This window comes from Hyaena hyaena, unplaced genomic scaffold (genome assembly GCF_003009895.1).
Source record: "Hyaena hyaena isolate Hyena2069 unplaced genomic scaffold, ASM300989v1 scaffold_908, whole genome shotgun sequence".
Classification (NCBI taxonomy): Eukaryota; Metazoa; Chordata; class Mammalia; order Carnivora; family Hyaenidae; genus Hyaena; species Hyaena hyaena.
The window spans coordinates 64,335-208,513 of NW_024081544.1; the positions used below are offsets into that span (position 1 = coordinate 64,335).

At 42.6% G+C, this 144,179-nt stretch overlaps 1 protein-coding gene across 1 annotated transcript; it reads left to right on the plus strand.

Annotated features, from left to right (window-relative positions):
* Positions 1 to 46,376: 46,376 nt before the first annotated feature.
* On the plus strand, positions 46,377 to 111,525 carry LOC120222811 (chondroitin sulfate proteoglycan 4-like). Its single transcript, XM_039220802.1, is given in 11 exon segments — positions 46,377 to 46,455; positions 61,120 to 61,283; positions 61,625 to 65,191; positions 66,616 to 67,086; positions 71,634 to 71,810; positions 80,197 to 80,395; positions 83,848 to 83,996; positions 86,627 to 86,678; positions 94,518 to 94,690; positions 108,205 to 108,388; positions 109,275 to 111,525. Coding segments are annotated over 11 exon segments (7,263 nt in total). The 3' UTR covers positions 111,323 to 111,525.
* The last annotated feature ends 32,654 nt before the right edge of the window (positions 111,526 to 144,179 follow it).

The following is a 144,179-nucleotide window of genomic DNA, read 5'->3' on the forward strand; positions in this document are numbered from 1 at the left end:
GAAAGGAACACTTAGGTGCCAGGGACGTGAATCTGGTCCTTGTTGCACAACTAACTATGGGAATGACATTCGGCAGGTAACTCAGTCTCTCTGGGCCACAATTTCCCCATCTGTAAAATGAGGGGCTTCGTTGACTGACCTCTAGGACCCCTTTGCATTATTCTATCTTAAAAATCTCAAATTAGATTTTGATCCTCTAGGCTGTGGTGATTCATCTCATTACTCCAGATGATCAAGAATAAAAAGACCGAGTCCAGAGAGGATGGGCTCATGATCCATGAGCATACTCTAGAGCTGGCTTCCCATATAACACCGTTTGAAGGCAACAGAATTGTCACCTGCCTTCAAATTTCTCCCAGTCTAGCATAGTACCTGGAACTCCCGTAATGATACATTTTTAGGTTTGGAGTCAGAGACCCAAGTTATTTGACACTGTGCTTGTCCAGCTGTCACTAGTCACAATGGCTTTAATGGATCTTGTTCTTTTGCCTATTAAGTCCCTCTGACTCCCATCCTTTCCCGAGTTACCTATTAGTCATTTTTCACATTTTTATGCAACCATCCACTTTTTAAGGAAACATTTCCTGGATTCCTAGATTTGGCTGAATTCCTGTCTGATATGCTCTGAAGGCACCAGTCAGTTTCTCTGCAGGCCTCTATGGCAGATGCAATTATCTATCAATTAAGCACCCGCCAAGTCTTTTCATGAGACTCTAAGCTCCATGAAGATGCAAATTGCATTTAATTGTTTCACCAGTATTTAACTCTAGGAAGTACATACTTCTTGACATATAATAGGGACTCAACAGGTATTCAATACAAGTTTGGTGTTAAGGTGACTTGCTTCATCAGGGCAAGCTGTATATAGCAAAATTTATCTTCCATGCATTTCTCTTCAACTTACATTTTACAAATGTGGTCTATGATTGGTTAAGAACACTGAAAGGTGAGGAGAGAAGGTGCCAGAACTTCTATCCCTTCATTTAGTCAGGAGATGGCAAATGCAATCAGGCTTTTCTTCTTCAACATTTACCTTCCCAATTAAACCCTTGGCACCTAGCATCATGTAGGACGCAAAGGCTCTCTTAAGAGTCCCCATGTTCAACTCTCATTTGGCAAGATATGAACACCAACTTGTCTCTTCTGGGGAGGGCTGACTTTACATACCCACAACATGTTCCTTGTTAACTAGTATGCAGTGATCAAAGATAGAGCCTCGGTGTTGCTAACAGTGGCAGTGAAAGGTGGAGCAGAACGGTCTTGAATTCCACATATCTCTTCACCGTGCAAGAAAGACTGTTACCTCCATGGATCCTTAGTGCCTGGGCTGGGCCATCTGAAGAAGAGACACAAAAGCAAAACAGGAATGTAACACGGGAGCGTGCCTCCTCTCCTTCCAGTCTCCTCGGGATCCAAGAGGACATCAGGCCTGATTTTACAATACTGACAAATCTGCAGAGAGAGTCATGGCTCTGGGAAGCAGTGAGCATGCTCAAATAGAGAGCACTGACAGGCCACACGGAGCTAGAAAGGATAAACACGGTTGTGCAGGTCTGAGGTGGGAACCCCGGTGCTGTCCAGAGATGCCTTCAGGAATGGAGGACCTACCGCCCATTTGCTGGGAGCACTGCCAGCAGGCACATGCCCTCAGCTGTCAGCTTCCAGCATCACCTCTGCCGAAGAGAGTCTTTCTGAGGCGCTTGCTGCCTGCACCCACTGACTAATCAACATGGGAGTCTAAAGGTCCAGTCCCCTTGCCCCACTTGGGACAGCTCTTAATGGCACTCCCAGCTTCAAAGCTTTCAGCAGTTTCCCCCAAAGCTTCCATGGAGACTCCATGACAGCTTAGCTTTCCTTCTGTCCACTCCTCTTCCCTTTTCCTTCCTTTCTTGTCCTTTCCCTTCCACAGGTATTGCTCCAAGGGGACTCCCTAACAAACCACCTGCACATGCATCTCCTTCTCAGAGTTGGCTTCCCAGGGAGTTCAACCCAAAGCAAGGACCCAGCCTAGAGGGTTAGTGGGGTTTCCATACAACCCATGTTCACTCACCACGGTGCAGCTGCCTTTTGTGATCGTTTATCTCTGTGGGAAACTTATTTGAAGCTCCTCTGTCTGGAGGGAGCACATTTGTGTCATTCATCAGCTGGGAGGAGCCCCTTTTATAATTCATCTGCCTAGCTGGAGCTCTTTTGCAATTTGCATTAAGCCACCAGAAAGTGTCTTTTGCCAACCCAAGCTGTGTATCACCAGGGTGCAGGCCTATTACTTAAGTGTGGATAAAGTATAAAAAAAGTAAAAATATTTCTGGGAAAAAAATCAAGGAGGAAGTGAAATATAGTGTCCTGAATTTGAGGAAAAAAATAAACCAAAAGGAAATTCCATAGGTAGTTCTTCAGGGCTCAGGTCCTTGTGATTTTATTAACCTGAAGAAGAAAAATGCAAAACGGAAATCACTCTTCAAATTTAAAGGCAGCTCCTGAGGTGACAGGAAAATGGCTCAGAAATCCATTGCTGCTTGCTATTTAGGCCGAATCAAAAAATATTTTTTAGTGTCGTGTGGCACCTCCTGGGTATTGCGATAGCTCACCACTATGCCCATGGGCACTTGGCAAACAATAGACAGGAACCAGAAAAGGCACAATTCCATCAGGACTACTTAAATTTAATTTTAGGCCAAGGAAAAGAAACTCTAGATGGAATGTCCAAAGTTACCACACAGTAAAAATAGAAAAATTCCTTTGTAAGTAGGACTTGGGACAATGAGATAGGTTGGAGGATTTGCCTTGAATTGTTTGTACGTGTTACTTCCCTGAACAGAGTGTAAGCTCCTTAAAGACAGGGAGGTCATTTGTATCCTTGATAAGACTGGTCCAACATTTCACATATGTTAGAGGAGCAGTAAATGTTTAGTTATGAATGAATGGATGAATGCATGAATGAATGAATGAATGAATCCATCTCCTACTGAGCAACTCTGGTCTTTCACAAGATGTTTTTTCACTGATTTATTCATTCACCAAATTTATTAGCTGCTTTCTAAAGACCAGTTGCTGGATCTACAAGGGAAGCTCACAGTTCAAGAGAAGGGCAGACTATTTTCCAGAGAGGATAACACATTGGGCTAAGCTGTGAAGTAAGGTGTGTCAAGGTCCACCAGGGCCTCAGAGAAACATTTCAGAAAAGGTAAACAGATCTGTAGGAGTTTGATCAAGAACAGTGTTAAAAATGGGGGTTGGGCATTGAGGAGGTCCCTTGTTGAGATGAGCACTGGGTATTGTATATAAGCGATGAATCACGGGAATCTACCCCCAAAACCAAGACCACACTCTAGACACTGCATGTTAGCCAACTTGACAACATATATATATATATATATATATATTTTCTTTATATATGTATCCATATATAACGAACAATGTAGATCAAGGAAGTTTGAGGCAGAGGGAACAGCATTTGCAAAGGCCTGAGGATTTGTGAGATCACATAAGGGGAATTTTAAGTATTTCTATATGAGTAATATATCTAGAGGATGGAGAAATTTGAGATGAAGTTGTCAAGACAGGCTCAAGGCAGATAGTTCCAGATCATTGGAACTATATTTAGTGATTGATTTTCCCCAGTAATAAACAAGTAGAATCTAAGCACAATCCCGTGCACAGTTGTATAATGATGAATTCAATTCTATATGTGTATACCAGTGTAATAGCTGCAGAATGACAGGTGAAGTGTTCTCTTTGCTTTTCCAAGGTAGATGTAGTCCAGTAATGAAACAGTGAGGATGGTAAGTGCTATGAGCAGGTTATGTGACCTGTCAGGCTGTTTATTATGTTGTGGGATGACCTCATATCCAGACTTGGATAAACACAAATAATACCCTTACATGGAGAGAGAATTTCTACTTCTCAAGTCTCTTCTAAATGTAGTACCATTTGGATCCTCACAGTAGACTGTGAGACAGACAAAGACAACAATATTCCAGGTTCTCCAGCAGGGAGTGAGATGGCATATCTAAAAACATTCAGGAATTTATGGCAGGTACCTTCTTTCTCTAGAAATTTATGGTCGCCAGACTGGATCCATTGACTGTAAAGACAGGTCTGCAGGTGGGCCTTTCCACACTATTAGTTAATCATCTCCGTGGAAATGTGGCCCTGGACTAGCAGATCCACTGAGGAACAAGCCTACAGAGGAGACATAGCTGGGTAAGGTGACCTGACATTTAGAGCATTAAAGAGATATGGGTTGGGGATGCTTTGTGACCACAGATTTATCTGTTCCTGATACTCTAACTAATCATCTTCAGCCCATGTTAAGTTTTTATTGGATCTGGACAAAGTAGTACAGTCTTTTTTTAGCAAGACTCCAGAATAGAGATAGAGAGCTAACTATAGTAAGGAAAACAGTAAACAAGGGGAAGAATAAAATTCTTCATGAAAAAGGGAGCAAACACCATTGGTTCCAAATTCTGCCTTAGATATAGAGTTTGGTTGCTTGTTTTAGCACTTTGTGCAATTGTGAAGTTTACAAAAGTAAAACAATAATAATAATTTTAAAAATATTTGGGATCAAATAATAGGATAAAGACTCAGATTGCTTTTGACTATTTTTTTTAATTTGTATTTTTCTAACGGATTGCTTGCCTAAAGAATGATTGCATTTTTAAAAGTCTGGCCAAAATATCCATAGATAGACATATTTTGAATTTTCTATCCTACAGTTAAATGGAAAGTCTTGCCATATATTTTTGTGGCTCTCCAAAGCAGTCATTAGTTTTATACTTACTATGTTCAGCCTGGAATTTAAGCTCAACAGGGTGTATTGCCAGAACAGTTTTTTATTTTATGTTGGATGCTTGTGTTTTTTTGAAAATGGAATATATTTATGACTTAATAGTCAAGAACCGAAATTACTGTCAAACCACATTGCCACCAACATTTAAAAAACGTCTCCAGAAATAACAAAAACTTTAACAGGAAAAAGAAAACACACTGAAAATTTTAAATTACAAAGTTATCTTTTACAATTTAAAATGAGTTTCCATTTCATATTTTTTTTACCAGTAGAGCTAAGATTTAAAAAGAATGTATTACTCTGGAGGGGAAAAAAAGTAACTACATTTTTCTTTTTGTCATTGAATATAAAAGGATTGAAAAATTTCTGTCAAAGTGTCTTAAAAAGTTCATGTATGAGTAATGAAACACGTATACTGAGAAAATAAAAAAGACATGGCCAGATTGAAAACAAGATAAATGCCCTCATGAACAATCTCTTGAAATGGGAGATGCTTGAATGCGGTGAACAAGGCTCAAGCCATGAGCCTTCTGAGCCAGATCTGGGTTGGAACTGAAGGTTTACTCTGCAAGGATAGCGGAGACAAGGAAAAAAGCATTTTGAAAGGTTGGGCCAGGACTCAGACTCCCTTGAAATAATAGGACCATCCCAGGTGTGGAAGAAGATTGAACCCTTTGCCAGAAGCTATGATTTAAGGAGGCTGCTGAACTGAGGGAACCCTGCTAATATAGTTCTAGGAATCAAGATGCCCTTGGACTGGGTGGATGAATCTAGTCTCTCCAAATACCATCCAGTGCAGAAACTTGTTGGCCTGTTAGGTTATTTGCAGGGCCAGTGGTGTCTGATGGAGTCAACTACAAAACTACTAAATAGGGGATAGGGGCATGGATGCAGAAGGGAGAGAGAGAAAAATCCCACAGAAACAAAATCCTCAATCTTTCCACTCAAAAATATGCCTCCACACAGAATTCCAAAACACATGCTAAGAAAGACAGCCAGTTAAATCAACAGTCGAACCATGAATTTTAGGGACGCCTGGGTGGCTCAGTCAGTTAAGCATCTGACTTCGGCTCAGGTCATGATCTCACAGTTGGTGAGTTTGGGCCCCTCACCGGGCTCTGTGCTGACAATTCAGGGCCTGGAGCCTGCTTCAGATTTTGTGTCTCCCTCTCTCTCTACTCTTCCCCACTCATGCTCTCTCCCTCTCTCAAAAGGAAATAAACATTAAAAAAACTTTTTTTTAAACATGAATTTTCTTTTTTTTTTTTCCCTTAAATAGTTTATCGTCAAGTTGGTTTACATGTAACACCCAGTGCTCATCCCCACAAGTGGCCTCCTCTATGTCTCTCCCCCAAAGCAGAGCTGATGAAATCTTGCATGTAGGTTTTTTTAAGTACTCCCAGGGAGTGGGAGAAAAGTAAAGGGAAGAAAACAGAAAAGCAGGAAAAGGCATTACTAGAATGTGTTATCAAGCTGATCAGTCTGGGGCCCTTGGTCCTCCATCCGTGGGCCTCATTAGAAACCTTAGGAAATACATCTCAGAACAGTACTCATGTAAGGGGACAGGGTGAAGCATTTATTTATTAGCTCTTATCACCCATTAGCGAAGGGAGATCCGTAGGGGTAAACTCCCCTACATTCCTGGGTTGTGCTTGTCCCCATTGGCACCCACCTGCAAGGTGCTGGAGAAGCCGGAAGCCATGAAATGAGAGGTACTTAGCATGGATCTAAGGGCAGCACAGGAAATTGCTTCTCGTGAAACTTCTAAAAACCCAAGTAGTAAAGTAAACTTTGTATTTTCAGACAAGATATCTTCAAATCGTCTATGCAGCAGATGCAGATTAACAGAGTAAAATTAGAGGACCACTTGGATGGATTAAATTATTAGATTATCTACCCCAACGTATACACCTAGACTTGGTTGCCCTCTATTCGAATAATGAGAGCCCACAATAATGCACACCTTATAAGTAAACAGGAAAACACACTTTAGGAGGAGGGACGAAGATTCAGGTCACGGGTAGGAAAGGAAAGCAATCAGTGTGGATAGATTTTGTCAAAATTAAATTAAAGCTACTTCAGAGCATTCACTTTCCCTTGGTTGATCCTAGATTTGATTGTGATAATGTGCTACCATTCAACACGCAAGGCCCTCCTTATGCAGAATTAGCCCCAGGAGACTGGCTTTCTCCTGTCTGGCCCATTCATCCTTGCCTTTAATTTAGCTGAGGTGCTAAGCTCTGGTCAAATCAGCTGTAGCAACGTTACAGTAGATTGCTAGGTATCATTCAGTGACAGTGGTAAAAAGTATAGACACTTAAGCAGAAAAATCCCATTTACAGCCTCCTTCCCTAAAGAGATGGAGTAACTGATAGGTACGTAAAGGCATTATGACCTTTCCAGTATACTTTGGCTTCTCTCTGATCTTGACATGGCCAAAGCACACTGATTGTCTGCCCTGGCTGACTACCCCCTACTAGCCCTGATGGAAGCCCAAGTAGGATGAAAGAGTGATAAGTAATAAATAAGACTGATGGTGTAGAAAATATTACTATTGTAATATCTGACGCCAGAATTTCCCTTAGAGTAGATTCAATTGATGCAAAAGAGTGGGACCCCTAGAGGCTGGAATTGCTGTGATAGCTTTAGGGGAAGAGTGAATTCCTCTGCACAAAGGAAGAAAGGAATTTATTTGTTTCTCTAGATGGGGAAAGAGAGAGTGTCATTTGTTTTCAGTTTAGTGATACTGGGCTGCTTCTCCAATGGCCACTGAAGGCTGCTACCTTCCATTTTGGAAATGGAGATGCTATTAAGTTGATCTAAGCAATTAAAATCCTATTCCTTTTTTTTTTTCTTTTCTTTTTTTGTTCAACTGGGTAGCCCTAGAGAGATAAAAGAACAGAGGAGAAAGAGGAACCAATAAGATGGAGTGAGGCTGAGACCAGGTAAGATGAAGACACATGAAGCTTGTACTCACTGGTGGGTTAGCTGGGGACCTTTGAGGGACAGTGATGTCTCTGGTTTAATTTGCAATCGTTTGTGCTGCTTCGTTGTAAACGTGTTCTCCATCCCCACCTAACAAACCCAAAATCTTCAGGAAAGCCTACCACTCTGTCAAATTGTTTTCTCCTTCCTCTGTGCCTCCTTAGAAGTTTGCTTATTACCCTGTTATGTACTTGTCATATTTTACCTTGTGTTATAGTTATTTATAGTTTGCCTTACATATCGCTATACTATGCTCGACTTACTATCCCTCCTAAAGTGTGAACAGCTTAAGAGTGGAGACCATTTTGTTTAGCCTTGCCCCTCCCTCCCAGTGCTATCTGGATCTTGCACATTCAGTAAAATGCTTGTTAAATGGAATTGACCATGCACATTCAAGAGGGAAGAGGAGATCAGCTTATATTGACACATATCTTCCATGGGCCAAGCTCTGGGCTGGCATGTTACATGGATAATGTGTGCAATCTGCATAATATTCCTTGTAAGACAGGCAATTTGCAGATGAAGAAACATGGGAATAGTAAGGTGAAGTACCTCCCAATGACAAATATTGCACTGGAGAAAAAGAAGCTGGTGAAACTGCAGAGCAGTACCCTGTCCAGGTGTCCAACAGAGAACACTCTGGCTCTGTAATGACCTTTAACATCACCCTGTCCATGTACATCCCCAGACAGTGGGGAGCACAGGCAGGGGTGTGCTGGAAGCCTGGCCAGAGGTTTGTTGCAAAAACTGCCTTGGCTGGTATCGTCTAGGCAATTCCACTTCATGAACTTAAAGATGAATCATTCTTTCATCAACAAGGAAATCCTTCTCCTTAGAATCAAATCAGAGATGACTAGATACAAAAGGGATAGAACAAAAGTTAGTTTTCCTTTTGCTTGGAAAAGAATCTTCTAGTGAAGTTTAGGTGGAAAAATAGAACCAACTGTGTATAAATTATAAATGCTCTATTTGGATAGATGTTTCCCCTCCATTCTTTCTCATCACACTGTGATTTTGTTTATTCTGTTACACTTGTGTTTATGTTACTTCTTATTGAATAGTTTTGAAAACAATACCCAGATTAAGTGACTTAAATAAGATTGTATAGATTACATTAGTTTCTTTTTTTAATATGCTAAACATGTTTTTAAGTGTTTATTTATTTTTGAGAGAGCGTAAGCAGAGGAGGGACAGAGAGAGGGTGACAGGGGATCTGAGGCAGGTTCTGAGCTGAGAACAGGGAGCCCAATGTGGGGCTCAAACTCACGAACTATGAGATCATGACCTGAGCTCAAGTCAGAAGCTCAACCAGGTGAGCCACCCAGGGACCCCACATTAATTTCTAATAAGAAACTTCAGTATACAATGTCCAATGGCTCTGCCTGGCCAAGACTGGTGGGGTCTTGGACAAGCGTTTTAACGTTGCACATTGATTTTCTCATCTCTAAAACTAGGTGGAAAATGCTAGAAAATACAGCATCCTAGTTTTCCTACAAGTCCAGTTTTTCTGGGGCTTTCTACACAAGGAGAGAATCAAGGATTCAGTTTTCCTTCCATGTGACTCCCAGGTGCTGTGGCCTTCAGAACCTCACGTAGGGCCAATAATGCAAAATAACTAGTGATGACAGCCCCTTGCTTTCACGGTACGCTCCACTACTCACATGCTGTCACCACAGCTATCATCCCCTGCAGCCTTCACAGGCACCTTGTGGAGCAGCCTACTTTTTGTATGAGTGAGAAGTTATGGCTCAGAAAGGAGCAGTCACTTGCCCAAAGTCATAAAGCTCAAGGTAAGTGGCAAATCCAGGACTCAAAATCTGAACTAGAGGCTTTTCTCTAGTTTTTCTCTTTGGCATATTTAAGGGATCAACAGGCTGGAGCTGAGTCTGGGGGAGGGGAGGGGGGTAATAAAATCTGAGAGACCTTAGAAGGAAAGGGCTCTACGTGAAGGGCCAATCGATCATAAAAGTAATGTTCATACAACTGATTTCTAGACCTACACGCTTTGATGTCCACCTAAATGTGTACTTACGTTTGATGCCTAAAGGAAGGGGGAAGAAAAATGAATAAGTATCAGGCAAATTGTCAGTTGGCCACAGTGAGTACTATTGCCCCAGGACACAATATTGCTTCATAATCCTATATATATATATATATTGGATTTGTCAGGTTTACCAGATCCATATACCTTATTAACTTGTTTCCAAAATGAATAAAATCTGAAGAAGACAGAGAAATTTAGAGAGATGTGGGCTTATAAGGCCACTTAGATTGCAGGAAATATGAAAGTGGAGAGCCTTCAAACCTAAGTCTGAACTTTAGCTACTAATTTTCCACTGGTAAATGCTCATCTCAAGTGGTATTAACTTTCTAGTTATTGGATTTTAGTGCAAGTTGAAGCCCATCTTAGACTATTGCTGTTCAATGATAGAAATGTTCAGTAACGTTTGCTTTCCAATTAGATAGCAGTTAGCTATGTGTGGCTATTGAGCAGCAAAAATGAGGCTAGTGTGGGAAAGAGACTGAAATTTTACTGTTATTTAATTTTAATTGCTTAAATTTTAAATAGCCCCATGTGGGTAGTGGCCATGATATTGAACATCACAGTTTTAGAACATATTTGCTGCTGTCAGTCTTCAGCTCATGTTTTATAAGCATATTGATATCGAAAAGAAGATTTATAAAAACAGCTATGTTTTCCTGAATGTTTTTGATGATAAGGATTCTTATTTTTCAGTTAAAGTGGACACTGAAAATCATGATAAATATGTATTAAAGAGACGATAAGAAAACCTGTTTACGTGTCATGTCTTTCTAAGTTTTATAAAGTCTCAATTCAGTAATGGAGGAATGTGAGTTTTCTAGTTTAACTGGCACAAAGCTTTTGGCTCATGAGAGTTCTGATCTGTATTGATTAGACTAACTACACGGTGATTTGGCAGGTGAAAAATCAAACTTTGGATTCCTGTATTTTAGAGCTCAGAAAAATCAATTATTTCCCATTGACAAATCTTGTGAATTGTTTTCTATTTTTGTATGGGCCCTTTCTAGACTGTGGAAATTCTCATATGTATATAACACACATTCACTGACATAGCTATCGGAAGTACGTGGGAAACCAAGAGAACAAACGAATGATAACCAATTGTCTGTCCATACAATTCCGCAGCGTTTGGGGCTCGCCAGACTGTTCAGTCCCTGATGAAAACACGTTTGTGAGGTTCCCAGATGATATCCCATGACTGTGATCATTGTCACGTGCCTATTTATTTTTCCCTTGAGAAACTGAATGAGTAAAAAAAAAAAGATCACAACTAAACAAAAGCATATCAATAACAGGAAACTGTTGGTGAGAAATACCCCGATGTTCCTGTAAATTCACGTCACCAGATTCCCCAGGGACAAAGGTGCATGAACTGCATGGGTAAATAATTATGATTTAATTCAGAGACCTTGCAATGCTGTTTACAGTAAAACAACAAAAAAGAATTGTTTCTGGAGGCGCAAATAAGCAAATAATAGAAACACATATCAATATAATCAGGAAGTGGTGATGTTATGTCTAGGTCAGCTACTGAAAACAATTTGTAATCTATCAAAGTATCTCCTTTGCAATTGCAAGCAGTGCGAGGTGGGCCCCGAGGAGGAAGAATCACCCCCAGGGTCATTGGAAAGTTTGGGCTAAAATGGGATACTGATCCTGGAGAAGTTCTGGAAAGGTTTCTGCATCGTGACACCTGTCTGTCTGCAAGGTTTTCTTCCCATAGATGATAAGAGAGAGAATGACCTCCTTCTTTAAGAGGATTTTCAGCTGGAGAGCAATGTCAGCTTGTGAAAGTGTGCCTAAGGGTGTGTGTGTGTCCCAGCTGAGAAAAGAAGTGAGTGGCTGTGCTTCGACTGCTCACCTGTGTTCACATATTTGGGGTCTTTCCTCTCTTTTTATTATAAATGATGTTTTTCTTGACAAAAATGGGAAACCCATAATTTTCCACTTTTTCTCAATATCTACTTACTATAAAAAGCACTGAGGCATTTGTCTAGTAGCCTAAAGAGAAACCTAAAGCTTTACTGGGGAGTTTGGTCGGACACAAGAAGGGGAGGAGCCAGCAGTAGTGAGAGTCAGCACAGAGCCATACCTGAAATCTCTCTGCCTTGCTCAGGTGATGGGATAAGGCTCTGCATATCTCGTTCTCGGGGTCTAGGCACTTTTTAAATTTCTTTTTCATTTTTAAAATTTATTTTGAGAGCAAAAGGGAGAGCATGAGCAGGGGAGGGCAGGGAGAGGGTGAGAGAATCTCAAGCAGGCTCCAGACTGTTAGCGCAGAGCCTGGTGGGGTGCTCAAACCCACAAACTGCGAGACCATGACCTGAACCCCAAAGGAAAGCCGGACACTTAATCGACTGAGTCACCCTGGCACTCAGTAATTTTTTACATTTACCCAGCTATGCAGCCAAAGGTAATTGCACTTTGATGGACCCTGCTACCATTCCTCCATTCTGATAAGATTCTGTGGGAGGCAGAGTAATTAACCTCTCAAGATATCCACAGGCTTATCTGGGGAATCCGTGAATACATTACTTCACATGACAAGATAGACTTTGCAGATGAGATTAAAGACCTTGAGATGGAGAGATTATTCTGGATTATCAGGATGGGTCTCTTGTAATTACAAGGGTCCTTTTATGTGACAGTAGAAGCAGTGAAAAAGATTTGCAGATGTTAGTTTTGAAGATGAAGGAAAGGACCATGAGTGAAGGAATTAAGGTGGTTTCTAGATGCTGGAAAAGACAAACAATTCTCCCTTAGGACCTTCAGAAAAATTGCAGCCCTGAAAAGGCCTTGATTTGAGTTCAGTCAGACCCATTTTGGACTTTGGATCTCCAGAGCTGTAAGAAAATAAATTTGTGTTATTTTAAGCTACTAAATCTGTAATAATTTGTTGCAGCAGCAATAGGAAATCAATATAGATCTAAACTGTGCTTTCTTTTGTTCAATGGCAGTATTAGGTCTGTGGAATTATTTCTCAATTTTATAGTTTTAATATTAGACGATTAGACGGCACATTGGAGTCATTTTGGACACTTAAAAAACACGGAAGCCAGGATTCCATCCCCAATAATTTAGATTTAGTAAATCTGGAATAGAAGTGATACACTGGTATTTTACAGAGCTGGCAAAGGATTCTTATGGCCAGCCAGGGACGAGAACACCATTGCTAGAAGACTACCTCCTTTGTATGATCTCATGGCTGTGTAAGCTCGGGGAATACACCTTTCATCGGTACAAATGAAAAGAGCACTTTACTATTACCAAGGACAGTAAAAAGTGTAGTCTAACTTCTTTGGTCTTTAAAGTTGCATTTGATTTTGGTCCCCATCTGAACATAGTACACCTCCCAGGAGTAGATGCCTGGGAGGCAAAGCCCCCTCTGTCTCCATTTCTTCCATTTCCTCTGGGTCTCAGTTTCTATTGAGAAGTGGTCAAGGATGACTTCCCCAGCCAGGACCCCTCACAGCAGTGGTTATGACACATATGTAGAAAAGGTGTTGAGAGGCATAGAGTGTATGGCAGAGATGGTGTCTTGAGATCAAGGAAATGATACACAGAAAGGAGTCCACTCTCCCCTGAGCTGTGTATTCCATGAGAGAAAGATGGAACTATGGGTTGGATACCCTTACTGGCCCTGTATCCAATAAACATCAGAGTGGAAAAGGACTTGAAAGGGACTTGGACGGGTACCAGGCAACTGTACTCTGGTCCTTGCTCTGCCACTTATGTTAATAATAACGGCTCCTCCTCATTGGCTGTGGACTCTGTGCTGAGTGTTTCACACAATGATGATCTCATTTAATCATCAGACATTCATATCTTCATTTGGTTGGTTCAGTCTTCAATGCATGGTGAGGCCAGTGGTCTCTGGGGATGCCTGGATGTCTCAGCCTAGAAAGGAGCCACAATTTCAGATAACTGAAATTGTATATGATGAACTCTCCAAGACAGTAAAATTTTTTCTGTGCTTTACCATTCTCTGAATTCTATACCAGTCACCGTCTGGCACCTTATTTATTTTATTTTATTAAAAAAATTTTTTAATGTTTTATTTATTTCTGAGAGAGAGAGACAGCATGAGCAGGGGAGGGTCAGAGAGAGAGAGGGAGACACAGAATCTGAAACAGGCTCCAGGCTCTGAGCTAGCTGTCAGCACAGAGCCTGATGCGGGTCTCCAACCCATGAACCATGAGATCGTGACCTGAGTCGAAGTCAGACGCTTAACCAACTGAGCCACCCACCCATGGCCCATGATCCATTTTGTCTTCCCATTACTCGGTGGGGGGTGGGGAGTGGTGGGCAGGGTGCTCCTAAGGGCAAGAAAAGGGGGCAGGTGACCTGGTTGAATCTCCCTGTCAACACAGTAAGTGGACTTCTGGGAAACAGACTTATGGTATTTCTAAGGAGGAGAGTCTTTTTTACTGGATTACTCTTTTAAATGTTTTATTTATTTCTAGGAGAGAGAGAGAGAGAGAGACAGCGCGAGCAGGGGAGGGTCAGAGAGAGAGGGATTCACAGACTCTGAAACAGGCTCCAGGTTCTGAGCTGGCAGTCAGCACAGAGCCCGACGCGGGGCTCGAACCCACGAACCGCGGGATCATGACCCAAGCGAAAGTCGGTCGCTTAACCGACTAAGCCACCCAAGCGCCCCTTTAGTGGATTACTCTTAACAGTTTGTCTTTGGTTTGCTCAGGGAACATATCTGGTGTCTGTGGATTATGAAGCACTGGTCCCTGGAAAGTGTCTTGAAAGCAATATAATTTTTCTTGGTTATGAAATGGAGATACATCATAACTTCTATACTCACTGCTATTTAAGGTGATCCATGACTGTCACTTGGAGACTACACTGGTCAGAAAGCACATGTCTAGTGTGGGAGAAAGGACCTGGGGAGCCACATGGGATAATCCAATTTCCTTGTGCTTTCTCTGGGCTTCCTGAATGCTTGTATCCTTGCATTATTAATAAAACTTGATATTGGGCAAGATGTCTGACTCACGTGAGTTTGATTTGAAAACCTAATCCTTTGTGTTGGCTCATTCTCCTGTTGGATTGTAAGCTCATGGAAGGCCGAAACTATACACAAGTGATCTCTGTGGGCATGACATTGTGTCTTTAATACAGGTGGCTGTTCAATAAATATATATCAATCAATATATTAAAGGATTGATGGGTTATAAGAAATCCAAAAGGTGAAGAACCAATGGAAAATGTGGTAATATAAATTTATACAAAGAAGTGATGCACTTGCCAGTACTCTATGACTGTATTGTTCTCTCTACTCTGGGCATAATGTGTTAAAGTCAACATTTTTAAATATGAGTGCAGTGAAAATTGTAAGACAGTTTGGGCTTTTAAAGGTTTTTCCACTTAAATTGAATTATAGGGTGTGCAGACATATTTTGAATGCTGCTTGACCATTTTGGTTCATAGTAGTTCATCAATCAATGGTTGTATCTAGTAGCGCCAATTTTGACTTCCCTCGGATTTCTACCACATTCATCATTTGCAGTTCAAATTTATCCCCATAGAGAAAAAAGTAGTTTATATCTTTCCCTAATGAACAAAGCAGCTTGTTCAAGCATGAGACCTCTATTTATTCCATTGTGGCTTTAAATGTAAATATGGAGGGCATGTTCTCATACTCACATGGAGTAAAAGCCTCTATATATGGGTCTACATGGGTGTTTAGGGATATTTATTGATACCATGTGCCTTTAAGTGTCTCTGCTATGGACTGTAACAGTGCTCCAAATCACCAACTCTACTGTCACCTCTTTATATCAAGGGAATCTTTTATTTCTTTAGAGAGGGCATCTGTAATCACTCAAGTGTAATCTAAAAATGGCAATTTAATAATACAATGACTTGTTGACAGATAGAATAAGTAGAATCTCTTTAGGGTTTCCCCCAAAAGGCAGACCTTTACACAAGTCTCCTGTGCAGGCAATTTTCCTGGGAAGCGATTTCAGGTAGGTGGGAGTCAGACAGTGAAGAGAAAAAAGTCAGTAAAAGTTGTATTAAAGAGAGAATTATTGCTAGAACAAAAGTGTGAAAGGACAAAGCAGCGGTCAGGTATGAGTTGTTTTGGAGATGGGAGATAGAATGAGGAAGAGAAAAGTGAACAAGTTGGGATAATAGTCCTTGACGACAGTTGAAATGACAGCTCCAGCTTAAGATCCCTGGGAGATAGAAGGAAAATAGAAGATACGCTTTGTAGCTGGTGTAGAAACTGCCCTGACCTTTTCGGTCCTTCTGTACTTTGGGGATTCCATCAACATAATGAGAGAGTAGGGCTGTGCTCCCTTGCCTCATCGCTGATCATTAGCCTGCTTCGTTCCTTAGCCTTTCTTCCCTGAGCAACTGGATACATCCGTGTGGGTGTGGGGCCAAGTGCATGAGACCCACCTTTCCTCACTGTGGCAGGGCACAGGGCACAGCTGCAAAACTAGTTAGCATTCACAACCCACTTGCTTTTTCTCATCTAGCTCTTCAGCTTTTAGAATGACCTGGCCCCATGGATTCTTCCAGCAAGACCACAGAGTTTTATTTGTACTGATTCATTGTTCCCTGTACCTCCTTTCTGTTGAATGCCTGTTTTAGACTTCTACCCAAATCCTACCCAGGTCTTCACAGTCTCCTACCTAAAATATAGCAGTAGCATCATAAATTATATGCCTGCCTTCTACTTTCCCTCCCCCAACCTTCCATACCTACTCTCTATTCCATCAACGGATTACCCTTTTTTTTAGCAGAACTCACATCACTCCACTTTACTGCTCAAAAGCACTCACTGGTTTTTTAAGTGGAAACCAATTTAAGCACAATTTCCAAACCTAGACATCAAGTTTTTTTAATAATATGGCCACAGCCCAACCATATTAAATGTTTCCCATCATGTCCCACTGTTAACATCACATCAGAGGTTGCAATGAGCCTGCAGGCTGTTTATTCACAATCTGTAGACTTTGTTCAGTTTGTCTTACTGATTTTAATTGCTGATTAAGATCCTTAATTGTTACTAATTCAAATTACCTATTAAATAACTGCTTATCTTAAATCACTAATTCGTCGTTCACATTTAGACATTAGACATTTCATGCACACGCACAAATGTAGAGTTCCGGCTTCTCCAGAAACTGTGAAAGATCTGTCAGATTCCCTGGGATTCCCTACAGCTATGTCACAACAGATCTTAGATGATGGATAACAGTTGGGGCAAACAATAAATAATAGCTTAAAAGGAAGTGCTGAAGAATAAAGTATCTGTAGGTGCACCGAAACACCCCAACATATTCCTAAAAACCTAGATGGCCATGTGCATAGATAGGGCTGTGTGCATGCTCATGAATGATAGTTGGAGGCCCCAATCTTTTGCCTCTGGTTAACTTTGAGGCTCTGTGATTGTAGGAAGTGAAGGTTAAGGCAGAGTTGTAAACTGAATGTCAAAGGCATGGCCCAATGCCACTGAACCCCCCAGCAAAGACTAGAAGATTTATTAGGTTCAAGCATTTAAGAAAACCTCTGTCCAATCATTAGCTGATTATGAAGCTGAGTAGAGACTTCAGTGATAACACATGACAAAGAAAACATATTTTATAGCATTAGTTCAGAAGAGTCGCTGAATAAACAACTATAATGGCAGCAACAAATGGGGGAGGGGAGATCCGATTTCTAGAGTTGCCAAATTACATTATTTTAAGTGTCCAGGTTTCAACAAAATTTGTGAGACATGCAGAGAAACAAGAAAGTCTGACCCATACACAGGAAAAAAAAAAAGCCATCAATTGAAGCTCTGCTTTTGAAAACGGGAGAAACGCCCATTTCTTCCATCATTTTCAACCTTTTGAATGTAAACCATTGATTTCAGGAAGAGAAAGGGGAACATCCCTTCCCAGGAATGCAAGCAAAGGTGTGGCCCTTGGGAAGGTAAATTTTACTCCTCTAAGAGTGGAAGCCTGTCGCTTCAGATCTAAAACCAGTTCATTTTTAGGGTTTGTCTTCTAACTCAGGATTTAGTTTCCTTTGCCTGAAAAGCCCTCACTGTGAAGAATAAAGGAAAATGTTCTCTCTGTCATTTCACAGTCAGGCCAAGATAAGGACCACCTTAGAATGCCTTAGGAGACAATAACCGGATGATCTTACTTCTTAGCTTGCCTCAACAGTCCCAGTTTATGCCTGCTGTAGCTCAATTAATGCTTGTTAATGATTTGTTAGTGTCTACTTTCACTGGCAAAGTTGTCCCAGTGTGATGATTAGTTAAGCCATCACCGGGCCTAAAACTCCACTGGAGCCCTTTACGCAGAGAAGGGTGAAAGAAAGCCAGAGGGAAGGGGATGGAGCCTGTGGGTCCTAACTATTTCGTCAGCAGAGTGAGTCACACTTTCACAGAGCCTGGGGTTTCATTTTATACAGCCAGTATTTCAAACTTGACCCCACAGTTAACTAATAAAATGAGCCACTTATGAAATAACTGTGCCATCTTGATTTGAATAGGTCACAGAGAAGGGGAAGTCTAAACTTCAGGAAATTATGGAAGGTAGATAAGCTTCAGCCAAAGGCAATAACAAAGGAAATAGCACAAAATACTGTAGAAATGAACCAGCCCTGAATCACAGGTGAAAAATAAAAATAGCTCTTGGTCCATTTCAGAGATATGAGACGGAGAAGAAGAAGGAAGGAAGGAAGGAAGGAAGGAAGGAAGGAAGGAAGGAAGGAAGGAAGGAAGGAGGGAGGGAGAGAGGGAGGGAGGGAGGAAGGAGGGAGGGAGGGAGGAAGAAAAAGAAAGAGAGAGAGAGAGAGAGAGAGAGAGAGAAAGAAAGAAAGAAAGAAAGAAAGAAAGAAAGAAAGAAAGAAAGAGGGAGAAAAGGTCCCAGGTCCCAGAAGAGTTTGGCTTTCAGGGAAGCCCAACAGTAGGTGAGTATTGACTCTGATCTGTATTTTTCCTCAGGAAACACTTTGATATTAATGATGCAGCTGAGAGATATAGGTTCTTTATATTACCTGGGCTAAGCTCCGATGTTGTTGAATTCGGGGGGGCAAGCATTCTGCTCTTCAGTAGTGGAATGGTAAGATGTTGAGGAGATTATCCCAAGGTTTCTTGTCCGTGGATTTCCTTCAAAGATCCATAAAGACTTACCGGGAGCAACATTTCTGGGAGGCTCTTATTAATCTCCTTTGCCTCCTGGTTTTACAAGCATTTTACCCAGGTATCTACTGCAGATTGATCACATTTAGTTGTTTATATATGACATCTGTCTTATGCACTTACAAGGCAGGGGCTAGTCTTTTTCACCAGAGTAATGGGCACCTCAGCATTTGGCTACCAAGTATACCCAACACCGCTTATTAAAATGAAACAAAAGTAGTACAATTATTTTTGTGCCTCTGTTTCCAGACATTTGTGTGCCTTTGTGCCAGAATCATACATCTAACCCTTTAATGGAGCGATGCCTGCCCCACACTTGTTTCCATTAGCCATCCACTGTTTGGGGATGTTGCCTTGAATTTGTGAGCCAGGAGAGCCTAGAGATGAGATATAAAGAAAGGGAAGGCCCAGCTATTAACCTGTCTCTTTTTGACCTTAGACATTTCTTTAGACATCTATGTTGGGATACTAAGATAGTGAAGAACTGAGTGCAGCTTTTAGATTCTCTATCCACACATATTATTTTGTCTTTTATTCAACCACGCAAATGGTTTCAATACCATTTCAATACTAAAATGATGGAAAATGGATCACAAAGTTGCTGCTTGGAAGTGAGCCACTCAATCAAGATGACTGGTGTTGGACTGTTGGGAGAACCCAAAATAACTTACTTGGATTGTTTGTTACTGTGAAGAGCCTCCCTGACCAATGTATCCTGTATGAGATCGCCATTCTGCAGATAGCTTTTTCTGTGTGTCAGTGAAAACAGTTGTCACTACTTCTAGGCTGATCTGGTTCCAATAGAAAGAGAGCTTCCTTCTCTCTCTCTATCCACTTATCAATGCCAAAACAGCTCTAATTATCACTGACCAATGACCCTATTCCTGGACCAGTTACGGTTTCTGAGGTGATTAAATGGTGTGACTTAGTGGTTGTGAGTATGAATTCTCAAGTAACACTGTCTGGATTCAAATCTAGGCTCTGTCATTTTCTACCTGGAGTACATTGGACCAGCTACTTGACTTTCCATGCCTCCATTTATCCATATGTATAATGAGAATAATAAACGGTACATTCTCCAGTACTATGAGGAGCAAAGGAGTTAATATGTAAAGTTAGAAGAGTGACGAGGAGAGCAAGTACTTCACAGCATTAGTCCAGCTGCGGCATCTGTCTATTACGGCAACTAAGAATGTGTATATGCTAGGAGATGTAATTGAAAGAAATACCAGGAGTAGAAATGTTTTGCAATTTGCAAAGTACTTTTTATATCTATTTTCTCATACGATTCTTGCCTCAATCCTGCAAGCAGGTCATAAAGGACGCAGAGGCTCAGCTGAGCCCTAGACCACACGATTAGTAAACAATAGTGATGTATCTTGAACCCAGAACCTAGGAACCTTCCAAGATACCCTGAGTGGTATGGAGATCACCAGAGAGGTGGCGATTATAAGCACAGGCTGGCCTGAGCTGGATAATACAAACCTTTGCGATCTGTGATTTGAAGTAATCCTCAGTAAGGTATCTACTGACTAATGCAACGCAAGTAGCATCCTCTGTACTTCCGGGATCTGACATCTAGAGGCACAAGCATTATATTGTGTTTTCATCTGTTTCGGGTCTCCTTGGTTTGATGTTTGGGGTGGTGACGGTGTTTGATCTTTGGGGATATTATTCAGTGCTCCTAAGTCTATATAAAGAGTCTTATTAACTCAGTAGCACAAACAGGTTGCAAATACAGAATGATCCAGGCATAGAACACAGTCCCTAATTCAAATACAGCTTTGCCATCACTCTGTTTGTAACGAATCTGAATGTGGCTTATTAATGTCATTTCATTTACACATAGTATTAGGAGTCTTTAGGCAAGCCAGCATAACTACAGGTTAGAGTCAAGAACCTGGGCACCTGACACGGATTTGGTTTTGTTGTTGTTGTTGTTGTTTTTTAAATTTTTTTTTACATTTACTTATTTTTTGAGAGAAAGTGACAGAGCACAAGTGGGGGAGGAGCAGAGAGAGAAGGAGACACAGAATCCGAAGCAGGCTCCAGCCTCTGAGCTGTCAGCACAGAGCCCGACACAGGGCTCGAACTCACAAACTGTGAGATCATGACCTGAGTCGAAGTCTGACGCTTAACCGACTGAGCCCCCCAGGCGCCCCCTTTTTTTAAAAAAATTTTTTTACACCATGGTTTTTTGTTTTTGTTTTGAGTATCAGATTGATTTTCCTTTGGGATACGTGAAGGCAAATAGATATAAAACACACAAAAAAGGTTAATGTACCCAGATAGGGCCTTAAATTTGGGGATGAGGAAAAGGGAGAGTTGCTTGTAGAGAAGGTCTTAAAGCTGTGTGACAATATGAAGCGTAGCAGAGAGTCTCCTACATAGAGAAGCTGTGGCTTCCTTCCTTCCCTGTTGCACATGCCCCTTCTTCCATCGAGATGGGGTCCATTTCCTTTCCATTTGAATATGAGCCAGGCTTCTTATTTACTTTGGCCAACAGAATGGGTTAAATACATTTAGCCAGCTCTAGACCCACCTTTTAAAACACGAGGCAGCTTTGCTTTCCCTCAGGAAGGCAGATGCCATGCTGTAAGACTACCATAGAAGGAGTGACTGTGTGGAAAGAAACCACACGAAGGAGCACTGAAGTCTTATGGCATCGTATATGGTCATATGTCTTATATATGTGACTGAAGCCTTCCTGGGCCTTGTAGCCCAGCCTGGCTGCCACCTGGAGGCAGCTGAGTTAGTGACACTAGCCAATGCCTTGTGGAGCAGAGCGGCCCAATCAAGTTCTAACTCAATATCTGATTCACAGGATTGTGAGAAAGGATAAATCATGGTTGTTTTAGCAGTGAGTGTTCAGTTGGTCTGTTAGAAGGCGATAGATCTTCCTGAAACATGGAGTATCCCTCAGAAGTCAACCTGGTCTATATTCTTGACGTGAATTCCAGAATGATGATGACAGTGGAATGTTAGCCAACACAAGAAAACGTTGCAACATAAGGACAGTAGCACTTTCAAAGATGAAGCCCTAAGACTTATAACCTCTGTCCATGTTTTCCCTTCTGAGGTAGTATCTTCTGATCATTGAATAATGGCGTTTGCTGAGTTCATTGAAGTGAATCCAAGTTCTTCATTCAAGTCCATGTAAAAAGTACTTACTGAGCCCCTTCCTTGTAGCAGATTCTCCCCCAGGACTGGAGGCACAGTACCGGACAGGAAAGACAGGGCCTCTGCTCTAATGGAACACACCTTCCGGTAGCAGAGCCTGATAAGAAATTACAAATCTGGTGTCCTAGAAGGCACATGGGACAAAAAGTGGGAGGGGTTTCTATGAGGAAACCCTTTAGGTTGGTGCAGGATGAGAAGGACCTGGCCATATGCAAGGGCAAAAGAAGGTGAAAGGGACACGGGAGGGCCAGGCAGCAGCAGTAAGAGCACCAGAGACTGCCACTCAGGGGAGAAAGAGAGGGGCCCAGCGCTCCAGAGCTGAGCGGTCTCTTGTCACACAGCCTCGCACAGGTTTGCTGCACTGTGCACGCATTTCTAGGCACTCCTTGTTTCCAGTCTCCCTCTAGAGTCAAGGCCCATTCACAAGCTCAAAACGGTTCTGTGGCTCTTTCCTTTCTTTCTAGTTCAACCCTCTTGCCTTCCAGTTGTAGATTCTGTTCTGATTCTCTCAGCTCCTCAGGTCGCTTGGTTTGCTCATTCAGGCAGGAGCCCATGGGCTTTGTTCACAGCCATCCTAGGGGGGCTTTTTCTTTGGTCCTGGTGCTTAAACTTCCATTGTTTCCCTGGGCTTTGTCTCTTTCTTGACACAACACAAGGGGATTCATTGCTATTCTCTCTCTGTCTTTCTGCCTCTCTCATTCCCTTTACACACACACACACACACACACACACACACACACTGGTGTCAGCAATATCTTTTCAAGTGAAAATCTCATGCTCTCTCTTTTTCTTTGCAAACCACTAGGGTTCTCCTTTGGAAAGGTGATAGCTGTCTGGAATTCTTCTCCCAGAGTCATCAAACATGGGATTCTACCACTTATCTAAGATTCTGAATCACAAGGTCACCTGTCTTATCTGAGATTCAGTTTCATTGTTTATAAACCGGTAAAAATAATATCTGTCCCTCTGAGTGACTGTGAGGAATAAATGGATTTATACTCACAAAAATACTATTCAGACACTTATCTCGTTACTCTTCTCAGGCAGGGAATCCAATGTAGCCTGTATCTGATGCCAGCGTGAATCATGAGATCAGAAAGGTTAAAACAACAACTACAAGAAAACACATCAGCCAAGTGGAAGCTGGTCTCTGTGATAGGGAGCTTCAGCCTTAGGCAACTATTCTAGAGTATTCAGTGAACATCTAAGTGCTGGGGCCACTTGCTGGGTGGTCAGAATAGCACTGTACGGACAGTGGGCACTTAATGAAAACATTCCACTTCTGTGGATGTTGATGATGGCGGTGATGATGACGATCACATCGAAGGTCATTGCACGTATGAAGATTGGTATGTGTAAGTGCTGCTGACAATTGCAAAGATTTAGCCATTTTTGTAATGGCGCTTTCTGAAATCTTCTCATATCTGGATTCACTGATGAGTGGGCAATTCTTTTCCACTGACCTGGTTTTACTCTTTGGCTTTCCAATTTACTGCTTGGTTGCAGAGCTAATCAGCAGCTATTTGCAGTGGAGTCTTGCTGCTCGGCTGAACGCTGAGCCTGACAGCTGTGTCTGGAGGGCCACAGGCAATTAACCACACAGCTTTCTTTCAATGAACCAATTTTCCAGGGACTAGCGATGGGCTGATGTCTTCTGAAGTAATCTTGTGGGTTTGGACAGAGGACAACAGGCCACATTTCATGATTCAAGACACATGGTCACCTTGACTACACAGTCAAATTTCCAGGCAAATAACCAGCAGAGGTTTAGGAGAAAACTAGGTGAAACAGGATAGTCACTGCATCATCAAGTAATACAAACCCGTGGTCTTTCAGGCATCTCTGGTGGCAGTTAAGGCTCCTGCAGAAAGTATACTGAGCCTTCCATGCTGCCCGGGTACAAATTCATAAGTGACTGCCGTGTTTCAATAAATGAACTAGTATTCTGGTGACGACTCATACCTGGAGATTAGTTTGATTCCTGCCTTATTTTAAAGTAACCCTTATTTGTTTAGGAGCTACAACAGGGCCCCAGTGGTAATGAAATAATAACCCCTAGTTCAGTGTCCACAAGCAAGATCACTAGGTCCTTAGTGGTATCCACGGCCGCAGACTGAGAAATGAGTCTTTATTTTTTTTATGGACGCCTGGGATCTGACACATGATTACTAATGGTGACCGTCGCTCCCTCCTACCTCTTTTGCCCTTATCAGGCTTTACAGTTTCTGGGAAATGAAGCTGCTTCGTGTCTTAATCAATGGGTGGTCTCGGAGTCAGAGGAAAGGTTTACGGCCCGGCTCAGCGGTGGGGCCCTGGGTGAGCACGCGCCTAGCCCCTCTGTGCCCAAGCTCGGTTCAAAGCTCCCCTTCTCTTACACTGTCTCTGAACAAACTAGAATATAACTAAAAACTTGAAAAAGGAAAAAAACAGCAAGAACAAAGTCCCCTTCTCCTCTTTTTACATTTTTGCCCTTGGCAATCTCACAGCTGAAGCCATTAGCCTGCATCAATAATTCAACATGCATTCAACTAATATTGAGTGACTGCTCACCATGTGCTGGGCATTGTTCTTAACACTTGCTGAAACACACGCACGCACCCGCACACACATGCACACACGCACCCGCGCACACACAGCTTCTAGTGTCAGGAGATGGACAACACACAGTGAAGAGTAATTTACTGAGCAAAGAAGCTACACAGAATGTCAGAGGGAGGTAAGCCCTGGGGAGAAGCACAGCAGGGAAAGGAGAGTCACTTGGGGGGGTGACTGCCACTTGAAAGTGAGGGGTTGCAGGAGGCCTTGCTGAGAAAAGGACGCTTAAGCAACGTCCTCCAGCAGGGAAGGGAGCGAAGCACAGGGCTGAGCAGGAGCCGCTGTAAGCAGAGGCAGAGCCCAGGGCAGAGGCCGGGGTGCGGGTGGGCCTGGCAGACATGCGCTCGTGTTGCCTGAGCTGGATCAGCAGGGAAGAAGTGGCGGAGCATGACGTCTGAGGATGATGACAGGGCCCACTGTCCCGCAGGTGGGGCCAAGCAGGCAGGCCTCCGAGCATTTACCCCGAGTGTGGAGGAAGGCCATGGCAGGATTTGAGCTGAGGAGTGAACTGAATGGCATTTTAGAAGGATAAGATTGCCGGCCCTATAGAGAACAGGTAGGAGATGAAGGGGGTGCGGATACGGTGCAAACACAGAAACAGCCAAACCAGTTAAGTGCATCCACAATAATTGGGTCAAAAAGTGACGGTGGCTCCGACCAGGTAGTGTGGTATCAGATGGAATGAATGACAGTGAAAGTTTGTATGATTTGTAAGTCATGGTCAACAGGATGGGGTTCTCTCCCAGCTGCCAGCCCTATGATTTTAAGCTATGTCAGGGCAAGTCCACCTGGATGTCTTTTTAATGCTCCAAGTGCATCGTGCCCCCAACCCCTCCCACTCTAACCACCTCCCGTCTTCATATTTTTCTTTTCCTGGACATAGACTCTTAGAATTACATGAAAGTCTTGCTCATGCTCACATGCACTAACTGATAATTCTAGATGTTATTTTGGCCTTCCGGTTAGAACCCACACTTCATTTCCAGCCTTACTTCCATAACCATAAGTAGACTTCCCCATCGCCCTCTGGACGATTCAATTCCACAGACACTGAGTGCCAGTGACGGGCAAGGCCCTGCTGGAAAGGCAAGGAGACGCTGGAGGCAGTCGCAGCTCTCCAGGTAGCTGGCTAATAATGAGACGAGACCACAGTGAGATGGGACCCCTCCAACTGGTTGCACAGCAGCGCCCGCAGGGCTTGGAGCCCAGTCCCCTGATGGAACCAGGCAGGGGCTGGTGTTCACACCACCCACAAAGGCTGAGCTGGCAGAGGAGGGCTGGAGCCACACCTCATCGCTATTCTAGCCCAGCTCAGGCTGAGCGCTTGCTTGGCCTGCACTTAAAACTCCACAGCCATTAACCCAGAAGGGCCTCTGTGTAGTGAAAGGGTCATAATCTTTGGATCACACGCTCAGAGTTTGAGCCTCAGTTCTACCAGCCATTCACTCCAGGCCTAATTCTTTCCAAGCAAGATTCCGGGAGCTTAAAGATAATAAACATAAAGCGGTTTGCGCAGAGTCAGCATTTGATAAACACTAATGAATTTGGATGCCAGTTTTTCTTCCTTCTGATGAACCTCTAACAATACTGCTAGATTCTTTTTCCCCAAACACAGCTCTTGGATGGTTACACTGTTATACTGCCTGCAAGATAATGTACCTTTAAAAGAAAAAAAAAAAGCTTCAATTGGGGGGGTGGTAGAGAACGTGCGTGTGTATGTGTTTTAATATTTATTATTGAAGGCTAGTTGACAGGCAAAGTTGTATTAGTCTCAGGTGTATAACATGGAGATTTGATGAGTCCATACAGTACCCATTGTTCCAGCATCTATCACAATATAATATTACAGTATTATCAACTATATTCCTTGTGGTGTATTTTTCAACTTTGTGACTTATTTATACACACACACACACACACACACACACACAGTGGAATTTTTTTCAGCCATAAAAAAAGAATGAAATTTTATCACTTGCCACAACATGGATGGATCTAGAGGGTATAATGTTAAGTGCAATCAGTCAGGCAGAGAAAGACAAATGCCATATGATTTCACTTATACGTAGAATCTAAAAAAACAAAACAAAAACCAAAAACAGACTCATAAACACAGAGTCTAGGGTGCTGGGCAAACTGGTTGAAGGGTATTAAGAAGGATAAATGTCCAGTATGTATGTGTTTTTAAACTTGTATCTGTAGTTCTTTTCAAGTCCTTGACATCCTCCAGCCCTCTCACTTTAGAAATCACCTTTTTTTGGGGTGCCTGGGTAGCTCAGTTGGTTAAGCGTCTGACTTCGGCTCAGGTCATGATCTCACGGTTCGTGGGTTTGAGTCCCTCATCGGGCTCTATGCTGAGGGCTAGCTCAGAGCCTGGAGCCTGTTTCGGATTCTGTGTCTCCCTCTCTCTCTGACCCTCCCCTGTTCATGCCGTCTCTCTCTCTCTCTCTTAGGAGTAAATAAAACATTTAAAAAATTTTATGAAAAGATATCACCCTTTTTTTTCCTTTAAAGACAAGCAAACGGAAGGAAACTTTCTTCATCTTCTTATTTCTCTTCAGATAACTCAGGGAGTTTGAAAACATTAATTATGTGCCCAAAATGTTCTTCGGTTGGGCACTAGGAATGACAAAGATAAAATATTTGTTCCTTATTTTCAGGGGTCTTATAGTCCAGTGAGGAAGCCTGGATTCATATATGAAACAATTAGAACAATATAATTGCATATATACATATATATATATATATATACACACACACACACATATATATGCATAAATTTTAAAAATTAAGAAATGAAATAATCATTTGGAAAAATAAAAGAAAGCTCTATGGAAATCATGGACCTTGCACTGAGTACCAAAGATTGAATAGACTGGACTCAGTGGAAGTCAAGGAGAGGAAATTCCAATTTGGATCAATGCCCCTCTGTTCTGTTCTCTTTAACTCTGTTACAGTCTACTTCCTATTGGATGCCTCCTTCTGAAAATTGTGCATGAACACTGATACACTTCACTAAATTTAAAAATTCACTCTCCAGCTTCACACACTCTCCCACAGGAGCCCTCTATGACACCTAGTTTGGGAATCTCAGCCCTCTCCCCCCCCCCCCCCCCAACCGTCATTTTCTACTATTCTTCTCCGAAATAAGACCTGTGTCAGGTAGACAAAGCCTGGTAAGGAAGCTGAGGTCACATATCAGCTTTTCTTTTCTGTGGGAGTTTTTGAATCCCCAAGTAAAGCAAAGTTTTCCCTGTGGAGCCCAAAGAGTTTCAGTTTCCAGTTTAAAGTCAGAACACTCCTATTATGCAATTTGTTCCCACTATTCTTCTCACTTCACATTGGAATGTTGATCTTAAGCAACTGTCTCTTCTACAAAAATACACAGGGCATCTTTTAACACAATATCCCTTTTATTTCATTTGGCTGAGTAAAGGCTGCTTTGTAAAAGGGAATTTAGAACTTGTCAACTGAATCTTGGTTAATCCCACTTGAGTTTAAAGAGACTAGATTACTGTTTCCCTTCCGTTTCCTAGAAGTGAGACCCAAATTAAGTCTTATTTCATAGAACTTGTTGGACATATGTTGATCCCAAAGATCGCACTTGAAAGTAAACTAAAATTCTTTTCTTAAAACCTGATGGCGCCCTCACGTGGCACATCTCATTTCAGGATCCTACTTCTATCTATGGTCCTTTCTGAAGCTTGCTTTCTTAGAAATTGGAGCTTTCTAAGATTCATCTAATGATCAAAGCTACCAGGTAGGTTTATTATCTTTTACGATGACTATCCAAATTCTCCCTTCTTAGCCATTGATCCTTGGAGCACTGGAGATATTTCTTGCTACCTGCTGCATGAGAACAAAATTTAGATGCATACATTGATGCTAGAGAGCATGGTTGATGGTTTCTCTGAAAATTCTCATGAGAAGGGTGAGTTGGCTCTTATAATTAGATTCATGCTGTGTTGATGTGTGAGTAGCATCTTTTACCTTGAAAAGGATAAGTAAGTGCTTTCAGACCAAGCATAGTGTGGAATTCTTCCTCCTACATGAGCAGTCTCAAGAACCACAATGATTTATACTCTACAAGGCAGTAAATAGTGTTTCATTCTTTGGTTTCCTCTGAAGTGTCAGTGGTCAAGTTACTGGTGGGATGAAAGAACCCCTTTGTCATTATTCTTCAAGGCTGACTTTTGGTCATTATTCTTCAAGGCTGACTTTGAACATAAAATCTTTGAAGCATCCTCAGTAGATGGATTCAGAGCTTCCCACAGGTTGGCAAACCATTCACCAGACCTCTACACAACCCCCGGCACAGTAGAAATGAGGCAGCTGATGTGAGAGGCAGGAAGCCAAGGGCTGTAGCTGGACAATTTAATCTCTGTTGCGTGGGTGTCTGATTAGTCACTTGAACCAAAGGCTCAGCCCTCTAGAGGCTGGGAAGCATTGCACCTCCCCTCATTCTATCAGACTGAGTGGTTTGATCACATGTCAGCAGAAGCCTAGCTTGGCACACGTGGACATGGTCTGGGGTCTAAGAGAGCAAATAGCTTCACCCAACGTGGGTCAGAAAAGAATGTAGAATGAGTCTCAGGCTTACACTTTCCCAATAATTTTGGAATTTTATACAGACTTCGCAAAAGGATCAAAGCAATTATCTAAGAGCTTAAAAGCTACAGAAATAAGAAAGAAAAGCTCTAATTATGTTCTTTCATTGTTGTGCAAATGAAAGATCAATTTCAATAGGGTGTCAGATGTTTATGCACAGGTAAGGAGGTTTGTTGGTTTCATAGACATCAGAAAAAAGTGCTTGTCGTTGCTAAGCTCATTAATGTTCCCTGGAGAGCAATGAAGACACTACTCTGCTAGTTTGGGAAATATAAGCCCTCACACTGACTCGGTGTGTTTAGTTGGCACAAAAGAGAACGAGTTCCCTGGTTTTCATGCTCCCTCTTCAGAAAAGGGAACTCTGTACCTTTCTCTTGCCACTCAGAGCTGTATTCATAAAATTAACAGACTGGTGAATTGTAGGAGTTTCATCGTGAGGACAGAAGCCTCATGGTCCATGCTTTCACATGGGAGAGCAGACAGTACCTGTCAAGGATAGGACACCCTTTCCAGCTCATCCACCAGAAGTTGAGCAGTGGGGAAAGGACTGAGACCTGGAGCTACTCACAGATTTAGGCTCCTGAGATTCACAATAGCCACTGGAGGGCACCCTTGGGACTTAGGCTCAGGATGAATCACTGCCCAGAAGCCCAGACAGGACTTCTAGCCATACAGGTACAACTCTAGATAGATGTATTAGCACAGTTTCTCAACACCAGCCGATTGCTATTTTGGGCCAGATAATCTCTGTGGTGAGGAGGCTGTCCTGTGCAGTGTTGTGTGTGTGGCGGCATATCTGGCCTCTAACTACGAAAGGCCCGTATACCTTGACCAGCACTCACTCCTACCCAGCAAATGTGCCTGGGGGCAAAATCACCCTCCCCTGCCAAACAGCTGTGGATTGGATGTTGTTGGGTCTAGAAGAACAATGTAATCCATTGTTCTTAGGCTCAAATTCACTTTCTCCAAACTCTTGCTTGGTCTGGGCTCAATGGACAACTCTGCATTAGAAAGACACAAAAGTTGTCTCGGCCAACATCTGCCATCATTGCTCAGTTAAATCCCAGAACCAGGGCTCCCAGACTGATACAATGTAGCTGTTTATCTGACTTTCTGTCTCTGCACCTGCTTATGCCCTCTCTTCAGAGCCTCCTTTTGCAGCTCTGCCAAAAAATGCAGACCTCTAGGAGGTGAGGCATCTTGTAAAATAATTTATACCAGGCTTTGTTTTTCCTCTAGAATACTTCATCACATTGTCATACTGAGGAATATGTGCATTTAAATGGAGAGAATTGCCTGAAAGAGAGTGTAGCTTAAATGATCTCTAACAGCAGGCACCACAGGATCTGTAAAACAGAGATGTTAATAGCATTTATCTTATAAAGTTATAATGTGGATTAAATGAGTAAAGCGCTTATAACGTGTCTGGCAAAAAAGTAAACACTCAAAATACTCATTTTTGTTGTTATTGCCACTAATTTTTTTCATCGATCCAAAAGATGTGTGGAAAGAGGTAGGCTAGCTTACAGCCTGAACCAACTTCTCATTAAACTAGTCTTGTCTCCAAAATCTGACCTGCACATCTTTTCTAGATACCTGGAACAGACCCACCCAAGGAGCAGAGCTCAATGCTAAAAATTAAACCATCTTGAAATTGCCCCTTTGGAGTCATTTTTGAATATTCCACTCCTGAGTCCAAAAATCATTGAATAAGTGAATAAACTATCAAAAAAATGGAAACAAATATTTGTGAAGCGCCTACCCTGTGCAAGATGCCATGAGGGAATTTAAAATATTAGATCGAGGGGCGCCTGGGTAGCTTAGTCGGTTAAGCGTCCGACTTTCGCTTAGGTCATGATCTCGCGGTTCGTGGGTTCGAGCCCCCGCGTCCCGCGTCGGGCTCTGTGTTGACAGCCAGCTCAGAGCCTGGAGCCTATTTCAGTCTGTGACTCCCTCTCTCTCTGACCCTCCCCTGCTCACGCTGTCTCTCTCTCTCCTAGAAATAAATAAAACATTAAAAAAAATATATTAGATCGAGTCTAACTGTCTGGATTATAATAACGATGTGGGCCCTCAAGTCACCAGGGCACAGCAGAGCTAATGACAGTGGAGGAGAGTAGAAGGTGTAGGGTGTGGGATGAGGAGGAGGAAGAGGTGACCCCCACACAGTGGTTTGGCGGGGAGGGGAGGGTGTTCTGAGCATTTATGTGGGGGTCCTGGGGTGTGACTGTGTTACCAGGAAGTCACTGCCCCTCAATCAAGAGTCCCTTACTTGGTGCAGTGGGAGTTTCTCATATGCAATTTTCACAGCAGTATTTGTAAGATCTGAAACCCCAGACTCACACAAAGACTGAATAGCCTTTTCTGGACCTTCCAGTCATGCTCCCAGCATTCATGTTCATATGGTTTCTGAGAAATGTTCCATGGAGATTAAATGAACTAAATCATGAGTTTTGCTGAGCTAGAGAAATAGGAACCCTGTGAAAGTGCATACTGTTGCCTAAATTTCTCTGTTCTTTCCCATTCAAGCAGAGAAATGTGTTGAAGATCTGTGTGTGTGTGTGTCTGTGTGTGTGTGTCTGTGTGTGTCTGTGTGTGTGTGTAAGAGAAAGACAGAAAGAGACAGAGACAGAGAGGGGAGAGCATGGGAGGGAGTATATGAGTGAGAGAAAGAGAAAGAAGGAGAAATTGATGACTAGTTGCTTTAGATTGGAAGGAAGATGAGGGCTACCCGTAAGTAGGGGCATTAGGGTTTATTCCTGGCAAGTAGCAGTAGACTCAATGTTATAGTGTCTGTATTTTAATTTACTTTAAAATAATTTGTATCAACTGTAATTTTTGTGTGCAAGTTAACTCCAATCTTCACCCTAGAGGTGATTAATAATTTTTGAAACTCACAGTGTTATTAGTTATGCAGAATGTTAAACAGCAATCATAACCCCAGGAGTAGGTTTCAGGGCACTTAAAGTATTCTTATTTCAATAAGACCTAAAACAGCGTGTTAATTAGCATGAAGGATGGCAGATAATTGTAAGTGGTAAGTTTCATGGTGTGAGATAGAGTTGGAGTTGGATACTGTATGAGACTCACTGTCCTTGAGTGAATGGTTTTTAAAATTCTGCAAAGCCCAGGACTTTAATAATTGATTTTCAGATCTAAAATCCCTTTGGACCTGCTTCTGCTGGCTATCAGGAGGACTTTGCCACTGGACTTAACTACAAAGATGCAGTCACTCACCTTGGAATAGGCCTTTCATGTAAGGGCGATTGTGTAGCCAGGGCAGATATGAGGTCTCTTCCATAGGCTGTGGGACTGCATTGTGATTTTGGGTGCAATTTGTCCCTCTCGTTGTCCCCCCATCTGGTAGTGGGTTATGGCAGAGGCAAGGTCTACCCACCCAGCCTTCCACTTAGAACCACCAAAAGCTCAGTTTCTGATGTTTACCAAAAAAAGAACTGGACATTTGCTGAAGGGCCGAATAAACTTAGACCAGTTTGCACCAGTGTAAGCAGCCCTTTGATGACAGTTTTGGGGACAGGGAGCTGCTCAACACTTCTTGTTCAAGTCTCTTTTAGGAAAACAAACTTCATGAGGAGAGGGGACATGGGGTTCCTCCACATTCTGTGAAGTGAGTAATGAAATGAGTCACCAGCAGGGGGGTCTTTCCAATCCTAAAAGGCTCAATGAGGAGGCACAGAACAGCTGTCTCTCAGAACACACACTGTAGGTAGGTCACAGCTGTTTTTTGGATCCTGCTTCATCAGGTGACATATTCCAAGCATCTGCTGATTCTGCGAATACTCTAGCGAAGTGCCTGTCACTGTGCTGTGGGTATGGCAGGCGGTAGGCATACTGCTTTAAGGGCCTTGGTTTTAGAAAGACTTGGCTTTTGGTCCCAACTCTCTTATTAGTAGATGAGGAAGAGAAACAGGGAGAAGGGCCACCCCAGAGGCTCCTGAGTCTCTAGATGCGTGTCTTACTCTCTCATGATATAACAGCAGAAGCTGTCACCCAGTCTCTGAATAAGAGGAGAGACGGTGGGGTTCCAGGCTAGAGGGAACACAGAGGTGTATTGTGATGATGTCACGCGGGATGCCACCTCCCGGTTTCAGCAACTCTTCCTGAGACTGTGGGGTCTACAAGGGACTTCTGTGGGGCTTGTGCTGACAGACTCACCGCAAATCTGCATTTGGCTAAAGGAAGTACCTCACGCTGCCCTGAGTCTCCAGAGCCAACTCTTAAAGGAAAGGGAAGAAGCCCCCCTGTCCCCTTTCTGCTTTAACTTTCTTCCACCATTTCAAGGCCTTGCTCCCAAATGCTCTGGGAGAACAGTCCTCGAAGTTATATATAGAAGTCCACTGACTTATATTTCCGTACAGGGAATCTCAGCTCCTGTCTTCAGCACAGCTTTTCATTATGACAAGTCATGAAGACAAAAGAAGAACAGAAAGGTCCCATGGGAGCAAGAGCAGGCTGGCGTTTTGGGGTAATAAGAGGTATACTTCACTGACGTCTAAATATTTCCTGGGGTTTCTGAGATCTGCTGCAGAAGGGATTTCTGGCTCTCAAGTATAGTCCCACGAAATCAATAAACTGACAACTCCAAGTTGAAAAAAAATCATTCCAATTCGTTCCTTCGTCAACTATGTATTGACTATGCGCTATGTGTCAGCCACTGTTCCAGACCCTGGGGTATCTCACAGAGACGATGGTGATGGACATTAGGGGAGCAGTAGAGACGGAGCAAAGCAGGCTGATTCGGGTCATTGGTGGAAGGAGAGATGCAGAACTTGGGATGTGGGGAAAAGAGACTAATGGAGGTTGATTCCTAAGGCTGGACTTGAACCACTGGATACATGTGGTTTCATTTACAGAGATGAGGGAGGACCAGGCTTGGGGGCAAAAATGAAGGGCTCTATTTTTGTCAAATTGATTTTGAGGTGTCTATTTGACCTCTGAGAGGAGGCAAGTAAGGTTTCCTTATGCCCCCCAGGCTGCTATCATGAAAGACCATAGACTGGGCGGCTTAAATGATATTATGTGTATTTCTCACACTTATGGAGGGTGGGAAGTCCAAGATCAAGGCACCAGCAGATCTGGGGCTGGCTTTTTGGTGTTTAGGCAGCCTTCTTCTCCACCCTCACATGGCAGAGAGCAGAAACAGAAGGACTCGGACTCATGTCTCTTTCATAAAGGCATTAGTCCCGGGGCGCCTGTGTGGCTTAGTTGGTTAAGCGTCTGACTTCAGCTCAGGTCATGATCTCACAGTTCCTGGGTTCGAGCCCCACGTTGGGCTCTGAGCTGACATCCCAGAGCCTGGAGCCTGCTTCGGATTCTGTGTCTCCCTCTCTCTTTGCCCCTTCCCTGCTCATGCTTTGTCTCTCAAAAATGAATGAATGTTTAAAAAAAAAGTTTGTTTTTTTTTTAAAAAAGGGCATTTGTCCCACCAGGAGGGCTCCAGCCTCATGACCTGATCACCTCCTAAGGCCCCACTCCTCACACCATCACACTGGGGAGCAGGGTTTCAATACATGAATTGTAGGGGCAGGGGCCACAAACATTCAGTCCATAACAAGGCTTCTGGCAACACAAGTAAGGCTGAAACCCAGGGGGAATGTCAGAACTAGAGATATGAATTTGGGAATCATTTCCATGTCATACGTAAACCCATGGAGCAGGAAAGTTTGCTGATGGAGAAGAAAAGAGGAGGCGGGCTGAGCTCTGAGGCGTTGCAGCAACTGCGAAGACTGCTTGGACCACAGGGGCCAGCTAAGGATGCTGTGCAGGTGCAGCCACTGAAACGGAAGCCCATCCAGGAGCCTGTGCTTTATGGAAGCCAAGAGAGGTAAATGTTTCAAGGAGGGAATAATTAACTGGAAGGCAAACCAGAGGTAGGATATTATGAGAACAGAGACGCGCCATTGGATGTGGTGACTGGGGACCGTGAGGCAGGCAGATGCTGGGAAACAGGGATGAAGAAGGCAAGTGAGAGTTGGCCAAAAAGAGTTACCTTTCTCCTTTCTCTGTTTTAGGAAGGGAGTTCGTGTTGGGCTATGGAAACAGCATGAAATATGGAGTCAGAAGACGAATGCTAAGATTAAGACTCATTCACTAGATAATTTTGAGCAAACACCGTTCCACAATTCTGTGTCAATCTGCAGCGTGGGTTTGACAAGAATGCCTGCTCCGTGGGGCTTTTGTTTCTATTTTTAAATATTATTAATGCTTTATACCCTTGATCTCAGACACCGAACCGTGTTATCCTGCCCAGTAGATTTTCCTGAGGGGAGAAGGAAGCAACTCACTTACTCATATTTTAAGAATCCAGGTTTAGTTACTGTCTTAGAAGACCTCCCCAATTTGATCACACGGACGTCTCAAATCCCATGAAAACAGACACTGTGCTAATACTCTGAGTAGCCTACTCATTCATTTATTTATTCATCCATTCAACACGTACTGATCAAAAATCCATTATGGCCCAAGCATGGTTACAGACACTGGGGTTACTGCAGTGGTCACACCAAATCCCTGCCACACGGAGTTCACATCACAGCACGGGAAGGCAGCCAGTAAATAAGGACGTATATTTATGTGATCATAAATGCTATGGAGAAAAATAAAGCAGGCTAAGTGGAATGGAAGAGTTCTTTTCCAAAGGTGACCAATTAAAGGACTCAGAGAGTCCTTTTCAACAGAGACCTGCAGGCAGTGAGGGACGAGCCATGAGGATGCAGGAACGTCACAGGCGGAGACCCTGAGGAGGGAATGTCCTTAGAGTAGTTGTCTACTATGGGGTTGATTTTTCCTTATCACTCCAGACATATCTGGCATCTTGCTGTTCCTTAGGGCTTCAGGTTCCACAAACTGCTACTTAGAGAAAAGAAATAAAGTTTAGTACAATGATAGGTTGCTGATGTTTGACTAGGAAGCATTGTAATCTCTTTAAAAAGCACACAACTGGCATTCATTCCACGTTGCCCTTTGATGTTTGCTAATTTAGGGCTACGGTATTTCCCATCCTCCAGCGATCCCTAGATGTCCCCTCCCCTGCCTATCACCAGTTCTCTCCACCTAGGTCTGTATCACGCCTTGTTTTACGCAAGGACGCTCTCAGGTGGTGGTGGTTGAGGTCTGTCTTAGGTGGTAAAACCAAGTCTAGAGCCTTGACGTGTTAAGGATCTGGGCTGTGGTATTTGCCGAACTTCTTGGTGTTTCTCCCCTTCCTTCCCCCAGGGCAGTCCTCATGCAAATTCTGAGCCCAGCTACTTTTCCACAGAGGAGTAAGCCAGAGAAAGGTGGTGGAGGCCTGGAGGTGAGCACAGGTCAAATGCGGCTTGTAGGCCTTTGTAAGGATGTTGGCTTTTTCCCTGAGAGATCCCTAAAATCATAAACTTTTCTTGTCTTCTTCCCTGTAGGTCGCAGAAGCAGCAGTGATAGACGTCACTGTCCCCATGTTACCCAGTCATCAGAACTTGCAAACCTCATGAACACCTAGCCTTCTACTTTCCCTACCTTAAAAAAATGCCAACACTGGGTCAATAGTATACTTCACCTCCTCTGTATCTGTCTGATGCAGAAGTTTGTGCTACAGGACAAAAGAACACAGTTGTGCAGGCCGATGAAAGATGAATCTCTCTCTGTGTATCGAATATATAGTCACCATATAATTTCTTCATCCAACTGTGGCATGGTATTGATTGGATGGTAGGGATATGGTAAGGATAATTGCTATACATAATTATATCATGAAAAGAGACATAAACTGGGGCTGTCTGGACACACCAGGGGTCGCGTCAATGCACATATAAGCCATTTTACATAACTAAAGTGAGATACGGAAGCTAAAGGGACTCCATTTTAGAAAGGTTCCCCTTCTCTCGTTTTCCTGCTGGCCCTATTTACTCATGTTCTGTATTTTACTTTTCATCTGGGTACAAACCACTATGTTCCCACTCAAAGGATGAAGCAAAAAAGGTAATCCTTCTCTAAGTTTCTCCTGGGTCCCCCAACACATGATAATGTCTAAGAAGAGCAGGATCCCAAACATATTCCAGGACATTAGCGTCAATCAAACCCTGACTGGTACTGGCGTCAATGCCCCTACTTCTGATGATTTTTAAAATAACATCTACTGTTCACTCGTCACCCACTCACCTCTGATCAGATTTGACTTGGATTCCTGAAGAAACATGTACCCTGGATCCCTTTCCAATATAAACCTCTAGCCCCAAGCGACGAAGAGACTCATTCACCTTTCCTTTCTGTGTCTTCCAGATACCCCGTCTGCTATTCTCTATCTGTCACTCAAGCTATTCAATGTACTCTGTTTTCACTCTTTCTGGCTCAAGTCTGATCTCTCTCCAGCATAAATCGAAGGAGCCCCTTGGCTGGCCTTGAAGGAGCCCCCTCTGGATCCTCAGACCCTGCCTGCCTGCATTAAAAGGAAAGCGAAGAAGGATCTTGCCAATGATAAGCCTTTCACACCCATATTGAAGCCACCTATACTTAGCAGACACCTTTCATTCCATTTCATAGAGAAAATTGAGGCTACCCAGCTCAGTTCTCTGTGCTCTGACCCATACACTTGCCATATGCCTAAGTTCACCCTCCCTCCTCTCCTCCTGTTCAGGACTGATCTGTACTTGTCAGGACCCCATTTTTCCGGGACCATCTCTAGCATCCCCTCTCCTGAATCTTCCACTGCTCCTTCTCTATCTTCACCCACCTAAAAGCAAGCTCTACTTCTAAAACTCCCTCTCCTGATATTATGTTCCCCCTCATTCCTAGTCTAACTCCATTCCTCCTCTTCGATCCAAACACTTGAAGCAGGAGCCACACACGATGCCTCTTTTCTGTGTCCCACCCACTCAGGGCAGTATCATTCCCGTCTCCTGAGAAGTTATTCCCGCCACACTCATCAAAATCGGCTTTCTCCAAGGGGCCAAAACCCCTGGACAGTTTTCATCTTTACCTGACTTGACATTGTTTTATGTTTTGATGCCTTTAACACTGTTGAACATTTGTAATAAATGTTCTCGACTTCCTCAACCCTCATGTAGCCGGAACCCCCGGTCTCTTGGCGTCTCTCTCAGGGTGCCCTCAGGTCCTCCAGAGTCACTGTCGCCAGTACATTCTGAAGACCTGATACCAGAGGGAGATAGGAGATAGTTGGAAGTTGCAACTTCCTGCAGATGGCACCAGACACACAGGAGCCCGGGCAGGTAGGCTGAGCAGGGGCTGTGGAAAAGTTGGTGCTGCTCCTTATTTTCCATGAAAATACTCAGTGCTTCGGATTTGTGGATTTGGAGGAGTCATGTGGCTGTGGGGTCTCCTCAGCACATGTTTATCTTTCAAGGCTCACCCAGCTGTGGGTGGAGGCAGGACTGAGTCACATGTATAACTTGCATCGGAGGGGAGGCCAAAAAGTTCTTTGGAAAGCAGAGTTCAACAATTTAAAAATCAATTTTTCATTCTAAGATGGCCAAAAATGGTTGCTCGCGGTTTCTTATGTTTCTTTAAGTCGGGTTACCAGAACACAGCTTTGTGCTAGAAATGCAAGTTCAGCAGAAATGCGTCTTGGCTAATGAGGCCTGGAGCCTGTTGGTATTGTGTCTGAGCCCCTGGGGCTGTTCAGTGGGTGGTGGTGGCACTCTCTGATTTTCCAGTTGCTGAGAAGTCCGCAGACCCCCTGTGGACATATTAAATGGCCCTAAACTACCTAAACTACCCTGGAGGTTTGGGCTTCCACAGGGGTCTACACAAGCTTTGTGGGGAATGCTTACCACTTAGAGCTGGCCATGTAGACCCTTGTCACTCGATGGGTGACTTTACATCAAAGCCTGTGGCCTGATGGAGCCTTGATTCTGAATGAAGCCAAGCAGGAAACGGTGTCATTGGAGGCAGAGGATTCTCCACTTGTGGGAAAGTTACAAGAATTCCCACTGTGGCCACAGACAAGAGCCAACACTGTGCGTCCAGTGCCACTGAAAGGCGTCTGGAAAAGTTCATGTGTCCAAGGCAACATGGAATGTCAGGGCTGGCAGGGACCTCAGACACCAGCCAACCCAACCTTCTCGCCCTTTTTATTTATTTACTTTTTAATGTTTATTTATTTTTGAGAGAGAGAGAGACAGAGTGTGAGTGGAGACCGAGAGAGGGGGAGGCACAGAATCTGAAACAGGCTCCAGGCTCTGAACTGTCAGCCCAGAGCCCTACGCGGGACTTGAACTCACGAACCGTGAGATCATGACCTGAGCCCAAGTCAGATGCTCAGCCCACTAAGCCACCCAGGCGCCCCATCTTTCTCATTCTTTTTAATGTAGATTTCAAAACGCAGATTGTGGCTTGACCCTCAGCATTGCCTCCAGGCACAGGGATTCTGAAATGTTTTACATCTCTTCAATGTTAAGCTATTTGTTATTGACAGCAATGTGAGAAACGACAGCGAGGTAAAACATGGAGAGTTTTGAAGCTAAATTCTTTGTACCAACTGCTTCTAGGACATCCCTCATTTCTTTATTAACCCATGGCCAACTGACTTCTGTCCTCACTCTATACAGAAACAGCTCTCAAGGTCTCGTGTCCCCTGTCCCCTTGTGTTCTTATGCTGTCTCTGTGGACTCATTCTTTAAAGTGTAGCTTGAACATCAATAAAGGCTCCTGTTCCACTCGAGCTCATCATCAATGGCCTTTTGTTCTAGTTAAAACCCCTTTTGTGGGTTCCTTGCAAGCAAACTAATGTGGGGAGGGGGTAATATTTTTTTAAATGCATCCCTCCACACCCATCTATTCCTTTATCCCTTGGGCTTTGCACATCTTTGAACAGAATCTTTTTTTTTTTTTAATGTTTATTTATTTGTGAGAAAGAGAGAGAGAGAGAGATACAGATCATGAGTGGGGGAGGGGCAGAGAAAGAGAGGGAAACAGAATCTGAAGCAGGTTCCAGGCTCTGAGCTAGCTGTCAGCACAGAGCCCAATGTGGGGCTCAAACCCATGAACCATGAGATCATGACCTGAGCTGAAGTTGAACGCTTAACCGACTGAGCCACCCAGGCGTCCCTGAACAGAATCTTTTAAAGAAAGGATAACTCCCTTTACTTAAAGGCAACAGGAATAGTTAGCAGTTCAAGCTGCTGCCTCCCACCCTGTGCCAAGCACATCATGTAGATGATCTCATTTAACCTTGAAACATCCACATGGAGGTAGGTACTACACCGTGTCCATTTTTCAGATGATAAAATAGAAGTACAAGGTTAAATAACTTGCCTTACTGAGCGTTGGATCTGGGATTTGAACCTCTCACCATGTACCCAGTTAGAGGTTATAGAGCCTCCATGAAAAGCTGCCTCCACAAATGATGGGGCTGTTACCAAACTGGAGCTCAGCTATGTTATTTCTTCCTCCCTTCCTTACAGTTACTATTTAAACTTGGGCCTGGGGGTTCTTTGACCTTCTGGGGGTAAAAGGAGCTGACCCTAAGTTCTTACAGAATCAGACTGGCCCAGTTCCAGTCTCCTGGTTTCCAAGCCGCCTCCTGCCAACCACCAGCAAAGATGCCTTAGCCTCTACATTATTAGCTGTGGGTTCTCTTTTCACGTAGAATCTTCCATAAAGTGTTTATCTTTCTATATTTGAGGAAGAGCAAAAAAAAACCATTTGCACTTTCCCACATGGGGAAATTTCCCCTTTTCTGCTCAGAAGAGCTATCTTGAAAGAATCCACATCTTGAGGTAGGCAGAACTCTCCTCTGGCCTGGGTAGAAGACTGCATTGTGCTCTAAGCCACTGTGTTATGTGACTGTGGCATCAACTGTGTGGGTTTTGCAAGGTAAGAAGGGACCTCTTGGTTGCTCGAGGTAGTTGGTTTGGCTTCTGTTGACTTCCATGGACTTCCATGGACTTCCCAAGAGGTATAAAGCACCCTGAGATGTTCTTTTAAAGACTGGTGTTTCAGCGAGTTGAGCATTTGACTCTTGATTTTGGCTCAGGTCATGATCCTAGGGTCATAGGATTGAGCCCACATCAGGGTCCACATTGAGCAGGCAGCCTGCTTAAGATTCTCTCTCTTTCTCCCTCTGCCCCTCTCCCCCACTCTCTCTCTAAAATAAGAAAAATAAAAAATAAAGACTGGTGTTTCTAAAGTTAGCAGTGACTTCTCAGAGTCTGCCTCATTTCTGAATACTTCCCTCATGGAGGTGACAGCCATTGCCACCAAAAAAAAAAAAAAAAAATTGGCTCAATCATCTTTTAACTAGACTGGGAGGAGGCTCTATGGGAGTTCTTAGTACTCTTGGATAGGTGCCTTAATATGACAAATACAAATCCCAAGCTACATCTCAGATTCGCAAGAATGATAACTTTATTTTTTAATTAAATTCGGGATTTCATATCCTATTCTGATGACTGCCTAACTCTGTCTTGGTCTATGCGATGTTCCTTCTCAACACCCAGCAGATTGAGAGGAATAGGATTTCCTGCTTTGGGGTACAGGATAATCAGGGGGAAGCATTCAGAATGGTGACACTGGCGGATCCTAAAGAAAGGCAGGGCCCATGGAAGCAGTTCAATCCCTGGGCTTGACTGATGGGTTTCCAGAAGACAGTAAGACACCAGGAGAGAAAAATGGCTGTGATGAGTCTTGGCAGCCAAGATCTTACCCAGCCTCACAAAGAGTGTCTATACCAGGTTGGCTGAGAACATTCAGGTGGCTTGGGAGAAACAGACAAGTTTCTGACAGAGTCATTTGTGTGGGAATGAGGCTGTCTGTCTCCTTGGAGCCTATATGGACTGACATCCAAAGACCCCATGGGGTGAGGAGTGTCTCAGCAGCCACCCCAACAAGGGCACTGAGGAGCAGATAACTGCCACTCCTCTTCTCTCAGTCATCCCTAATGTCTTGGTGCTACATAAATCTCATGGAACTTCAACACAGCTTGGGGGAGTGAGGTGCAGGAGCGAAAACTCCAATGTACTGAGATACAATTTTGCATCCACAGTACATTGGGAGGTCAAAACTGAAAGAATGTTGAGTTGGGCAAAAATATAGAAAATTATCATTCATGCACACCCGAATTTGTGAAGCTAGACTTGTATACCAGCTCTAGGGAAGTATGGGTTTATCAAAAGAACTCAGAAGGATCTCATGGAAACAACATGTGGAGGCTACCTGGGCCTTGAGGGGATGGGAAAACCAGTAGCAGTGACTGCCTGTGGCTCTGACTGTCCCTTATAATCAGCTTCTTCTCTGGGACATGGAGCCAATCTCCTGTCTGTATAGACTGAGGCAGAGGCACACAACTTTCTCTTCTGACTCATAGTTCCTGGTCCTCCATAACTTTAGTGGACATGGGTCTTTGGTTGGTGTTCACTAAGGAGCCATCTCCAAGTGAACTACTGGCCGTGTGGCTGCCATAAAATCATCCCAATTCTTAGTGCCTCTTGGCTGAAAGTTTTGAGAACATATCATCCTTGACATTCTTGTTTGCCAGTGTGATGCCCTTTAGATCAGGAATCTACCTGGTTCACTTCTGCGGGGTTCGAGGGTGAGGAGTCAGGAGACTGCTTAAACCGATCACATCATCAAAGGTATATGGGGTGGGAAGTTTCAGAGAAGAGGGTCTTGGGCCCAGAGGCTTTGCCCAATCTTGAACTTACCCGTGTTAAAAATACTGCTATTCATGTCTGGTACCCCTCTTTACCTTGTAACAATCTTGAAAGTAGAAGCTCTAATTCATTTGTTTGCACCATGATATCTTTGTGTGCCTTTTGCATCTGGGAGAGTTCAGCGAGTATTTGTCAAATGAGTACACATCTCTCTATTCTTACAGCTTTGCATCTCTAGATTTGTTCTCTGTTCTTTATACCTTTATTTCTGAGTGAACAGCATTCTGTTTAAACACCAAATAGAATAATTCTTGTGGCTGAGGTGTAACAGGTGAGTGCCAGCCAAAGTGATTAGATTTGAGTGTGACCCTTATGCAAGTGGATTTCCTGACCAGACACTCTCAGGAAACATCCTTAAAGTCACCATGTTTACAACTGAGCTTTCCCTAACAACCGAGCATCTTAATTTCTCATCCTTTTAGAGCTGTCTCCACTGCTATGGAATTTAGCTGGAGCCCATATTCAATCTTTGAAGCATTTTACTGATAGATGACAACTAATTTAAAGGAGAGGAGCAAGTGGCACTCTACAGGAAGATAATTCCTGGTCTCTCTTTGACACTTGGAGTGATTTTTCTAAATTAAAAGCTTCAAGTTTATTAGCAATCATCGCCTCGGTTTGCGTAAAGAAATGCAAATATTTCAGGTTTCTCTGTGCGCTAATTAAAAGAGCTCTGTTTAAATGGCAGAGCGGTCCTGATGCCAAAGATGACAAAAGAGAATCATAAAATGTTGAGCCTAGGGGGAGTTTACAGATCATTTAATCCAATCCTTCCATTTAATAGGAGAGGAAACTGAAGCCTCTCCTATTATAAAGTATGTGACTTGTCATACATATAGAGCCCAAGCTATAACTCCCACCCACCCAGTCCAGGGTTCTTCAACCTCAAGAAAATCAGAACTACTATGGGCAGTGGGGTAACCCCAGAAATTACTATCATGGTGCAATTTGTGATTTATAATAAGAAATATATTTTGTCTTGATTCATTTGTCCTAAAACTCTTGGAAGTTCATAGGTGACGGATGAGAAGGATTAACATTAGCCTTGTTATGTGAATGAGGTGACTTTTGGAAAGCCGCAGGTAACCTAAAGATGGAGGCTGGTTGCCCAGGGAACCAATCCTGGGATTAGAAGGTAGGAACTTTCAGTCCCATCCCCAGACCTCCAAGGAGGGGAGAGGGGCTAGAGACGGCGTTCAGTCACTAATGGCCAATGATTTAATCAATTGTGCTTATGTAATGATGCCTCCAAGGTAACCCAAAAGGCAGGGGTTTGGAAAGTTTCCAGGCTGGTGAACTGGAACGTTTCCATGTGCTACTGGGCCGGGCCCCAAACTCCATGAGGACAGAAGCTCCTTTGTTTTTGACCTTGCCCTATATATCTCTTCACCTGGCTGTTGCTTCCTATGACAAATTTCAAGTTCAAGTTGACTCCCACAAGATTATTCTTTCAAGTGTTTTCTGGGTAGCTGCGGCGCAGGGGCGCAAGAGCTGCTGGGTCCAGGAGTCCCAAACAGACAGGGTTCAACCACCACTGCTGATAAATCTGAAGGCAGAGAGACCAACACTGTGAAATAAGAAAGGGATTTATTTCAGTCAGGCTGCAACTGGGAAGATAGAGGATGGGCGACCCAAAGACTATCTCCAAAGTGCTGAAAAAGCTTCCAGGTTTATATAAGGACAATGTGGGACAAAGGTCGGTGGGTACGTGCAGGTGGACTGTGTCTTTCCAGGAATCCTGAGAAACTGGGCCCGACTGGGCTCCCTGGTAAAATAAGGGTGCCCAGTGATTTCTTACCACGTACCAGGTACCACGCTCAACCATCCATCCTCATGAGCTAGCTAAACCGCACATCCCATGATGGGATCGGCATTTTCTTCATTTTACAAGACCAGGGGACTAAAGTTATGGGAAATGAAAGATTTGCCCAAGGTCACATACCAAGGTCACTAACTGGTACCCAAGCTGGAATTTGCACTCAGATCTCTTAAGGTCCTTCGCCTGTGTTCTTCACCAGAGGTGATATTTGAGTAGAGCCCCATTGGGGCACACCGATGACCAGTCTGGGGCCCCTCTGGGAAATCTTGTTCTGCACCGCCCATATTTTAAATTTACGTCGATACCTGAGCCTGGCAGGAGAAATTCTGCATGCCTGTGTCAGGATGAGCTGAACCGGCCCTTCAGCCCCAGGCTGACTTATAAAAGAAGCTGCCCCTCCAACTTGGGTAGAACGGAGCCAGCCAGCGGTGCGGGCAAGGGAGGGGCAGGAAGCAGAGAGCAGTTTCCCTAGAGAAGTAGGGTGAGGCCACCCGGAGAACGGAGGGCTGCTGAGCAGGAGAAACATGTCTGCTCAAGAGTAAAACAAATCACAGATTGTCTGCTGATGAAAAAGGTCAAAATCGGATTCTATGCCGTAAAAAGAAAAAAAAAAAAACCCTTCAGTACAGAACTAAAAAAGGAAAGGAAAGGGATATGAAGTCATCCTTTATTTTATTAGTAACAAAGTATCACTAGCATGAATGGCCTTTGTAGCACATTCGTTAGCATTCTGTCAAACTCCAGAGTTGCAGAGGACACAGCCAGGGAAACGCACCGCCCAGAGAAGTTAATCTAGAAGGCCCTTGCCCGGTCCTGGCAGACGCTGTTCAAGTCCTTTTTACCAGAAATCTCACACCTGGGTGGGGGCTTGCCCCAAATCAGGAGAGAATTTCTGTACAGGATTCTTGGGCCTTGATTAATTCCTCTGATAGTGGCTCCAAAAAATTCAATGAAATAACTTGAATCCTTAAAATGAAAAAAAAATGAGGCTCACGTTTAGTAAGCAATGATTGTGTCTTCTGATCGCCTCCCACCCTTAGTCATTCACCCAACACATATTTGCTGGCGCCAGGGCACCAGGTGGACATAAAGACACAGCAGGCGGCAGATAAACCCCCTGCCGTCCTGGAGCTCAGTAGGGTCGGGGCACCGGCTGCCTCAAGGCCGTGTTAGGGTCCCGCCTCCTCCGGCAATCCTCCCTAGCCTTCCTTTGTCATCACCTCCAGCTTGCACATTTCACCCTACCGCAGAGGTCGCCCTCTGCCTGCGGCGACTGCGTGGGCGCGGGGCCCCCGCCCCAGCCCGGTTCGGTTTCGCCAGCGGCCTGGGAGAAGGCCGGGCCGGGGCTGTCGCTGATGGGGCGCAACAGCTGCAGGTCGCCAACGGCTCTCCCCGCCCCGGCCCAGCCCCCACGCTGGCTGGGGGCGGCGCCCCCCGGCCGGGCTGCGGGCCGGGGCCGCAGGCGGAGAGGGGGCGGCGCAGGTAGCCGGGCGGCCTCCCGGGAGTAAGCGCGGGCGCGGGGCCGCCGCGGCGGGATGGGGCGGCTCGGGGCCCGCCGCCTCTTCCTGCTCGCCGCCTGCCTGGGGCTCTGCGGGGCGCGCGGGGCGCTCGGAGGTACGCGCCTAACTCCCCCTCCCGGTGCCTTCCCCGGCCGGCCGCGCCGAGCTAGCGGCGGGTGGGCGAGCAGGGGCGGGGGCGCGCGCGGGCCCTCCCAGGACTCCGGGGCGCCCCGGGAAACACCGCGGGAAACGACCTTGACTGTACCACTCAGGCTGGGCTTTCCCGAGCCTGGCGGCGGGGAGGAGACTGCTCGACCCTGCGCGGGGGTGTCCGCGCGGCCGCGGGAAACTTCCAGCTCCCGCCCCGCGCGGCCCGGCCCCCGTAGTTCCGGGGAGCTCCGGGGGTGGGGGGCTGTTCCCGAACTCCGCGCGAACCTCGCCGCGGATCCGGGGTTTCAGAGTTGGATTCCTGGTCGCACCTGGCTGAGCGGAACGAACGAATCCTGCCGCCCTCCCTTCTGATCCTTTGCGTCTGTGCGCCTTCCCCAGGCCGGGTGAGAGGTACTGTGCTGCACAGCACCGGCCCGGGTTTGGGGTGTTAAACTCCTGGCATTCTTTGGTCGCTGGCCTGGCCTATTGTTCTGTAAGTCCCTCCACAGGTCCGCATGCATTTTCTGGACCTCATTCACTGAAAATGCTTTGTACTTACATTGTGCTTTCCAGAAATCAAGGAATACTGATAAAAGCTTGATTATTTACACATTTTACGTAATTGAGTCTCCTGCACTTGGGCCTTACCGCCCAACTTAGCTCCCTGAAATTTAATGTAGTGCAATGGAAGACTTCCTTTGAGACTTTTTAAAGCTAACACATTCTAAATCTACGGCTTTGTATCTCTTTGTAGGATTCGGATTAAATTCTGAACGCTTATTTACTTCATTTTAGGCCTAGAATAGACAAAGTGCCACTGCCGCCTACACCGCCTGGAGGTTTCACTAGGCGCTTCGGTGTAATGTTCCAGATGATGGCATCTGGAGTATGGACACTTCACTTTCATCTTACCCCTGTGGCTCGGTTCCAAGCTCCTCCTCTCCACCTGCCTCCCTCCTTCCTGATTCCTGCCTGGACTGAAGGGTGGATTGGCCTGGACTTGGAGGTCTAGGGCTGCAGAACTCTAGGCTTTTGATGTGGCTTTGAGAGGGAGTGCTCTAGTTGCCGAACAGGGCGATCTGAGAGGGTAGTGAATGGTTCTGGTTGGGTGGTGGTCAGTGATAAGCCAGTGATCCAGTGGTCAGGGTAGGGGGGATGTCAAGTCCAAGCTTTGGAGTCAGATGGGCTTCAGCTTGGGTGCTATCATTTGTTCCCAGAATGGCTTTGGGAAAGTGACTTTCCTTCTGCAGGTCTTCACTTAGCATCTGTAGAATAGAGATAATAACCTCTTCAGAGAGGCTTGAATAAAATACTCTGTAAGACGTATTCACAGCCAAAGAACTACTCAGTAATCTCATTTCCCTCATTTTCTACGGATTGCCATCTTTCTTTGTCATCCATGCAATTGATTTGGAAATGAGGCTAAGAGCCTATGGATTAGATACCTATGTAGGGGTACAGAATGTGGACAGGGAAGGTTTCTTGAAGACTTCCAGGGGGTGCTTAGGTAGCTCAGTCCATTGAGTGCTTCACTCTTGACTTTGGCTCAGGTCATGGTCTCATTGTTCTGTTCCAGGGATCAAGCCCTGCTTGGGTTGTGGTGCTAACAGCACGGGGCGCTTGCTTGGGATGCTCTCCCTCTCTATGCCACCTCCCTGCTCATGAGCTCTTTCTCTCAAAATAAATAAATAAACTTTACTTTTATTAACTCTTTTTCATTTAAATCCAAGTTAGTTGATATACAGTGTAATAGTGATCTCAGGAATAAAATTTAGCGATTCGTCACATACATATAACACCCAGTGCTCATCCCAACAAGTGTCCTTAACGCCCCTTGCCCAGTTAGCACATCCCTTTACCCAACACCTCCCAGTTTGTTATCTGTATTTAAGAGTCTATTATGGTTTGTCTCCCTCCCTGTTTTTATAGTACATTTGCTTCCCTTCCTTTATGTTCATCTGTTTGTATCTTAAATTGCACATATGAGAGAAATCATATATTTGTCTTTCTCTGACTTACTTTGCTTAGCATAATACACTGTAGTTCCATCAGTGTTGTTGCAAATGGTAAGATTTCATTCTTTTTGATCACCAAGTAATATTCTATTGTGATATATATATATCACATCTTCTTTATCCATTTGTCAGTCGGTGGACATTTGGGCTCTTTCCATACTTTGACTATTGTTGATAGCGCTGCTATAAACATTGGGGTGCACGTGCCCCTTTGAAACAGCACTCCTGTATCTCTTAGATAAATACCTAGTAGTGCAATTTGCTGGTCATAGGGTAGTTCTGTTTTTAATTTTTTGAGGCACCTCCATACTCTTCTCCAGAGTGGCTTCACCAGTTTTCATTCCCAGCAGCAGTGCAAAAGAGTTCCCCTTTCTCCATATCCTCACCGACGTCTGTTGTTGCCTGAGTTGTTACTTTTAGCCATTCTGACAAGTGTGAGGTGGTATCTCATTGCGGTTTTAGTTTGTATTTCCCTGATGATGAGTGATGTGGAGCATTTTTTTTCATGTGTCTGTTAGCCATCTGGATATCTTTGAAAATGTCTATTCATGTCTTTTGCACATTTCTTCACTGGGTTCTTTGTTTTAAGGGTGTTGAGTTTGATAAGCTCTTTTTAGAGTTTGGATACTAATCCTTTCTCTCATATGTCAGTTGCAAATATCTTCTCCCATTCAGTCGGTTGCCTTTTAGTTTTACTGAAGGTTTCTTTTGCCACAGAGAAGCTTTTTATCTTGATGAGGTCCCCAAAGTTCATTTTGCTTTTGTTTTCCTTTCCTCGAACCACATGCCAAGTAAGAAGTTGCTGTAAAGGGAGACTGTTGCCTGTTTTCTCCTCTAGGATTTTGATGGCTTCCAGTCTTATGTTTAGGTCTATTCATCCATTTTGAGTTTATTTTTGTGTATGGTGTAAGGAAGTAGTCCAGGTTCATTCTTCTACATGTTGCTATCCAGGTTTCCAACACCATTTGCTAAAGAGACTGTTTATTTTCCATTGGATCTTCTTTCCTACTTTGTCAAAGACTAGTTGGCCATACTTTTGTTGGTCCATTTCTGGGTTCCTTATTTGGTTCCATTGATCTATGTGTCTGTATTTGTGCCAGTACCATACATTCTCTCTTGATAATTACAGCTTTGTAATAAATACATCTTGAACTCCAGAATTGTGATGTCTCCAGATTTGGTTTTCTTTTTCAGGATGGCTTTGGCTACTACAGGTCTTTTCTGGTTCCATACAAATTTTAGGATTGTTTGTTCAAGCTCTGTGAAGAATGCTGGTGTTATTTTGATAGGGATTGCATTGAATATATAGATTTCTTTCATGAGCTGTCTATAGTTTTCAGTGTATAGATTTTTCACCTCTTTAGTTAGGTTTATTCCTAGGTATTTTATGGATTTTGGGTGCAATTGGTAATCGGATGAATTCCCTGAATTCTCTTTCTGCTGCTTCATTATTGGTGTATAGAAATGCAACTGATTTCTGTAAATTGATTGATTTTATAGCCTGCAATTTTGCTGAATTCATGTATCAGTTCTAGCTTTTTTTTTTTTTTTTTTTTTTTTTTTTTTTTTTTTTTTTTTTTTTTTTTTTTTTTTTTTTTTTTTTTTTTTTTTTTATTTGTGGACTCTTTTGGGTTTTCCACATAGAGTATCGTGTCATCTGCGAAGAGTGAAAGCTTGACTTCCTCCTTGCTGATTTAGATGCATTTTATTTCATCGTGTTGTCTGATTGCTGAGGCTAGGACTTGCAACACTATGTTGAATAGCAGTGGTGAGAGTGGACATCCTGTTGTGTTCCTGACCTTAGGGAAGAGTTCTCAGGTCTTCCCCATTGAGGATGATATTAGCAGGAGATCTTTTGTACACGGCCTTTATGACCTTGAGGTATGATCCTTCTATCCCTACTTTCTTGAGGGCTTTTATCAAGAAAGGATGCTGTATTTTGTCAAATGCTTTTTCTGCATCTGTTGAGAGGATTGTGTGGTTCTTATCCTTTCTTTTATTATTGTAATGAATGAAACTCGAATGAAGTTACATCCATAGAATGAAACTATGAAGCACTCTATTGTCCGTACACCAAGCAGGTGGAGTGATTTGTGCTGGTCTTCTAGGGATGTGCTTGCAGGGCACAGTTGGGGAGGGCTTGGTGTAATGGCTCTGTTCTCCACTAGGTGGCACTGCTTAGCCTAGCTTACAGTGTGGTGCTTTGTTTGGGTAAGTTTGAAATGGCTTCTCCCAGCTCCTTAGTCTCTGGCATAGGAACTTCATGCTCTCACCAACCCGTGATCAAGCACCCCTCCTTTGTCTCAGGCCACCATCCACTCCCCACCTCTACCCAGTTCGTGTCCAAGCTGTCTGCCTGCCAGGTGGCACTTCCCTCCAGACTTTTATTTCAGATAGGATTGTGTTTCAAAACCCTACACTTCAGGGGTACCCGGTGGCTCAGTCAGTTAAACATCAATTTGGATCAAGTCATGATCTCACAGTTCGTGTGTTCGAGTCTCACATCAGGCTCTATGCTGACAGCTCGAAGCCTGGAGCTGGCTTCAGATTCTGTGTCTCCCTCTCTCTCTGCTCTTCCCCTGCTTGTGTGTGCTCTCTCTCTCTTTCTCTCTCTCTCTCAAAAATAAACAAATATTAAAGAAAAAAAATTTTAAAGGAAAAAACCCCCCACACTTCAGAGACCCCTGTGGCTTGGACCCAGGCCAGCTCTCTGGATGAGGTCTCACTGAGCCTTGGCTGGGTGCCACCCCAGAAAATGTTTGTGCAGTTGCTCAGGGCAGAGATTCAGAGATTGTGGCAAATCACAACACGCAGCCGTTGGTAAATTTCACCACACTCTGACGTCTTTGTCCCAATACCAGCAAAGGTGGACGCTCTCCGGGGTCCGCTGGGACCCTGCCTGTGTGGAGGCCGTACAGCCTCTACCAAATGCACTCCAATCAGGGGAAGCACTTCCCATGTGGCACATGGACCCCTCAGCCCCTGCTGTCTTCTCCTGGGGGTTCACCCTACTTCATCACCAGAGCACCGCCAGGCACTGAACTTCGGAACTTGAGACTCTGTGCTCCATGGTTTGTAGAATCCTGGTGGTGTTGAAACCTTCTCCTTTCTTCCCGTCAGTGATCTGGGGGAACAGATTTCTTGTTCAGTCCCCTGGGAGTGTTTTCACTCTTTCTGTCTCTTTCTCTCCAGCTGCTTTCGAAAGAGTGCTTGCCTTGCATGATCCTGACGCACCATACTGTCCCCCTTTCTCTTTCTCTGTCCTCTCACCACAAAAGCAGCTCCCTACCCTCCGCAGCTTTTCTCTCCCCCCAGTTCACCTCTCCACACCGCATACCCGCCGAGTTCTGTGGCTCAAGTTATGCAGATTGTTGTGTTAATCCTCAGATCAATTTCCTAGGTGTTCAGTTTGCTTTGGTGCTGATTGATGTAGCTGCATTTCAGGGACGAGACAAACTCAGGGTCTCCATGCTGTTCAGCTGTCTTAACTCCCCCTCCTCAAAAATGAACTTAATAAAAAAAAAGAATTCTGTAGCATATACAGTAGCTCCCCCTTAGCCATGGGAGATATGTTCTAAGATCCTCAGTGAATGCCTGAAATCACAGATATTATAAACCCCTATGTGTACTATGCTTTTTCCTAGAATACATACCTATGATAAAGTCTAATTTATAAATTAGGCATCGTAAGAGACCACCGAAAACCATAAAATAGAACAGTTGTAAAAATATACCATATTCAGAGTTCTGTGAATGTCATCTCACTCTCTCAAGATATCTTACTGTACAGCACTCAGCCTTCTCGTGATGCTGTAATATAATAAAGTGCATATGTGAGGGAGAAGAAGCCGGGTGAATGATGTCGGCATTGTGACATAACTTTAGGCTACTATTGATCTCCCAAGGATATGTCCGAAGGAGGATCATCTGCTCCTGGACCATGGTTGACCATGGAGAACTGAAGTCATATGTACTTTTAACATATATATAGTTCTTCATCCATAGCTCTAATTGCAAGACAAACATTGGATACTGAGGTCTCATCAAAAGCTACTTTGGGGCACTTTGAAGAATATTTTTTGATATCAGATCACATATGATTTTAGGTGATCTGATTTTAGGTGTCTTCCTTGCCTCCTTGGATGATTCAGGCTGTTGCTCTGAAGAATCTCCTTGTCAAAGGCTTAGGTGAACTCTGTTCTCAGCCCTTGAGGGATGCCGGGAGAAGTCCCAGCTTGGAGAGTGTCACCAGCAGGGAGCCACTTTGTCTGGTAAACATACAGTCTTGGTAAGAATATCTGTAGCATACACCCTCAGGATATCTCTATTTGCAAACTAAACATCAGTTCTATTATCACCACCTACTTTCTCAAGGCACAGTATACACTTAGCACTAGACCCATGTAGTCAGTAGTTCAGTAATTTCTCATTTTTCACTACCTTCTTATCAGATCTCATTAGAATGTTATTGCTTTGACCTTGTACCAGCGCCGATGAGGAGCTTGAACAGGAAGAGGAGAAAGTGCCAGTACTTTCAGTTCCTTTGCATTAGTGGCCCTTGCATTATTTCCATATATTTTCATCTGTGGCTTATTTGCAGGTTTTTAAAAAAGGAACTGACCTTTTAGCGAGGATTTGTGTAGTCGCAGTGACGTAATACAATTGTAAACCCAGCTGACCAGGGAGATCCACGTGTGGTGTGTCACTGAATGGGAAGGACAGTGAGGCTATCAGCGTGAACACGTTGTTGAATTTCCGCTGTCCCTCAGGGAGACTTGAGTACCCAGCAGGTGTGACTCGGGGCTGGTCTCACATGGGCGACTGAGACAGGATGCCCATCAATCTGTAAACTAGACAGGAATATAGTCTCATTTCTTGCTTTTTTTTTAGATGAAAACAACCTATGAAGTCCTAATATTTTCTTCTGGCCCCACAGTGGATATCTTGGCACCCTACTTTACCATTTCTTTTTCTTTTTCTTCACTTTGCCATTTCTACCTGAAGCTGTAGCGCCTGAACTCAAATGCTCCCCCCCCCGCACCCCCCCAACCCCAGCCAGTGTGTCATGGTGAGCCAAGCGATGGCTGGTGCAGCAGGAGGTGACATGGAGCGGTGAACTGTGGGGCTGGAACACTCAACCACCACTCATAGCTGCTGTGCCGAATAGATCCCAGGGTTGCCTGATCAGCGGATTTGTGCAGGGAAGCCAGAGTTCAGGGGTTTGATTAAAATCTCTCTCTCTTTTTTTCTTTTTTAATGTTTTATTTATTTTTGAGAGAGAGAGAGCATGAGCAGGGGAGGGTCAGAGAGAGAGGGAGACACAAGATCTGAAGCAGGCTCCAGGCTCTGAGCTAGCTGTCAACACAGAGCCCAACGCAGGGCTCAAACCCACAAACCATAAGATAGAGACCTGAGCCGAAGTCGAACGCTTAACCGGCTGAGCCACCCAGGTGAACCAATTAAAATCTCTTTTATTGAAAATATCTTAATTAATATTTTAAAACAAAGGGGAGCCTGGGTGGCTCAGTTAGTTAAGCAATGGACTTCCGCTAGGGGCATGATCTCATAGTTTATGAGTTCGAGCCTGCACTGGCTCACTGCTGTCAGCACAGAGCCTACTTCCAACCCTCTGTCTCCCCCTCGACCCTCCCCCATCCCTCCCCTGCTTGTGCTTTCTTTCTCAAAAATAAATAAACACACACACACACACACACACACACACGGGTACCTGGATGACTCAAATGGTTTCTTGATTTCTGCTCAGGTCATGATCTCACAGTTTGTGAGTTCGAGCCCCACATCAGGCTCTAAGCTGGTAGTGCAGAGCCTGCTTGGGATTCTCTCTTCCCTCTCTCTCTCTCTGCACTTCCTGCATGTTCTCTCTGTCTCTCAAAAATAAATAAATAAACTTTAAGAAATATATAATAAAATATATTGTATACATTATATATTATATTATACATAATAATATATAACATTATATCATTAGATATAAGTATATAATATATACTATATATTATACATATATTATATAATAATATTTAATTATATATTTATATATGTATATAATATATCATGTTTTATATATTATATATAATGAAATGTGTTATAAATATTTATTATGTTGTATATAATATATGTCATAAAATATAAATTATAATATATATTAAAGTTTATATATATATATACATACATACACACATATAGTACTTTTAAAAATAGAGCTGCATAGGCCGTACAAACACAAACAAAAGTCATAACCTCTGCTTCTGGGGCCCTTCCCAATGCTACCGCTTTATCCACCTCTGTATTTCCAGCACTTAGTTCAGTACCTACAAATGACAGGTGCTCAATAAATACGAGCAGCTGAATAACAGAATGTACCCGGGAACCGTGGAAGGCAGAATAACGGCACCCAGAGAAGTTCACATCTTAATTCCCAGAACATAGAACATGTTGCTTCACATGGCAAAAGGGACTTTACAGATGTGATCATATTTGAAGAGGGAGAAGATGATATGTTGGAAGCAGAGGTTGGAGTCATGTGACTGCTGGCTGTGGGGCCACAAGCAAGTGTAGAAGCTGCAAAAGGCAAGGAAAAGGATCCTCCCCCGGAGCTGCCAGAAGACATGCAGCCCTGCAGACCCCTTGATTTTAGCTCAGCGAGACCTAGCTTGGACTCCTAGCGTCCAGAGTTGTGAGACAATAAATGGCGTCGTGTTAAGTCATTACGTGTGTGGTAATCTGCTGCAGCAGCACTAGGAGATGGAGGTGAGAGAGCAAACACTGACATGCCCGAGGGCAACGTGTGGTGCATCCAGAATAGGACATGGGCTCTGTGTCACTAAGGAGGGAGCTGTCAGCTCAGTCAGCGCCCAGCCAGGGGCCAGGACTGCCTCACAACTTTGTTCCAGGGGTGCTATGGGAAGCTCAGAGTCTATAGGAACAGCTCCCCTGGGGCCTTCCGCAGCAGGCGTGGAGAATGCCCCACTGAGAGTAGCTAAGGGCAGGGTAAGTGCTGGTTTTCCCTTTGCAACCTGAGCAGTTGGCTTGGTGACTAATGTTTGGGGAATGAATGAAAAGTGAGAACCTGGTGGATCCTGTTCTACAACAGCAGGAATTCCAGGCCTGTGGATTGCTCTGAGCCCACCCGGAAACCCAGGATTTGCATCTACACAGTGGCCCTGGGCCTGCTATCCACCCCTTCCCCCACCTCCCACAGCGTCAGCAACACAGTCAGCATAGAGATGTGGTGCGGGGGGTGGGGGGACCCGTCTCACCCCCCAGCCCACTAAACAACTGCCCATCCTGCAGCCATGGAGAAAATACCTCTTCGCTCATTGCCTTTCTGCCCTGGCTTGTATGTTAGTGGACCTGAGTGTGGTGGAAGAGACTTAGAACTCCCCTCGTTGGGGTTTGCATTCAATGAACAAAGGAGGTTGGGCCTCTCAGGCATGTCAGACGTTTGAGCTAACTTATTTCATACTTGGAAGTTCTCTTCTTTCTCAGAGTGCTCCAGATGGTTAGTTGTCTCTTGAATAAATATTGAACTTCAGTTTGATAAAGCGAGCAGCGTCGATGCCACAGCAAAACAGTGCAGAGATTCCTCAGAGCAGCTTTGGGGGTAAAAAGTGGCTTTCCTGTTCGAGCGCATTGATTTTCCTCACAGGATCAGTGTGAGGAAGAACTGCTTTATAATGTTAGCCCTTCTCCCACAACCTGTCTCAGGACTTTGTATCACGCAAATGCTCTAGCGGAGACCTTTGTTTTTGTGGTTTTGTATTTTAATTTTTAAGACAAGCTTCTATACGTATATCATCTATGGAATATATTTGGGAAAAAAGCAATACATAAAAGGTATAATATAAAATTGCCGACGATGTTATATTATGAAAAGGCAGCTCTAATTCCCAGGGAAAGCAAACAGTGCTGAAATCTCTTTCTCTCTCTCTCTTTTAAAATATTTTTATTTATTTCTAGGAGAGAGAGAGACAGCGTGAGCAGGAGAGGGTCAGAGAGAGAAGGAGTGACAGACTCTGAAACAGGCTCCAGGCTCTGAGCTGGCAGTCAGCACAGAGTCCGACGTGGGGCTCGAACCCACGAACCGAGATCATGACCTAAGCGAAAGTCGGACACTCAACCAACTAAGCCACCCAGGCGCCCCATCTCTCTCTCTCTTTTTAATGCTTTTGTAATTAGTTTTTATCCCTCTCTTGTTTCGCCCTCACACAGTCATCAGGCCGGTCTTTCTAAAATATGGAATTGATATTTCCTTCCAACTAAAAACCACATCTTCCCCATTGTCTGCAATCTTCTTAATGTGGTTTCTAAGGCTCCCCTCCCCCCATCAGTGGGTCCCAGCCCCTGGGATCCAGGTGTTCAGTTAGCCATTTGCTTTCTGAATGTTCTGGAGAATTTCTCGTCATATATGTACCAACAAAACAAAGCAAAATGAAACAGAAGCTTCCCTCTCAGGGCCCCCTTCTCAGGAAGTGGATATCCAGGCAGAAATCTCAAAATTAATCTGGATTGCCTCCTTCTCCATCCTTTCCCTTTCCCTCCTAGATAATCTAGCTTTTTAAATGTTTCTTGAACCCACCCACTTCTCCCCTGTCTGCTCGCCACTATCCCTTTGAGCCCATTTTCTTCACTCCAGCCAAAATCATCTAAATTGCAGCCTGGGCACATCATTTCTCTGTTTGCTCCCTTTATGGCTTTCTTTGGATAGAGTCTGAACTCTTACCTTCACTTCCAAAGTCATCATTGATTGAGGGCTTACTATGTGCTGGGCACTCTTGTAAGTACAGAGGATTGAGCAGTGACCAAGACTAGCAAAGGGTCCTGCCCTCAAATCTTCATGATCTCTTTTGGGTGGTGTGCAGTTGGAGCTGGGTAATAACTCAGGAAACAAATAAAGAAGGTAACTAGAGATGATGTTAGAGGCCTCGAAAGGATTAGCCACTTTACTTTTGTTGTTGTTTTTATGTTTCTTTCTTTATTTTGAGAGAGAGAGCCTGAGCAGGGGAGGGGTAGAAAGAGCAGATAAGAGAGAATCCCAAGTAGATTCTGCTCAGTGCAGAGCCCATCGTAAGGCTCGATCTCTCAAACCGTGAGATCCTGACCTGAGCCCAAATCAAGAGTCTGATGCTTAACCAACTGAGCCACCCAGGTGCCCCAAAGAGTGGCTACTTCAAATGGAAAGTTCAGGGAAGGCCTTGCAGCTGGACACAGCAGCATGTGCCCTCTGCCCATTGCCCACTCATATCTCTGTACCTTTTACCCAGGCCACTCCCCTCTCACCCTGTGCTCAGCCAGGCTGGACCTTTGGTTCCTTGCAGTCACCAGTCTCTTTCTCTTCTATTTCTCCCCCTTGTTTGTCTCCTCTTTCTCTCGCCTGGCCCTCACTAGGTCTTCCCGGAAGCCATTGTCTTGCCTACTGGAAACACCTTTAGTCCATTCCCCTTGACTCGGCCGAGTGCCTCAGTTGTGGTCTACGTGTCCCGGGTTATAATCAAGCCAGTGTCATTGCTTGATCGGCAGTCTGTGTCATTCACCTTCAGATCCCCAGGACCAATCAAGCACTTGGTATATTTGTGGGCAGCAAAAGTTCATAAAGGACAGGCTCTTAAATCTGCCAGGGAGAGATGCTTTATGGGCAGATTGCTCCTCCCTTCACAAAAACACGCTGCTATTGTACCAATTTTCTACTACCACCTGGATTGGATATGCCCTGCTTTTTGAGCAGCTTTCTCTTCTGATAGTCTGCAAGCACTTCTGTGTTAGTAATTTCCTACCTCTGACTCCTGATAGTACTGGCACATAGGAGGTGCTCAATAAATGATAAATCAAAAATCCCAAAATGAAATCAAAACCAAAGAAGAAAAACAGAAAACTGTAGTTTGGAAAAAGAAATGGAAACCATTTCCAAGGTAGAGAAAAATGAATCAAATAATCATCTTCTTGGGAGAAATTATAGAGAACTATCAATGTTTATTTTCTCTGAAAAGTCTTTTACCCACCGGATTGCCAGTCTTTGGCTTCCATTCAACCATTTCACCTTTTATATAAGCACATCAAACCAGGAAGTTGCTCTGATTTTTGGTCACTTTGATTTGCTCTGTGCATGCGATGCTGAAGTCACACCTTTTCCTTCACTGCAGGTGGAGGTCACCTTTCTCTTTCTAGTGTTTCTTGTGCTTTGATTTGCTTTTTACTGTTATTTTGAGGCACTTAACTAGGAGCCACAGAAGTTGGGGTCCATTTGGAGATGTATGACCAGACTGTCAAGCCAGAAGTTTTAAACCTGCTTCCTTGTTTTTTCCCTTGAGATAATGGAAATTTCTAGCCACCAGCTGAGTCTGGAATTGATTTAGTGCCAGGGAGGTGAGCCGTGGGAAAATAGAATATTACTTAGTCATTCTCAGCAGTAGATTTTATGATTTAGAAAACATTTCCTGGTTTTGAAAACTTAACAATACAGCCTCTAAGTCAGTCAAAAATCAGAGGAGGGGGATTCGTAATGAGAAACACCAGGACTATATACACTAAGTGAGATAGCTAGTGGGTATGTAATAGCTTGTTTCGTCTTTACGACCTTATTGCTACATTCTGGTTTGACGGAATGATTATTTCATTATTAATGGCTGTTTTTAACTAGAGAGAAGAGTGCTTATATGTATCTGAAAAAGTCTGTAGAGACCAGATTCATCTCTGTAAGAGCCTCGCATCTTAGTGAAAACATTGGATTGGTGATGGGGAAGGCTTGGGTTTTGTCTTTGCTCTGTTTTGAAGTAACTGTTGACTCTGCATAAGTCCCTAAGCTTCCCTAGGCAGGTGACAGAAGCTGGCTAATGTCAGCTTACCAAGTACTCTGTCTGTCTGGTTGTTTAATGCATATTCTGTGGTGGGTGTTTTCTGGTGGGCATTAACTTGCAGTGTAGAGATTTTCTCTCTTCATGCATCAATTCCATACCTCCTTGCTCCTATTCTTTCAGTCTTTCACATTCTAGGCTCTTGACCATCTGGCCAGGCCATTTGCCACTCTTTATCAGTCTTTATTTATTTGAATCTCAGGCCACTTCTCTCTGTGTAAAGTAGATGACTAGGTGTTCCACCCAAAGTCCTATCCATTTGGAGCATGGCCCTTACTAGTGGTTTTCATGGCTGCCACTAAGGGGAGCTATGGTGCGGTTGGAGTCTATTTTCATCATGCATCCATATGATGAAGCTGACTCTTCTGTGAGACATGCTTAGGTGTTTTGTTCCTCCATCAGCTGGTAACACGAGATTTCCCCATGCAGCCATATGTGAGGGCTGAGGAAAGGTGCTAGCTCAAGAATGGTGATCACATGGAGCTCTGGGCTGCCATCTGGTGTACTTGCTTATACCTTCTTTTGGTCCTATTTATGCTCAGTCCTGGATATACCACTTCCATCTCTTTCTTTCATCTGTCATGGTAATTCTGTCGTGTCTGTCCCCCTTATAGTGAGCTGTTGCATTTTCTATGCATCTAGGAGCCACTTTAGCAGTGAGTTCACACCAATTTCCAGTACTCTTTTCCAAGGTATCATATCCTATATCCCTGGAGAGTGCCCTAAATTTATGCTTTGCTCCCTTGTTCAGGCACCCTCAATTGCACATGCAATTGAGACTATACCTGGCGCGGTCCTACAGCTACATTAGGATCTAGTATCAAGCCCAACATGTCCCCACACAGGTATGCTCTGACTTAACCTTTGTTTTTGACCTACTAGCCAGGAAGAGAGATGGCAGTATATCTTGAGAGGTCAAATGTTACTTGTGAGGAGAGGCCTTTGCATTCTCTTTAAGCAAGGCACATGCTGGCCTTAATAGGGAAAGAGGCCACTTCTGCAGGCTAAGATGGTTCAGAGAGATCTAGGGACCCAAGGTATTTGTATGCATCAGCCTAGATGTCCCCACGTCCATACATCAAGGTCCTATTCTTTCCCAACCAGGGCCTTAGCTTTGTCAGAGCAAGCCTGTTATAGATGGGACTTTAACTCTATTTGCAGTTGACTTCCCTGATGATTTATTCCTGGAGTCTTACCTTCCACTGCTCTCCTGCCATAGGAAAGGAGAAAGACTGTGTATGCTACCAGGGAAGCTCTCTACCTTGTAACTGTCAACTAATCTCTCCTAGCTTTTCCTTATCTTTGTCCAAAGCTTCATTCAAACTTAGCAATAGACATTCAATTCATCGTCCTAGTAGCTATTATTTGCCCTGTATTTTTCACAGCCTGATTTTCATAGCTGGCTAGCGTTGTCCCTTCTGCTCCTACTCCAGTTCACCACCAGTGGTTTAAGATGATCCCTGTGGTAGGGAAGGAAGCGGGATTGGGTACATGGACTTGGATTCAGTTCAACAGAAGCCTTGGCCGCCCTTCCTGAGAGTTCTGAAGAGGGAAGGACCCATCAGAGCTGTTTTGAGTTGGGGCAAGAGAACACTGAGCCTTTGGATGCCCACATGGGATCTGTGGGCTACCCCAGCTTTCTTCAGCAGGGCCAGTCCCCGAAGGGAGATGACAATAGAAAGCGGAATGGCCATTGTGTAATAAACTTACTAACTTACACTTCTCTTAAAAATGTTTCTCTAGCATCTTTTTATGGTGAGAGTTATGTGGAGCTCAACATCTTAGAAGTTGCTTCTGAATTATCCCTTCAATTAAAATTTCAAACCAGCAAACCACGGGGATTGCTTTTTCTTGCAGCTGGGAAAAATGACTACTGTATAATAGAACTTCTATCAGGAAACTTGCAGGTAAGATTTTCTTAAATCTTTAAAAACGTGTAAGCATCCAGTTACTGGAGGAAAAGCCATGAGAGAGAAAGAGAACAAAATAGCTATCCATTTGATTACTATTACTAGGATAAAATCATGTGCCATTTGAAAAGTTGGGATCTCCCCCAATTTTACCAGCGTGCCTGAAATATTCTGACTCTGAATATTTTTGACCTCATTGTATAGCCCCTAAATGTGGAAAGCAGTTTCAAGTCCCAGTTGCTCTGCCTCCTTCTCTCTCTCTCTCTCTCTTTATGAATGGCCCTGTTTTCTCAGTAAAACACAATGAGATTGACTAATTATGATTCTTTCTCTTTCAGGTGAGGGTGAATTTGGGTGCACATGAAAAAGTGCTCCTTGCTGAGCAAAAACTTCGAATGGATGACCTGGTTTGGCATTTAGTGGAACTGTACTATGTGAAAAACAATATCTCTATGGTTATTGACAAACAATATGAGACGATGGGCCAGATCCCTGATGGGGCGCGCAATTTGCACTTTCAACATGGAATCTACGTAGCAGGCCACGGTGGACTTGATGTCCCTTACCTGGATAGAGAGCTCCCCAATTTCCGTGGATGTATGGAGGATGTGCTGTTTAACCAGAAGGAGATCCTTGCATCCCTTAGATCTTACCCTGGCTTTAAGAAGGTTTACGAAGTGTCACTAGGATGCAATGATGAATTTTTTGCAGGAGTGGATGAAGCCATCAATTTCTTTAGCTCCAGATCCTATGTCACCTTCCCGGAATGGAGGGTGCATGGGGAGGGGCTGTTGGAATTTGCTTTGCAGACTGGAACGCAACAAGCCTTGCTTTTATTTCAGTCGGGTAGAGAAGGACATTTTGTTGCTTTGGAAATCGTTAATGGTCTATTGAGAGCTCATGTAGGAAGGAGCAAAAGCACCACCCAGCTCTCTTCCTTTAGCTTAGTTAGTGACAACAAGTGGCACGTTATTCGACTTAAGTTCACTGGAAGGTATCTCAACCTGATGGTGGATGAGCAAAGGGTAAGAACATTGCTGCCTTTGCAAAGCAAGCCATTTGTATCTGAAGGCCCCCTCTTTCTGGGAGGTCTTGATGTCCGCAAGGGAGAAGAAGTTAGGAAGTTAGGATTTGCCTCTGTGCCTAGGAAATCAGCTCGAGGAATCTCTTTGAAAGGATGCTTAAGAGGCTTGGAAGCCAACTCAGAAAAGAGAGCATTGAAGGATGCACTTGTTTCCAAAGATACATCTGCAGGGTGTAAAACGAGGAGTAGTGATAATGAAAATCCTTTTATAACAACAATGGAAAACCTACTTCAGTCAGAGGTTCCCCTTTCCACCACCGATGCTGAGGCAGGCAAGCCTGTTTTTCAAGATGCGAGTAGCTCTTTCTTGAGTCTGAGTAACTTGGAGGTCCAAGAAGGTGGGCGAGCCTTACTGGAACAAAGGCATCTGAAAGTGGATGTGGAATCTGAAGATTTGGGTATCCATCATTCTCAAATTCTATTTAAAGTAGAGAAAATGCCCCTTCATGGGTTCCTTCAGTTGGATGTTTCCCCTGTGCAGGAAATGGAGAAAGCTTTCACTATGTTAGATTTGGGGCAAGGGAAAGTTTGGTACGTCCATGATGGTTCGGAAGAACCTAGGGATGTTTTCACATTTTCAGTCTCTTCCAGCAGCAAGCGGGAAATGCCATTTTATCTGCAGGGCCATGTTCCATATGTGTTTAACATTACTGTCATTCCAGTAAATGACCCCCCACACCTTAAGCTCCCCGAAGGAAACTTGCTGTTCCTGTTTGAGCATTCTAGGAAACAACTGACTCCAAATATAATACACGTGTTAGACCCTGACACAGATTCCTTGAGTCTTAGTTTCTCCGTTCTTGGCAACTTTAATTCAGATGTTGGATTTTTAGAAAACACCAATGATCCTGGGAAAGCAATTCATGGTTTTACGTATGGTGATTTAAGAGATGGCAGCATTTTCTACGTGCACAGAGGTCCTCGGAATTCCCGGATCCTTTTGAGAGCAAGTGATGGAGAGCTGGTTAGCAATACAGTAGTGTTACGGGTCATGGCTGTTCCTTGGGACTTTGAAGTGGCCGTTAGAACCGGTATAGTTGTCCAGCAGGGTGGCACGGTTCTGATTACACAGAGTAACTTGTCAGTGGAGGTTAATGGTGGACCCCATGAGATGGAGACCCGCTATGCTATCACTCAGTCACCCCAATTTGGCCAAATTCAGCGGCAGGGATCAAGTGGCGAATGGAAACAAGTTAGTACCTTTTCTCAGCGTTCCATTGATCGGGGTCAGGTGCGGTACCATAGTACATTTCAAGAGTTACAGCTAGAAAATGTTACAGATCACTTTAAATTTAAAGTTAACGTAGAAGGAAAAGTCAGCGAAGAGCTAATGTTTCCCATTACCGTACAGTGGCTAAAGTTTACACTTCTGAAAAATGTTCCTCTTAAGGTCAGTAAAATAAACAGACAAGTATTGAATTCTGATCATTTGCAGGCTGTGACAGAGGGTGTGGATGTAGCTCAGAGGGAAATGCATTTTAAGTTACTGACCCCGCCCAAGAAAGGAAAATTGCTACTTGGCAATAAAGTTCTAAAAACAAACTCAGTCTTCAGCCAACAAAACATTGCTAACTCTAAGATAAGTTATGAGCCACAGGAGAGGCCCAGGGAAGACACACAAGATACCTTTAGGTTCTTGATTGTTGCAAAACACATAGAATCAAAAGATTATACTTTCAGAATAAACTTTGAAGCAGATAAGACACGCATTATTGTGACTAACAGAGAGTTATTTGTAAAAGAAGGAGAAGGCAAATTAATTACAAAATCAGAATTATTTGCTCAAACATTGGACAATCAGACCTTCCAATATAAAATCACCCAGAGTCCTCAACACGGGAAGCTGAAACTGATTAGCTTGTCAGATCCTCTGGGAAGTCATGACAATATCACCGCATTCACTGATCAAGACCTAGTGGGTGAGCGGCTGATGTATGTCCACGATGATTCTGAGACCCAGCATGATGAATTCCTCCTTGTGGCCTCCGCCATAGTACCAGGCCAAGACGGAGTGGTCAGGGATCTTGACACAGAGCATTTATCCACGGAAATCAAAGTTACCATTTCTGTAAGGTTAAAGAATGATGAGAAGCCAGTGCGTGTGGTAGATAGGGTCTTTCATGTTGTGAGAAATGGCCAGCGCCTGCTGACCCTGGCAGATCTCTGTTACCATGACCCCGACTCAGATTTTGATGATGGGCAGTTGCTCTATACTCGCCGAGGCATCCCAAATGGGGACTTGGTGAGAGCCAGTGATCTCTCTCAGAAACTATACCAGTTCAGGCAAGATGACCTACAGGAAGGACAGGTGCTCTTCAGGCATCGGGGTGCAGACTCTGCTCGCTTTGTACTGTTCGTTACGGATGGGGTCCACTACACATCCTTCCTTCTCGAGGTCAGCGCATCAGACCCTTACATCCAGATAGCCAACAACACAGGGCTGCTTGTACAGAGAGGAGAGGACAGCAGCCTCACAACAGCTAACCTCAGTGTCACCACAAACCAAGATGTCAGAACGGACCACGAGATCGAATTCCACATGGTACAGCCCCCAAAGCACGGCAGAATGCTGGTCAACCACTCAGTGTCCCTTGCATTTTCCCAGCATGACTTGAAGCAAGGACACGTGATTTATAGGCATGACGGCAGTGGCGATTCTGATATGTTCAACCTGACAGTGAAAGTTCAAGAGATAATTGTAGAAGTGGGCATCTGTGTGCGAGTGTACTCAAAAAACCACGAACATGGCAACCAAATTCTGCTCAAGACCCTTGTTGTTGAAGAAGGAAAACCAGTAAAACTGAGTAGAGGAAGACTCGAGGTAGGTAGATGTTTTTTAGCAAGCATTCTTTCCAAGAGTAATATGTTTGCTTCTAAGAGCTATTTTTGTGTTCATTTTCCCCCTGGTATTCAGAATGACTTTTTAAAAAATGTAAATACCATTGAAAAGAAAGGCTGGAAGGTTTAAGGATTTTGACACTACTGATTTTCCTATAGTTGGAAATGGAATATAAGTGATACTAAGTCTTACACTAAGTCTTACATTAAAGCTTAGTGCACACCAGCACACAAGTATGTGTGTATGCTTACGGGAGGATGCACTGGGGATGAGGAGGTGATGTGTGTATCGTAGTTAATTAAGAGATCTTTATTTTTCTCATTTTATAAAAACACTACCAATATTTCATTTCATCTGAATTACATTCATAATGTGATGAAGCAGGGTATAAGAATTTAGAGCAACTTAAACATAAAAACAGCAGACGATCTAGCAGATCCTAGAACAGCAGAGGATCCTATATTACACACTTCATTTCCTTATGTGGTCACATTTAGTTTCCTGAAATTGATGGATAAAATTGGCCTAGACTTGTGGAATGTCTGGGGTGAGACCTCACCCCAGAAGCAATATGGTCTCCTGGGGCTCCTGCTTAGAAACTTCCAGCAGGCAAAGCTGATCACACTCAGAAAAGAATGTTCTTTTTAGGGTAATCCTGTACAGAGTGTGCAAACTGTGATTTGTGACAACTGGCCACAAATACAGGCTATCCTGAATCTACCCTCAGGACTGCAAAGGAGTTACTTGGTTTGCTAAATGCAGCCAATAACATCAAGAAGAAATGAACACAAATCAGAAGCAATTTACTAAATGAGTTTGACTACCGGATATGGGGCTCAACAGCTTTCCTCAGTTCTTTTTTAGGATCTTGGAGAGTGTGTGTTTCACCACCAGGGGGCATGTGTAGTTTAGTGACTCTCAATCACTTAACAATGACAGTTTGAGATAGATTTTGCTGAATCAATAAATTAAATATATATTGAAAATGCTGAGCTAGTTAACATAGGAGAGAAAAGTAAACTTTCCTCTAAAGTCTTGCAATTTTTGTGATTCAGCCTCTGCTTCTTCAACCATCTTTTTATTCCTTCTCCTTCTACCATTTTATTTCTTTCATGACAACTTTCTGAGTCCAGGGTGTCTTCCTGCTGAGAATGATGCTTTGTTAATGCATTAGTAGCATTCAAATGTTGTTGACCATTGCTTTTCTTTGCAACCATGGCTAAAAGCAAATATTGACATGGTCACCCGAACCAGACCTAGGTTTAAGCTGCGTATTAACCCTGATTGTAACTTAAACCATTTGTAGACATTAATAGGGAACAACTGATTCATCAAGGGGTCTTGACTCTTACGAGTATTGATGTGTTTTTCTTTTTGTGTTTATGTGTTGTGTATAAAAACTCAAGGCTTTGCATGAAGAAGATATTCCTTCAGAGGCAGTGTTCATCGTCAGAATTCCGCCAATGCATGGATACCTCCGAAAATCTTTACCGGAGAGAGGCAGCTTGGGTGCAGATGAAAAGTCCCCTCTGATTTTTACACAACAGGATATTGATGATGGTAATATCCATTATGTGCAGAAAACTCCTGACCAACAACAGGACAGTTTTTTACTGGATGTGGTGAGCGGTTCCCAAGCTGTGAATGGAATTGAAATCTTGGTGGATATCGTCCCTAAGCGGATTCCTCTGGAGGTACAAAATCTCACAGTCCAGGAAGGTGGTTCCAAAGCACTTCTGAAAGACTATCTCCAAATTCCAAACAAGTACTTTGAGGGAGTTGACTGTCAATTTGTTCTGCTCAAACCACCACATCACGGTTATGTTGAAAATTCTAATTTTCCAAGAATGAAGCTAACGAAGTTTACCAGGAAACAGGTAAGAGCTCTCAGCTAATACATTTGGGTATATGGGATAAGAGAAAAAAAAATACTGTTTTTTATTTGGATTAAAGGACTTTCAGGAGTGATGAAACTTGAAAGAGGGTCTAGTTTAACCTCCTAACAGATAGTAGAAGCCCTGTCCTTGGCAACCCCATAAAGAGGTCATCCAGCCATTACTTAAATCCATTCATTGATGGAGAACTCACTTCTTCCTGCAATGGGCACTTCCAGTTTATTTTTTTTTAATAATTTTTTTAATGTTTTATTTATTTCTGAGAGAGACAGAAAGAGAGAGAACGTGAGCAGGAGAGGGTCAGAGAGGGAGATACAGAATCTGAAGCAAGCTCCAGGCTCTGAGCTAGCTGTCAGCACAGAGCCTGATGCGGGGCTCGAACCCATGAACTGTGAGATCGTGACCTGAGCCGAAGTCAGGCGCCTAACCGACTGAGCCACCCGGGTGCCCCGCACACTTCCAGTTTAAAAACACTTCAATTGTTAGAAAGTTCTTTATGCTGATCTGAAGACTGCCACTTAGACACTTCTCCAAAGTCCTGGCTCTGATAGCTCACAGCACAAGTCATATCTCCTTTCATAAAAACTCTTTAAATATTTGAAAGAAAAAGTGATCAAGTTCTCTTGAGTTTTATCATCTTTGGGTTAAACATCTCTAGGCTCTCCCACTTTGCTCCCATGTCATGGGTTTTTAGCCCCTGGATTATCCTGGCTACCTAACACTAGAAGAGCGCCACACTGTCACTGCCCCACTCAAAGTGTCACACCTAGATATTTAACGTAGACATGCCTTTGTCACTAGTGGATTTACTCATTTATCATTTCATTATTCAATCAACAGGTGCTGATAGAGTGCATGCTCGGTACCATGCCCTATGTGAGCACAGTGCTATCAGTGGCAACATGGCCCCCACAATGCAATACAAGCTGGGTACAACTTCCAATCTAGTGTTCAATGTAAAGTAACCAATTAACTCTGGGCTACTATCAGGTTTCTTTGCTTTGGGCTAGATTGGTATTATTGTGAGACCTGGCTTTCTTATCATAAATAAAAGACTGATTTCCATGACTTTCTAAGTATTGAAAAGTAGCTTGTCGCCATTTCCTCTATAAGATCCTAGGAATACGCACTCTTCGGGTTAGAGACCATTAACAACCACCTGGCATCTCTGGGTATCTTTGTCCAGTTAGCTGTAAACCCATGCGGGCTGCTTTATTTTTACCTCTCAGGATTTCATCTTGTCAATGGACCTGAATCGATTTACTAAACCCTTCTTCTATTCAAGTTGCTATGCAAGCTTGCCATGATAAGGAACCATATTCCTTGCTCTCAGGAGATGCTGTGCAGGGGGCCAGGCACACAAGCTTTAATATAAGGTGCTTCACAGAGCATTCTCTCACAGTGGTGCTAAGGAAGTTCAGATTTGTTGCATCTGACTCTAATTGAAGAGAACAGGGAAGGCTTTACAGAGGGAATAACATTTAAGCAAGACTTGAGGAAAGAGAGAAAGAGCAGAGAGATGACAGAGGAGAAAACATTCTTAAAAAACAGCATGAGCAAAGGCAACAGCATAGCCAAGGATACGAAGGCAGTAAAGTGAATTGGTTCTGGAGGCTGGGAAAAAGCCCACAAAACTTGTGGATGGGCTCAGGAGTGACAGAGAGAACTGGGGACAGACTGGGGAGGGTCTTGAATTTTATGTTGAGAGAGTTAGACTGAACCAGAAGGTATTAGGGAGCCATGGGGAGAAACAAAATCCTGACTGCTGAAAGTGACCTCAGAAATCAGTGCTTCTCTACTGGAGCCCCAGGGAAAGTGATCCTTTAGTGACTCCCTATAGACCTCTCTTCATCATGGCTTCCTTCTCAATGGCTGAACAAACCATCCGAGATGACCGCTTGCTCTGGTGCAAGTTGAATTTAAATTGTTCACCTTGTGTACTCTAGGTGAGAGAGAGAGAGAGAGCACTAAACGTTGGTCCTGTCATGGCCAATTCATTATTGAATGCACTTTGTAAGAAGTGTGTCTTTAAAATGGTTGGTTGAAATCTGTATGACAAGTATGCATGTTCCCTGGAGTGTCTATGTTATTGTGTAGCCTTGCTCACAGTCAAGACCATGTTTCCCTGCTTTTCCAGATGACCCCTTCGCATTTTCTCTTCCTATATGACTCTAAGGTCTCCCCAGGTTTTGAGACATCACTGTTTTCGTGTAAAGGGGCACTAATCCCTAACAACTAGTGGCTATAGTGTTTAGTAGCTTGGAGGAGGAGCCCCTGGCCATGTTTGCCCTTCATTCATTCAGCATATTGTTTCTGAATATCTATTATGTGTCAGGCATGCAAGTTCTAGGTACTGGGGATACAGTGGTAAACAAATCCAGCAATAATCCGTGCCCTGGTGGACATTTTCTACTGGTGGAGGAAAGGAGGCAGAATGAGACAATAGATGAAACATGTAAGTGAAATAAATGATGTGTTGAGTGAAGATCAGTGCTGTGGAGAAAAATAAATGAGGAAAGAGGGCTGGGAAATGTTGGAGCCTTCAGTGGTGTGTGTGTGTGTGTGTGTGTGTGTGTGTGTGTGTGTATTCAGTGTCAATGGTCATGGGAGGCCCCATTGAGAAGGCAGCATCTGAGCAGACACCTGGAGGTGATGGATGAGTGAGCTGGGTAGACATGAAAGAAGAACATTCAGGAAGAGGAAAAATCAGGTGAACAGCTGTGTGGAGAGCAGGAAAGGGTTTAGTGCAACTGGACTGCATGCTTGGAGGGAGAACTGTAGATGAGGTTAGGGAGGTCAAGCATGGGAGGGCCTTCTACTTCTTTAACCCTGAGTGACATGGGGAGCAAGGAGGGAGAGGGAAGTGATCAGAGGCATGACACAGTATGCTCCAAACATGTCTGATGACAGGAGACTGAATACTTTTCAACCTTTTAAGTTTTTCTGTAAGTTTGTTATATCTTTTAATTTCAGGTGAACTGATATTTTTCTAGTGTTAGACATCTAGGAATAGACATATCCCCACCAAATCTTCTCTTTGCCTTTAGATTAATGGCACGTAATTTGGGGAAGTACCACTCCATTGAAGAAGTAATGTATTTCTCCTGGAAAGATACTGTATTATATTTAAATGCTATGTTCCTAAAGCATGTTAGGTACAAATTCTCTCACATTCTGATTAATGCCATCTTCCGTGTTTACTTGCAAATAGCTTAAACCAGCATGTTTCAGAACTTGTAGTCAGACCCATGTTCTGGAATTCTTCTGCTCACAGAACTCCAAAGAAATTCTCATAGCACCTATGTACAAGTGGCCAGAATTTTCCCTTGAGACTCTTCACGAACTTTTCAACTCATCAGAAACACCTCTAAGAGATCAAAAGTATTTGCTCACAGGAAGTGCACCATAGGAACAGCCAAAGTTGAACTGTCAAATTCTTTGGCAGTATTTTATCAAAACAATCACAACCTCAGAGACTTTTTCAGAAGTTCAGCTACTCCTGCTGGGCTTTGGAAGTTCTCTGCCTTTGTATGTTAGGGTCACAGACTCACTGAAGCTAAGTTCCCTTCTAGCTTTAAGACTTTCTTGTCTCTAATTATGATCCTGTGCTCCTCAGTATTTTCTATCAGAGCACTAAAGACATGAAAGGCATTCTGATCAAATTTGTGGTTATTACAAATCCAAGAGCGAACATTAATTCATTTGATGACCATTTCAGAATGAAAATTAGAAAGATGAACCCTAACAGGGACACAGGTAAATGTTTTCGTTTGTGTTATTACAGTAAGGGAAATCTGCCTTGATAGAAAATTCGGTTTTGATGTATTTCATTATCTTCTGTCCACAGGAGATGTATGGTAGCTAGTTATGGGTAGTGTCTCTTAAGAGATGCATCAAAAAGGATTGTGTTCTGGAGGAGGAACAGGATTAGGAGGTAGCATGTAGTCTCTCATATGAAGCACAGTTAAAGGAATAACGCATTCTTAGTTCAGGAAAGATAAGTTTGGGGAAACTTAATAGTTGCCCTCGTCCAGAGGTCTCCAAGCAACAGATGACCAAACAAGTGGATAGAAGCTTCGGAGCCTGAACCCAACATTCTGAATTGTCTGACAAAGTATTCCACCACTTCAAACATTAAACACTGTAAATAAGCAAGTAGAGTCTGAATTTTAATGGGTGTCATTCCATTGGAAGAGCAGCTGAATTATATCACTTACCCACAACACATTTTGTTGGGAGAAACAGCCTTTGAACTCAGGCGTCCTGATTACTAGTCTAGAATTCTCTTTACTACCCCATGTTGCTGCATCACTCCATTCCTCCTTAAACTTACTTCTAGGATGTGGCATCACCTCATAAAAACTATCCCATCCGTCCAAATTTCCACTCTGATTATAGGAATCAAACTTCACAGGATGAACACATGCTTCTTTGTTTCAGAGAGACATAAAAATTAGGATTATAGCAATTTGTTCCTGTTTTTAAATCACATTTCAGTAAATTGGTGATTTTTTCATTGATGGTTATAGGTGGAAAATGAATTGATTTACTATGTGCATGATGATAGTGAGGAGCTTCTTGATAATTTCACCATCTTTGCAAATATCTCAGAGCTTGGAAAACAGAGTTTGCCCCAAACTCTTTTTGTAACTGTGGAATCAGTAAATGATGAAGCTCCAATAATAACAGCCAATAAAATCCTTCAGGTAAGTGCTCCGTGCTTTTTATCATAGTAATATTAGCACTACCAATTTGATCCTCTTTTGTATTATTTCTAATGTTAAATAATAAGGTGTATGATGGGGCACCTGGGTGCCTCAGTTGGTTAAGTGACCAACTCTGGCTCAAGTGATGATCTCATGGTTTGTAGGTTCGAGTCCCACATCAGGCTCTTTGCTGACAGCTCAGAGCCTGGAGCTTGCTTTGGATTCTGTGTCTCCCTCTCTCTCTGCCCCTCCTCACTCACACTCTGTCTCTGTGTCTGTCTCAAAAATAAATAAACATTTTAAAAAATAGTAAGACATATGACAGTGTATATATAATTAACATATTCCTACTGGTTTTAAATAAATTTTAGCTGTTACCAGGACATCCTGTTGGATAAACTGTTGAGAGACGATGAATATCAATGAAATACTGTCATATTGCATTTCTTGACTGGGTGTCATTCTCACTGTATTCCCCAAGGCATAGCCTTTTCTAGTTAGGGTGGGAAGGTGAGAATCAACTCCCTAGAATTAAATGTATGACAAATTATTTAGCCCTTCATTTTGCTCTTATCGAGGTGGTGGGAAATGGAGGCAGAGTTGGGAGGAGTAAATGATAAAATGATGTAAAACTCTCCCATAGTACCTGGCATGTGGTCAGGACCCAATAAATGGTAGTGATTATTACTGAAAAACTCCAAGGCTGTACCAGTATTAGAATTAAAGCACACACACACACACACACACACTGTACAGTCATGTGACAGTATTTTGCTATTTCTGGGAGCTTCCATTGCTCTTCACTTTTTCTGAGAATCCTCTGGGGTGCTTTTGAAGATAAACATGTTTTGGCTGTCACATGGTGTCCACCACTTGGCTCCTCTCCTGATCTGAAACCTGAAGCCATGTGTGCCGTTGTGGCTTCTATTGGCCATACAAAGGGTTGGATGCATAGAAGTCCTTCTGGCTCTTAGGGCACCATTTCCTGGCACCCCAGCACTACCGATGTCAATGCTAGTGAACCCTTTTGTGCCAGTTTACACTCAAGTATCCCAAAACTTTCATTCAGCAGATTTTCTTGGTCTTAAATCACTGGTTCTTACTGTCCCTCCTTCTAAAAACTTGGGCATGAATTTGCTAGTCTGACTTGGAGAATAATTACAGCTATTGTAGTAGTAAGGGCTCAAAAATTAATTGTTAGCCATTATTATGTGCCAGGTAACACTCTAAGAGTTTACAGCTCACTGAGATGTGCTACCCTTTTCCTCACTGGACGGATGAGGAAATTGCATGACAGCTGAATGACAGACTAAGGACAGAGTAACAGCATGGGAACCTGATGGCTTGTTCATGTCTCTTTTCATGCTCTCCAGCAATGACTAACACCTGTAAACAAGAAATATTTGTTGAAGGGATGAGTAAATGAAAATATAAACTGTCAATTTCCCCAACACTGACCCACATTTCAGAGACTGGGCTTTTGTTGCAGCTTTTTCTTTCTTTGGTACAGCTGCATTTCTGGAAGAATCCTCAGCCCTTCGCATCTTGAAGCCCCTGGGGATTCATTCATCAGATATGCCCAGATATGGGAATCTGAGGGTATTCACTTTGAAATTCGTCTGAGACAAATCTTCCAAAATACGTATTTGACTATTTCAGCTTTGTTTATACCACTTGTGAGAGTAGTTAATAATAGATACTTTAGGGGTTCCTGGGTGACTCAGTCGGTTAAGCATCTGACTTTGGTGCAGGTCATGATCTCATGGTTTGTGGGTTTGAGCCCTGCATTGGGTTCTGTGCGGACAGCTCAGAGTCTGGAGCCTACTTCAGATTTGTATCTCTCTCTCTCTCTCTCTCTGTCTCTGTCATTCTCTCTCTCTCAAAAATAAATAAACATTAAAAAAAAAATACTAGATACTTTAGAACTCCAAAGGAAGCTGTAGTCAAAAGAGATGCGGAAGAGGTAGACATTAGTAGAGCTCACCAGGGGCTAATCTAACTAGAACATTTTACTTTACTTTATTAAACCAGTAAACATTCTGGTTTTTTAAAAATTTATTTATTTATTTTAAAAAAATTTTAAGTTTATTTTTGAGACAGAGAGAGACAGAACATGAGTGGGGGAGGGGCAGAGAGAGAAGGAGACACAGAATCTGAAACAGACTTCAGGCTCTGAACTGTCAGCACAGAACCTGATGTGGGGCTCGAACCCACGAACCCCATGAGATCATGACCTGAGCTTAAGTTGGACGCTTAACCGACTGAGCTACCCAGGTGCCCCTGGGGTTTTTTAAAATCTGTTTTTATTTGCCTGAAATAGTTGGATCTAGGAATAGACTTTTTAGTGATCTTATTTTACAGTTTGGCTCATTATTCAGCCTCTACATTTTAAGTTAAAGACTAACGGTGTTTATGCCCTTGGATCTTGTTACTTAATTTTGAGTTTACTTCACAGTCGTTGTTCAAACAGCCTGGGAAACGTTCTAGCTGGTCACATTTGTAAGTCTACCTCTGTCTGCACAGATTCTTGTTGTATTAGTATCTACTGAATTTGTTCTCAGCAAAGCGATCTGAGAAGTAGGTTGTCGGCTAGAGTGAGGGATCATGGGTGTCGATGATGATTAAGCACAGTTATAAAAGCTTACATTTGTTGTGTGCTTATGGAGTACAGTACCAGACATCTTCCAAAAGTGGTATCATTTTCACAACCATACGAAGCAACTGCTGTTATGAATGTCCTCATTCTAATGGGGGCACTGAGGCCCAGAGCGGCACCAAGGGAAGGTGTGGAAAGTCTGACTATCTCACCATCATGCTCTACCGCTTTGCCCGCTACCCATGACTGTCTCAAGTTCTCTCAGTGCATCCATGTGATCAAGGCTATCTTTATGAGTAAGAAGAAAGCCCCGAAGCTGTTGTGCCTCTTGCTTCTACCAAAGCAGACTTTACGGGGTAGGTCTGCAGCAGTTGTATTGACACAAAAGTGTTTACCCAGGAACCTCGTCAGAGGATTTGGGCATTTTGCTGTGTGGGCATTCTGCAGTTTTGCAACTGCAGGATGAGGAAGATCCAGGGGAGTGGTCTACATCCAGACAGATATGGGAGACGAGCTGGAGTTGGCTGAGGACAGGAAGACCAAGGAATAAAGTAGTGACCTGCTAGCTTCCTTATGAAAAGGAATTGAAGCCTTTTCATGGGTTTGGCTTGCAGTTCTGCCGTCTGTTATAAGATGTACCATCAACTTAGTGATAGCTTTATTACACTGAAATATTCCTGTCCATTTAAGATGTTCAGAACATTAAATTGTGAGAGGAGAAATGTGTCCACTAGAGTTTTTCTCTGTCTTCCCTTTAAATTTGGGAAATACAGTCTCTGCCATGAACCTTGAGCTTGCTCAGGCTGTTTGCCCAGACCATTTCTCCCCATCCTCAATACCAGAGGGTTTCTTTCAAGAAAAAAGGAAGAGTAGCTGGGGGCGAGGACCATTTCCTTTCTTCTTACCTTCTTCCCTAGATAGCCTGAGTCCAGTCCAGGAAAGGTGCAACTTCCCAGTTTCAATGGATGTGGTCATTTGACACTGGCTCTTTCTGAATTTCTTCATTTATTTGTCCAATTTGAATCTCATTCTCTGCCTTGAAATTTCTGGATTAAAGTTAGGAGAACAGAGTTCAAGGTTCATAACTTGCTCAACTTAAGCAAAATTTCTCTGAGCCTCATCTTCCTTGACAGCAAAACCACAATTGAGTTGTGGGTTGGTATGTGTGCGTGTGTGTGTGTGTGTGTGTATATAAAGATACATATATTATATATGTATATTTATTATAAGAAATTATATATATACATAATATATATGCATAATATATACATATATAATAGATACATATATTATAGGGAATTATATTATTATATATTTATTATAAGGAATTGGCTTACATGATTATGGAGGTGGGCAAGTTCCAAGATCTGTACGGTGAGTCATCAAGCTGGAGACCGAGGAGAGCCAATGGTATTGTTCCCATATGAAGGTCATCAAGAAAAACCAATGTCCCAATTCGAAGGCAATCAGGCAGAGAAGAATTCTCTTTACTCCCAGGAGGATCAGTCTTTTTATTCTGCTTGGACCTTCAACGGATTGTATGAGGCTCACCTATGTGAGAGAGCGTTATCTGCTCTACTCAGTCAATTGATGTAAATGTCAATCTCATCAAAAAACATTCTCATAGAAACACCCAGAATAACATTTAACCAAATATCTGGGCACTCCGTGACCTTGTCAATTGGACACATAATATTAGCCATCATAGTCTTGAGATTCTATGCTGTCTTTGACTCTTCAAACAGAATCTTCTCGAGACCTTCAGATTACCACATGACCACTTACTTTCCTTACTAGTCATCTGAGCTTGGAAAAGTGGCAAGAAGGATTATCTGCGGTCTACGTGGGAGAAGGAAGTGGGGACATCGGGGAGATCCTCACTGATAGCATCTCAGACTCTGGAGAGTTCAGAGACAGAAATCTGAATGTTAACCATTCTGTCCTAACATTCCAAGTATACTTCTTTCTCCTGAAGTACTTTAAACAACATTTCATTAAACCATAGAACTTGTGGCTAGTTGGACTTCCATTCAGTGGTGCAGGAAATCATTTCTGTCATGGCACACTGGAGTTAGGATGTGGAGTTAGACCAACCCAGGTGAATCCTTTGCATTTTATGATGAAATATATTCTACTGAGTATTTTTGTATTCAAGTATGACCAGTAATTTTTGTGTATACCTGATCAAATGTATCCATGTCCACAAGGGGGCTTCATTTTCCTGGTTTTCAACTTTGGCTTTCAATACTGTACATTTGGTTTTGTTGTTGTCTTTTATACCCAAAATAGAACCACTTGCTTGTTTCTGATAAGTACTTGTCATTACAAAAAAAAAAAAAAAAAAAGAAAAAAAAAGCTTTGAGAGCTTGGGACAGTGGAAGAATTAAGGCAGCAAACCCTGAGATTTTGACTGAAGGCCTAGAAGGGTCAGATAGTGGGATAGTAACTTTATAAACATTTCATATCCATCACATGAAGCTCAAAACAAAGGTCTGGGTTTTAAAATATTAGGATCATAATTAGGATTATACTGGATTGTAATTAGGTTTCTAAATTCCACTGCCTTCTGTTTAATTTAAAGGTGAATTTTAAAAAATGTACTCCAAAAATGTGTTACATTTTTGTTTTTAAATATGACTGTTTTACCGATGACTAGGCACTAAATCAAGCCTGACCCAGAGCAGTGGGGCTGTAGATTGAACTAAATTTGTTTTGAGTGGAAATGAAGACCTGAAGTTAGCAGCTCTTGCTTTGAGTGACAGGTTTCCACTTGTTTTGAAAGTTGGTATATTTCAGAGGCAAGAGGGGGCCGAAGCAGAATTGCACAGGAGAGTAGCCACCATGGAAAACATGCTTCATCCAGGTTTTGTATGCACCATGCTGGAAAAAATGAGTATCTACGAGTCACAGGAAGAGAATGGCAGTGCATTTCCAAATCAGCTTATGTTCCTAAAGAAAGGAGAATAAGACACATGGATGGATTTTAAAATGCCAAAAGTGAAAAAGTAGAATTGGTGGCCTTGGAATTTTGTTAAATAGCCCAATTGTATATTTTATAGACACTGTAGCCTTTCCATGATTAACAGAAGACGAGAACTTTATCATTTGAACATTAGGATGATTAGCATTCCTGATAGCAATTAAAAAACTGATGTCCTTAGAGTTTAGAGCTGAAAAAATCCTCAGTGGGCATATTCCAAAAGCCAAGATATAAGAGCATCCATGGACAATACAATCATGAAACATGAGCTATGCACCCCAAATTATGGAGAGACGCTGTGGAATTAAAGAAAACCTGAAGTACATGTTATAGAAGGGCTCCAGTGATGGTAATCATGATAGTGCCAATAACTTTTAAGTAATGTTAAAAAAAAACAACACCTTATTCTGTCTTCAGAACCAACTCTGACGAAGAAGATGGATAACATAAAGCTAATATATATTGAATTCTTACTATGTGCCAGGTGAAGCTTGTTCTAAGCACTTTACATAACTCAAATCACTCATTATACATAATGATTCTATCATTCCTAGCTTGCTAATGAGGCAATTAAAGCACAGGGAAATTAAGAAATGTTCCTAAGATTAAAGAGCTGAAATGGCATATCATGCCTCATATGAAAATGTAAGAATCATATTTTCTGATATTCCTTTCTCAAATTCTGTTTAAATAGTTATTAGAACATGAGTGGGAATGAATTAAGACATTTCATCAACTCCCTATGCTACTAAGGAAAACAGCCCCTTAGACCTGAGAGATATCTTTTAAATCCCTTAGGATTGAATTTTTAAAGAAGTGGGTAACAAGCATAGCCGATGATAAGGCTCCAGTTAGGGAGCAAAGAATGACATAAGGTTGAAAATATGCATAGTGTTTCTATAGGGAAGACATTTATAAATACAGATAGAAATGTGAAAATTTAGTTAGCGATAATGCCACCCATTTTTAGTGTTAGTGAAATACCATGTGACTGGGTGATTATAGAAACTCAAGACAGCCTCATTCCATCCAACGTGATTCGATGTCTAAATATATATTTTCAATTCAACATGTTCACAACTAAACTCCTGATCTTACTTCCCAAATTCACTCTACCTGCAGATCTCCTCATTCCAGTATATGGTAATTCTGTCCTTCTAGGTTTTGAGGCCCAAGCCATGGAGTCATTCTTCCATCTTTCCTTCTTCCACACCTCGCCACATCTGATTCATCAGGAACGCTGCTGGCTTCACCTTCAACATGGCACCCAGAGTTGGACCACTTCTTACCACCTCAACAACTTCCGCCACTCTCTTCTCTCATCTCTCTCTGGATTATTACAGTCACCTCCTAACTGGTCTCCCAGCTTCTATCCCTGCCTTCTCATGGTCTCTTGTTGACACAGAAGCCACAAGGGTTCTGTTAAGACCCGGTTACTCCTCACCTAAAGCCCTACGATGATTCCCCATTGCACCCAAGCAAAAACCAAAGTTCTTACAGGGGCTGTCAAGACCCTGCAGCATTTGACCTTTCACTACATTCTTGACTCATCTTCTTGTCTTCTTCATCTCACTTGTTTTGTTCCTGCCATACTGACCTCCTTGCTCTTCCTCAAACAGAAGAAGCTTACTCCCACCTTAGGGCTGTTCCCTCTGCCTGGATGCTCTTTCCCCAGATACCCACATGGTTCCTCCTTCACTTCCTTCCAGTTTTTCTCAAATGAGCCTCCTATTTAACATTCTCCCACTTCTGAGCCCCTCATTTTGCTCTATTTCCCTTTTTTTTTTCATAGTGCAGTGAACTTCTAACAGACCACAAGGTTCATTTCTTTATTATGCCTGCTGTTTTTTCCCTGTTTCCCTTCATCTCCTCCTGCTGGGATGTAGGCTCCATGATAACAGGACTCTGTTGCATTCACTGATGGATTCCAAGCACCCAGAATATTGCCTGGAACATGGTAGATGCTTAATTAATGATGAATTGGGGAACTAAGGTATTTAGGCAAGGTAAATATATTTTAAATGTAATTGGAAAATAGAGACTATTGCTCAGACATAATGGTAGATGAGCTACCATCACAGCAAACATTGCAAGGCCATAGGCACCAGGTATGTGTTTACCTGCAAGACAGGTAAGATAAAGGAAATTTTTTTCAATGTGCAATGCGTGTTTTCCCTCAAACATTTAAAACCTGGTAAAATCATTCGCTTCTTAAAATAATGAATAGAAATCCTTAAATCAACCTTATGAGGTAGGTTCTAGGATTTTCTAAGATTCCATGTAGAATCTTAGCCATATACTCCCATACTTAGCATTAATTTTGAATAAATAATTACAAATACAGTTCTATAATTGGGACTTCATAAACCTCATGAATTAAACAAACACTACAACATGTTCTGTATTTCATCAGGTATTTAATTATATATCTGTTTTTGAATTAAGAATCCGCATAGTTTAAGAGCTGTAGTGAATTGCTTTAGTTTTTTGGGTTTTTTTAATGTTTATATTTGAGAGAGACAGAGCATGAGTTGGGGAGAGCCAGAGAGAGAGGGAGACACAGAATCCAAAGCAGGCTCCAGGCTCCAATCTGTCAGCACAGAGCCCGATGTGGGGCTCCAACTCATGAACTGCAAGATCATGACCTCAGCCAAAGTTGGACGCTTAATTGACTGAGCCACCCAGGCACCCCTGAATTGCTTTAGTTTTTAAATCTGTGCAAAAAGCCAGAGTAGCATAGCTATCTACTTTACTTATGGATGTGATTGGAACTGACCTTTGCCAAGATCTGTGCTTCTCTTCTTTTTAAGGTATGGGTGAATTCTGTCACTGAGATTACTAGTGGTGACCTCTGTGCTGAAGACAAGGACTCTTCCCCACAGGACCTTATCTACTGGATCACTCCACCCAGCAACGGGCATTTGGCTCTCAAGTCCTTTCCGGGCCAAAGCATCCAGAACTTCACCCAGGCTCAAATCAACAAGGGCCAGCTAGTGTTCATACACACAGGTATGTCGTAGAGAAAAGCAATGTGAAATTAAAATATGTTTCCATCGGAGGTTAACATGATAGTTAAACCTAGTCATTGCTGACTGAAAACCACAAGCCATCTAAAAACCCTCTGGGCTCTGTAATTTTTTTTAAGTGGCACGTTTCTGTAAGGCTAATGATAGCAAACATTAAAGAGCACCTAGAACTCACACATAGCTTACTCACATGGTCATGTAAGGTTGATGCTCACATGTAATGCTCTCAGAGAACCTTTTCCTGACCACCCATCTCTTCTCTGTCATTCTCCATCCCTTACTGACTTCCTGGCATGGACGTATAGACTGCTTTATTTATTTGTTTGTTGTCTGTCTTCTGCACTAGAGTACAAGTGCTGTAAGAGCGGGGTGTTTGTCTTCTCCACTATGGAATCCTCAGCACCTCAAACGGCGACTAGAACAAGTAGTTTTTGTTTTTCAATAAACATTTGCTGAAAGAATGAAATTATATTGAATACCTATTATGTGCCAGATAATGGTCCTTATGTTAAAGATACATTAGTGAACAAAACAAACATTAAATAGATGAACACATGAAGAAACTAATGAATGACTACAACTGTAATTCTAAAAGACTCTGACATTAAAAGGCTTTTTTTCTTCCTTCTGTTAATCAATAAGCCAAACAGTCGCTGTAAATCTGTGGAAGGGGTGATCCAGTCTGGCTTTGTTTCCAGGCTGCCTTTGTCACTGGAAAGAGCGGGGGAAGGAGCCCATTCCCAGCCTGCAGGAGCGACTGGGAAAGCATATGAGCCAGGGAGCATGATGGGAAAGCCAGCAGTCACATCTAGTCAGCCATTTTTATTAACTTCTTTGAAAACAGAGTAAAGAAAATAAAGTTAAAAAAATCTTCTAAATTCAAATATAGTAATTTCCTAATTATCTTTGCAGTTAATGCAGAGCATCTCCAAATAATCTGAAAATTTTTACGTGAATGCTCTCAACTAGCAGCTCCAAACCTGGAGCCTGGGGACCTCTGGGGTCAATTGTATGGCAACAAGATACTAAATCTACCACATCTGTACCAGAGCATTGTTCCTAGACTGGATGATCTTTTCCACGTATGCATGTTCTCGTTTTTTAAATGTGTGCAGATGTGCTGATTAATAAAATATAATTCATTTAAAGAGGCACTGAATCAATAGAATGTTTCCACCAATGATGTATGGTTTTGATTATTAGATACCAAAAATCCGAGTATTATTAGATGAGGGCCTAGAAATGTTTTTATTTTTTTGAAAAGATTGCAGTATTTTCAAAATGCGGAGAACTGCTCTAGAGATTCCCCCAAGGGAAGTTTCAGATTCCTACAACTATGCAGTTTGCAATGAAAAGGAATCATTGACTCTCCGGCCCTTGCTGTCAATTCAGGAAATGTAGTCACATGAGCCCACTTCATTTATTCTGAAGTTCTCTGAGCCATGCGGGGCAGTGACCCCATTTTAGAGATGAAGAAACCGAAGTTCAGAAAGATATAAGTTTATTGGACGGTAAAGCTGGGCTCTCTCTACTCTCCGCTGCCCACGGAAGGACAGAGGAAGTTAAAGAACTAGAGTTATTATTTGCAGCGAAAGACTAACATGAAAATTAGCGCTCTGGATTCATTTATTTTTCAACTACCAGGTCCATGTTCACTTTTGGCCGGTAGAGAAAATAATTTCTCCTAAAAAAAGCAGGAAGGAGAGTGAAAGGCAAGCTCTTTGAAAGGCAATCCATTACATCTTCTAAATGGCTGTAGAGGCAGTAATGGCCCTCCGAGTGGCTGGAGCCCAGCTGCAGAAGAGGCTGTTGCTAAGACCAGCTGGTCCCCCTCACTACATCTGTCCATCATCGACCCCACACACAGGCTTAGGTTTAATTAGTCCCTCTTAGCATTTATATTTGCAAAGTGCTCTGCCATTAACCTAATTCATTTTTCACATAACAACCTAAGTAGGTTGTTAAAGGCAAGATGTGGGAGGCTAAGTGATTTCAAGCTGCCCTTCGTAAAATATGGTCAGAAAGATCTGAGATGGATAGGTCACCCCTACTCTCATGTTTCTGTCCTTTCCTCTCTTTGCTCATAGTTAGTGTGATGGTTAGGGCATTCCCAATCTACCATTCTAGTATTCATTTTGATAGAATTCCTTTTGATTCCATTCCCACTTTGTTTCTGGATTCGTGAAATGTCGAAAGTGCCTCGTGGCAGAAAACAGTCTCTCCCTAATTTCATGTTTCATTAAATACAACTCTCGAAGTGCTGTTTCCAGTAAACACAAGCCAGCCAGCAAACAAACAAAATTTGATCATGGGTCCCTGTTCTAAATTAGGCAGACTCAGAATTTTCATTCTCTCTCTCTCTCTTTAAAACGATGACTCTTGAGTGTACTGGGAACTTTTTAAAAGCCTGTAACCTTCTTTTGTGAGGACTCAGAATTCTGGGTTTGCATAGATAACAGAACCTCTAGAGGCCATCAGGCCATCGACCAGCCCTTTATTAAATTGTGTTATTAAGGGAGTACTTGTACGTATCTGCAGAGTCTGACCCTGCCTTCTTTGTTCCTTGCCACATGTGCCTGGGCGCAACAAAGAGGACATTTCTACCCATTACATGATGCAAAGACCCATGGGCCTCCAGATTTACTGCTGGCTGAACATTTTCAAAGGGTGATGGGAATGAGAACATCAGGCTGTCTACATTGTGAAGTTGCCTGGTGCTTTGTGAGTCAGACTGGTAACGCGCTCCTGGGAACGGGATCGCTAGGAGGCCTGTCTCAATTTCTGTAACATACATCAGTTAATTTATAACTTTATTGATAGCACTAATCTCTAGACAGAAGCTTGGGAGTAAGCTTCTCCTCTTGCAGGAATATAACAAAAACCGGCCGGGATCACCTTTCCCTACTCTTTGCCTCCTTAGCAGAAAACAGCTAGTTTGAGATCAGTGAATAATTAGAAATTATTTGGGGGGAAGGGCTAAGTGTTATTTGCTTCCCCTTAGTTTTGATTTTCAGTATGATTAAGTAAGCATTATCAGTATTTCAGAAACTGCTCGTGTGTGTGTGTGTGTGTGCGTGTATGTGTGCACAGCATGTAGGCATTACTTTTGCTGGTGTAAACTGATTCCAAAATAATAACATGCAGGGGATGAATATGTTTAAAAAGAATTTTTAAAAAAATTTCTTGGCAGTAACATCTTTGCTTTCTTTTATTAGGTCATGGCTGGGAGGGGGAAATATGCATTTTAGACCTTTGTTCATGGTCTTTTAACTTCACGTTTTGGCAATATTTGGTTCGCTGAGCTCAGTGACTCTATGAGCACATTCTTCAGTTGATAGGGGGTGCTTTGCAGCGGGATCAGGTGAGAGACAGGGTGAAAGTGGGTGGCTTTTGCAGAATAACCAAAGTGACCAGAGCATAATTCTTCTTTTCAAGGAGCCATGTCAGGAGGCTTTAACTTTCAGGTTACTGATGGTTTGAACTTTGCACCAAGGCAAATATTTAGCATCACCGCTCGAGCCCTGACCCTTAGCATAGAAGTAAACCGAGGACTGAGCATCTTTCCAGGTAAGATTTTCACTTGAGTGCGTTTGGGGTTAAGGGATTTTCCATTTATTTAGAAAGTTCCACCTGCAAGGTAAAAACTATCATCATTGGCCATCAAATGATACCAACACCAGTTATAAATTCCCAGAAAGAAGAATTTTCTCTTTGCAGGAATTCAGCAGTAGCAAGGCTGGCTCTGTCCACCCCTTCTCTCTCTCCCCTCTCCTCTTCCTCAGAGAGGGTATGCTGGTGAAGGGCAATGGGAGACTGGCATCCCTGAAGCAGCCATGACCCCCATGCACTTTTTCCCTACTCTCTCCACACGGTCCTTGACGAAGTAAGGAGAGCCAGGTGCTAGATCTTGGATTTTCTTTTTCTAAATATAAAAACCCTATGAATCAGAGGGCTGTGAGGGATTCCACTGAGTGCTGGCTTCAGGGCCCTGAAGCCTCTAGATGGCTGTTTGCCAAGAATCTCAGTTTGGCTGAGATGGAAAAATCAAAGTGAGTGTCTCTGGCTCAATATCCTTATCTCGGGGATAGGAGAAAGATTTACCCAATGGTAGGGTAATAAAAAAGAAGAGCAAATATTTAATCTTGTTATTTAAAATGAATGCACTGAGGGGGACCAAACAGAAACCAGTAAAATTTATATTACAGGTTAAAAAAGAAAAAGTGCCCAGTGACTTGTTTACTTGATATGTGTTACCAGTAAAACATAGATGGAGAAAGATATTAATCATTTTATTAATTACAGTTATTCTATAGTCACTCTAGCGGGTTGTTCTCAACCAGGAAGCTTTTAAAAATAGCAGTGCCTGGGGGCATCTGGGTGGCTCAGTCAGTTAAGGGTTCGACTTCAGCTCAGGTCATGATCTCACAGCTTGGGAGTTCTAGCCCCCACGTCAGACTGTGCTGATGGCTCAGAACCTGGAACTGCTTTGGATTCTGTGTCTTCCTCTCTCTCTGCCCCTCTCCCGCTCACACCCTGTCTCTGTCTCTATCTCTCTCTCAAAAATAAGTAATAAAACATTAAGAAAAAAATTAAAAAAAAAAAATAGCAGTGTCTGGGCCTTACCGTATACCAGTTGTATGGGAGCCTCTGCAATATGACCTGGCCATCATTCTGTTTTAAGTTCCAGGTGGTTCTGAAGTACAGCCGGGATTGAGATCCCTGGGGCTGGGCACTGTTCTAGTCTTCTAGTCCTTACATCATGTGAGGTAGGTGATATATTTGTGTTGGCATGATTTGTGGCTTACAGACACAATATAATTTGGCCTTGCAACCAATAAATGATGGATAAAGCTCACGTACTTCTAAGGGAGACCTAGAGAGAAATCACAGTAACTTTAACAAAAACAGTTTGGGGGAGAAATACTAAAATGTGTAGTCTCCTTAAGCATTTGAGCTCATGAAAAGAAACCTTATTAAAATTCAGTTAAAGATGCGTTAACCCAGATTCTTTGACCCCAAAACCGTTTTTACGTCCCATAATTTTTCTCTGGGAATAACTGTGATGGTTTTATCAACTTTTTTTTCCAAGGCAATTCGGGTGGCACTCAGTGTTTAAAAATAAGTAAACTAGGGGGGCGCCTGGGTGGCTCATCTGGTTGAGCGTCTGACTTCTGCTCAGGTCACGATCTCAGGGTTCGTGGGTTCGAGCCCCACATTGGGCTCTGTGCTCACGGCTAGCTCAGAGCCTGGAGCCTGTTTCGGATTCTGTGTCTCCCTCTCTCTCTCTCTGACCCTCGCCTGCTTGCTCTCTCTCTCTCAGAAATAAAACATTAAAATTTTTTTAAAAATAAGCAAACTCGGAATCTTAAAAATGTTGTAATTTACCAAAGAAAAAAAAAGTTCTGAAATCAGAGTGAATCTGGTTGCCACAAAGGACTAAATACTCTTTGTCTATTCTGGTTAAACTCTGGTTTAGGAATTGATGACAGTCGTGTTAGCCTACAGGGGAGTTACAACCACCACACCTTAGGAAGTTTTGTGTTTCTGGTGCCTGTTTTACTGAGTATTCGTTTAGCAAGGAAAATATATGAAAGTGGACCAAATTCCCTTGTCCCTTTGGTGGAATGATGCAAAACATATCATTTTCATAGCCGTCTGTTTAATATTTGGGCTCAGCCCCGTGTAACAGGCTCCTTTCCCTTTCCAGTGTGCCCTGTGTAGAGGCATAACAGACCGTGTTACTTCAATCCCCTTGGGGTTCATCCTGACCTGGCCTCGCTGTGTCTAAGAACCCTGCACTGGATCTTGTGCATTATCCTTACATCTCAATAGGAGCGGCTCCTTTTTCCAAGCTTCCTCCTAGGTAGCACCCAAGGTCTGCTATTCTTGGTTTCCATGCCCTCCCCCCAGCCCCCAGCCCCAGAATGTGACTTGTTTCCAGCTCCAGCTCCTGACCAGTAGGAAGGAAGATGGAGTCTCATGTACATTTCCATTAGGTGGCTGTCATGTCTGATAAAACCTCCACTTGGGTGAGTGTGGAAATGACAAGTGCCGAGTCCCAGATTTAAGCGTTGGGATGGACGCGACGGGTCACTTGGTCCAGTTGTTCTTGGTGTTTTTCCTATCTTAATGTACCGAGTGGTGGGGGCCCACTGGGATCTGGTGTGGGCGTGGTTCTGATGACCAACCCCCCTCCCCCCAGGGTGATGCTCAGCTGGAGTCTCCAGTAGCCACTGGTGGATGTTGGCCTCTGCTGCTGTGTGAAGGTGTGGGGGACTGATGACAGATGCCCCCCCCCTCTTCCCTCAGGACACCCCCCATCTTGAGAAGGCCTGCTGGGAGCAGGCTCTGAGTGACCTCTGCCTCCCTTATCTACTAGCCAGTACTTTGGCTGAGAGGAAAGGGAGATACTCCATGTTCCTCTTCCAGTGTGACTCCAGGTGTCAGCTGTGAGCTACTGCTGCTCTTGTCGGACTCCAGTTGCCCTATAGTCCCTAAAATATCACGGAAATTCTAATCCTTTTTATGGAACTATAGATTTTATAAAACCATAATAGCAGGAAATCTATTCTGGTTATAGAATGAACATTCAGATTCTATCAATACCTGTGTTTCTATTGTGCTTTTCATTTTTATCTACTATAGTGGATTGTTTTAAGGACTTAAATGGAAGAATGTCTATAAATGGAAGTTGCATCACCCCTATTTGGCGTGATGCAATGTTGATAAAAAGGAAAAAAAAAAACCACTGGTGCTCAAGCAGTTTCAAAGTCAGAGAACTAATAGGAATCATAAGCCCAAGACCGGGTGCCAACTCTCAACCCCAAATCCTATGCTGGAATCACGATAGCTTCTCTCCTTTCTGTGCACGCCTGTGTTCCAGGGCTGTCTCCATTTTAGAATAGCAGTTCTCTGAGAATGCCCTATTCAGGGAGGCTCTTTATCTTGTCTCCGTGATATTATTGGTGGATTGCTATACACAACCAGGAGAATATGCACAGCAATTTAGTAACAGCGATGATGATGCAGAAATTTTATGTGTTTTGCTCCCTTCGAGCAAGGAAGTACTGCAACCCTGCAACCCAGCATCAGTTAACATTTTTTTTAACTTAACGCTGGTCCCATACCGGTTGGACTTTGACCACCAGCCTGGCAGACGTTGGCCACGCTATTTTGCCTTCCTAGTGGACTCCGTCTTAAAAAGTGGCCCTGACTTGAGACCTATAAGAATTTATAGGGTGAGCCAAAATGCTTGTAGAAGTACTTAATGGGTGAATATTTCAAGGTTAACCGTAGCTTCTGTGCCCTGCCAAATTTGAAAGTCATTTTTAACTTTAACTCGGTTATTTTAAAGTAGGAAGGACTGCCATTCTAAATGACCTCTTTTTGTATGTGAATGAAGAAAAAAAGATCTATTCCTTGTATATTTTAATTTTGTTATTTTGTGTATGTGTATGTATACATAAATACTCACACAAACATACACACATGTTCTATTTCTTCCTGCAAAATTTATCCCCCAGAAAATTTTATAGTTTTATAACCAGTTTCTTACCTTGAATGCTACTATCGAATGTGTTTGTTTTCCTTTAGTTGTGACATGTTAGAACATATTGTGACCTCAGAACCTAGTTTTTCTGCATATCCAAATGGTACTTGGCTCTTTTACAAAGAGTGTTGAGGAGGGGTTGACCTTGAGAGGTTCTTCAAACTAGTCTAGAATATAAGCTTACACAGTAGCTGATCAGTGAAGGATATTCATAGCAGCCTGTGTTACTTCAACCCCCTTGAGGTTTGGTCGTGCTACAGAGGGAGTCACATCTCACCAATGGGCCATCTGTCCTTTGAGGTGGGAATTGAAGGAGCCAAGAAAGCAGAAGGAAATCACAGTGCGTCGCTAGAGCTGGGAGCAGAGATTTATAAAAACCTTTTAGTCAGCTCATCTTGCAAAACTGATTTGAATATTGTAAGACTTAGTGGGAGATCATCAAGAGCTATAAGAAGACTGTCAATCCTCAAGAAAAAAAATTAAAGCCTTGCTAATTGGTGAAATAAGGGACTTAGACTTAAGAGTACACTAACCATGCAAAGCGTCTGCTAAAGGTCCAGTGGGTGGTATAGACTGGGTGAGTGAAATGAGTTCAAGGGAGGGAAATTTCCCACAGACGGGGAGCTGGTTGGCCAAACAAGTCCTGAGCTGTCCCTTCAGGATGAGTAACATTTCAGTGAATGGCAACAGAGAGGGGTGAGCGTACCAGTGGGCACAGCATGGCTGCAGAGGTGAAGACCAGGGAAGAGGTTCTGCACGATGTGTTCGGAAAGTGGAAAAGAGAATCTGTTGGATTTGTTGAGCGATTCATCATATTTCCTAATTCAGTTATCAGTCTAGCACTGGGCTTAAAGTCGTATGGTATAGACAATATAGTATCAACTTTAAAAATATTCATTTCGGAGTAAATGAGAACTACATTTGACTATTAGGCAAATTGCTTAACCTCTCTGACACTTTTTAGCCCTTCTTAGTGAGGAAAAAAAGATCTGGATTTCTTAGGATTATCATGACAGCCACAAGGAATGGCAGGACTGTGTCTGTGTTGTTCCTTGGTACATCTCTACCCCTCATTTAGGGCTTATGCATACAAGACACTTGATAATGTCTGTTGAAGAAATCAGCAAGGCCTCCTAGCCTTCCTAGCCAGGAAACTGGCTGTAATGGAGGTAATTGTTTTTTGGGAAACAAACGCAATAGGACATAAGTATGTTTGAGAAATGCTTTATTTAAAAGAAGGATAGGGGCGCTTCGGTGACTCAGTCGGTTAAGCGTCCAACTTCGGCTCAGGTCATGATCTCATGGTTCGTGAGTTCGAGCCCCACATCAGGCTCTGTGCTGACAGCTCAGAGCCTGGAGCCTGCTTCCGATTCTGTGTCTCCCTCTCTCTTTGATCCTCCCCTGCTCACACTGTCTCTCTGTCAGAAATAAATAAAACATTTAAAAAAATTAAAAGAAGGATAAAGTAGATTTCTTTACTCTGAGACTTAGAATCTTTAAAATGCAGATTTACTTTTCAAATCTCTAAGAGGTGCATGTGGGATAAGGGTTGGCCAAACAGATATTGTTGTAAGCCTTTTATTGCCACACTCCTTGTAGAACAGTCATTCTATGGAATATACAGGTGGGTAGGACCTTAGAGAAATCCTTCCCAAATTAAGCGCCTGGAGTTCACCAATGAAAATATCAATGCTTACATAAAACGAGGTGGGGTGATCTCTGCCCCTTCACTGCTAACGCTCTGCCTCTCTCTCAAAAATGAATAAACATTTAAAAAAAACCCTAAAAACAAAAAAAAGAAGGGGTGCCTAGGTTGCTCAGTTGGTTAAGCGACCGACTTTGGCTCAGGTCATGATCTCATGGTTTGTGAGTTTGAGCCCCGTGTTGGGCTCTGTGCTGTCAGCTCAGAGCCTGGAGCCTATTTTGGATTCTGTGTCTCCCACTCTCTATCCTTCCCCTGCTCATGCTCTGTCTCTGTCTCAAAAATGAATAAGCATTTAAAAATTAAAAAAAAAAAAGCAACAATGAGGTGGGGTGAGGGGGAAAATGGTGTTTGGCTTTCTGTGAATTGAGCTGGATGAGAAAAGATGTTCATCAGTCAGTTACAACATGGAGCCAGCTAGTCTTGCTGACTGAGCATGCCCAGGATGACTGCTGAATGGGAATTAAACCCTAGAAACCCTTTGGGGTTGGTAGCTGGACAAGGGGATGAGGGATGGATGTACCCTGGCTGAGAGAAAAGTGCTCTTGGTCTGGAACATCTCTGGTGGGTCCTCTCCCCAAAAAGGTTAAGACAAATGATATTGTTTTAAAGAAAAAATCCCTCCCATCCACTACCTGCCAAAGGAATAAGGTGAACGGGAAGGAGGTGGTGAAGGAGGTGAGGGAATTAATGAAAAGTTAGAGTCCTTTATAAGAAGGAGTTAATTAAGAAGGCACAGTGGGATGGGTCCCTGGCTCAGTTGGTTAAGTGTCCAACTCTTGATTTTGGCTCAGGTCATGATCTCCCAATTCGTGAGGTTGAGCCCTGTCACCGTGCTGACAGTGCGGAGCTTGCTTGGGGTTCTCTCCCTCTCTTTCTGCCCCTATCCTGCTCACATTCTCTCTCTCTCTCTCTCTCAAAATAAATAAATAAAAATTGAAAAAATACATAAAAAGAAGGCACAGTGGGGAAAAGGTCCAAAGAATAGCTGAAGATAGAGAAGTTTGGGTGTTCAGAGACTGCACACATAAACACATGATCCACCCTACAGGATGAGGGAACCCTTCGTTGACAAGTAACAAAGAACGGGCCTTAGTTTTGACGTCATGTAACACTGACCATGGGGAGAGAATAATTCCTCTCGGCCTCCCCTGGCGACCTCAGATCCTGGGACCCCAGCTCCAGAAGCTGGAAGAGGGCAGTGTCTGCAACAATTTCAGTAGCGAAGAAGTGAGAGAAATGTGGGAGGCAGTTATAAGCATCATGTGAGTATTTTTGGGTGACAGCCAAAATTATGCCAAGGGAGTCCTGGGCCCAAACTGTGTCCCTGAGGCTGACAGTCACAGACACTCTAGCCTCATGCCCCGAATCCCAGGACCTGGTATCCAGCCTAGGGGCTCAGACATTTTGTTTTGTTTTATTTTGTTTCGTTTTTCAGACTTACAGAGAGGTATACTTAACAAATTTTTGAGATAGCCGAAGTATACAAAATGACGATTTGATATACATATACATTGTGAAAGGATTATTCCCCCATCAAGTTAATTAACAGATCCATCACCTCGTATATTTAACTTTTTTTTTTTTTTGGCAAGAACATTTAAGTTCTACTGTCTTAGCAAACCTCAAGTATACAATATATTGCTATCAACTAGTCACTATGTCATACATTACATCCTCAGATCTTACTCATTTCATAACTGAAAGTTTGTATCAGTTACCAATCTCTTCTTATTTTTTCCATTCCTTGGTGACCACATTTCCTCTCTCTGATTCAATGAGTTCAACTGTTTTTTTTTTTAATTAAAAAAAAAGTTTTTTTTCTGAGAGAGAATGACAGCGTGAGCAAGGGAGGGCCAGAGAGAGAGAGAGGCACAGAATCCGAAGCAGGCTCCAGGCTCTGAGCTAGCTGTCAGCACAGAGCCTGACATGGGGCTTGAAACCATGAACCGTGAGATCATGACCTGAGCTGAAGTCGGACACTTAACTGACTGAGCCACCCAGGCACCCCTGTTATTTTTTTTTAAATATATATTTTTTTGGTAGGTAAGTGATAACACAGAGTATTTGTCTTTCTCTCTCTGGCTTGTTTCCTTTAGCATAATGCCCTCAGCTACATCCATGTGGCTGCAAATGACAGAATTTCATTCTCTTTCATTTTTTCTTTTTTTTTTTTTTTTTTTTTTTTTTTTTTACAAATAGTTTATTGTCAAATTAGTTTCTACATAACACTCAGTGCTCATCCCCAAAGTGCCCTCCTTCATGCCCATCTCTTTCATTTTTTCAATGTTTATTTATTTTTGAGAGAAGAGAGAGAGAGAGAGAGCATGAGTAGGGGACGGGCAGAGAGAGAGGAGGACACAGAATCTGAAGCAGGCTCCAGGCTCTGAGCTGTCAGCACAGAGCCAAACACGAGGCTGGAACCCACAAACTGTGAGATCATGACCTGAGCTGACGTCGAATGCTCAACTGACTAAGTCACCCAGGAACCCCTAGAATTTCATTCTATTTAAAGCCTGAATAATAATATATATATATATATATATATATATATACACTTGTATCTTTGATTTTTTTTTCCTTTAAGATAGTGGTTTTGTTTCTTTTGGATATATACCCAAAAGTGGGATTGCTGGATTGGATAGTATTGCTATTTTTGATATTTGGAGAAAGTTCAATACTGTTTTCCACAGTGGCTGCACTAATCTACATTCCCTCCAACAGCACATGAGGGTTTTCTTTTGTCCACATCCTCACCAGCATTTGTTACTTCTTGTCTTTTTGATAATGGGCATCCTAACAGGGGTCAGATGATACCTCATGGAGGTTTTGATTTGCATTTCCCTGATGATTAGTGATGTTGAGCACTTTTTCATGTACCTATGGGCCATTTGTATGTCTTCTTTGGAAATATTTAGGTCCCTTGCATATTTTTAAATTGGGCTATTTGGCTTTTTTTTCCTATTGAGTTGTATGAGGTCCTTGTATTTTTTGAGTGATAACCCCTTATCAAATATGTGATTTACAGATATTTTCTCCCATTCCATAAGTTGCCTTTTCATTTTGGTGATGGTTTCCTTTGCTGACCACTTTTCAGCTTCATGTAGTTCTACTTGTTTATTTTTGTTCTTGTTGCTAGGCATTTTTTATTTTTTATTTTTATTTTTTTAAAAAAATTTTTTAATGTTTTTTATTTACTTCTAGGAGAGAGAGAGAGAGAGAGAGAGAGACAGCATGAGTAGGGGAGGGTCAGAGAGAGAGGGAGTCACAGACTGAAACAGGCTCCAGGCTCTGAGCTGGCAGTCAGCGCAGAGCCCGACGCGGGGCTCGAACCCACTAACCGTGAGATCATGACCTGAGCGAAAGTCGGACGCTTAACCGACTAAGCCACCCGGGCGCCCCTGCTAGGCATTTTTTAAAATGTTTGTTTTGGAGAGAGAGAGAGAGAGAAAGCACAAGTTGCGGAGGGCCAGTGAGAGAAGGGGACAGAGGATCTGAAGCTGACTCTGTGATGACAACAGAGAGCCCTGCCACGGGGCTCAAACTTGTGACCCACAAGATCATGAAGTGAGCCAAAGTCAGATGCTTAACCGACTGAGCCACCCAGGGGCTCCTTTGTTGCTAGGCATTTTAAAGGGAGCCTCCACAATGAAGTTTCAGAACAAACCTCGCGCGTCTAACCATCTTACCCAAGGCTGGCTTCCCCCTTTGTTAGTTAGGTCCCACTTTTAAGAGCCTGATATGGTTTAAACAGTGTAATTAGTGGCCCTCACACTCTAAGGCTACACTGCTTGGCAAGTAAACCAAAACAGGTGTCATTCAGGAGGCTTAGTTCTTATTAGGTGGTGACTGATAAACTTGTTTCATAAACAATTTGTAAAGTGCTTACTCTAAGAGCTCCTCTGTGCAAAGCATAATGCTAAGCCCTTAGCAGGGCTAAGACAGAATAGATAAGGTGAGACTCTGGGCCAGGAGGACTATGAGACTCTCTTCTGGACCAGCCACTCTGTAAGGCTGGGGACATTCCCCCCCCCACCCCAGTCAGTATGAAGTAAAGGGATATGTACTCCAACTCTGTGCTCCCAAACTGGTCATGCACCTTCTGGTCTGTGAACTGGTAAGAATAGGAAGTATTTAGAATTTTGTATACCAATCTGACATTGCTGTAACATTTTATTGTATTTTATAAAACTTTCCATCCACCGAGGATTCGGGAAGGGGGGAAGCTCTGATCCTTCACCACAGACCATTTGAGAACCACTGCCCTACCCTGAATGTCCCCAAGCCTCGCTGGCCTTCGTTGCCATGTGTGGTTGCATTAGCACACGAACTCACGTGTTCCTGGTTCTTGGTCCCTTGGCATTTGCACAGCTCCCCCTCCCCACAATGTCCATGTAGCCTACAGGTCTGGGGTCCTCTGGAAATGTCTTGTTTGTTCAAGAACCAACTTCTCCCCCCACACCCCCAGAGGAGGGCGCTGTCTCCTCTTTTGTCGGTGTGCACAGCCAGCTCCCCGTCCAGCACTCTGAGCCACATACACACAGTGCCACGTGCACACACAGTGCCACACGCACTGCCATTGCCTTTTATCTATGGAGATCAGTAAGCCATGCAGGACCAGGCGAGGACCGGGGAGCCCATCTCATTTTGTTTTCCTCCTTCATTTACAGCCCCGGTGGACAATCACATCCTTAAAAAGATGCCCTCGTGATCACTAGCCCCTCGCAGCACAATTTCAAGCTAGAGCTGTCCAGTCCCCCTGTGTTTTCCAGAATTTTCGGGGCTCTATAAGGATCATTTTGTTACAGCCTTCATATGCTTCATACTTAAATGCCTGTTTTCATCTTCACTTAGGTTCCACGAAACCACTTTCATCTGGTGACCTGAGAGCTGTGACCAACGACGCAGGCAGCACAAGAAACAGAACTGTAACTTTTACGGTTATAAATTCCCCTAGACTCGGGAGGTTGGTGCAAGTTAATTCTGACAACAGCACAGAGGATGTTTCCGTGTTTACACAGACTCTGGTGAGTCCTGACGTCTGTGCAGCTGGGCAGGGCTGGGTGGCTGCGCAGGGCGGCTCCGGCTCCCTTCACCAGGTCAGACCAAGCCCACACGCCCCTTTGCCCAGGCAGCTATGCAGTTCAAACCAGACACTTTGTAGTGAGCACAGGATGACACCATTGTCAGAACACTCTAAGCAAATCCAAACTCTGTGTCTAACAAATAAAAAGGGATCCTTTTATCCCGAAGACAGATTTAAAAGGAAACCCAAAGCAGAGGAGTGGGAGTAAATCCTGCAGGACATGTCTGGGTAACATTTATATTTAAAAATGCATAAAATTATAAACATCGTTTAGTTTTGTATTGTTATGTGTGTGTATATAAATCTGTATTTAATCTGTATCCAGAACCATCTGTTTTCAACCTCACTAGCACTTTACTACCACCACCACCATGTACCTTTTTTATTTAAGTGGATAAGCTTTCTTGAATATAACTACTTCTTGCTTGCTGTTCACCCTTCTTTTTCCATTCTTAAACAGTGTATACGTGGATTTGAGAGCTAATTTGGCTGTAGATTTACCCGGCTAAGCAATTAAAAAAATCTAAAGCCATGTTTAGCAAGAGTGTCCACCTTTAACCTTAGAGCCATTTGTCTCCAATGTAATGTAGAATTGACTCTGGCTTTTACTTTGTAATTGCCGTTGTCCGGGGTGCTTTTAAGGGAGCAGATCATGAGGCTAGTGCAATCTCTGAATGTAGCACTGAAAAGAAGAAGTATGTATTCTCTAGTTTACAAATGTACTCTGGAGGAAGAAAAAAAAGGTTAGGAGGAAAACGATAGTCTGTGGGGAGCTTAATGCATCAGCACTTGCCCAGGGTCAGTTTGCATTTTAAATAATGACAAGAATGAGGGGCCCCAGGGTGGCTGAGTGGGTTAAGCATCTGACTTCAGCTCAGGTCATGATCTCGCGACTTGTGGGTTCGAGCCCCGCCATTGGGCTCTGTGCTGATATCTCAGAGCCTGGAGCCTGCTTCAGATTCTGTGTCTTCCTCTCTCTGCCCCTCCCTGCTCATGCTCTCTCTCTATGTCAAAAATAAATAAACATTTAAAAAAATTCAAGTAATGACAAGAATGATATCAGTCCTATAAAGATGCCTTGGCTCTTGCCCTTGATCTTTAAAAAACAAAACAAAACAAGACAAACCCACTTTTTTATGGTGATTATTTCAAGCATTAATTCCCACTGGTTTTCATTGCAAATATGCAATATTTTAGCTGAATGGGGCATAACTAGGCTTTCGTGAATATGGTAGCCAAGACCCACAAGGTTATGCTGCAGTAACAAACAACTCCCAAATCTCAATGACTGACAGCAACAAAAGTTGATTTCATGCTTACGTTGTATATGGGCTGTGAGGTGCGTGTGGGTCTGCTGCATATCTCTCCTTTATCCAGGACCCAAGGGGAGAGGCCAGCCCCTCTCTTGGACATTGGTGTATTTGCAGCAGAGGAAAAAAAAGTGATGCTAGAAACACACTATGATTCTTAAAGTTTGTGCTCAGATGTGCCAGGTATCACTTCTGCTTGCATCTCATTGACTAAAAACAGTCACTTGAGCAAGCCTGTCAGTGGGGTGGGGAAGGACAGTCATCTCACAGAAAGAAGGCCCTGGATAATTGGAAAACAACAGAATACTCTACCATAGTGGGCTAACCTGGTAATCTGAAAGTTGTTTATAATACATTTTCCTGTGAAAACAAACCACTTTTAAAATATAACACCATTGTAAACAGGAATTAAAACCTCAAACTAGTTATAAGGCTTGAGGGCAGGCAATAAAAGTCTTGATTGATTAAAATCCAGTTATTTATAAGGTTTTTATTTTTCCTCTCATTATCCTTTTCAGTTTAAGAACAAAGAGGCAAGTGTCAAGAAAACATATTAGGAGTGGCAGGTGTTGGTTGGAGCAAGTGAGGTGTAAGATTGGGGCTCTGGGCTCAAAGGGCCCTGTAAAGGGGTGTCTGGGACCAGAGGGCTTGGGCCCAACTGTTGGTCTTTCCTGTGGAAATAGGGCAGGCTCGTCTGGAAACACAGCCTGGACAATATCACGAGTCAGGCAGGCTGAGAGAGGACTTTTATTGTTCTTGAATGGACCAGGTGTGTGGCTCTTCTCAACCTGCAAGGCCTTTTCCTCTCCAAGCCCAGCATCCACCGTGCCAGCAGCCTGGCCTAGTGCTTTTGACTCAGGACAAAGGCGGGCTCCTTTTATTGTGTACAAAGTCCCAGATTGTGTGTCAAGCCTTTGATGTGAGTATATTCCTGGACACGACAACTCTTGGGTCCTTGAGCAGAGCATAGAATGGAAGGCAGTATATAAGATGTACGTAGAGAATGTAGAAATTCAGCTCAGTGGCCCACACTCTGTGTCTGTGGTATATGAGTGTGAAACAAACACCTCATTTATGAATCAGGCGCCCTGTGGCTGCCCCTGGATTTCTTGCTGACTGTTCGTGGCTGAGGACAAGTCTCTTGACCTCTGAAATCAGACCTGGATTAGCTCTGTGAGTTAGGGCATATTACATATCTTGTAAACCCCAGTTTCCTCATCAGTAAAATGAAGAAAACAGTAGCAATGATCATTGAAACCATTTTGAACATTCATCATGTCCCAGGCATTGCCCTAAGCTTTCTTCTCTACTACTCACGATCTTACCTTACAGGCTGGGATCCTAAAGCACAGGGAAGTTAAGCAACCTTCCCATGGTTACACAGCTCAGCAGCAGCCAGGTCTGAACTTGAACCCAGGGCTTCTGACACTAAGGACCCAGGGGAAGGATTCTCCCATGCTTCTTTGTTACTGCAGCAAAGTTGAGGTGGTTTTGCAGGATATATTGGGCTAAATGCCTATGAATAAATGTCGTAGAAATACCCTGACTATTCTTCCACTACAATAGTCATAAAAAAGCATCAATAACATGGGGAGAGGAGAGGGTATGCTGAGAAAACTCTGTAAGATAGAAACCAAAGTGTTAAGTCTGACTCAGTATGTGTGTGTGTGTGTGTGCGTTTCTGAGAATGGAAATAACACATGCTTATTGTAAAAATAAAATGAGAAAACATTAATGTGGTGCATCTATATTGGAAAAAAACAGGGCACCATCAATAAATTCAGTATAACTGGCATTAATCTGAAGACATTCCAATTCTGTTTAGCTCAAGTGTTAAAAAATATACAGGTTTTTTTGTGACTTGGGAAGAGGAAGACACTTATTATTTATCTTCCTAGCTTTCCCACTTTTCTAGATCCTCTCTCCTTTTTCACATGCAAATAGAATGTAAATCTTTTCCTAAAAACTGCAGTTTTATGGCCTCTGTTGAATAGGATACTGCTGTACTCTCGGCCATTTTATAATGACTCAGATTTACTATCCAGTTGCTCCAAAACGATTTGAGACATAAAAGAAGTGGTGGAGGCAGGCTTTGGAGGTGATGAAGATAATCAAAACCTTTTCTCTGGAATTACTTAACGAAGACATTTATCAAGCACATATTACATGCTTTGATTAGCCCTCTTCAGTCTAGTTGGTGAAAAGAGATATGACTCAGGCAGGAATCAAGTTCAATTGTAAAGGGAGTTTGGAACTATTCAGCCGTGTTCATGTAAGCAAATGGCTTTGGTTGCTTTCTGGCATTCTATGCCAGTTTTTCTGATTTCAAATTTTCAAATTTCAGTTAGCCAATAACCTGCTAAAGTGTCCAATTGGGAGAATGTCTTAGGCAGTCCATGTTTGAGTTCCCTTTCACACCTTTACCTTAAAGGACTAAATTGTTTCCAGGCCTCTACCATTCTCAGCTGGGGAAGTAAAGCCACTGTGTCAGTGTGCACATAAAACCCACACCCTTTCTTGCTTTTTTGATGGATACACAAAAATGAGCATTTTAATCAGAGGCTCTGGATGGTTTTAGCTTGTGAAAGAAATCTAGACACTCCATTATGCTTAATGTCATACTTGGTCAAAATAATTGTAGGCAGTTTGTAATTTGTTATGTTATAGCTCAAAATATTTTCTTATCCCAGGGTAAACTCACCATTTTTTTCAAACCATACCATATCAGCCTCCCAAGATAATCAAGTAACACTCTTGTTTTTCACGGTAATATCACATCTGCCCAAATTGGGAAAACTAAATCACAGAACTTGTGCTGAAAATCTTCTATCCTGAACAATTAAACATGCACAGAGAATGTGAATCATCACATTTTATGAAATGAAAACTTTTTACAATTGTAGACATGTATTGTTCATTTCAAAGAATGTGTGAACAAAGTGCGAATCGAATTCTATAAAGCGCTCGTCTCTTCCAAGGAGAGCACAGGGCTAATTGAGCAATTTTCATTCTGGTGCTTGCTTAGATAATTTGGAATCATTAAAAAGCAAAGTGTTCTGGTTTTGAGGTTTCTAATGGCTGGCTTTTTTCTTTTCTATAAAGCCAGTAATTGCATCTTAGCCATTGTGCCCTTTGGAGGCACGATCATCCATCTTCATCTCCGCCGCTGCAACACAAACACGTGTGGCTTCCAGTGCCACACTTAGAAAACAATACAATGGACTCTGTGTTGTGAATTTCATCCAGTTACCTCTTCTTCCAGAGTCTCAGTCTGTTGCTCAAGATAACACTCACATTTTAAGAAATTGCAAGCATATTTCCCATGGGATAGAAATTAATTTATTACAACTTAATGGAGAGCACAGTGGGATTGTTGAACTTTGGCTCTTTAATTTCCTAAGCAGAGAAGGATCAGTGTCTGTGTTAAGAGTCACCCTGGCTCCCGGGCCCCTACTTTCTTGGGGTCTCTTCAGTAGCAAACTCATGGTAACTAGACTCAGTAGTCCTTTTGGACATTTCCCACCAGTGTTTTGTTTTGGTAATTTGGGTTTTGCCATTACAAGTCACTGATTGTGTGTCAGCATATTTTCTACATGCAGAAATACTGCATTGTCACTTACTCACCTATTCATTGTTCAAACTGGAAATTGGCCTATGAGTCCTGGCCCAGTGGCTTTGAATAACCAAAAATGTTTCTTGTTCTTAGAACTGTTGGCTCTTTCTTTGAAAAAGCAGATAGAGCTAATACCCATTCCAATGAGAGCAGTTTATCTTCTCTCCTTGTATTAATTTCCTATGTCTGCTATAATGAATTGCCACAAGCTTGGTGGCTTAAAATGGCAGAAATGTGTTATGTCATAGTTCTAGAGGCCAGAAGTCAGGACTCCATTTCACTGGGCTGAAATCAAGGTGTCAGCAGGGTGTTTCTCCCTCTGGAGGCTCTAAGGGGAATTCCTTGCCTTTGGAAGCTTCTGGTAGCTGCCAGCATTTCTTGGTTTGTGGCTTCATCATTCCAGTCTCTGCCTCCGCAGTCACTTTCCTTTCTCCTCTTTTTTCCGTGACAAATATCCCTCTGCGTCCCTCTTATACAGACGTATGTGATTGCGGTTAGGCCCAACCTGGATAGCCCAGGGTGATTTCTAATCTCGGGATCCTTAATCATATCTGTAAAGTGTTTGCCAAAGAAGGTGATATTCACAAATTCATGGGATTTGGATCTGATATTGGCGGGGGGAGGGGTGGGAGCATATTTAGCCTACTAGATACACGTCTCTCTAAAAAAGCAAAATGTCCCCAGCTTCTACTGCTGCCGAATGAATCGATCACCTTTTCTACGATCTTGTTTGGTAGTCTCATCAAAGGTTTCCATTCTTGTTATTGCATAAAGCCCATGAAAGTCAATGTTTACTTCTATGTAAATATGAATTTGGACTTTTCTGCCAGGTAGGACTATAGATGGCTATATTGCTAGGCTCCTTGAAAAGCTTTTTGAGCTAGCATTTTTATGGAGATTGGTTTAGTTGTGGAGAGAGCATGGGTAATTATTTGGACCTGGTTTTCAGTTGCCCATTTCTTGCTGGAGAATTCCAGATATCACCACTTAGGAACTTAGATCTCCTAAAATGCCTCTTCTATCCATTCCCATTAAGGAGAATCCCACTTCTACTTTATTTAGCATGATACCTGGGGGCACCCTTAAGCTGTGACTCCCCGGGCTGCCCCACTCCTGACCTCTTCTGGGAACCTTGAGCCCTTCATACCCAGCTGGTCTCTACATACACGATGGTGCCAGTCCTGGTAAAAGTAATAAAGGGCACATAAAGAAGAGTCATTTATCTGAGCTCATCCTTCAGGATGAGCTTCCAAACCTTAGCTTATAGGATTTTTTGGTTAGCCCAAATGGACTCTTAGAGTCTTTACCTTTCTGAATTGTTTGGCTTTCTGCCATCTCCCTTTTCCATGAGCATCTGCCCAAGATGAGACTTTGGGGACAGTTTTGTTTCCCTTGCTTCTTCTGAACAACAATTGTCCTGTCTAGAGACTTGGACCTGTAACAAAGCCATCATGTTGTGGAGAGCCAAGTGAGTGGACTGCATGTGTCTCTTTCTCCCTCGCCCTTTCCCCAGCTGACTCTAAGACAATATGGTTCTTCTCTTCTCCAATAGGAATTTCAAAGCTGTGATTGACTTTTAGGCTCCACTGTGGGAAAGATCAGTGTAAAAGACATGCTGTGGTTTTTGTATCAAGACCATAAGGAGCCGCATTTACAAAGACCCTCAGAATGAACAGATTCTGTAAAGTGCTCTAGACTGCCTTTGGCTGAGTTTGATGGTGTTATTCTCTTAACACTCAGTCCTATCCACATGTACTTTTGTGGATCTACAGAATGCGCACACTGTCGTAGGGGAAGAATGATCAGATTCTATATTTACCAGAGTGCTCCCACTTCACGCCTGTGGTCATCCAAGGCACTCATAATGACCCTTATGCCTTTAGATTTCAAAAGCCTCCCTTTAAGAAAACATATGTCTGCTAGTCACCTTGGGGTCAGAAAGGAATTGCCCTCAACCTTGAACCAGGTGGGAACTCATTCCCACTTCTTCCCTTTAAGGTCCTATGAGAAAGTTTGTTCCTGATATACAATGGCAATAGCATAAAAGAACTGGAATCATTTTTGTTTAACTTGCCTTTTGTAATAAATACAATATATAGAATGAGCTTTTTGTTTGAATCCTCACAAGTTCTAGCCAATAGTGGTTTTCTAGTCCTACACATACCTACCAACTGACTTTTTACATTACTAAACTCCTTGAAGTTGGAGCACACATCTTATGAATTTCTTGGTTGCCTCGAATCTCATTGAGCTCTCCAAGATGAAGGAGCAGGACAGTGGAAAAAGTGTGAATTCTGGGGTCACATGGGACTATACTAAAAACTGGCCCCTCCCATTTATTGGCAACGAGTGAATTTTTTAAATTTTCTGAACCTTAGGGTGTTTTGAAATCTGTCAAATGGGTATAACGAGGCCCCTAAAACAAAATCAAATAAAATGAGTTATATAATATGCCTTGCAGAGTGCCTGACACCACTTCATGATATAAACATATACTTTATAATTAAATTTTGTAAAGCACTTTTTTAAGTAGCTTGCTCATGAAACAAATGTTTATTGAAATGTCAAGTATAGTATAGTGAACTAATACTTATTTACAAAGCAACTAGGAGTAAATTTCTGGAGTATGTGCCAAAATCCAGCCTAAAAATGTCTTTGTTTTATGAGAAAAGATTTATTTTATTAGGCATATTTTAGAAATTTATAATTATTTAATATTTTCTGATCGTTAAAGACCATTTAAAAAATTTTTTTAATGTTCATTTATTTTTGAGAGAGAGAGAGAGAGACAGAGTGTGAGCAGGGGAGGAGAAGATAGAGAGGGAGACACAGAATCCAAAGCAGGCTCCAGGCTCCAAGCTGTCAGCACAGGGCCTGAAATGGGGCTCGAACCCATGAACTGTAAGATCATGACCTGAGCTGAAGTTGGCCACTCAACTGACTGAACTACCCAGACGCCCCTAAATATTTAATATTTTCATGCCATGATTCTTTTTAGAAAATAAGTATAATCTTCCATGTTAACCAGAATCCTCTGATGTCCTAGTGGGGAAATGATTAGTGAGGACTTAGAAGCTTTATTGAAAGACCCAGAAATGCCCAGGGCAGGCCATTTTGAACATTAATATGGCAAAAGTCTAATTAAGTTAAATGCATATTTACAAGTGAGATATTATTCCATATTTTAATGCAGAAATGGAGGCTCAGAGAGATTAAATGACCTGCATAAAAGCCACAGAGCTGAAACTGGAGAGCATTTATATTGGAATGTAGGCCTGATCAACCTAGGGTTCAAATTCTATTACACTCCTCTGCTTCCATTTTTATATCAATGTGTGTCCTTTTCCTCCAGGGAGGAAGAAGAGTCATAGTTCAGGCAGTTGGAGCCAAAGAGGCCCCAATAAAGTGCTCTAGGAGCAAGGCTTTCATCTATAAGCTTAAAGATATGGTTTCTGGTCTCAGCTCTGTTCCCAATTAGGCTGGTGATTGCGTGGAGAGGGAGAGGAGTTCCCTACATTTCCAGCCTCTCTGAGGTTCTCAGCAGTGTCTCAGCTGTAAAATTTAACCCATTATAGAAAATTCAGTGGGGCCCCTGGCCAAATCTATCTCTTTGGCCTTTGACAAATATTTTTCTTCGTGGTTCTGTGGTAATCAAGGATATGAAATCCAGAAGGTTTAGATCTCAGAAATCCAATTGTTGTCATCATATTATCACTTCAAATAAAAGCCCTACTTGGGTCTAGGATTTTGACCTATGTATTCACCCACTCATAGGTTACAGAGGAATACAGCCTTGTTAAAGTACTAGAGAAATGGACCAAGTTGGAGATGGGGGGGTGGTATATTGGGACAGGAAACCATCATTTCTTGATGTCAGAGTGCCCAAGGCATTTGAAGGTTGCCCTCACTCCCCCATTCTACATACACATAGTCATCAGAGAACAGAAACTATTGGTCTCTAACTGAAGTTGATATAATAAAACACCATGGGATTTCCCTTTTTAGAATTTTTAATTGTTATTTTGAAATCATTTCAAACTTACAGAACAATTGCAAAAGAGTTCAAAAATTCCAGTATACTATTCAACCATATTCCCCAAATATGGAAAATAACTATCTGCTTTATCATTCCGTCTACACACACACACACACACACACACACACACTTCTGAAATTTTAAGAGCCATTTGCAGACATGACATAGCTTTACCTCTTTTTTAAGTTTATTTATTTAATTTGAGAGAGACAGAGAGAGCACATATAGGAGAGGCTGAGAGAGAAGGAGAAGGAGGGAATCTCAAGCAGGTTCCACATTGTCAGTGCAGAGCCCCATGCCCGGGCTCAAACCCACAGACCATGAGATCATGACCTGAGCCGAAACCAAGAGTAGGTCACTTACCTGACTGAGCTCCCCAGATGTCCCTGGTGTACATTTACCTCTAAACACCTCAGTGTATATTTCCTAAAAACAAGGCCTTTCTCATATAACCACAATATAATGTTCAAAATCATGAAATTATCATTGATATGATGCTATTGTATAATCTATAGACCTTATTCAAATTTCACATGTTGTCTCAGTGAATATCCTCTAGAGAAAAGAGTATTATAGAATACCCTTAAAAAAGTCGACAGCGTAAAACATAGCATTTAGTTGTCAGGTGTCCTTGGTCTGCTTTACGCTGAGTCAATTCTGCAGTCATGCTGACTTTTGTGACATTGCCAGTTTTTGAGGAGAACAGACCAGTTATTTGTAGAATGTTCCTTGCTTTGGTGTTATTGAATGTTTCCTCACAGTCGGAATCAGGTTGTGTGCTTTGGCGGCAGTGGCACGAGAGATGCTGAATTCTCCTCCAGCTTCATGTCAGGAAACATTGATGCTCATGTCGCCCTGTCACGGATGATGCCTTTAATCAGTTAGGTGCAGTCTTTCTGGTTTCTCCACTGTGAAGTTTCTATTTTTGTTCTTATAATTATAATTTACATCTTGTGAGGGAATACTTTGGAACTTTTTAAATACCCTATTTCCCATCACAACTTAGCTCACTCGTTTAAGCAACCATTTTAGGATTCTTACCTGTGAAACATTTATTACTGAAGTGATGGCCAAACGGTGATTTTTCTCGTTCTGTTTTTCCTTCTGCATTTACTAGTTGGAATTCTATAAAACTGAATTTCTTTTTTAATGTTTACTGATTTGTTTTGCGAGAGAGAATAGAGAGTGGGACAGGGGCACAGAGAAAATCACAAGCAAGCCCCTCACTGTCAGTGCGGAGCCTGGCACAGGGCTTGATCTCAGAAACTGTGAGATCAGGACCTGAGCTGAAATCAAGAGTCAGACGCTTAACCAACTGAGCCACTCAGGTGCCCCTACAAAATTGAACTTTTAATGACATTCCAGAAGGACTCCACCTGTAAAAGAGAAAGTATCTGGGCTAATCTAAATCCATGGGAAATAAAAACCTCCCCCCTCCTCTCTCCTTAATCTCAGAGCCCAGGTATTCAGCTAAGTGGCTTATCTCTCTGTATTTAATATAGCAGAAATATGCGGAGCTGTTGGAAGTGGTTCCTAAGGCCACTTTGAGGTAACAAAATTCCTAATCCTGTCTGAGATCCTTCTCTCTTCAGGTTTACCTTTTTTCCCATAAAGTCTTGTTCTTCTCCCTTTTCCAGCTCTGTCCCATCACACACACACACACACACACACACACACACACACACGCCTTAGAATCTGATTCTTCGAGCTCACCGTCTTCTAAATATTAAAGACTCTAGTCTCCTCGACGCTCCCTGAAGGCATGACTGCCAAGTTGACATTCCACACACACACTCACTCCCTTTTACTTCTAGCTCAGCACTTTCAATTACTTGCTATTCAGTCTTGAAGCTCAGACACTCAAGATGATCTAATTTGATTCTCTCACTCTCCAGCATAGAATGAGTCAATAAGTTATTCACAATTCCTCACTTTTTGAACGACCTTTCAAAAACAGAACTATAGCGACCTCTTCCAAAGTATACAGCTATGGTTAGGCCTCCTCTCCAATTACTTCCCTCAAATTTCTGACCTTCATCTCAACTGTTCCCATCTATGAGAACCATTCTTCCCCTGGGACAATCATTCTTCATCCTGTAGACATCAGAAGACCCTTAGATGATTCCAATAACTTATTATATATTTTTCAGAAATGCTAACTTTTCCTTAAGCCAGAGAAGTGAAAGATAAGATCAACTAGCTTCCAAGAAAATTTTTCTTCCTGGTTAATAGAGTGTGTTACTTTCAATATTAAGAAGCTGCATGCCTCTTGCCTTTTAATATTATACCTCTCTCAAGCAGAATGGGAACCTTTAGGAACCATTCCCTAGTCCAAAATCCATGGCACCATCACCTGTTTCTAGGAAAAGGAATACATTTATGATGAATCTTTTATCATAAATCTTAAGCCGTGAATAGAAATAGTAGAACTGCTAAATAAAACTGGCTTGTTTCCCAGAAACTTCTAGGGGAAAACTCCAGTTTTTCATGAGTAACCTTGCTTCTTTATGAGAAACAATACTTCTCCTTATTTAAAATCCCTAAAACGACTGCATTTTCTTGTCTTATCCGTGAATAAGAAAGGAATGAGAAACTGGCCAACAGCTTTTGGCCACTGTGGAAACAGGAAGCTCATATTCCATGGAAACTCACTAGACCAAAAGCCTTTCTAGAACTTTGGTTCCAAATACATCCAGCATTGAGCCAAGCATTGAGCCAGAGCAAGGTACGACCAAACTTCTGTTAATTAATACAGTATTTCCAAATACTGACTGATGAAACAGACTCAACTGTTCTGTAAGTTATGTGATAATGTATCCTAGGCACTTCTGACATGGACACAAATACCTTGGAAAACCCTACCTGAAAGTTCAGATATTATGATAGAAGGCAGGTCAGAAAAAAGTGACCTATAGGAATGAAAGGGTTAAACATTTTATTTCTAGTCTTCCTTTCTGAGGTGAGAGTTTTAGAACTTCCAGTCACTGTTGTTGGAGGAAGGACTACCCACGTGATACACTATGTGGAGCCTATCTCCATCAGCTTGGCTAGAAAGGACATTGATAGGCAACAGGCGTTAGAGACTTAGATTAAAATATTGAAAAATACCCTAAGCAAGGTGGGAAAATTTCAACATCAATAAGAATAACAATTGCAATGGAATGAAATGCATTGTGTATTAAAATTCATGAGTTTATAATGATCTCAAAACAAGCAAAACAAAAACCAGCGGTTATGTTTGAATATTGGAATCAGGGAGCTCATTTTTCTAAAAATCAGTATAAAGGGAAGGAATCAAGTATTCATCTTGTCTTTCTCACATACACTGCAGTGTAGCCTCAGTATAGCCAAATAGCTGATGAGGGAAAAATCTTCTTTTTGGAAGAATCTCAGGTAAGAATGAAGAAGGAATGTTTAAAATATCATTGCCTTGCCTCAGCAAAAATCAGGGATTTTAAGCAATCATATCAATGACTCTATAAATTGTCACATGACAAGGCTGATGGGGAACTTTAAAATCGATGGATCCATCTGGCAGCATTTGAATTCACTTATTAATCTTAACATAGCCAAAAGAGAAGCAACCCATCTAATATTATTTTATCTTGCAATGAGGTGTAGAGAAAATATACAGTACAACCTGTAAAACATCCTGAACAAAAACTTGAATCTGATTCTTATTATGCTTCTAGATTTAACTACTAATATATTGGAAATATAGGGGACAGAAGAACATGTTGAACAATAGCATTGGGACACAAGTGACAAAATCCAGAATGTAGGAAACTATAAGACAAATGACCCAATTTCTTTAACAAATAAATTACAAGAAAAAAATTAGAGAAGGGGAACCTATAGACTAAGAGACACCCATGAGAAACATCAAACAAGTGTGATGCATGGACTTCTAAGGATCCTAACTCAAACAAAGCAACTATGTAAAAAAATAAGACATGTACTAGATCATCAGAGATATTTGAACACTAATTGGATATTTGATGATATTAAGTAATTGTTGATAATATTTAAATGTGTAATGGTATTATGATTATGTTTTCTAAAAGAATCATTTTGTCAATATTCACTGCAACATTTACAGACAAAATGTTATGATTGGCTTCAAAATAAGCTATTGGGCAGAATATGAGTAGTGTCATATAAAACAAGGTTGGTTATGAGTTGATAGTTTTTTAAACCATCAGATAGGCAAATGAAGGCTTATTATATACTTTCTATAATGTAAGTACCATAGCCTTAGTCATCTCAAAATCAACATGCTTTTCTTTTTCTGATAAATAAACTATTTTTGCAATAGAACATCTGGGTTTGACAAATAGGTTACCATATTGTTAAGTGTCCTATGTTTGCAGATATGTGCAGTAATTTAAGCATGAGAATGAACCCTGAAAAGACCTGTATCTCCTTCAGTTAGGATACATGTTAGTCCTTGTATTATCCCTGAAGCCAGAGGCTGATTTTTTTCCCTGTCTGGACAGGTCAGTGAACGGCTGATCTTATACCAGCATGTGGACCACGAGAACACTGGCTGGACTGCAGAAGACTCTTTCACATTCACAACATCTTCTCCACCAGCAGCTCTAGGCCCTGAGGAGTTTCATATTACTATATCATATGAAATTTCTGAACCTGGTCGGCATAGTCGTCTGCTTGCAAATACAGGTAAAAGCACCTAAGGATATGGTCGGTGGCTTATTTGTGATTATTAAAGTTGGGACAGTTTGGAAACAAATATTTCTCTTGTTAATTGGAAATGCCATGATATCATAGCAATGCCATGACATCAACCTTTGAAATAAAACATACATAGTTTATAAAAATGTATTTCTTTATGTGTGCTCTTTATCTGGTCCTCTTCTCTTTCCTCTCAGAAGCTTTAATAGTTGTAGTTGGGGAGGGGAGATGGAAAATTAGCTCTAAAGAGTTTTATCTGTACCTCCAAATGGGGACTTTACCATACCTATGACTAAAAACTCCATAGAAAATGAAAATAATAAATAGGGCAAGTGCCTGAAAGGAAAGGGGTATTGAAAGCTGCACCTGTTTCCATGGCAAGAGAAAGTCAAGCAGTAGATAAGTTAGGAGCTGAATATTCTATAAGTGAATCTCAAGATTTTAGAACTCTGGTGCCTGAAACATTGACTTAATAGTTAGGATGTGTCTACTTAAAAGTTAATTTATATGCCTTGGATAACAGTGCTAATTCAGGTCCTTATGCAACCAAGGCATTTTGAATAATCCACAGGGATAAGGAAATTTAAGAGTGAAAGTGCTTTATGGCTGTCATTTGAAAGTTCTATACTGTTTTAAAAAAGTTTTATTTATTTATTTGAGAGAGACAGAGGGGAAGACGGAGAGGGAAAGAGAATCCCAAGCAAGCTCCGTGCTGCCAGCACAGAACCCAATGTGGGGCTCGAACTCATGAAACCATGAGAAAATGACCTGAGCTGAAACCAAGAGTCTGGTGCTTAACCGATTGAGCCACCCAGGGACCCCTGTCATCTGAAAGTTCCAATGAAATGCCACTTTGTTCTTTATATTTTCACAGGAGCTGCTGTCAAGGAGGGAGACAAAGTTCTCATTGGCCAATCTAATTTAGATGCTTCCAACCTCTTATTGAAATTACCCAAATCCCAGCGATCTTCCTATGAGGTCTGGTTCCAGGTTACATCTCTTCCTCACCATGGAACTATTAAGGTTGGAGAGAGGAATATTACCAAAGGAAAACCCAATTTCTCCCAGTATATAGTTAATAAATTTGGACTCATGTACCTTCACGATGACTCTGAATCACTGGCTGATAATTTTACCTTTGCTGTTTGGCCAAATCAAAAGAGCAAGTCTGCTGCCAAGCCAGAGGCTGACTTCCTTGAAGAGATGTTTAACATCACCATCTTGCCTGTTAATGACCAGGCACCAGAATTAAAGACAAAGGGGCTTCGGTTGAAAGTTTTACAAGGCAACAGGGTAGTTGTGGGACCTGAAAATCTGAGAGTGGAAGATCTGGACAGTCCTCCAGAGGAGATCAGATATATGATCATCCGCAATCCTAATAATGGATTTTTGGCAATGGCTCACCAACAAGACGTACCTGTTCACTATTTCACACAAGCTGACATTGACAATTCTAGGGTGTTGTTCGTTCAAGATGGAAGCCCATCCTCGGGTGTGTTTTATTTTAGTGTGACTGATGGTCAACACCGCCCACTCTATAAGCTCTTCCACCTGGATGTCATCCCCATCTCCATCACCCTTGTGAACCTCACTGACCTACTTCTCCCACAAGGCCAGACAACAGTCCCTATCACCAATACTCATCTGTCAGCAATGACCAATGGGAGAAGCCCCCAAATCACTTACAAGATGACATGGCCCCTCCAACATGGGCATTTGCTCATGGAAAACCAGGTGGTCATCAGCTTTGGGCAGGAAGATCTGCATTTGGGAAGACTTTCTTACCATATGACAAATCTCACTGCCTCAGAGGACCAGCTACATTTCTCACTGTTTACACCAGAAAGTAACCTTACAGGACAAACACTGAGCATCAGAGTGCAGCCTTTACTGCGGGTTATGTCAAATCTGACAATTGCCAACAGAGTGATTTATCAACTGAGAAGAAAGGACCTTGATGCCACTGAACTTGCTAATAGGACTAACAGTGATCCCAAATTTGAAGTGACAGAACCCCCTGTCCATGGAAGACTTGTACGAAGAGTGGGCCGAGGCGCAGAAATGGAAAACGCTACCATATTCACTCAGAGGGACATTGACCAAGGATTGTTAATGCTTAATCCACATGCCAACCTAACAGGCATTGATATGGTGAATGACTCCTTCACTTTCCTGCTCAGGGCAGACCATGTACAGCCAGCAATAGGATATCTCCCCTTCACGGTAGTGCCACCTGACCCCCTACTTTTGCAAACATTTATCCCTGATGCTTCTTTATTAGTCACTGCAGATAACCTTGTGACTGCAGATTTCTTTCAGGAAAAGCTTGTGGTTTCCTCAGAACCCACAGCACAGACAGAAATTCTAGGGAAGCTGACTCAGACCAGGCACCAGCAAGCAGAATCCTGGGGACGACACCATGGTAAAGAGCCTACTATAGACAGCAGAGCCTCTCCAACTAGGATCATTTGGCCACCAAACACCACCAATGCTAGTGCTGGGGCACCCACCCAACCCAGGGAGAGCAATTATCCTGTGATAGTCATTGTACCCTTGGCTGTAGCGGTCTTCCTGCTGATAATAACTGCTGTGGCCTTGTGTATCTGGCTGCTGGGCCGGAAGGTGGAAAAGGCAAAACCTCTTATCAAGCCCCAGACCAATATGGAACCTACAACCCCAAGTCCTAGGCCAGAAAGGAGCATGGCTGTTCCCGCCGTCACAGTGACACCCCTTCTAAAAAGCTCCAGCAGTCCCCCAGTAAGTGTTTACAGGGACCCACTAAGTGAGCAAATGGCTTCTCCAGCTACTGAGTCAGTGGAGAAATGTGCTTCTTGGGAGACATGGATGAATCTGGATCCCGACATGGTCAAGCTCTGCCGACAAACCAACCCAGCACTGAAGCACAACCAGTATTGGGTGTAGACTGAGGGCTCCTGTGTCCAATCTACCACCTGCTGTAGTAGGATAGGTACTGAGATACAAAGGCAAGGAAATGCTGGGTGGATCAACTGAGAAAAGCCTGGCCCTAACAGTCACTCAGTGCTCAGTTATGGTCCCATGGTTAGATGTTGGCAAGTGTTTATTGTAACTCATGCAACACTCATCTGATGGGCTCTCCACAATGAGCTTTGTGTGCTCTCTTCTGGACCTGACTCTGAGTGTAAGGTTTTGTCAATATTTAAACCCTTTACCAAAGTGCTACCAAACATGCTGACATAACTGGGAACAGCAGTTTTAGCCTGGGTGCTAGAGTTAATGGAGGAAGGCTTTGCATATTTTTCACTGAGGATTCACTCTCTCTGAGTGAGTCAGCAAGGAAAGGCAGGAACTGTCTCAGCAAGTAGAAAAGGTAATTTGACAAATCATCGAGTTTGTTTCTAGTGTATTTCTATAATGTCCTTTCCTCCTTAGAGCCTGTAGGTTTGACTTCTAGTGCAGCAAGTGCCTTGGTGCTCCAAGTAGTAGGACATCTCGACCCCCTGTGAAGTATTCACTGAGCATATTGTGTTTCATCGAGAAGCTTTATCTATTCTGATTTGTACAACCAAGTCTGTGGTACAAATATGGTTTGAAGCCCTAAGGAATTGAAAAGTCTGTTAAGTGCCTTTGCAATCCCTCCATTTGGCTTAACTTCACGATTAGTTGAGATAATGGCAAATTTGTATTTGACCTGTCTGATGGAGCCTGCCTACCATTGGCTCAACTGATCCAAGCTTCAGTTTCTATAACTGTAAAATGAAGATATCTTGTATTGGTTAAGAATACTTAACTTGTATTAATACAAGTAATGAAGTACTTGTATTAGTTAAGAATGCTTTGGGTTGCAAATCATGGGACATTAGCTATGAGTCAGTTAGATTGGAGACTGGCAAACTTGATTCGTGCAGGACCACATGGCAAATAGTTTAGACTTTGTCTAAAGTCTAAATAAATATGGCTGTTTATTTTTAACAGCCTTCGTTTTCTTAACAAAATTTTAAAAATATAAAAACAATTCTTAGTTCTTGCATTTGACCCACAAATCAGCTTTCTACCTATTGATTTGGCTAAGCAATAAAAGTGTTCCAACGAGCAGGCAGCCTGAGGTGGACATTCCAAGTCTGGTTCAACAGTTCAAAGATGTCATGAGGGACTGAAACCCTTTTGTTCTTTCTGCTCTACCTTCTTCAAGCTGTTGGAATTCATTTCTTCTTCTTCTTTTTTTTTTTTTTTTTTTTTTGGCTAACTTCCTTGTGATTGCGAAGTGCCTGCTAATGCTCCAAGCAGTACAGCCTCATTTAAAGGCAGACATTCTAGTGGGAAAAAAACAGATATGGCAAAAAGACTTTTTCTTAGAGAGGATCTTATTTATTATTATTATTTTAATTTGTAAGGGGAGGCCTTCCGAAACATCCCCCCCTTTTATGTCTCAGTCTATAACTGAGCAATGGGATTCCCATCTCTTAAACAACCATTGACAAAAGGAAATGGAATTCTCATGACTGACAATCTCTTCCTGGGGCTGGGAGAGGATTCTGCCATGTGAGAGATCAGTGTGTAATTAGGGGAGGCTGGAGGATGGCAACTAGTTAAACAGTGAATAAGATCTATTAAATTACTCTTGAAATATGTTATACTTGGGAAATAAGCATTTGGATCTTTCAAATGGGTATCTACTGTAGTATCTCCTTTTCATATTTTAATGATTTTCTTAAAGACAGCATCTAGTGTGTATAGAGTGGAAGAAAGAATTGCCCCTGGTGGGGGGCATTTGGCAGTATCTGGAGACATTTTTGATTTTCACAGCAGGTGCTGTTGGCATTCATTGAGTACAAGCCAACAATGCTGCCAAATATCCAACATTGCATAGGACAGTCCCCCAAAAGAATGACCTGATCCAACATTTCAAGAATGCCAAGGTTAAGAAACCCTGGTTAAAACCACAATGAAGAGTGTTCTTGCCTACCCAGCGAAGGATTAATAAACCCATTACCAAGTGTAAGCAGCAACGTAGTCTAAAAACAGAATAAAAGGGTGAAAATTCTATTGTATGCTTGAAATTCTGATTGGCAAATGTATTTTTTAAAAGAGGATGTGTTTAAAAACAAAACTTGAGGGCAGATTCATTCTTTCATATTCCTTGATAAAAGAAAAAAGATTTTACCTAGTATTAACAGGTGGAACACATCAGGAGGAAAAAAAATAGAGGTAAGATATTTACAAACTTAAAGATGAGGTCAAAGTGTCCCCAAAAGTCTAATGCCTCTGATGTGTTCCATATGGACAAGAATTTTTTCTCATCCTTTCCCTTTTCTGCTTCTCTAGGTTGCTTTTCTGTCCCAATCCAATTTTAACTGCTCTGTGGAAACAGACTTCATAATCTACAGAATAAATGGAAGCATAGCATCTTTGGACCTAGAGATAGATAACTAATCACGTCTTAGATCCCTAGTTCTAATGTTACGGACAGACGGTGCTAAAGAAAACTTATCTAATCTTCTTCCTAAACTGATCCCTTCCTGTCTTTCTGTATTCCTGAATTATATGTAGACCCTTTCAAGTGTTTTTGGACTTGATCCCTTTAGAAAGGAGAAGGACTGAGAGTCTTAAGCCAAGGTTAGTTTGATCACTATGAAACTCAGAATTATTCTTTTTTCTTTTTTAATTTAAATCCAAGTTAGTTAACATATAGTGTAATAATGTTTTCAGTAATAGAATTTAGTGATTCATCACTTACATTTAACACCCAGTACTCATCCCAACAAGTGTCCTCCTTAAGGCCCCTTGACCATTTAGCTTGTTCTAAGTAGCCAGGTGCTCAGAAGGAACAGAATGGCAGTATGTCTTTGAGTCTTCACACAGAAAGGGAAGGCTGAGGAGCACCTTTGCATCCAGTAAGTGGGTTTTGTTTTCTCTTAGCTGGGTAAGGAGACTGCCTGTTCTTTGTGGAAGAGCCAGATATAGTTGGCTCCATGACTATGTTGACCTCTTCCTTGCTTCAGCCATAAGATCTGTGAAGCTTATCAGCCTGACCAAACAAAAAAGTCTGATTTCCCCTCCTCTTTCCTGTCAACTCTGTAACTTCATAAAAATAAAATTAGCATCCATAAACATGGATGCTGTGAATTTGGAATTCACGTTGTCTGTAAGTGTGCCTGCTAAAGCAAGAATATCAGTGTGAGGTACAGATGTCAAGACTCAGTAATTAATCAAGTAATTAATATAGAGCTTGGAAAGTTTTCCAGAGCATCTAGAATATTCTTCTGATTTGCAGCTGGATTCAATTTTTAAAAAGTCTACCATTTGGTACTGGCTCAAATAAAAAATGAAATAAACAGTTTTGGCAGATCCTGGCTTAGTGTTGAAAATTAGTTTTGGCGATTAAAAATAAGTTTGAAATGGCTTCTCCCATACACAAAGCTACAACTGCATGTCATAATGCATTTACTACCTCTTAACAAATGACTGGTGAATGAATAAATGGATACCAAAAGTTAATATCAGAAGAATGGCTGATTTTTTAAAAGAAGGTAGTTTGGAGGGTGGGCTGAGAGTGGAGGATCTAACATTTTTCCATACCTGGAGGTGTTGGCAAATTCTAATCTTTCAGGGACGCTACTCAAACACCTGGGTGCACTTCTTTAGAGCCCTGCATTAAGTGGAGTGGGACAGGTGCCGTTCTTGCTGTCTGGTTTTTCAGATTTCTGGGGCTATAGTAGACACATTTAGAGGGTGAATAATAGGTACATACCAGATGACATTCTCTGAATTTGAAAATGGGACTGTGCTACACACCTCCTACATATTTCAGAAGCATTGTAATTAATAATGAGTTTGGGGTTGGCCATGTATAGGGAGAGATATAGGGTTGAAAGCAGGCATGGAGCCCACTGTGAGGCATGCCCAGTGATGGAGCCTTTGACTAGGGTGCTCAGGACCACCACTGGCTGCTTGACAGAGACCTAGAAGAGGCTGCCTTTTCATTATGATTGGCAAATATTTATTAGGCACCTACTGTATGTGAGACACTAAATACTAGATATGGCCCCTTGATATTGCAGATGCAAGATGTTGTCCTGAAAGGATCTTTCTGGCTTGTTTTCTTTAATAAGAAATCATACAAGGAGTGCCAGTAGAGAAGGTATGGAAAAAAGAAGGACAAAGAGAAATAGAGGTTAGGATAGGCTTCATCTGTTCACTTGAAAATCCAGTGGTGCAATGAGAATGAGGAAGCTCACTGGCCCACCTACCTCCACCTCAGCCCACCTGTCCCTCAAGGTATCCCTCATGTTCCCACCTAGGCCTAGTGACACTACAGAGTGGTTAGATCTAGACTCTGCGTCTCTTTTGGATCCTGGCCAGTGCTTCCAAGCAGTGTGGCTTTGAGTAGTGTATTCAATCTCTTTGAGTTTCAATTCTTTAGGCAAAAATTTGTTCCTCCAAAGCTTCCTCTTTGGGTTTTGTTAGGATTTAGTGATGTTAATATAATTATCATTGTCATCATGATCATCATCAATCATCATCACCATCACCGTCTTCATACAAAATTTTCAGTGCATCAGGCACTATATACTAACTGCTACAAAAGCTTTTTCTTACCTACACTTTTAATTCATGTTAAAAGAACTAATGCATTAAGCCCCTTAAGTAAACAAGAGGCTCATATTCTACCCAAAGCAGGACATTATGGTTAATGGAATTTCAGGTGGGTGGTTTAAAGATAGGTGATGTGTTTTTCAGAAGGGGAGCTTCCCAAATGCTCATGCTCCACTGGGAAGGCACTACTTTTTCCTTCATCCTTGGATGGAACCTTGGCAAGAAAATTGATGAAAGAATCAACATACCAGGAACACTTGTAAGGGGCAGACTGGAGCTCAGGGATTGTGACCGTCCTCTATCTTGTAGGGGATGCTGAACTGTTGATGAAATATTCTGCTTTGTTCCCTTCCTGTTCAAACAGGATCAGATCCCTACACCAGCCAGGACTCTGATTTTTAAGCCCTTACCCCTTCTCTCACTTTCCATCCCATTATTCCCAAGTATTCACAAGCTACTCAGTTTCTTTTCTTTTTTTAAAAGTTTAATTATCTATTTTGAGGGGGGCGGCAGAGAGAGAGAAGAGAGAGAGAAGCCCAAGCAGGCTCCGCACTGCCAGCACAGAGCCCAATATGGGACTTGATCTCACAAACAGTGAGAGCATGAGCTAAGCCAAAATCAAGAGTCCCACACTCAATCAACTGACCCAACAAAGTGACTCAGTCATTTTCTTTCTAAGTCCAGGATTAGCAAAGGACTGCCTCTTAAAAAAAATTAATACCATGCCTTACCAAAAAAAAAAAAAAAAAGTGCTATTTACCAACACCAAGATTTCATTTCTTAAGGACATAATCTTATAATCAAGAACTTCATGGAAAAAAATAAGCAGCTTTATGAAAAATTCTCTCCTTTGTCCAGATTTGACCACGGCTGGAAAAAACCTCAGCACACAGCAGCAGGGCCAAGAACCCCATGGAGGCCATGCTACATGGCCAGACCTAAGGGAGAGGCAGGAAAGAGAAAAGTCAGCTGCTCAATGTCAGTGTTCCTTAGGAAGATATGGTCAGGCATCTGTGTGTGTGTGTGTGTGTGTGTGTGTGTGTGTGTGTGTGAGGCGAGGTGTGGGGATGAGGAGTAACTCACTCTTTAAGAGTCCAGACAAGACCAGCTCCCCAGGCGTATGCAACCAGTGCAGCCACACAGGCCTCAGAAGGACCTGGGCTGGGATTAACTCTCTGTGTAACCATCTGGAAATTCCAATAATTTTTTTAACATAGCTCCCACATTGTCATGCCTCACTGGGCCCTGCTAATTGTGTAGCTGATTCTGAGACTTCACCGAATATAGTTGACAATTGTTGCATCAGACACCTCTTAAGCATTGTTTAAAATTCTCTCAACTTGACTTCTCCTCCAGCTGTGGCTGTGGCTATCGGTTCCAGGCATATTTATAGCCATAAATGAGTGTGTAGTGTGCTCTGGGTCCTTCTATCTCTACAGCATGCCTGTGGGAACCTGTACTTGTACAACCTGGAAGTGGGAGAGTTAACTCCCCACAGAACAGCCCTTACCCAGCAGCAAAGAGGAACTGAGGAATAAATACCTCTTCCTTTCATCCCTGGGGGTAAACAGTTCTAGGATGCATTCTGTGAGGCTTCTCAGATTGTCCTGAAAATTGAAGACAAATATATGGGTGTGTGAACCCTCTTCTTGCCCTGCTTGGAATCCCTGTCCCTCACTACTGCTCTCGCTCACAAATGAGCCTTTACTGCTAAGGGAGCCCAGGCTAAGACTACGGTCCACTGCCTCATGGTTCTCACGGGACCCTTAGTAACAGTTACTCTCTAGGTTACTTGCTTTGAGGGCCTGTGCCCTGCAAGACCCCTTGTCACACACAGCACAGGCCTGCTGGGACCCTGCTGTCGCCCCACAGCTGGGAGGCAGGAGGCCTTGTACGAGCGGCAGACCCTAACCCAAGGCCTTGTCTTGGAATCAGCCAAGGAGCCGGGGCTTTATCAAATCACCATCTGGTTAAGAATCTCACTCTTCATTGCAGGTTCTGCACTGATCGTGTTGGGTTTAAGAAACAATAGCTCATTGACCCCAACTTTTAGCAAGACCAAGATTTACTGTATTTTGTAATAGTTTAGAAATGCTCTTCTGCATTTCATTTCAGCACTGCTCATGGTTTCTCCAAGTAAAGATTACCTCTGCACTTGTTTTTAATAATAGCCTTATTATTTATTTTTTGAGAGAGAGGGAGGGCACAAGTGAGTGAGGGGCAGAGAGAGCGAGGGGGAGAGAGAGAGAGAATCCCACAAGGGGAGGAGAGAGGGAGAGAGAAGCAGAGCTCACCTGAAGCAGGGCTTGTGCTCACCCAATGAGGAACTCAACATTATGAACTGTGAGATCATGACCAGAGCTGAAGTTCGATGCTTAACCGACTGAACCACCCAGGTGCCTAAAAACAGCTTTATTGAAATATTATTTACATACCAAACAATCCACTCATGGTAGGTATACAATTCAATAGTTTTTAGTATTTTAACAAAGCTATGCAATAATGTACTTGGCCATTTGCATATCTTTGTTAGAGAAATTCCTCTTTAGATCTTTTGTCCATTTTATTTTATTTTAATTTTGTTATGTTTATTTCTTATTGAGACAGGGAGAAACAGAGCATGAGTGGGGGAGGGGCAGAGAGAGAGGGAGACACAGAATCGGAAGCAGGCTCCAGGCTCTGAGCTGTCAGCACAGAGCCTGATGTGGGACTTGAACGCACAAACTGTGAGATCATGACCTGAACCAAGGTCGGATGCTTAACCAACTGAGCCACCCAGGTGCCCCTCTTTTGTCCATTTTAAAATTGGGCTATTTGTTTTTATTCTTGAGTTGTGCTATTTACATATTATGGATAATAATCTTTATCAGATATGTGATACTCAAAAAGTTTCCCTCATTTTGTAGGTTTTGTAGGTCATTTCTTTTTTGGATGGTGTCCTAGAAAATATAGATTTTAACTGTGATGTCTAATTGATCTATGTTTTCCTCTTGTTTCTTGTATTTTTGGTCTTGTATCTAAGAAACCATCTCCTAATCTGAAGTCATAAAGATGAAGGCCTTTGCTTTCTTTTAAGACTTTTATAGTTTTAGGTCTCAAAATTGTGTCTTTGACTCATTTTGACTTAATTTTAAGATATGGTATCTATGGTATAAAGCAGGGGTCCAACTTCATCCTATTGTATACAGATAATGAGTTGTCTCAACACTGTTGAAAGGGCTCTTCTTTCTCTCATTTACTCCCATGTCAAAAATGAGTTAACCAGGGGCGCCTGGGTGGCTTAGTCGGTTAAGCGTCCGACTTTCGCATGGGTCATGATCTCGCAGTTCGGGGGTTCGAGCCCCGCGTCAGGCTCTGTGCTGACTGCCAGCTCAGAGCCTGGAGCCTATTTCGGAGTCTGTGTCTCCCTCTTTCTCTGACCCTCCCCTGCTCAGGCTGTCTCTCTCTCTCTCTCCTAGAAATAAATAAAAAATATTTTAAAAAATGAGTTGACCATGAATGTGAGAGATTTCTGTATTCTCAATTCTATTCCATATATATGTATATATGGAATGTATATATGTGTGTATATATATATGTATATATACACACACACACACTCATATATTCATGCCAATACCACTTTGTTTTGATTTCTGTAGCTTTGTAGTAAGTTTTGAAATTGGGAAGTGAGTTCTGCCACTTTGTTCTTCTTTTACAAGATAGTTTTAGCTGTTCTGGGCTCCTTTAATTTCCATATGAATGTTAGAATCAGTTTGTCAAATTCTACAAAGAAGGCAGCTAAGAATTTGATAGAAATTGCATTGAATCCATAAATTTGGAGACTACTGTATCCTTTTTATTCTTTATTTATTTATTTTAATTCCAGAATAGTTAACATAGAGTGTTATATTAGTTTTATGTGATTCAACACTTCTATACATTACCCATGGCTCATCATAAGTGTGCTTTTAATCCCCTTCACCTATTTGACCCATGTTCTCTGTATTTAAGAATCTTTTTTTTTTTTTTTTTGGTTTCTCTTTCTCTTTTTTGTTCATTTTTTTCATTTCCTAAATTCCACATATGAGTAAAATCATATAGCATTTGTCTTTCTCTGACTTATTTCACTTAGCATTATGCCCTCTAGATCCATCCATGTTGTTGCAAATGGAGAGATTTCATTTTTTTTATAGCTGAGTAATAGTGAGTTTTTCTGATCCATGAATATGGGATGCCTTTCCATTTATTTAGGTCTTTCTAGATTTCTTTTTCCCTAACAATGTCTGTTATTTTCAATGTACAAGTCTTGCACTTCTTTGGCTAAATTTATTTCTAAATATTTTATTCTTTATTCTACTGTAAATTGAATTCTTAATTTAATTTTTATTTTATTTTTTGTTATTGTACAGAAATACAACTGATCTTTGTTATTGATTTTGTAACCTACAAGTTTGTTAAAGTATTTTTATTTTAATAGTTTCTTAGTGGGTTCCTTAGGATTTTCTATATACAAGATTATTTCACTTTCAAATACAAATAGTTTTAATTCCTCCTTTCCAAATTAGGTGCTTTTTATTTGATTTTCTTTCCTAATTACCTTTGCCAGAATCTTCAGTGCAATGTTGAATAGGAGTGGTAAGAGTGGACCTATTTATTTTCTCTTGATCTTAGGGAGAAAGTTTCACTCTCTTCGCATTAGGTATATTGCTAACTGTAGATATTTTGTAGATGCCTTTTATCAGATTTAGGAAGTCCCCTTCCATTCTTAGTCTGTTGAGTGTATTTTTTTTTTTATCAAGAAAGAATGTTGAGTTTTGTCACGTATTTTCCCTGACTATGGAGATGATCATATGGTTTTTATTCTTTATTCTACTAGTATGATATATTACATTAGTTGATTTTTTAAGATACTTAACCAACCAATCCCACTTGATCATGATGTATAATCTTTTATATATATTGCTGGATTTTGTTTGCTAGCATTTTTCGAAGATGTTTACATTCCGTTAGCACTCTTGCTGTAAGGTTCTCGTTTCAGGTGTGTGAGCTCAAACAGAAGAATGTATTTTGAATGGAAATCAAAGAAGTTTTATCTAGGGAAGTTGGTTTTATTGTGACATAGAAATAAAATTAATTTGATCATTTGAAATGCTTGAATCTGTGAGGAAGAAGGAGAAATATTTTGTCTTGGCTTAGTGTACAGATCACATTTGGAAAGGTAACTGGCATTTGAGTAGGCCTCTGAGATAGGAGAATCCACCAGAAATAAACCGGAGAAGTTGACTATATATTGTTCCACCGTGAGTGGATGTATCTGATGCTGTCCCTACCTCAGTTCATCCCAGATGATGTCCAAGTTTAGGTTATTCTAGCAACCTAAACTCTGGAAGAGCCAGAAGGGATCATACAAACTTTGTTTGCTTTGAAGATAGATATCCAAGCATCATAGATGCTAAAAGGTAAGATTCAGCTAAAACACCAAGCCAAGAGTTACCACAGCTAAAATTAAAAGGCTTCATCATGCTGAAATATTTTCAAAAGAATGATAGATAACAGGCTAGCTGAGTCTTAAATTCCTCCTCCACATTTTGAGTGGAAAAGGGTCAGGAATTAGAAACAGGTGAGAAGAATTTTAGAAAGAGCTGTTCTTGTATCATGAGTCCTACCCCACTTCTACTCTCAAGAAAAGGAAATGAAAGTGTCTGAACTTTTAACTTAAACTTAGGGAAAGGGGCTTCAAGAGATATACATACAGAGTTTAATATATGTTCTCTGCACCTGAGGAGCACAGAATAGTCTCAAGGGTGAGAGACTTACCAGTTGCTTTGATGGTAGAACAATAGAAAGGTGCCCAGGATAGGAGGTCAGCCCTTGCAGTGTCTGTCAGGTCAATGAGTGACTATATGTGTGTTTCTTATAGGCGAGATGTGTGTCCAGAGAGCAAGCTGGCATGGGGTCATCTTAGGTCATATCTAAGAGGGTGATCTAGAGACCTAAGACTTCAGTGAAGAGAAGCTGGGGAACTCCTGGATTTCAGGGAATGAGAAGGAAAAGAATGGACCATCCAGAGAAGATTGGTATTTTCCCTGCCAAGTAATTACACATAAGAGGTCTCCAAAAATTTCTGAGGAACCATGTTAAATCTCATGAGAAAAATCACTTTAGGGGCACCTGGGTGGCTCAGTTGGTTAAGTGTCTGACTTCAACTCAGGTCATGATCTCACAGTCCATGGGTTTGAGCCTTGCATCAGGCTCTGTGCTGACAGCTCAGAGCCTGCAGCCTGCTTCAGATTCTGTGTCTCCCTCTCTCTGTGCCCCTCCCCTGCTCATGCTGTTTTCTCTCTCTCAAAATAAAATAATAAAGACATAAAAAATTTTTTTAAAGTCACTGTAAACTTGTACAAAAATAAAGATTACAAGTCTAACTTTATGGCAGTCCCAGATAAGTAGAAACTTCTCTGTTCCCTTGACCTAGTACCCTTACTGTGCTTCAACCTTGGAGAGGTTGAAACATGACTAGTTAGAGGAAGAACAGATGTGAGAGAAGAGTGACTTTTCCTTTTTTGACTTCAGGCCCAAACCATAGAAGGGGAAGAAGGCTCAACTTAGAAGCAAATTTGAAATTTTGACCAATAAATAAGGCTGATATTTTAATGCTAATCTGAAATCATTATTTGTAACTTGAAGTGACCCTAGAATTGTATGTATTATTCAAGAATGACTAGAAAATACTTGATAACTTCCCCTACTGCTTGCCTGAAAACTTAGCAGACATGGTCCCACAGAGTTGATTGAAAGGGTCAGTGAAAGGCAAAAAGAAAGTTGTCTTAACATACTTTATGTACTGTGTGTTCAACATAACTTTTATGTGAGAATGATGCATTTCTATGTATCAGAATCTCACCTCCACTACAAGGCTAAGTGCTGAATGCTGTTCGGTTCTATTCCAAATCAGGTTTCACTACAACACTGGCCTATCTACATTCTAATTTCTTCAAAGGTCCTTGTCTGACCACTCCAGTTAGACCATCTCAATCACCACAATGGATATTTGTCCTTCTTTCTGGCTACTGAGCATATATATGTCTGGGAAATAGCCTACTTTATGAAGTAGAGCTCCCTTCCAGAAACAGAAGCTGAAACATCAGATACTCAAGTCCCACCTTCTTGCAGCCAGTGTGCAAACATAGCCAACAACGGGAGGAAGCAGGGGCTGTCCCAACTCCATTCTGGTGACAGATGGTGGTAGCAGAAGTGACATCCAGTTTCTAGAAGCAAAAATGGCAGATGAGGGCCTGGTTTCATGATGCTGGTGGTGAGGTCTGTAGCGTCTGTGCCTAGCATGGCCTATGTAGTCTTTGTTGGCCAGCTCTTTGGGCCAAACACTGGGTTTGGCAACAGTTTCTGGCTCTGTAGCCACCACAACTGGTCCTCTGGTGCTCCTGGAGATTCAGCGCTCTTCCCTGTAGTCTTTTTTTATTTTCTGAAATAATTTTAGATCTACAAAAAAGTTACAGAGCTAGTGCTTAGAGTCCTCATGTACCCTCATCCAGCTTCTCCTAATGTTAACATCTTATATAACCATGGTACATTTATCAAAACTAGGAAACTACCACTGGTATGACACTGTCGTCTGAGCTACACACTTTATTTGGATTTCACCAGCTTTTTCATTCGTGTCTATTTTCTCTTCCAGGATTCAAATCAGGATACCACTTTTCCTTTGACTTCCATGTCTCTGTCTCCTCTCATCTGTAAGAGTGTCTTACAGTGTTTCCTTGTTTAATAAGAATACTGACCAGTTAATTTGTTCCTCAGGTTGGACTTATCTGATATGTTTTTTTCATTATTCAGTAGGAGTTATTAATTTGGGGGGGAAGGAATATGATGGAAGTGAACTGACTTTTCCCTTCAAGGAGTAAATATCAGGGGGCACACGACATCTAGATGACTTATAACTGGTGATGTTAAACTTGATCAATGGTTATAGTGGCATCTGTCAGGTTTCTCCGCTATAAAGTCACTATTTCCCCCCTTTTTGTACTCTATTTGTTACAAGGGAGTCACCAAGTCCAACCCACACTTAAAAGGAGGGGGGTTAACTTCCATTCACTGAAGGAGAAACGTCTTCACATATTATTTGAAATAATTTTGTAAGGAAGACTTGTCCTTTCTCCTACATCTATTTATTCATTTCTCAAGCACAAGAATAGGGCATTTGTTAGCAAATTTTAGGACAACCTCTTAAGAATCCAATGGCAGGAGAAAGAGCCAGCATAATAGGGTTTGCAGAGATCTTAGAAAACAAGACAAGAGAACATATGGAGAAAGCAAGAAAGATGCTCTCTGTGACCTGCTCTGTTCCCTTGGCAGTGAACTGGCTTCTGCCACAGGGTGCTTAGTTTCACTTTCCTCATGGCTTCAACTAGCCAAAGCTTCTAGGTGGCCATGTGACTATTGCTCTAGGGCAGAACGTCATTTGACCACAAAGGTAGTCAGTCACCTGGCTCAAATTCTCAAGAGAAGGAAGCCCATTTTTCTCAGCCTAGCCTATGGATGCATTCCTCGTGGGCCAGGTGTCCACTTGAATGACGTCAGCTGTGGCCAGCAGTGGGGTAGAATAGCAATCATCACGTCCCCCCTGCATAAGTGCCCTAGGAACGAGTCGATTCTAAAAGGAAGGAATGTGGTGGGCAGGCAATGCAAAATGCTCCCACTGCACTTTCCTTCAGTTCTTCCTGGAATAAAAGCATTCTTCTACCAAAATAACACCAGAGGTCGCATTCATTTCCAGTCTACATACTGGCTCTTCTGCTTAACACACAGTGCTCTGCAGAAATCATCTTCATTCTCTAATATTTTGGAATTTCTGCTGAAAATTTTGTGCAGCGGATAAAATAGAGCTACTGTCATTGAAGCATGAAGGGCTGATCACGTCACGCTCTACCCTTCTCAGCCTCCCTCCAGTGGCTGTCAGAATACCAGTTAAGGGAGGTAGACCAGATACATGATTTACTTCCCTGGGCCTCCATTTTCAAGTTGAAGAAAGAAAAGTCATTACTTTCACATAACATTCTCACATACTGAGGGGCCCTGGGAGACATAGAGTCCCTACTTCTAAAAACAGCATAAAGATGCCTTGGGTACTATATCCTTCAGGGTCCCAAGAGACACACCCAAACTGCATCACTGAGAAACATCTCATAATGGACTCTACAGAGATGTGGACAGGGTTCATGAAAAATAACAAGTATGGCTCAAATCCCCTCCCCCCCCCCCAGATTTGCAATTGTAGACCCTTCACTACCCCTTAGGCAGAAAGTACAAAAGAAAGAAGTGGTTCCAGGAGGTGGAAAACATGGCTGTCTGTCTGGCTGTGGCCTTCAGTGGATACAAGCAGCCAACCTTAAAGTGCAGAGAGAGAAAGCTGGGGAACAAATGCCCCACCCACCTCCTCCCTCTGATCTCCTTGCCAGGGGTTGCCATCCACTGACCCCCAACCAGAAGCCAGAGGCCGCGTTGCTCTTGATTCAGTTCTTGGGGAGCAGCCTCTCGAGACAGACAGCAGGGTGGAGAGGATGGAAAATGGATTTTAAGAAATACAAGGAAAGTCTCCAGTACAACACAGACAGATGGTTTGTGGCTGAGCCTGGCCTCGACTCCCTTTCCTGACTTAAATCATCATTCTCCTTCCGCCTTGTCAGCCTGCCTTCTTCTCAGTGTCTCCTATCAATCAGTACTCCAGCCAGGCAGTTCCGACCTTCTTTCCATGTTACAGATGAACGAGCAGCTTCGTTTTGCAGAGTGTGAGGCCTCATTTTGGCCTGTATTTCACACACTCTCCACCAACGAAAGACCTGGGACTTCGCCCCTGCTTTTCTTGGGTCTCCGCCCAGCTCTGGAAGCAGCAAGTCTCTGTTATGGCCCCTTCATCCTGACCTCTGATGGACTTGCTTCTAGATAGAGTGCTTTGCTGAGCAACCTCTCCTTATGAGAACAGGAAAGCCCCCGATGATTTTTGTTGTTGTTGTACAATGGAAAAAGAAGGCTCAAATTGCTTTCTGAGTAAGTGAGGCTTGCATTCTTCCTGGAAAGAGTTTTCTTCTCTGAGGCTGCTATTGCCACGGTCAATTGAAAACTAGGAAGCTGCTTTCAGAGATGCTCGCCCATGCTTTGGAATGTAATTGAAAACAACTGTCCTACTGAAACATTTAAGGAGCTGGAAAGATCCTTAGCAGCTAGTCAAGGAGAGGGTGGGGACAGAATGGTTCAGAGGAGGGGAGGGGAAGTTAGTGGCTGGGTCAGGGCAGAGAGAGAAAAAGGGCTTATTGGTTAGAGGAAAGGAAAATAACTTGAGGTTTCCATGTAGAGTAAATTTCCATCTGACCCGTCCTGATGACAAAATAGGCTGTGGACGAGAAACGCTGGGTGGCTTTTTAGGGTGACATAGTCTCAACCTCCAGGCAGTCAGAAGGCTAGTCCAGAGCAAGACTGGAACTCCAGTCTCTTTAGAGTAAGTCAATTAGAGACAGACATTTCCACCCCCACCTGAAGGAAGAGACAAGGCGGTTAGTTCATAAAGCCATAGGGGATAGTTCACAGAAGACAGAGATACCTCCCATTCACTTTTTAGTTATTATCTCATTTGGACAAAGAACACTAGAATACTCACCCCAACATATCCTCTGCCTTTTGTTTCCTGGACGCCCCACATCCTCTAGCCTTAGGCCTTCTGTGTGAATCATAATTTTATTCCTGAGCAAATGGCCCATACCAAATGCAGATGCTGGCTGAGTCCACACATGGAATAAATCCTTCCGTGAAAAATGCACCTTCCAGCCTTGCAGAACTAGGGACTGGGGCTTTCTCCAGGAGGTCTGACATATATTGGTCCCATGCCTGGAAGAACACAGAGAATTTGGGGGCTAAGTTCAGAAGACAGGGCTCTTAAATGTCTTGCCTTCTAAGAGAATAGCACATTTTCCCCATTATATTGGAGACAGATCAGAACTGATCACATTCAGAAGCACTGAAAAAGACATTTTAAGGTAACATTACAATAGTTTCTTCTGAAGGTTTTTTATGATTGTAACATTAGAAATGAATGTGAAGTGGTTGGAAGTGCTTTGTGCAAGACATTTTGTTCCAATTTTAGTATATGTGCTGCTGAAGTAAGCGCCATGAGAGGCATTTTGGCTGGGAATCAAGGCCTCTGAGGGATCAACAATAGGCTAGTCCATAGACGGGTTTTTGAGGGAGCATCTCCCCCATTTTGGTCTCCCATAAGACTTCCATTAAGGTGTTCAAGGTGAGGAATCTTTGCTGAAATGTTGAGAGATTATCTACAAACTTTCCACAGAATTATATCTTTTTGACCTGGAAATAATGTTGGTCATGCAACCCCACTTTATCTTCTACAGATGAAGACACTGAAGTAGAAGGAGCAGAGGGTTAACTAGTAGCAGAAATAGCTCTGGAACTCTACACCTGGACCACTCAATGACTCTTTCTATTGTTCTGCTCTTCCATTTTGAAAATCCATGAAACATTCCCAATATTATGAGTGTGTCACAGACGATTAGTGCACAGTGATTACTACATGTGTTTCTCTAATAATTCCCAGCCTCTTTTGCATTTAGGTTGGAATCACATGACCATCTAGCATTGGACTATGAATAAAAGTGGAGTATGTGCTGTTCTTGGCTGGTAGTGAGTTCAAATCAATATTACTTCTCTACTCTTCACACTTAGAGAGCAGATGAAACATATGGTGAAGCTACAAGATGGAAGAAGGCCTCCCAACCCATATGCAATGTTACGTGAACAGGAAATAAGCCATTGCTCTCTGATGAAACTGGGATTTCAGGAGTTTGACCTTTGAAGCAGCTAGCATCCACTACCCCAAGTCAATGGGATTCTGTTTCAGCCAGCTTGTCTGAAAAAGACATGATGAGCAAGGTTCAACAATGGCAGCCCACCATTTGCAAGAAGTCAACAGGAACATAGCACTCATCACTTGGACGCTTATGCTCAACTCAGAGGTAGAAGATCTGGGAGAAGGCAGGAGCTCCAAGGCTGAGAAAAGAAAGTTAGTTGCTAGTTAGTCCCACTCTTCCGGAAGTCAGGTTTCCACAAATGTAGAGAAGGCTGAGTTAGACAACTCTGGTGTGTTCTATCTCAGTTCTCTCTGTACATCCAAGAATGGGTTGTGGCCGCAATGCTTTTTCAGTCTGAGCCCAGCTGCATCCTCTGTCACAAGGGCCCTAAGAACTTAGGAGAGGAAGTGAGTCAATGTGACTTCTCTATGAAACCTCTGTTGCAGACCCCACTTCATGTCCCCACCTGCAGTGCACCTCTTAGGATGTGGCTCTGGACTGGGAGCTCATACCACTTTCCCCTGATAGGCATGGTGTGACTTGCAACAAAACCCTGAAACAAGACAGAGGAAAGGCAGGTCATCCTCTCTGATGGGTTGTTGGTTTTACAGCTATCACTGGGTGACTTTTGGCTCTGGAACCTCAAGTTGAAGGGTGGGTTGCTGGCCCATGTTGAGTTCTGGTCAACTGACCTTGTCGTCTTTGCATTTCCTGCCGCGGTGCTTGGCAGGCCCGCAGTGGTGAGGTCCGTTGATGGAGGGATGGATTGCCTGTGCCATTCCACCTCCACATATGGCATCTTATTTCAGAGTGACTCCTCATGGGATGATCATAAAGACACATCCTGGTGCCAGCAGGTCCAAGGCCAGGCCTTCATACTCTCACATCATGTAGCGTGAGATCAGGCTGACTGCTTAAAGTCATTGACCTGTTTCATTGATCTCTCTTTCTTTTTAGATCATCATTCACATCCAAAGTGTTTTAATTATTGTGGCTTTAAAGTATGTTTTGATATTTGGGAGGGCAGATCCCCACTCATGAGTCTTCCCATGCATTTATTCTTCCAGATGAATGTTAGAATCAATGTAGTTTCCCTATACCAAAAGAGAAAATAAATGTTATTAAGGCTTTATTAGAATTCTGTTAAATTTATAGATTAACTTGAAAAGAATTGAAATTATATGAAATTGAATCTTCCTAAGCAGAAATGCAATATAAAAATTCCTTTATTTAAGTCCTTTATGTTTTTCATGGAAGTCTTAGAAAAATATAATTCTAAAAAGATCTCGTTTACAATACCCTAAGACTATTGTTGGAGCTTTCTAACAATTCCTAAAATATTTAGGAATATCTAAACTATTTGTTATAAGCATAATTGTTTGATATTTAAATATTTATCTTTTACCTGAACATCTTAAACTCTCTTAGTTCTGTTTTTGAGGTACAATCATATTGCAAAGAACAATCACCTGTCTCTTCCTTTCTGCTATTTCAGCCTGCCTTATTGAATTGGTTAGGACCTTCACAAAAATGTTAGATAATTGTATAAAATCGGTCACATGTATATTACTTCTGATAGACTTTATAACACTGCAGGTAACTCCATTAAATATATGTGTTATCAGTTAGACAAAACCTCCTTGTCAAATAAAGGAAATTTCCTTCCTTATCAGTTTTATAAATTGATATGCATGCATGTGTGTGTAAGCAGGCAGGGTAAGGGGGCAGGGTAAGGGGGAAGTGTCAAATTATTTTACTTGAACTTGGCATTTAGTCCCATCTCCTTTCCTCTCTTCACTAAGAATATCACAGCATTTAGGAGCGCCCGGGTGGCTCTGTCGGTCAAGCACTGACTTCAGCTCAGGTCATGATCTCACAGTTTGTGAGTTCAAGCCCCACTTCAGTCTCTGCTGGCAGCTCAGAGCCTGGAGCCTCCTTCGGATTCTGGGTCTCCCCCCTCTCTGCCCCTTCCATGCTCATGCTTTATGTCTCTTTGTATCTCAATAATAAATAAACATTAAAATTTAAAAAAAAAGAGAGAATATCACAGTATTTTTTTAAAAAGTCAAGATAGTCTCTCCTTCACATTTTCCCCTTAAATCTATCTATTCTACATGCAAACCACCTCTGTAAGACTATGTCTTTACAGGGTGCTGCATTAGCTTATATTCCTGAAGTGACTTAAACCATAATTTTTTAAAAACTAAGTCAACTGGTTTTTATTTATTCTTTGTTAAAGGTGCAGAGAAAGTTTACCTTCCTCTTCAAATTCTTTGATCGGCTACATTTATGATTTCTCCACCCTATCCAATTATTATTCTAATAATTCAGGACCTTTCCCTCTGTATCTACATTCTGAAAAAAACTTCTCTGGATTATTCTTCCTGTTGTGGAAAATGCTGTATTTTATCCTTTTAAAGATCTCACCTGGCAGCTTCTTTGTCTTTCTTGTTTCTGTTCCCTACCTTAGTAACATGGTTTCCTCACCCAGCTTCTCAACCTTTTGAACACCATATTTGGACATGAATTAGGCACGAAGGAAAGAAATTTCATGAAAGAGGGACAGCGAAGAGGAGCTCCAGGGTGAGGGCTTAAGATGCGGGTGAGATTATCTCATTTTACTCCATCACCGGTCACTTTCAAAGGCCTCTTCCAGCTTGGGTGCTTTGATTCTATAACCCTTGTTGGCTTTTTTTTTTTTTTTTAATATTTTTATTTATTTCTAGGATAGAGAGAGACAGCGTGAGCAGGGGAGGGTCAGAGAGAGAGGGAGACACAGACTCTGAAACAGGCTCCAGGCTCTGAGCTGGCAGTCAGCACAGAGCCCGACGCGGGGCTCGAACCCACGAACCGCGAGATCGTGACCTGAGCGAAAGTCGGACGCTTAACCGACTAAGCCACCCAGGCGCCCCAGCTTGTTTGTTTTTTGACTCAAAACGATTTCTTTACATGACATCTTGTAAGCAGAGAAAATTAAGAAAAATTAGGTGTTTTGTTTTTTGTGGGTTTTTGTTGCTGTTGTTGTTGTTACACTGACAAACACAAAGTCCAGATTCTCACATCCTGGGACTCTTCTTACCCCAAGCCTCTCTTACGCTGTGACCTCTGGGCTTGGGAGGCAGTGTTCCCTAAAACTCCCGGCAATCAGCAGAATATAATCAAGAAGACATTGGACTGGATAGGCCCCGAGCTCCCTCCCTGCTCTGAAATTCTGTGTCTGCCCTTCCGTGTCCTCCCCACCTCGCAATCTCTGAAGCCCGCTTTCTCCAACCTACACCTCTGACCTCATGTGAATATTTGTACCTTCCTCCTCTGTGCTCTTGCCATGCTACCCCCGCCCCCCTTGCCAACTTCCCTTCCCTTCCCACCCTTCTTGGTCCCAAAAAAGTGTAGAATTTTCAAGTAATAAGTTGTATTCCTGTTTGACTTGGGCACAGGACGTCTGAAGGAAAATAGTGAGAAAACTGTGTCCAGATCATAGAAGGTAGTGTCTGTGGTAGCCACTTAGGCTTGGAGTGAGAGAATTAGCAACATACACAAGTATCAACCAGATTGTGTATAAAATGATTCCCCAGTTCCGTCCCAGTCTAGCAGGCCTGACTAATGATCAGAGAGGTCAGTAGGTCTGACAGCAGGGGATGGAATGAACTAGAGCAGGCAGGACTGGGGCCAGGATCAGGGTGTTCTATTCCTTGGTTTGTGAGTTGCATAGATTGAAAATCATGAAACAGTCTCTTTGTAATGTGTCTGCAGAGGTCTCCTGTCTCTTCACAAGACTGGGGAATCTGAAAACACCTCGAGTAAGCACTTAGGTGGTAGATGGTGTTTTTGAACTCTTGGCTTCTCTTGGAATTGTCCTCATAATCTCCATTTCTCTCTTAGATGTTCACTCAGCATTTGTGACTTTTTGAAAGTACTTCCACATCCACGACGGCACTTTATATATGTAGCAACTTAGTAATGGGAGAAATTATCTTCATTTTACAAGCGAGGAAATTGAGTGCCTGGCAGGTTAAACGACTTGCTAAGATCAGGTACCGTAACGAACATTAGAGGCAGAAGGGCAACAAAAAAGCGAAGAACTGGGAGCCAAGGGACCAGGGAGGCCTGTGCCTGCTCATATTGCTAACAGAATTCTGCGGGAATCGCCCTCACCCGGCCACTGTGCCCCCTGCCACGTTGGAGCTACGTTATCCCCATGAAGTCACAGTCTACTCCATGTGAAGACCTCCACCTGGAAGAAAACAATTTTGCCTTTCAAGATGTGGATTTAGGGGTGGGGGGGGAGGGGGGAGGGAATGGAACGTTCTGGATGGCTCAGGAGCTGGCACAATCAGGATAAAGGAGGCTTTCCGAATTGGTTTGAGGCAAATAGGCCAAGAGAATATGGTAACCAGATTTTGCACATCTAAAACACATTCCTATTTAAGAAAGAGAGACTTTCTAAATTGACTCAAAGCAGTACAAGATGGAAATAAAGGTCTTATGCCAAAACTCCAGGCACCACACAGCCAGTCCGGTCCCTTCGAAGTCTACTGAGCCACGTGACCGGGTGTCTTTCACCCCTGCCCAAATGCTGCCTCCCACCCTCCCAAACAGCAGTTCCTCTTTCATGGGCGGAACTCTGGCACCTTTCAGAAGCTCCACGTTCAGAAGGGAGAAGCCAGGGTGTGGTGGGGGGCTCCGGGAGTACTGGGAAAGGGTGTGGTACCCAGTTGGTGCACTCAGAGGCCCCACTGACGTCACCCCCTCACCTCCTTCCCGTTCACACTGGAGCAAGCACACAGAAAACTCCCTTTTGCAGCTGTAAAAACTGTTCTTGCTGAACTACAACATGCCCACTGCTCCCTACCGCTATTCCAAATCCCTAGTTTCATTGGCCATATTCAGAGGGAAATAAAAAAAAAAAAAATTTCCCAGTTGGACCTTTTTCTGTCAGACAAAAATAAAATAAAGCTTGAAGTTTAAATGAATTTCTCTTCCAGTTTATGCTCTGGAGTTTCCATGCTCCCTCCACCTCAGCCTAGTTAGGGCAGAGCAGTCCAGCTTAGAGCTTTTCTTCCAGTGTTTGCTAAGGAACATCCTGGAAAGTTGGCTGTGAGGCTGCATTTCTGTCTAATATGCATCTGCCTCGGGCTTTAGAAGGGCCTCCTTCCCTCCTGGGGGGATGTGGAACAGTAGGAATCTATTCTGAGGGCTGGCCCTGTAGAGGGAAGGGGAGGGGAGAGAGTCCCTCAGATCTGCCCTAGGTGTAACCAGAGCTCATTGCCCGCAGCAGTCAGAGGCTACACAGACTGCCCAGGGCTCCATCTCCTTCTCTGGGGGACGGAGGAAGGAAAGAGTCCATTGTCCTCAGTGGGAATGAATGTTGGAATGTACCTTTCATTGGAAGCTCAAGTGAGAAGGGGTGAAACACCTCTTCCAAGTCCCTCTAAACTGTGCTTCTAGAGTTTAACATCAGCAATGGTGTTAGAGGCTTGGGACCGGGGGTAGGGGGGGTGGGGGGGGGCATGTGGCACCCCCTGGGGTCCTTCTAATCTCAAGTACCCTGTAAATCCCAGTGGTTTTGGGGGTAAGTATTGGAGGTATCTATGGAGCTTTCTAGAAAGAGAATTGCCATGCCTCGAGCCCAGATGTTCTCACTCGGTAAGAAGGAGCACTGCAGGACCCTAGCATATGTGTGGCTTGAAAAGCTCTGTAATGAGTCTCCCACAGGTGGTGTCATCTATTTGCTGGTTTCCTCAGCCGGGAGATGTAGCAAAACCACCCCTGAGGGTAGAGTTCTAAAATCACTGCAGAAAAAACAAATCTTTTAAGTGGAGACCTGCAGAACCCAGGAGGAGACTGGAGGAGAGGGCCACCTGAGTGGCTCAGTCAGTTAAGCATCCGATTCTTGATTTCAGCTCAGGTCATGATCTCACGGTCCTGAGATTAAGTCCCACGTTGGGCTCCACGCTGACAATGTGGAGCCTGCTTGAGATCCTCTCTCTTCTTCTTTCTCTGCCTCTCCCCTGCTTGTACTCTCTGCCTCGCTTGAAATAAATTTTTAAAAAGAAAATAAAACACATTCAAAAATAAAAGACTGGAAGTTATAAAATCAGGAAGAGTTACAGGATCTCGAAATAAATATCTCATTTGTAGACCAATGGAATAAGGCTGTTTGCCTGCAGCAATACTCAATGGATCGAATTAATTGTACTCTAGCTGCAGAGCTAGAACTCAGTGGGGGGATGGGACAGAACAAGAAATCTCATCTCTGGAGGTCAGATAGACAGGTAATATGAGACCCATCCCTGTACTCAAGGGATATATGTCGACAAACACAACATGACTCAGGGAAGGAACATGGACACATAAACACCAATATTTTGAGCTCTGGGTTTTAATGATATTAGACACCTTAGAAATGTGCCAGTTGTTAAGATTTTCATCTATTCCTTCATTAAATATTAGTGCCCACCTGCTACTTTCCAGTCATTGGTGCTAGATTCTGGCGGGTCAGCGATAATGCCGCCAGAACTCTTTTTCTGATCAGTTCTCTTCTTGCCTTCTTTTTATGTGGCCTTGGCTTTTCATTTAGAAAAACCTTCTACATGGTAGAGAACTTGCTATTTGCAGCTACTAATTTACACCATCAGCTTGGAGAAACTCCAAGAAAAAAAAGTGGCTTCTTTTTCTCAGCAGCTATTGTAGGAGCGAAGAGCAGGCTGCCCCAAGATAGGCCACCTTGGCCTGAACGTTATTTTGAGCTAAAAGTAATCAAACCCCAGCAGATGCAGAAAAAGCTCTCTTCTTGGTCCACAGCTGCCTGAATTTACATTAGAAAGGAGAGCCTGTACCAAGAGTGCTATTAACAGAGACTCCCCTTTACTTAAGAGACTTATCTGAATAATAGGGCAAACTTCAATTTTCGAAACATCTCTTTTAACCTTCCTGCTAATGGCCTTACTTGACCTTACCCCTCTCCTTAGCTCATACAAGCTTCCTGTTGCCTCATTGTCTCTGGAACTCCATGTCTTCGTGGATTCCCCATATGCATGGTATTAAATTTGATTTACTCCTGTTAATCTGTCTCATGTCAATTTGATTCGAAGTCCAGCCTTGAAGACCAGAGGAAGGTCTTCCTACCTGACACCATCAATCATTCTCAGGAAATATTCACATCAGCTCTGCTTAGATCACTCCAACCATCTGCCCAACCACGGCAGATGATAATTCCTATCTATGCATGAGATTTTCTTAAAGACCGGGGCATCTGGGTGCCTTAGTCGGTTAAGTGTCTGACTTTAGCTCAGGTCATGATCTCATTGCTTGTGGGTTTGAGCCCCGCGTAGGGCTCTGTGCTGACAGTTGTAAGCCTGGAGCCTGCTTTGGATTCTGTGTCTCCCTCTCTCCCTGCCCTCCCCCATTCACACTCTACCTTTCTCTCAAAAATGAATAAATGTTAAAAAAATTTTTTTTAAAAAAAGACCACCACAGACCCTCTTTCTTAAACCAGCTTTCAAGCTCAGCCTCCTGAGTTACACACCCGAAATTCAACTTGTGCTCAGACTTTCCTCATAACACTTCTAAAATGTCATTTCTTAGGACTTGTTGAATTTGGAGACTGTTGCCTAAGCAATAAATCTGAGAAAATAGCCATATATTACCTGCTCCTGATGTGGAAAATGGAATTAGAGAGTAAAATCAGGATCTTTTTTTCAGTTACTATTGGCAATAATGACGCTGGCTTGAACTGTTCACTTATATATTCATATATGTAATATATAATAAGTATATACTATGAATATTATAATACTTTATGTTGTAAATATAAAACGTCACATCTTCCCTTGGTGACAGTCATGGGAAATCATCCTGGGATGGTTGCCATGGATTGTGGGATCTCTCCTTCCTGCCTGCCTGCCTAGTAATCTTTCTATCTCCCTTCTTCTCCCCTGCTCACGACACTCCATCTGTCAGACAGCAGAGGCTGACCCAATGGACAGCTATTTATCTGTTGTAGAGCAAAGTGAACTTGCACAACTTCAGGTTGTACCTTAATTCCTCACTAGCAAGAGAAAATATGCTCTCCGGATGTTTCTAACATATTTTTTTAGTTTCGCTTTTTTTTTTTTTTTCAAAGAGAGTCAACAAATTTATCGTGTGTAATTATTTTCATAGGCTTCTGATAAAAAAATCCCATATACAGACCCATTTTGAAAGCTCAAAACACAGAAGGAGGTAACTATAAATTAAGCAGTGACTAGAATATGCTCTTTCTCACAGAAAAAAATGAGTTGACTTTGCAGTCAATTTAAATGACAGCCACCAGAGAGGCCAGAAACTGGGCTTTTCTGGATTAGGGGCTGAGATATGAAATGATAACACCTGCTTCAAAGTTCATCTATAAAGAACAAACAAACAAAAAAACAAGCAAAAAACAGACACTCAAATGCTATGTCTCTGAGAAAGGCAGGCTTTGGGAAGGAAGGAAAAGGTGAAGTTCGCTGACCCCAGCTCTCTGGTGGGATGGTGGTCATAGAATTGAGCATATCCTCTGGCTCATTTTCCTTTCAAACACAGAGACTGCCAGGAAATGCAGGAGAATCCATTTTGCCCATCTCCCTCCTACGTTAAATTCCTTATCTAAATCCACAGGGAAACAGAAAAGGTGCAGCCCATTTCAGAATTGAGCAGGGTTGGATCCTGCTTTCTGGATTTGGAGTGAAAGAGCTCAGTTATGCAAATCTTGGTCAGTTTTTTAAGTATTAGATTTTTTTTTTTCTAGGAGAGAGAGAGAGAGAGACAGCGTGAGCAGGGGAGGGTCAGAGAGAGAGGGAGTCACAGACTGAAACAGGCTCCAGGCTCTGAGCTGGCAGTCAGCACAGAGCCCGACGCGGGGCCCGAACCCACGAACTGTGAGATCATGACCTAAGCGAAAGTCGGACGCTTAACCGACTAAGCCACCCAGGAGCCCCAAGTATTAGATTTTTTACAATTGTAACATTACATGGCAAAATAGGTACCATTTTAGCCATTTTTAAGTGTACATTTCAGTAGCTTCACACTGAACACCCAACTATTGCGTGACCATCAGCATCATCCATCTCTAGAAATCTTTCATCTTCCCAAGCTGAAGCTATACTCAGTGCACAATTGGCCAGCTCCTGTTCCCAGCCCCTGGCAGCCACCTAAAATGCCTCGATCAAGTTGCTTATTCTAAGTACCTCATGTACGTAGAATCACACGTATTTGTCACTTTGTGACTTGCTTATTTCCCTTAGCATTTCCATGTTAAAGCATAAGTCAGAATGTCTTCTTAAAGGCTGAATAATACTCTATGGTGTGTAGGCTCCCATTTAGTGAGCTTTAGGAGGGTAGATTACCTTCTCCAGTGACAATCCTCAGGACACCCTTAGTGGTTTCTATCGTCTTCTCCATGTTAAACATTTGTTTAAAGATGACTTGTTTCTTCTGTGTTTCATCATTATACCTGGTTTCTTTTTCCTTCCTATCTCCCTTCTTTCCTTCATCCCTTTCTGTGTCTTTTTCTTCCTTCCGTCTCTCTCTCCCTCCTTTGTAATAGCAGGTAATAAGTACTATTTGTATCATAACTATATAAATATTCATCTCTCTTACCAAATAGTTTCTTGAGAGCAGGGACCAAATCCTACGTCACTGGAGGCCCTGAGCAAAGCTGAGTAAATGCTCCATAGACAAAGTTGAGTTAACAAAAGTTGAGTGGAATGGTACTCTAAGTAGACAGCTAATTAATGATCCCATACACAGATTTCTTAAACTCAGCTGAGCAAAACACACATCCATTTGTCTATCCATGTGTTCATTTTCTATAGCTGCTAATTTCCACTAACTCAGTGGCTGTAAACAACACAGATTTATTATCTTATACAGTTCTGTAGGTCAGAGGTTCAGTATGGGTCTCACTGGCAAAATCAAGGTGTCAGTAGGCTACATTCCTTCCTGGAGGCTCTAGAGAACTGTATGTTTCCTTCCTCATTCAGCTTTTGGGAGAATTCAGTTCCATCTGGCTTAGGATGGAAGGCTCTATGTCTTTGCTGGCTGTCAGCTGGGGCTGACCTCAGCTCCAAAAGGCTTTCCTCCAGTCTTTGCACATTGCTCCCGCCTGTATCTAAGAGCCAGCAACAGGATACCAAATCCTTCTCAAGCTGCCATCTCTCCAATGTTTCCGGTATTGTTCTCTCTCTCTCTCTCTCTCTCTCTCTCTCTTCTCTCTCTCCCTCTCTCTATCTCTCTTCTCTCTCTCTCTCTCTCTTTCTGCAGCCTGGAAAGATCCTGTACTTTTAAGAACTCATGTGATTAGATTGGACCCACCTAAAAAATCAGTCTCAAGGACCATAACCTTAATCACATCTGCAAAGTCCCTTTTGCCGTGTAAGAGAACATATCCACAGGTTTGGGGGATTAGGGCATGGACATCTTTGGGGCCCACTATTCTGCTTACCACAGTCTATAAGTATCTACTTCAGACTCCTTTGTTCCTAATATTCTAATCTTTCCCTTTTTAGGGCCCTGCTTATTTGGCCAAGTCATTCACCATTCTCCATGGGTCCATGGATATTACAACCTCAAATTACTTCTTCTGTACAAAATGGATGAGTTGCACTGTCCAAAGCATTGCCCACTGGGATGATTTTCCCTTCTTACTGTCTTTCAAAGCTGTTCTGAATGGTAATGCACCCACAATTCATTTCCAGTGTGTACCCACATACTGAACTGACCTGTTGCAGACCAAGCTCAGGCTTTTTCTTCTTCCATTAGCTGGTCTTAAAGGTCCCATATATGGCCACAAGTGTGAGCTGAAGGACAGGTAAGAGTAAAGGATGATATGGTGATCTAGGCTACCTACCCATAGAGCTGGATTGTTCTCTACAGTGCTACCTGTGGTCTATCCTACATGTAGCACTTCCATTGTATAATGCATTGCTGCTGCCCCTGCCTGACTTTATGACTTGGTAGTCTAGATTATATGGTCCAAGCATGTAGCCTGGACCTAGCACAAAGCCCTTTCCTTCTGGACCTAACTCAGAACTGGCAGCCTTTCATGTCACCCACTCTAACTCTGGCGATAGTTAGAGCAATATTCTTATATGGGGGATATTCTGCCTCCAAAATCTGAAGTGGCCTATCAGTTGTTATACTTACTTTTTCACGGAGGTACAGGAAGTATTTATTAGTTGTTTGGTCTTTTTTCTTTGTTTGTTTGTTTGTTTACATTGGAGAGTATGTCCCAGCTTGCCTCAGGCTATTGCGCACCTAAAAATTTAACTGATATAGTAGTACTCCCTAGAATATTCAAAGAGTTTATCTTACATTCTCTGGCGTGCATGAGTCTCCCCAGGGCCTTCAATGAACTGACCACTTCATGCTCATCTGGTCTGATTAATATATTGCCATCAATACACTAAACTAATATGAGGTTCCGTAGGATGTCTGGATCTTTTCAGACTATAGTGGAAGAGAGAGCGGGAGAGTTCACACAGAGCTGGAGCAAGATAGTGAACACATACCATTGTACCTTCCAACTGAATATGAAACATCAAATTCTCTCTTTTGATAGGACTGTAAAAGAATACATGACCCATACCATGCATGAACACAAGACAGAGTTGATCTTCTCTAGCTGTGATTGGGTCTACTACTCAGTTGAGTTTGTGCCCATCCACTCTCATCCTTCTGGATCTGTCTGGTTTCTTTACGAGGCAGCCTTGTGAATGAAATGGAGCAAAGATGACTGTCACCTCTCTAAGGGGTGAAATAGAATCGTGGGCGAGGGAGGGTTGATTGATTTGGGAGCTCTTTCCCAGAATATAGGACTAAATAACCTGGAAAAGACCCAAAGAGATGTTTTGAGCATAATGCTAAGATGGCCCAACCAAATAAGGTAAAAAGGCCAGATCTTATCAAGGCATATCGTAGAAAGGAATTTAAAAGGCTCAGAGAAAGGGTCATGTTAGAGTGAACATACTATGTAAAGCTGGAAAGCCCAATCATGTTATGATTTAACCCTATTTATTGATCAAGTGGCTCAGAGGGGAGTAGGGGCAGATTCTGGAGTGAGTGAGCTGCATATTGCTTAATGGGAGAAAGACCTCTGCATCTTTGTTAAGCAAGGCCAGCATATTATCCCTTAGCAGGGAGCAATGTCACCGCTTTTGCAGGCTCGGAAGGTTAATAGAAATCTGGGGAGTCCATACTGGGTGGGGGAGAGAGGGTATCAACCCAGATGTCCTCATTCCATGTGTCCAAGTCTCATTCTTTGCAACCAGTGGCACAGTACACTGTCTCGGTTGGGAGTTTAACCTTCCACTTTCCTTGTAGCTCAACTACTATGTCAAATTCTGGGCTGCTTCTCAGCTTTCTCAGCCTTCCCACTGTAGGAGATAATACCTCTTTATATGCTACCACGAAGGTCTCTCTAGCATCCACTGATAGCTTATAATTATCAGTTAACCACGCTTAGCTTTTCATGGTCTTTTTCCATATCACCAAGTTTACCAATAGCCATTCAGTGCCATTGTCCTTAAAATTATTATTTCCCTTATATTTCTCAAATACCTGTTAGATAGCACCACCTAATGAATTTCTTTCCACCAGTAAATCATCCCAGTTCATAACTGGTGGAGAGTCTTAAAAATTGTATTGTTACCTAGTGCTAGGGGTTATCTGTGGCTCACCTACCACCACCAATGGGGTGTCTCTTCCAGATGGGTATTGAATAATTCATCTCAGTGCTTGTCACTGAGGACCTCTGACTACAGTACTTTCAGTGGTCAAGGGGGTGAAGTACTTTATGCCTATAGATGGCTGGTGTATCACTGTCTATCAAGTAACCTTAAACCTTTCTTACAAACTGAAGCACTTTGATCCAACTTCAGAAGAGCCCATTTCAGATAAAATTCTTCCCCTGGAAGGCTCTTGAGAAATAAGAGAATAAGAAGCCTCTTGTGAAATAAAAAAATAGTCTTGCGGATCCTTAAGCTTCATTTCCTTGGAAAAGCAGAGCCCTATGGAAGATCATAGGTCACAGGCAAGTAATCAGTTAATGGTGCCTGTTAGTTGGCTACTATGTTCTCAGTCACTCTACTCACTGCAAAAGGAGAAAAAAGAAAATTCTACAAGTTTCTAAGTGCATCTTCAAAGAAACAGTGTGATTTTTCATTACTGTTGCCAATACTTAAATTGAGTTTTGAAGTAGTAATCCCACCGCTATTAAAGGTTCAAGTTTTTTTGTTTTTTTGGAGGGGGTTTTGTTTTTTGTTCTTTGTCTGTTTGTTTTTGGTTCATAAAGGATGCCGTTTAATTCTGGCAAAATTCCTAATGTTCTAGGGCTGATGTTGGTGGATACTCTTGGGTGGGCCAAAGTGTGGATCAGATGTACACTGGCCAGCGGTGGGCTCTGGAGAACATCTGGGACCCCATCACTCTCAATTCCCCCATCTTCTCAGAAAAGTAGGGAGTGTATGTGTGGTAGAACTACTTCCTAGGGACTCACAAGGAGTCATATGTCATGTCTAATGACACACTCCTCTCTTTCCACTTGTTCTACTGTTCTCTGATGCATCATATTGCCACACCATGCTGCTTCCTGAGACGCAGTGGCCTGCCTGATGACCCAGAACAGGAAAGTAGTCAATATCCTCCAGGCATGCTTACAGTTACCACGGCTACTCCAGTAGACAAGTACCACCCAGGCAAGGCTTGGGAGCTCCTCTCTTCTAAGGATGTTATGGCTTTCCACCAGGTAGATTTGCTACAATTGAGGAAGGAGTTCTGGAGTCAGGAATATCCATTCTCTATCAAAATGTCATTTGACCATATGTTACCTTTAACCTGTCTGCTTTTGACCAAATTATTTTTGACCCGTTGTTTAATCTGGATAAGCTTATCCTAAATAACTTGGACCCATTTCTCCTTGGCCTCCCCACTGCTTAACTATATAAAAACTTAGAAAAAATAATGATCAAGTCATCAATAAAAATACTGAATCAGACAAAGATCTCTCTATCCCAAACCCCACCCTTACTAGTTTCCCATCCTGTGATGTTACTCAGAATGTTCTTGTTAACAAACAAAGTACTTTCGGGGTGCCTGGGTGGCTCAGTCGGTTGAGCGTCCGACTTCGACTCAGGTCATGATCTCATGGTTCGTGGGTTTGAGCCCCGCATCGGGCTCTGTGCTGACAGCTAGCTCAGAACCTGGAGCCTGCTTCAGATTCTGTGTCTCCCTCTCTCTCTGACCCTCCCCTGCTCACGCTGTCTCTCTCACTCTCAGAAATAAGTGAAAAAAATTTTTAAAAAAAGAAACAAAGTATTTTCTGTAAATATTCAAATTCTTTCACGAAGTTAGGAATTCGCAAGGGATGGGAATTATGGCTAGGCATTCAAATATTTTCTCAGCACATGTGATTCATCAGCAATTTTCAAGATTTTTAAAATGCAATATAGTGTCATTTTTTTCAGGCAGCAACAAGCTCCAGCTTCAAATTGGCATCCAGGTAAATAAAATCACTTATGTTATAATTAACTGAATTCTAAACAACTCTGTTACTTGGTACATTTTAATGTACTTAGAGTGGAAATGATAATATACCAGTAGCTGTAGTTTCAGTATGTAAAATAATAATAAATAGAACAGTTCTAGGACAAAAGAGGCATTCAATAAATGCCATTTAAGTGTGTTTGCATGTATTAACTCGTTTATGCAGAGGCTTTCCCAGATAATGGACATTTTTTTTCATTCTCTCTTCAAGCTCCTCCACTCTTCCTCAACCAATGCAACTCAGTGTTTGCCAATATTATATATCGAACTTCTAAGAAGAGCTTTTTTTCTGGTAAAGATTTGTAGTGAAAGAGAAGTTTGGAAACGAGCGCTCTCATGTAACAGAATTTGTCGATACTCCACCTCAGCCCCTCCTTCATGTTAGCCTCTCCAGGCTCCCTGGATGCTTCGACTCCCAACAACCTGTCCCTGGGTCTTTGCCTGAAGGCACCCTCAAGCTGGAGCCAAAGCTCACTTTGCCTGCACACAGAGAACCGGGCCCGAGGCTGCCATGATTCATGAGTGGTCTACGGGAGTGTAAACCCTCCAGCTCCGTCACCTCGGACCAGGGCGCCTCTGAGGTGAGAACTACACAGTATTCAGAGCTTCCCCACATGCCATGGCCTGGCCCCTCACCCTTGTCTGTCCTTCAACCCCTCTCTCTCCTTTTCCTTCTCCTGTACAGATTTTCCCTGGGAACGCTTCCTCATTAATACTTAAATGTAGGGTTTCTCAACCGAGGCCCTCACTTCTGACATTTTGAACCAGACAAGTCTTTGCCGTGGGGGCTGCCTTGTGCCTTGAGGGATGTTTAGCAGCATCCTTGGGCTGCCAGCAGCATATCTCCTATCCTCCCCTCCTCTCTCCACAGTCACAACAATAAAAAAAAAAAAAAAAAATGTATCCAGACAACGTCAAATATCTCCGGGGAGGCGAAGTTGTCCCATTTAAAAACCGCTCTTCGAAGTTCTGAGCTTTTGCTAAAGTAGAAAGGAAAGGACACAAAGCTAAACTTCCTGATTCCCAGGCCACTGGTTACTTCTTTCCACTATACTTGTGTTTCCAAACTTGTCTGATTATAAGAATCACAGGTGTATATGTTGGTGATGGGGGTAGGGCAATTGGTTGTAAATGCAGATTCCCAGGTCCCTTTCCTGAAGAATCTGACTCAGAAGACCTGGAAGGGGACAATGGACCTCAGAGATTCTTTTGATCAAGCTCACTTTGGAAACCGAAATGCTGATTCTCAGGTTGTAATGTGGGAAGGAATCATAGTGTGCGTGGTGTGTGGGGAAGCATGTATAAAATATAAATATAGACACAAAATATAAATTCCTGGGCTCTGTACTCTGAGAGTTTTAACAAGTTTTCCATGTCTTTCTGATATAGGTGGTCTGAAGCACTTTCCATTAAATTATCTGTTAATACACACAGAATGGTATCTCTAGACCTACGTTAAATGAACTTTTCCCTCAGTTGACATCAGGATTCCCAGAAAATGTACTCATAATATACCTTCACTCTTTAGTATTTATTAACAATTTGTGTAATGTTCATCTTCTCTAAAGCACAGTCTCCATGAACTCAGGCCCCACCTGCCTTCTATCTGCTTGTAATCCTCAAGGCAGCACTCTGCCTCCCCCAGAGTGAGCACTCAGTATATGTCTGGTGAATGAATGACATTAGAAGGTGGGGTACGCAGACAATGTCCCCCCTTAGATGTTGCCATTCCAATCCCCAGGGAGTTGAATATGTTCAATATGAATATGGCTATTACCCAACAA